The sequence below is a fragment of the Pinus tabuliformis genome, chromosome 6 (genome assembly GCF_031772625.1).
Source record: "Pinus tabuliformis cultivar Carrire ecotype Pingquan chromosome 6, CPIR1, whole genome shotgun sequence".
In the NCBI taxonomy this organism is placed as follows: Eukaryota; Viridiplantae; Streptophyta; class Pinopsida; order Pinales; family Pinaceae; genus Pinus; species Pinus tabuliformis.
The window spans coordinates 1032368292-1032512470 of record NC_142292.1 but is presented as its reverse complement, the minus strand read 5'-3'; the positions used below and the strand labels follow the sequence as shown (position 1 = coordinate 1032512470).

Below are 144179 nucleotides of genomic sequence, written 5' to 3'. Positions count from 1 at the left end.
AAGCATTGTACTAATACAAATTGCCACATGGATCCCAAAGAGTGCTGCAAATCCTGGTCTCAATTCCTTAGCCAAAATGCTGATATGAGTGTACAATGAAGCTCAAGGCTTTCTCAAAAGTCCAACCATGCTAATGACTAAAATATCACAAGATATAGACAAAGCATAACTCATCCTCACCTCTAGGGGTCAATATCACAAGTTTAGGAGTTATTCTAACTAATTCTAAACTGAGAACTAGAAATCAGGCAGTGGAACAACTTGCATCTAGAAACTAGGGAACTGATTCATTCAGTTGCAAACTACCTTTTCATGGATGAATCTACCTCCATAACTGAAAATTTGACATATTTACATCATGATCCATCAATGTACATTAAATTACATCACAAACTTGACATTAAGAAGGTGAAAAAGTCAAATTGGAAAAAGCTGGGTGAAAAACAGAGCAATACTTGGTCAAATTGGCAATTTTTCCTCTATGTGTTGCGCTTTATTCTCTATGCATCGTGCCTGTTTGGACCCACTTTTGGAGGCCTTCCCTGAATCCAAATTTTCTCCAACTATGCTTGTTGGAAAGATATGCCTGTCTACTATCCAACCCAAGTGGAATTATCCAATTTGGCCTCCATTTTCCCCTCCAAAAGTCCATTGTCCCAACACTGCTTCCTGTGTGTCAAAATAGGGGTAGTGAGGTCATTTTTTGAGTGTTTTTGACCTTTTTGAGGGCTCAAAACTTGCCAAAATTTCTTCGCCATAGGTAGGAAGCATAATTTTTCATGCCAAATCCAAAAATTCTGAGTTTTTGTGATTTTGAGGCTCCTAGAAAAAGCGAGCGCCACGTGGCGCAGCGCATAAAGTAGAAATTTTTGTGTTTTAGCCCAAAAATTTCAAAAATGCAAAAAGTGTCCCAAATTTTTTGAAATTTGGGTTGAGTGCTCTCAATCAAGTGCTATGTTGAGCCAAGGAAGCCTCAGCCAAGATATGAAGTTTATCTTGTGCTTTTTGCCTCGATCTCTTCTTCAACTTTGCTTTCAAGCTCTTGATTCTTGCCTTGCACACTTTGTTTCTCACCAAGTAATGATATGCCATGTTCCTCAATATGTTTTTCTCATTGTTGGCCTTCTCCAACAATATCTCTAAGTAGATGTTGTCTCTCTCAAGCCAAGACTCCCAATCAGCATTGATCTCTTGCTCAAGTGAAGTGAGCTCCACCCTCCTCCTTTGGGCAGCTTGGCGATTCTCTCGAATGTTTTGTAACTCCATGATTTCTTGCTGATCTTCAAGATACTTATTTCTCTGTTCTAGGTATTTTATAATCCACTTATCCCTCTTCAAGTTGAGGGACAAGGCCTTGATGTCCGCCTGCTACTCTTGGATGGTTTCTTGATGAGAAGTGGGTGAGTTGTGATGTGTTTTGACTTTTGCCACCAAGGGAAAAGCGAGTTAAGGGATTGTGGAGGGAGAAAACAGTGAAGGATTTAGGGATTGTTAGGGTAGGTTTTAGTTAATGGAGTATGGAATTAGAGAATAGTTTGGGATTTTTTAGTATAGGACTAGGGTTTGGGAATTTGCATGTTGGATTTTGGGAAATGGGAATGGGGATATGGGATTGGGATATGGGATTAGTGAATTTAGGGATATGTAGGTTTAAGGAATAGGGAAATAAAGAAAAATGGAGTGAGGGAGTAGAAAAGTGAGGGAATAACTTGGTAGCCAAATAATTGATACAAATCCTAGCACTGTTTTCTTTGGAGAGAGAGGTAGGGTTTGATTTTCTTAGCTAGCCACCATAAAACAACCACCATCAAACAAGCAAAAAAATTAGATGAAAAGCAGTGATAGAGGCTCAACCTACTTGCAAAAATGATGATCCAATCATATTGTGAAATTTGGAATGAATTGGTGAATATTTTGGGCTTGGTATCTCTATGCTTCATGCCTCAAACCCAACATGTTGTGCCTTCTCTATGCACCGCGCCAGTTGCCCAATGTGTCGTGCCACCACCCAGTGCATAAGCTTTTTGCAGGAGACTTTTGGAGGCCTTCTCTATGTCCAAATTAGGCATGGGATAGCTCGTTGGAAATTTCTTTGAGTCCACTTTCCAACAAAACTAGAATTTTTCAATTTGGAGTTCATTTTCCCTGTCAAAACTCAAATCTCCCAAGACTAGTAAAAATGTGCCAAATGAGGCTGCTTAAAGGCAGAGTGCTGTTGCAGTCAACTTTTGAAGGTCTTCCTCAACTCCAAATGGATCTCATGATAGCTCATTCGAAATATATTTTTCTCTAGTTATCATTTCACTCATCAAGCAAGTCATTTGGCCAACCAAGCTAGGAGAAAAATTTATTTTCCCAAGGTCACTTCAAAGGTGCGTCAATTCTCTCGAGGCAACTGTATTTTTGACATTTCTCTACAACCATGACACCTATGTAAAAAGTGAGGGACATTTTTCTTCCTTGGCCTATTTTGGATAAAAACCTCTCTCAGGTTTCTAAAATTCATCTTTTCCTTCTCAGAAACATCGTTTGAGTAGAACCTACCCCAATGTGTGGAACAGGGGATTTGTTGAAATGAAGCGAAATGAAGAGGTTAAGGGGCTTCTAAATCTTGAAAAAAAATTTGGAAGTAGGGAGGGATGTTAGGAAGCAGAAAAAAGTGTAATTTTATAGATTGGGTGAGGGGAAGAGGTCCAAAAGGGAAAAACATAGGCCTAGCCTAGAAAATTGTCAAGTTGTAGTAAGAAACTAGGGTTTGTGCAAAAATGAGGAATTCGGGGGATCTCAGTGATGGGAAGTGTTTAATAAGGTACATGAAGGATAGGGGAAGGTGTATGAACATCTAGATACAAGTTTTTTAATTATTTTATCATACAAGAGAAATTACCTTCAAAACCCTAGGAGAGGGAAATGAACTTTACCTAGGTGCAACTGAAGCATGAACGAGGTGTAAAATAACCCATTGGAACCTAACACGATGATGAAAACCCTCTGCATGATGGTACACTCAGCTGAATGGTGACATGGACCAACATTTGGACAAATTTGAAAGGAGTAAAAGCAAACCCTATACCGAATACCTAGTGACCAAATTTTACTTGAAGACTCACTGAAATGATAAAATTTGACCTTGACACCTTAAAATCACTTTGTAAGAGCATGTTTGATAACTGGAGAAAGGCTGCAAAGACTAACACTAACATTGGATCTAATGGGGATGGTAGCTCCTTGGAGGTGCCAAGAAAGACAGATCTTTGGGAGAGCAGACTAGTGCCTTATCCATTGGGCAATGGAGTCAAAAAATCAAGCTAAAATACATGACTAATAACTGATGACTTGACGAAAAAAACTGACTCTCACTTAACTAAAAACTGACTCGATACTTAAACACAACCGAAAAACTGGAAATGATGCTCAAAGTAGAGCTTATTCATCAAAACCTACTCTAACAGTTTCATTCATCACCTGATCAAGTGAAATGAAACAACCAATGCAACCAAGTAAGTATTCCAGTTGTTGTTTGAATTCTCCGCAAATGCTTTCTTATGAACAACAAGAGAGAACTACTAAAAGGCAATTCCGATGACAACTTGGAAATAGATCCGTTGAATGATATGGATTCTCTATCCACCTCCAAAAAGACTACATAAGTATCTCGAAATTCATGCAAACTGGGACTTAGCTAATCCAATAGATTACTTCTCTTTTCCTCATACCATGAATGCAAACTTTGTTTTGAGATTTGTGACGAGAATCCTACTAAAAATGACAAAGAAACCAGTTGTCGAATCAAATTTACATCAACAAACATTTGAAGCTCACATGTAGTCAATGGAGAAGGACTTGGACTGTATATATCATCCAACACATCAGCTATTGGATCATGAAAAACTCGAAAAGACTGCTGCAACCCAGTTTCTATTGTTTCTGATGAGATTACATGATTCTCTACAAGCTGCTCATCCTTTACGGAAGATGTACTATGCAAATTTTCCTTCAAAAACTGAAATGATTCAAAACAAAAAGGTACGGAATCATCTTGTATCATTTGATCATATGTGCCAGCTTCCATGTCTTCATCTGTAACTTGACAATCAATGGCATTCAGGGGCTACAAATTTGGATATGAGAAGTCTTGAACAAGGTTTTCATTGCCGTCAAGATGGTCCAAATCAGGACTTCTCGACAGTTGATTTCTGATTGCATGAATGTTGTCTCTGATGAACTCAAAAAAAGCAAAACAAAAATGTAATGATCCTTCACTTACTTCAAAATTTTCTACACTTTCCTCATCACTGTCATAGATGATATGCATCAGCTGATCACTGTATTCAAGCTACTGAAAGTGAACTTCCTCCTCCCACAAACTAGCTACTGATTTGTCTGCAAGATTAGCTTTTGTTTGGAGAACATAATCATCATCATACTGATCAAACTGAGGAAAATCATCAGTATAAAATACACCATCAAGCATACATGTCATATCAACATATCTCTCTTCTCCAAGATGATTAATAAAAGAATCATTATCAGATATATGACAACTGGGATAAGAAACAAAATGTTTTGGATCAACAACTTGTTCTTCTTCAATCAGCGAGCCATGGGCTTGAACACTATACTCATTCCTTGTGGTGATCCTTTGCATCATCTCTTCCACTGCACTTGCCAAAATGTCTAGCTTTACCTCTAGAGATGTCGATTCCTCCAGATCTATGTTTTTCATCTCTTCTTCCTTCAACTTTGTCGTTTGGATCAGCAAATGAGCCTCTACATCTACTGCATTGTTCTGCATCTCTTCAAGTGTTGAAAGATTCCTTTCTCTCAGTTGGAACTCCATTTCCGGATCAAAGGCACCCGGGTAGTGCAAGAGAGCAGATCCAAGAGGAGGTCTTATATTAGCCAGCATCGAATAATAAACTTGGTTAAATCTGGCAGAAAATTGTTGTACTGTCTCCCCTGGTAGTCTTTTCAGCTAGTTATACTCTTCTATAATCAAGAAAGGGTTTTGTCTTACCCACCTGTCAAGGAAAACTTTGACGAATTGCTCGAAATTTGAGATGCTCGCATCAGGCAGGGTTTTGAACCAACTCTTGACTTTGCCTTGCAAAGAAAGAGCAAAAAGCCTTATACTGACATCTTCTTCATCAACTTCAGAAAGTTCAAGAAAAGACTCAAAATTCAATACATGTCTCTCAGCAGTGATATTGTCGCATTCACCATCAAATCATGGTAGATATAGGTCATGATTTTTTAGGGAAAGCATGGGATATAGGAGGTAAAATTAGAGGCTTCTATCGATCTGGAATTTTACAAGGAATAGGGGTATGTAAAAATGCTGCAAAATCAGTCTTGGTCTCTTGAGGTTCATCAGTTTGAAGATGGTCATCACAAGATTTGGAAGAAAGGTCTTGATGAAGCTCAAGGGCATGCAAATCTTTGGTATTTACAATCTTCAAAGGGAAGGAATCAAATGCAGGATGAGGATATCTTCTCAAACATAATATACTTTGCAAAGCCTTCTTGACATTCTCGGGAAAAGAGAAGAAATAATTTATAACAAAGAACAAAATGTATTAGATGAAACTCCAACCTGAATACCTGATCTGTCCATATTGTCCTTTCATGTTTTTGCTGGTCGGGTTCATCCTTCAGTGGAGTCTTTGGATTTGATCTCAAAAATGATTTGGAATTGCCAGGTCAATGATTTCAGCCTTTCCGGTGTCTAATCATTGTCCACCATCAACAATCAGATCTAACTTGATACATGTATTGGGGCAATTTTCAAGTCAGATGTTCAGCTTATAAGACTAGATCGGAGATTGACTGAAGCAGCTTTTATCTACTTATGCACTCGCAAAGCAATATGCAGTTCGAAGGCTTCCTGGCATAACTTCAGGCTCCATCTATAGTTTATAAAGCAAGAACACTAACAAAAAAATAATCTTTTCTTCCCCAGTATGTTCGCCACTATGTTAGTGCCTAGATTTACCTCAGGCTGAAAAGGCAAGATCTAGGGCCAACTTCAAACCATGCTCAGCATGGTAGCTAGCCCTACCAGGTCAGGAGAGGGATCTCTCCGGGTCAATCTCAGCTAATTATGATCGATGAGGGCTTGATATGAATGATAGAAATACTGATTTTAGGCTAGGTATATGTGCAAGAAAATTTGATTGAATAAAATAATGTTTTGTTGGCTCAGATGGAAAGGTAGATTTTGGGCGCTGGGATTGAGGCTCAGTCCTGCAGAGATCTCAATGGGGAAAGGTAGGTAATTGTTTTTGGCACTTAAAATTGAATGAGATGGAAGGAATAGATAGTTGAGGTGTTGAAGAGGGCAAGAGCAACCATGGATCCTCCCCAAATAGAGGAAAACATAAAGAAACTAAAGCAAACTTCAAGTAGAGCACTGCAATTTCAATGGATTCTACTTACACTCTTGTTTGTTTAGTTCAGAAGAAACAAGTTAGAGAATGGCATAGATGACATATAAGAAAATTTACAATTACAAATAAAAGCACTGTACCAAGACAAATTGCCACATGGATCCCAAAGAGTGTTGAAAATCCTGGTCTCAATTCCTTAGCCAAAATGTTGATATGAGTTTACAATGAAGCTCAAGGCTTTCTCAAAAGTCCCACCATGCTAATGATTGAAAGATCACAATATATAGACAAAGCATAACTCATCCTAGCCTCTAGGGGTCGATCTCACAATTTTAGGAGCTGTTCCAACTAATTCTAAACTGAGAACTAGAAATCAGGCAGTGGAATAGCTTACATCTAGAAACTAGGGAACTGATTCATTTGGTTGCAAACTACCTTTTCATGGATGAATCTACCTCCATAAGTGAAAATTTGACATATTTACACCATGATCCATCAATTTACATTAAATTACATCACAAACTTGACATTAAGAAGGTGAAAAAGCCAAACTGGCAAAAGTTGGGTGAAAAACAGAGCAATACTTGGTCAAACTGGTAATTTTTCCTCTATGCGCCGCGCTTGATTCTCTATGTGTCATGCCTGTTTAGACCAACTTTTGGAGGCCTTCCCAATGTCCAAATTTTCTGTAGGTGTGCTTTTTGGAAAGGTATTCCTGTCTACTTTCTAAATCAAGTGGAATTTTTCAATTTTTCCTCCATTTTCCCCTCCAAAAGTCCATTCTCCCAACACTGCTTCATGTGTCTCAAAATAGGGGCAGTGAGGTCATTTTTTGAGAGTTTTTGACCTTTTTTAGGGCTCAAAACTTGCCCAAATTTCTTGGCCATAGGTAGGCAAGCATAATTTTTCATGCCAAATCTAAAAATGATGATTTTTTGTGATTTAGAGGCTCCTAGAAAAAGCGAGCGCCACGTGGCGCGACGCATAAAGCAGAAACTTCTGTGTTTTAGCCCAAAAATTTCAAAAATGCAAAAAGTGTCCCAAATTTTTTTAAATTTGGGTTGAGTTTTCTACATCAAGTGCTGTGTTGGGACAAAGAATCCTCAGCCAAGATCTGAAGTTTATCTTGCGCTTTTTTCCTCCTTGATCTCTTCTTCAACTTTGCTTCAAGCTCCTGATTTTTGCCTTGAACACTTTGTTTCTCGCCAAGTAATGATATGCCATGTTCCTGAATATGTTTTTCTCATTGTTGGCCTTCTCCAAAGATCTCTCTAAGTGGATGTTGGCTCTCTCAAGCCAAGACTCCTAGTTTGCATTGATCTCTTGTTCAAGTGAAGTGAGCTCCACCCTTCTCCTTTGGGCAGCTTGGCGATTCTCCCGAATGTTTTGTAACTCCATGATTTCTTGCTAATCTTCAAGCTGCTTATTTCTCTGCTCCAGGTATTTTATAATCCACTTAGCCCTCTCCAAGTTGAGGGACAAGGCCTTGATGTCCGCCTGCTGCTCGTGGATGGTTTCTTGATGAGAAGTAGCTGAGCTGTGATGTGTTTTGACTTTTTCCACCAAGGGAAAAGTGAGGTAAGGGATTGTGGAGGGAGAAAACAATGAAGGATTTAGGGATTGTTGGGGTAGGGTTTAGTTAAGGGAAGAGGGAATTAGAGAATAGTTTGGGATTTTTTAGTAGAGGACTAGGGTTTGGGAATTTTCATGTGGGATTTTGGGAAATGGGAATGGGGATATGGGATTGGGATATGGGATTAGTGAATTTAGGGATATGTAGGTTTAAGGAATAGGGAAATGAGGAAAAATGGAGTGAGGGAATAACCTGGCAGCCAAATAATTGATACAAACCCTAGCACTATTTTCTTTAGAGAGAGAGGTAGGGTTTGATTTTCTTAGCCAACCACCATAAGACAACCACCATCAAACAAGCATAAAAATTGGATGAAAAGCAATGATAGAGGCTCAACCTACTTGAAAAAATAATGATGCAAGAATATTGGGAAATTGGGAATGAATTGGTGAAGATTTTGGGCTTGGCATCTCTATGCCTTGTGCCTCAAACCCAACATGCCGCGCCTTCACTATGCGTCGCGCTAGTGTAAATTTGCACTGGAAATTGCAGCCCAATGCGCCACACCACCACCCAGTGCGTAGTGATTTTTTCATGAGACTTTTGGAGGCCTTCTCGATATCCAAATTGGGTGCAAGATACCTCATTGGAAATTTCTTTGAGTGTACTTTCCAACCCAACCAGAATTTTTCAATTTGGAGTTCATTTTCCCTATCAAAAATCAAATCTCCCAAGAATGGTCAAAATGTTCCAAATGAGGCTTCCTAAAGGTAGAGTGTTGCTGCAGTCAACCTTTGAAGGTATTTTTCAACTCCAAATTGAGCTCATGATAGCTCATTGGAAATATATTTGTGTCTCGTTATCATTTGACTCATCAAACAAGTCATTTGGCCAACCAAGCTAGGAGAAAACTTGATTTTCCCAAGGTCACTTCAGAGGTGCATCAATTCTCTTGAGGAAACTGTATTTTTGAAATTTCTCTAAAACCATGACACCTATGTAAAAATTGAAGGATGGTTTTCTTCCTTGGCCTATTTTGGACAAAAACCTCTCTCAGTTTTCTAAAATTCATCTTTTCTTTCTCAGAAACATCGTTTGAGTATAACCTACCTCAATGTGTGGAACAGGGGACTTGTTGAAATGAAGCGAAATGAAGGGGATAAGGGGCTTCTAAAATCTCGAGAAAATTTTTGGAAGTATGGAGGGATGTTAGGAAGTAGATAAAAGTGGAATTTTAGAGATTGGGTGAGGGGAAGAGGTCCAAAAGGGAAAAATATAGGCCTAGCCTAGAAGATTGTTAAGTTGTAGCAAGAAACTAGGGTTTGTGCAAAAATGAGGAATTCGGGGGATTTCAGTGATGGGAAGTGTTTAATAAGGTACATTAAGGATAGGAGAAGGTGTATGAACATACAGATACAAGTTTTGCTAAATATTTGATCATCCAAGAGAAATTACCTTCAAAACCATAGGAGAGGGAAATGAGCTTTACCTAGGCGCAACTGAAGCATGAACAAGGTGTAAAATAACCCATTGGAACCTAACATGCTGATGAAAACACTCTGAATGATGGTACACTCAGCTGAATGGTGACATGGAACAAAATTTGGAGAACTTTGAAAGGAGTAAAAGAAAACCCTAGACCTAATACCTAGTGACCAAATTTTACTTGAAGACTCACTGAAATGATAAAATTTGACCTTGACACCTTAAAATCACTTTGTAAGAGCATGTTTGATCACTGGAGGAAGGCTGCAAAGACTAACACTAACAAGATGAACCAAAAGGAGTATGAAAACCCAGAAGATTTAGTGGAGAGATCTACTTAGAATGTCAAGATATCTAAATTGCATAATTTAGGATCAAACACATTAAAAACTCTTCCACTAAATGCTATAAAGGATGAATGGGTTGATCTTCTTAACCTGGTGGGAAACAGAGATGTCTCTTAATTTTCATTTCAAGATATTTGTGAACAGTGCAAGAACATATCAAGAGGAAAAGAAAAGTATATAAGCTCCTCTCAAGATCCATTTATGGCAATAGTAGGTAAATCAACATCCAGATTGGTAAGTCAAATTGAAGTTAAAAATTTTCTAGACATTCTTGGTAATTTTAATGAACAAATTGATATGCTAAGAATGCAAAAAAATCTAAAAGTTAAGAACATTTCTTCATTTATATTTTTCCTTAAACGTAGAAAGAAGCATACTTTGCTTTATTTTCCACTTGATAACATTATTATTTTTGAAATATGTGGAGGATTGCATACTACTAAAGATTGTCCTTCATTACCAGGGTTAAAGGCAATTTTCCAAGGAGAATATCATATGGGTTTTTCTATCATCTTGTTACAAACATGGTTCCATTGGAAGAATTCGTATACTTGTATGAGATTTCTTTTTCAAGTAGAGTAGGACATATAAAAAATAAAAAAATAAATTAAAGACAAAAATAAGTCCTATTGTGAAAACTATCTTTATTACGCAATTGGACATGAGCTTTGGTTGAAAACCAAGGAACTAGCGAGTAAAGTTTACAATAAGTTATGCAATTTTATAAGGTTTTCAACCTTTTGTTATGGTCCTTCAAATAGTTTTTGGTTCTATGTTGGAGTTGGCTGATGTGGGATTTCTTAAGGCCACCTTCCAATAGATCTTGTCCCATTGACCTCAACACCTTATCTGAAATCAAGATCAAAGATTATTTAGAGTGACTTGGAACTTTCATACATCAATGGAAAGCCTTCTCGTTGACAAAAATGGGAATACAACAATGTCTCTTGATTGTCAGATCTTGTGGGTGACTCAACCTCAACACATTCATTTGTCCCTGTTAAGATGCATTCAGGTACCTTGACACTCATTTACATTATCGGTGAGTTGCCTCACATTGGTTAATGATTTTCATTGTTGATTGGTAATCCAATGATTTCTTTCCATGCTCAGATTCAACACATTCATTCGCATGGCAAGAATTGTATCATGCATTTTGGTTTTGATGAAGACTATATGGTTTTATGGAATCAAAAACAACTTGTAGCAGTATATTTTATTAGTTTCTATTAGCAACATGTTTATCTTGTTTTCATTCAACAACAACATGATGGCACTACTACAACGTTTTTTTTATTCATTTCATTTTCAAGCAAAACAATAAAATTGGGTCTATTTCATTCAATATGCATTATATTTCATGGTTTCTAATTCAAAATGTTGTACACAATCCAAATCAGCGGTTCAAACTTGGAAAAAACAACTTTCTACAAAAATTGACATTTTTTGCAATAGCTTCGAAAAGTTGTAGTTTCTGCAGCTAATGTTGTAACAACTTATTTTTGCTATAGCAGCTTGTTCTAGAGGCAATTTTGGCACAAATATTCCAAGAGATTTGAGTAAAAATAAAAAATTCGAAGCTTCTCGATTTTCTCCGAATATGGTAAATTGAGTATGATGCAAGAAAAATTAAAAAACAATTCAATTTTCCAGGACTTTCAGTGGGTTTTTAAGGCAAATTTTTAATTTTTATCACTGTGCACAAATTAGGACTGAATTTGGTATTTTTTCAAAACAACTTCTTTTCATCATCAAAAGTGGATTCTAAAGGCATGTAGCCGTAAAACAAGTAAAAATACATTATTTACCATTTGAAACACTCAATTTGGCCTTATAATGAGTTCATGGCATATGTTTTTGTTACAAGATTGGGGAATGTGAAGGGTGAAATAGGGCAGAAATTCATTTGACTATACCTTGCAAATTGTGCATTCGTTGGTCCTGACATTTTTATGGTAAAACCATTAAGGTAGGCTAAATCAATACACAAAGTTCAAGAAATTCTAGAGTGTATTTTTCAAGAAATTGGATGCTTTCACCTACAAAAATTTCTCCTTTTTATCGAGATCCATGCACCCATTGGCCAAGATATTTTGTGGAAAGATGAATAACATAGTGACAACATCATAAAATTTCAGGTGAATCGGATTTACCATTTTAGAGAAATTGGAAAAACATGTCAACTACATGAAAAATATACATTTTGTGGAGCAAGGTCAAAGTAGTGGTCAACGCATCATGGAGAAAAATACTTGATCCAAGTCAACACCAAATCAGCCTACAAATCGTGTTATATTCTCAAATTCCAAAAGGTAAAGTTGAGGTAAAACTAGCTTTAAACTTTTGAATTTGTTAAAAATTCTAGAAATTTTGATGAAAATCTATTGTAAATGTGTAGTTGCAATTTATCTCCCATTATGTTTTGTTATACCCTTTAATAAACAATCCCACAAGCTCTGATTGATTCTTTAAAAACAAAGTCTTGCCACCTATGAAATCATCTGATTGTTTTCAATGGTAAGAATTATGTTCTTATATGCTTTCACCACTCTCTTGTTTAAACTTTTTCTTGTTAATCCATGCTTTCCTTAATGGTCCATCAACATGATGTTCTTGAGAAAAATAATTATTTTACAAATAGAAAAACCTTGACTTCATAGTACATGCTTGTAGCACATGATCAAAAGGTACATGGAGCACTTAAATTATGTGTCAAATTGTTCATCTTCATATTTTTAATGGAAGCCACGAAATGATGAGTACAAAGCCACAATAAGAAGAAGGTTGCAACAAGGTTTTGTTCATGCACTCTTGAAATCACTTGGAAGCATATTTTAGGATTTGATAAGTTGTATAACCCTCACCAAAAACACTTATTTTGTGTTATGTGCAACTCATCTTGTCAAAGCTTCTCATTGAGAAGTCTTCTTCATTCATTGTTTTGTGAGCCCTTGAAAAAACTATTTGATAATATTGTTGAAATAAGATTGGTTGTTATACATGGATGATAAGAAGACAATCATTATGGGTTGCAGTCTATGATCATTTCCAACCATATTAATGGGATGAACCTCACAAGGATGGAAAGCACATTCTATAGATGGAGTAAAAATCTTGATGCGTTCTTCACAATATGGAATTATACTGAGTAATGAACAAATTGTGCATAATTAAGTTGTGACAAGAACCTCATAAATAGTTTCCTACTTATTGAAAGAGCTATATTTGAAAAAGAAAACATGATTTTGCAAAGGCTTTGACAACAATGAAAAGTTAATTGGATGTGCTACTTTTTGGGCACCCTTTCCCTTCACAGAAGTTGTATATGATAATGTGAAAGGGGCTAATAAGTAATGCAAGGATGTTTGTTTTATTAGAGAAGAACAAATCAACTGGCATCACTTCTACATTTATAGCATCCATGATCAACCGAGGATGTGAAAAACTTAAAGTTGTTTGACTTTCAAAGGTGGATGGGTAACTCCTCTTTCTTACTCTAATGACACAACAAGCAAGTGTATATACATTTTTTAATGCTACCATATTATTAATCTTGAAAAGTAGAGAGAGAAAAGTGCATCTTATTGAGATAGAGGGCCAATATTTCTCTCTTGGAGCTTTGGTCAAGGATTTAGTTGAAATGACATAATAAAGGAACACACGGAACCAATTAGATTATGAAACTTTGCAATTATTTATTTGCATGAGGACATGCAAAACATCTGGTGTGGGGGAATGTTGGGCCTCTGTTGGGATGGGGTCCCATGGGTCAGTTTTGGGGTTAAAATCCCAAGTTTTGTTGTAAATTTTGATGAAAAGATGTACAGTCTCCACAAATTATGGATGTAGAGTGCGTAAGTAGCTAGGAGTCAAAATTTGTTTTTACCCTCATTTATGTAAATTTGAGTCAGTTTTGAGATCCACCCATGGTCCACAGACCATGGGATTGTATGTAAAAGTCTATAAATAAGTGTGTATTAGATATCTATGTAGAGGTCTATGGATATGAATGGATGGAGTCTTAGAGAGATAGCACAGAAAAGTAAGTGTTATAGGGGGAAAAAGGCTTTGCAGCTAAGTGCATAGAGCCCTGGAGTAGTGTCTGTAGATGAGTGCGAGGACCCTTGCACCTGAGTGCACAGGGAAGTTTTGAGTTTGTAACCTGATACTGAAGATCAATAAAGAAGACTGTTGAAGAAATTCATGTGTTTTATCTGTTTACCTCTATTGTTTATGTTTGCGATAAATGTTGTGATGAAATAATGTATTTGTGAAATAATGATGCATTGATGTGCAAATCTACGAGATAAGTCTTATTAACTGAACGCAATACATATTAAGTATTTACATGAAGATCATAGTACCTTTTGTTACATTTATCAAACACTTAACTAGTTTTGAGTAGATTCTGATCTAAGGATAATTTATGGTGTGTGTAAGTAAGTAATTCATTTGTTTAGGGTCCGCACAAGATGATCGTCCACCTTCTCAGAGGTCTATTGGTCGTCCGAAGGGAGTTATATTACGAAGGGAGTTATATTACCAAGTCCTAAGGTCTTATAGATCTATGTAGAGGCAGATCTAGGGCATAAAAAGACATCACACTAATCTCTCGATGCGGAAACTTGGTTCCAACATCCCCCCATACTGCTTCGGGTTAGAATTCAGTCCGCCCTACGCAGGTTGATGCTGAAAGGGACAACGATGTAAGGTTTTGTTTGGCACAACTAACTTTGAACCTTGGTCAGGACTCACTAAGCCAACAAATGGTTCTATTTCTGGGACCAATATCTGCATAAAGAGATGTGTGACGTCACATAACTGGAATCCAACCAATAAGGAAATTGAGAAGTGGTTGGATAGGAAGATCCATGAATTTGTGGCGCAAGAGAACATAAATCTGCACCTATCAGAAGAATAGTGGTTGGACATATATTTGTACACAGAAATACATAAAATTTTCTTTTGCACCTTCTCGTTTGAACTTTACGAGTGGATAGCTAAGTTGGCGGACAACCAAGGAATGTGGAGGCTAGATGACGCAATAGTGTGGACTCTAGAGCTAGTGCGTAGGTTGGAAGCTTCTGAAGATAAGATTGTGCACAATGTTGATCATTGGCTTGATCAGGTTATAGGAGGGTTTGTTATAGAACTAGTGGTTGATACCTCAATCAGCTATAACGAAGCAGAGCGATGCTTCTTCAAAGGACCGCGAGGTAAGTACCTAAGAACTTTGAATACCTAGATTAAGATGTTGTTGTGTGAAAAATGGGTTATTTCATTGCCTTGATGTCTAGAGCTACACGAAGTGGGAAACTCTTCAAAGATCAAGGGAAGAAAGGTCTTGAATATAGCCCATTGATTGGACCTCCTTTGAGTGGCGATAAGGGAATGGTACAGGCCTCACCATGGAGTGTGGTCCAGCTGATAAGACAAGGTTTTTTTTGATACATCATCCATCCACTCCACCTCCACCTTCACCTCAAAAACATACACCTTCGCCCACATCACCACCACCACCTCCATTGTTCAATATGTTGAACTCAGTAAAGATGCCAATTTTTGTTTGTTGCGAATGTTCTATGGACCACACAGTAGACCACTGATGATATCATAAAGAAGTCATTGTTGGTTAGATCTCTACAGGATCACACATTGAAATCGTACATCAAGTACTGATAATCCTTTGGCATTTTTAGTAGACACTAAGACCGCTTTGAACAAAGAATTCAGTAAGATTAAGTCTAACTCAGAATCAGTAGTTGGATTCAAGGAAATCATGACGAGGGATAGTGAAACACCCTGGGAGTTAAATCAAAGATTGAAGTGTGTGATCTGTGAAGCTAATATGCAGCTCATAGATAGTTAGCACCGCGAGTGTTTTATTGCCTCACTCCTACCCCACTTGAGGATTGCTTTATCACTGAAAATGATAGGGACTCATGTGGAAGCCCTAGAAATCCTGATGAGATTGCATGAAATGCCTATTCAAGACACATCTTTGGGAGTTCAACAAATTCACTTGCAGTTGCAAGATCTCTGCCTAGAATTGCAAAGCTTGAAGAAAGAAAAGGAGGCTAGGCTGGAGGCACACGAGGAAGTTTGGTGCCTCAATTGTAAGATCCAGGGGCATATGATAAAGATCACTGCCCTATCTTCGTGAATTATATCATAGGGTGGGGGCCAATGCCCCTAAGGTAGGAAGCTCCAGGAGGACAAAGTACAAGGCCCATGCTATGGTGTGATATTTGTCAAGTGGCTGGAAAATATGTAACAAATAATTGTCATTTGTTGCAAAAGTTCATTCAAACACCATAAAAATTGTTCTATGATTTTTTCAAATTGGCGGGCCAGAATGAGCACCGTTGTCGTAGCTACGAGTTGATGATGGAGAGAACACCCATGTATCAAATGCAAGATGAAACTCGACCTCCAGATCAGGGCACTGGGGTAGCACGCGAATGATATCAAGGGCGCGGATGAGGTCGAGGAGGGGGAGGACCTAGTAGAGGTCGTGGTCATGTTATTTGCTATAATTGTGGGACACTAGGGCACTACGCATGGGAGTGTCAGAATCAGACATGCCCATCATTTCAATACTATACTCAATTTGACCACACTATAAAAGAATTCCCTATGCTGATAGCTAAGATGCGGGACAAGAAGGCTCAACCACAACATCCTATGCAAAACTTACAAATGATGAGAGTTGAGCCTCACGAGCAAGACTTGAACATAAATATGGTGCTGAGAAGAGGAGTAACGACTGGGGATGATAAGGGAAAACAACCTGAATAAGATGGATGGGTCGACTGGGCCCCATAAAAGGAAATGGTTTTTGATCTAGAGCACAAAAAGGAAACATTTTTGGAGGCCAAGAAAAGCTTCGCTGAGGCATCTATGTGAGGAAGTCAAAATAAAGTTCCAAAGACTAGCGCACCTACAGAGGTTGATTTGTCTATACTTACCATCTTCCTAAAGACTTGCATGAAACTTCTACATGGTACAAAGGTCGTGAAAGGCTTACAGGAATCGATAAACAAGTGTGTTGGTAACACCGCGTAGTCAGAAATATTAGAAAACATAAGGCAAGAATAGGGTGCAAGATGAGGCTCACTGTGCAGATATGAGACTATGAGATGGACCAGGTTATGTTGGACCTAGGGTCTGATGCGGATTTTTTGCCTAAATAGAGTAAGGATGGCGAACCAACAGAAGATTATCCCTATGGGACAACTACATGGGGTCACCTTAGATATCGAAGGTGAAAGTGCGTTAGATGATTTTGAAGTAATAAAGATCATCGATGATAGTAATCCATATCTTGTGCTTCTTAGAATTGATTGGGCCATTGATATGAATGGACTCATCAACTGGAAGAACCATACAATGTCGTTTGATAGAAAACCACTCCGCATTGTAGTGCCATTGGACCCTACAAAAGGGTCACGCTATACTGAACTGGTGTGTGACTATGAAGAAAGTGATGATGACATGGAACAAATTTACAAAATAACAGTGTGAGACCAAGACTGGATTAATCCAACAGCTGATGGACTGATTGCATGGGACCACGAAAGCTTTTGTACCTCGGATTTAGATAAAGAGTTGGAGCACTGGCAGAATAGGTTGCATGAAGTATCCACATTGCGCTACAATATGATGACTAAATCATTGCATTGTGTGTCATCGTTACCCTATTATGATGGTTTAATTGATGTAGATAAATTTTTGGATGGCTTTGAAAGAGAATCCCGTAAGGATCATCACTTCCAAGCATTGGATTTGGCTCTATGCATTATTCTTGCATGGTGGTGGGGTACGCACAAGGACAAATTTGATGATGATATGATTACATGAGAATGATGAGGTTATGATTTGGTCATCCTAAAGTTTGATGAACTAAGAAATATGATGAGAGAAATGATCTAGGTGATCATTTGGAAAAATGGACTAAAGTATACGGAACAGAGCCATAGCTAGACTGGGTGCACTTATTCTGTTATACTTTGGATATAATCCCTATGAATTGGTACCTGGAAATAGAGCTCCACCATGGCATTGTAGAGTCGGATATATTAAGGGAGGGTTTCTTAATGACCTTCAGTTTTGAAGATGGGTTTGAAATCATTGATGAAGCTCTGCAAGAGGTTAAGGCGGATATCTTCAGAATTCCATGGGATCCTTTGGAGTTGGTTCAACTAGATTGGAGCACCCAGCTACACCATGCATTGGAATTCTATAGTGTGACTGCTGAGAGGGTTGATGAATATACAATAAATATTAATATCCTAGAGGCAGAAGACCACCGCAAGGTTGAAGGTCCACAAATAGAAAATCCAGACATCACTATGCCATTGAAAACCAAGCAAGTGAACATTGGTACTGAAGCAGAGCAAAAAATTTTGAAGATCGAAGATTACTAGGATGATTCCATAGTGGATAGAGTTGTTGAGTTACTCCATCAGTACTAAGATATTTTTCTTACAAAATTTTCAAACCCAAAAGGCATTATAGGCAACCTGGGGTGATGAAAATTACTTTGAAGCTAGATGTGAAGCCTATCAAGCAGAGACTGTATCACCTTAATCCAAAATACAAGTAAAATGTTTGTTTATAGTTGGATAAGATGCTAGATGTAGGAATCATCGAACCAGTTGAAGAGTCTAATTGGGTAAGGCCAATGGTGGTTTAGGAAAAGAAATAGAAGGGAGAAATAAGGATTTGCATAGACCTAAGAAATCTTAATGATGTCTGCGTCCATGATCCTTTTCTGACACAATTTATAGATGAAGTGTTGGACAATGTTGGAGGGAAGGAAGCCTCCTCTCTCACTGATGGATTCTCTGGGTACCATCATATTAATATCATGGCATAAGATAGGAGAGAAACAACCTTTACGACAGAATGGGGCTGTTTGCAGTATACGGTGATGCCATTTGGAGTCAAGAATGCACCAACGATATTCTCTTGTGTAGTCATCACAACATTCACAAAATTTATTCACAAGTTCTTGGAGGTGTATTTTGATGGCTAGACAATGTTTAGGTCAGTAAAGCCGCATGTAGCTAATCTGCGCCTAATTTTGGATACATGTCAAAGATACCAGATCGCATTGAACATGAAGAAGTTTTTTTTCTATGTCATTTTCAAAATTTTATTGGGCCATGTGGTATGCAAGAAAGGGTTGATGGTGAATCCTACCAAGATCATGGTGATAGTAAATTTGGAGGCCCCGAGGAGCGTCAAACAGTTGTGCGCAACGCTGGGACATACTGGATATTATCGGAACTTCATCAAGGCTTATGATGAGATTATTGTGCCTATGGATAATTTATTGAAGAAGGACGTTACATTCTTTTGGGATGAAGAATGTCAGCATAGTCTGCATGTATTAAAAGAAAAGATGGTCACTTCTTCGATCTTGGTCTTCCCCTATTGGAAGAAGGAATTCCATGTGCACGTTGATGCCTTGTGTATTGCATTGGGAGAAGTGCTGACACAAGCTAGTGAAGTTGAGATTGATCAACCTATAGCCTTCGTAAGGAGGAAATTATCAAAGGCTGAGAATAATTACTCAACAACGGACTGGAAAGGATTGGCTATGGTGTATGTGCTTCAAAAGTTCAAGCACAATCTATTGGGTGGACATTTCAAGATGTACACAGACCATTATACCTTGAAGTACCTAGTCAATAAGCCTATGTTTGGGTGAAAGATATTAAAATGGTTGTTACAATTTCAAAAGTATGACTTTGAAGTAATTGTGAAGCCAGGGAAGATGAATGCAAGACCTGACCATTTGTTGCGAATTGAAATAGGGGAGGAACCTACTAATTTAAAGGAATAGTTTCTCGACATGCATCTCTTCACAGTGTGCATAGTAGATAATCATTTTGCAGATATTATTCACTTTTTGACTACTAGAGCAGCTCTAGAGGGATATACTAGTCAGAAAAAAAGGAACTAGTGATGTGCATGGCTGATTTTTCAGTGATTTCCAAACATTTGTATAATATGTGTGATGATGAGATATTGCAAAGGTATGTACCTAAGTTTGAACAAAGTAGCATTCTATCTCAAGCTCATGGTGGGGCTACAGGAGGAAATTATGTAGGAAAGGAAACAACGCATAAGATCTTGTGCACAGGGTTAAGGTGGCATAAGTTGCATAAGGATACCAAAGCGTATTGTAGAGCATGTGATGCATGTCAGACAACGGGCAAGACATCACGAAGGGATGAGTTTCCCCTAAATCCTCATGTATCATTGCAGTCATTTTAAAAATTGGAAATTAACTTTGTGGGGCCAATCCAACCTCTAGAAAAGAAGATAGGTGCACACTATATCATCACCACGATGGAGTATCTGACCAGATGAGTAGAGGCATAGCATGTGAAGGATTGTACAGGAGCCACAATAGCTAAATTCTTATTTGACTACAATTGAACTAGGTTTGGCTTCCCAAAAGTGTTGATGAGTGATCGGGGCATGCACTTCCTCAATGAAATGATCAGCATGCTGACTGAAGAATTTCAGGTTTGTCATCAAAAAAGAACATCATATCATCCTCAAGCTAATGGAATAGTTGAGGCCTTTAACAAGATCCTGGAAAACGGGCCGACAAATATTTGCAATGCATGGTGAGATGACTGGGATGTGCATGTACCTTTAATGTTATGGGCGTACAGGACTACTTGCAAGAAGCGAATAGGTAAGACACCTTTTTGACAGGTCTATGGCGTAGAAGTTGTGATCCTATGGAATATATCGTGCCTAGTATACACATAGCAGCTTTCATAGGGATGGCAGATCATAGAGCCTTCGAAGAATGGCTCACGTAGCTAATGGAACTTGAGGAAGACATGTTCTTAGCTAGATTCCATCAGTAAGTACAGAAGGAACGTCAAAAGGCTTGGTACGATTGGCACATCAAGCTATGCGCATTCAAGGTAAATGATTTGGTCTTATTATATGATAGTAAGTTCGCTAAGTTTCCAGGAAAGTTTCAGATGCACTGGCTCTGACCATATGTCATCAAAGAGATCACAGATGGGGGTGCGGTTCAGCTTGCAAAGCTGAACGGAGAACCCTTTCCGGGAAGGGTGAATGGAAGCCAATTGAAGCCATATACAGGAGATCAGGTTCAATGAGTATATGATGGCAGGATAGTGTTAGTGCTCTAGGTAGCTACAAGGAAGTGTGGGACTATAAAATACACTGCCTAGTTTGAGGAATTACGTGGGAGGGGGGTTGTGCAAAAAAGGGTGACATCACAGTATCAGAAGGTGCACAAAGGGAATTGCATTATGGAAAGAGATATCGTGCAACACAGCTAGAAAGTGATTGTTAGAGTCATTGTTCATGATTTTACAGCCAGGAGATGGTTAAAAGGAGTGGGAGGCCCGCATTTAAGTCCAAAATATTCAAATATTTGTTGCCAAAACAACATTAATGGATGATTTTTTGGGAGAATAGTCAGATTTGAATTCAAAATTCCCTATAAATTACATGTGTTAGTCCAACAGAGAACACTTTGCACCCTTAGAGTTTCTGAGTTGTGTTGTCTATCGCTTGTGAATCGCGCATTCTTCGAGGATTTGGTCACAATCCCCGCAATCGATAATTTATCATAGTTAACACAGAAATTCATCTGTGATACCATGTTAGGACTAGGTCCAGAAGAGACTACAAGAACTAGAGGAACTGTCACCTCTAAAGGGGTTGTTCCAAATGTGTTTTGGCTCTTGTGCCTCTGGTGCTGAGGTCACCTAGGCCGAATCCTACACCTATGCGAGAAACCCAAAAGACGAAGAAAGGCAAGAAGAAGAGGTTGGTGCCCGTAAGTGAGTCGCCAAGGAAACATACTACCTCTTAGATGCAGAATAAGGACAAGCAACCCGAGAAGGTGGCGGATTTGGAAGCCGAATTGGCCACTGAGGATATAGATGTTGAGGGGCTGGAGCCCCTCACCAAGTTTCCTAAGTATATCCCTCTGTGAAAAGGGAAGGTGAAGGTCCCCAAAGACCGAGACTTGGATAAGATCCTTATTCATATGCCCCTATTACCGGAGCAGGTAACTTTTGAAGGTTTGCACCTTGTGCAAGTTTGCCTGTTAAAAATGGAGGATTGGGACCTGGATGACCATGAGTAGTTCCCTCACCTCGCGATAGACAATTACATGAGGTGAGTGTACTACCTCTTGTCAAGTGTCATTGAGTTGGAAATGATTGAATGTATTCCTAGAGTGGAGAACTCTAGATTGGTGAACCTATTATGGGTGCCCCACTATCACTGCACTAATATTAAAACCACCTATGTGTGGCAGTTACTTACACTTGTGCACGATGGGTGCTTATGGATTGGTGTGCCTATTCCCATCATAGGCATTCTCATCCACAAGATCACACACCTGCCACATGAGGGTTTGAATCTGGCCAAAGAGTTTGGCAGAAAGGAAGGAGAAAGATACTTGGTGGAGAAGATGAAAAATAAGTTTGCACTTGTCAAGAAGTCACACGACTATTCCATCACATCCATCAACTATCCCACACTGAAGATTTCAACCCAAATACTAGTTGGAAAGGTTATGAGGAAGTGTTGGGCAGACGAGGTCCCTACGCATGTGATATCATTACATGCACAATGTCCAGAGGGCGTGCAGTTTAACTGGTCACGATATTTATTTAGTGAATTCCTTGCGAATTGTTGTGAGGTCTAGCATGACAGCAAGCCCTTCCACTACACATGGTTACTACACTCCATCGTGTTGGTCACCTGGGAGATGCTAGAGGACAGTTAGTTTCCTCCATTGAAGGAAGGATTGTCGGAGGCTGCATAGTTCGCTCCATCTGGGCCACGAAGGACCCACACAGGTCAAAGAAACAAATATTTTCTGTGTGTTGATTGAAGAAAGCTTTCACATGGCCATCAACCAATGTCAAAGGTTGTCCCCAACCTTGTATGAGCAATTGTCCATGTATGATGCATTTAAGGTAGCTTTCCATTGCATGTACATTCAGGCGCAGAAGAACCTGCAATAGATGCACACCCCATTAGACTTGGATGTAGGTACCTGCAAAGGCGCAGGGAGTTCAGCTGAGAAGAAATAGAAGGATGAAGCAAAACAAGTGGTGCAAACATTGGCCGCACAGTGAAAGAAGGAAGCCCATGATAAGGCTCGCATGGAAAAGGAGCGTGATGTAAAGAAGCAGGTAGAGCAAGAACAACATGACTCTGAGTGCAACGGAAAATATCTATCACCCGAAATTGAGTAGGAGGAGAAATCTGCACAGGGTGGAGGTAGAGGTGAGGGGCATAACACCCCATTCCGGCTAAGGAATCGCAGAGAGCAGTAGCAAGAGGGTTCCCACAAAAAGGAGAAATTGGCTAAAATGCAGGTGGATCCCATCACCCTAACAGAGGGTGATCTCGATGAGATCGGTGAAAAAGTGTAGGATTCTACATCTGAATTATTGCAACATTTCGAGCAACAGTACATGCAGTTGCTAAAAAATGTCTAGAAGGATATGCACAAACTGTAGATCCAAAATAGCAGGATACAAGTGGGCGCAGGTCAAGCAAGCACCACACATACGAGCCTGGCACCAGGGACAAGTCAGGCCACATAACTGGTAAGGGCAGTGGACCTTAGAACAATTTCTTTACCAGAGGGGTCCCTGAGCACAGAATTGGTAGATGACAAGATCATCATAAGTAACCTTAAGAACATCAACCTAAATATTGCAGCACTCCCCATATAATTTCTTCATGCGCCGCAGACAGGATTGGCAGTGGAATTGAGAGCCTGGGAACAACACACTCTTAGTTTAATCAGTGAATACCAGGTGAAAAATGATAAAATGTTCATTGCAAATACCCAAGCCCTGAAAGAAAGAGATACTATCTAGGCATAGAGCTCCAATCTGGTGATCTCAATTGTAGAGGCATGTAAAATAGTGCCGGAGTTTCACATACCCGATGACACACAACCAGAGGCCATGATCCAAAAAATACCTATAGGCATCCACAAGGTAAAGGCTAAAGTTGCAAGAGTTCAATTTGAACTCAACATGAAGATCACAGAGCTGCAGCTCAAAGCACAGCCTTCGACTCTGCCTGAGGTCAAGGAACAATGTTGAGCCATTATCACAAAAGGAATGACCATGTTGGATGCTGCAGTCGCTGACTGCTCGGCCATATTCGAGTAGGAAATGGAATTGATCATGACTCTGCAGGAGGAACCAAATCTGCAGATGCTCAATACAAAAGTTTACGAGCTCCAATGATAGTATGATGAGGTCAGGGTGACGGTGTGCACAATTCCTTCAGCACAGTGCCTAACCAAATTGCAGGAGGGGTAACAACTCTGTGCGCAGATTGAAGCAACTCAAAGGAAGGAGGTCGTGCTAAAGGTAAGGTTAGTACCTTTGTTAGATGAGGCTTACCAGGTTACCACCAACATTCAGGAGAAGTTGACAGCCTTGTAGAGGACTCAGCAAATGATGAAGTTGGCCATGGAAGGACCAGCTATAGAGAATCTCGTCAAGAAAGTCAAGCAATCAGCTAGACAGAGTGCTATCGACATCACAGTTGTGGAAGTAGAGTTGGGGAATCTTCACAGCACAATCACTGTGCTAGCCAAGTGACTCGAGGGCGGGTCACAAACGTTATGTTGAGGGCCTGTTGGAATGGGGTCCCCTGCATCAATTTTCAGGTTAAAAACCCAAGTTTTGTTGTAAATTTTGATGAGAAGATGTAAAGTCTCGACAAATTGTGGATGCAGAGTGCATAGGTAGCTAGGAGTCAAAAAGGGTTTTTACCCTCGTTTATGTAAAGTTGAATTAGTTTTGAGATCCACCCATAGTCTGTGGACCTTGGGATTGTATGTAAATGGCTATAAATAGTTGTTTCTTCGAGATCTATGTAAAGTTCTATGGGTATGAATGGATGGAGCCTTAGAGAGAGCATAGAAAAGTAAATATTAGAGGGGAAAAAAGGCTCTGCAGCTGAGTGCATAAAGGCCTATAGTATTGTACACAACTGAGTGTGCGGATCACTATAGTTGAGTGCGTAGGGAATTTTTGAGTTTGTAACCTGATACTGAAGATCAATAAAAAGACTATTAAATAAATTCGTGTTTTATCTGTTTACCTCTATTGTTTATGTTTGTGATATATTTTGTGATGATATAATGTCTTTATGAAATAATGATTCATTGATGCATGAATCTATGGGATAAGTGTTATTAAATGAATGCAATACATATTAATTATTTACATGAAGATCATAATACCTTCTATTATGTTTATCAAGCACTTAAGTAGATCTGAGTAGATTCTAATCTAAGGATAATTTATGGTGTGCAAAAGTAAGTAATGCATCTGTTCAGGGTCCACAAAAGCCTATCGTTTACCTTCGCAAAGGTCTAGGGGCCGTCCGGAGGGAGTTATAATACCAAGCCCTAAGGGCTTATAGATATGTGCGGAGGTAGATCTAGGGCATAAAAAGATATCACTAATCTCTGGATATGGAAACTTGGTTCCAACATCTCCCCATACTAGTTCGGATGAGACTTCAGTCCATGCTACGCGAGTTGATGCCAAAAGGGCCAAGGGTGTAGGTTTTTGTTTGGCACAACTAACTTTGAACCTAGTTTAGGACCCATTAAGCCAACAACCTCCAACTTGTCATGATTTTGTTGATGAAACCATCAATTTTTGCATCATTCCGTTCAGCCATTCTCATCATTTTAAACAACATTTATCATAAATGCACCAAATTCCTACATACATGTTTACATGGTTTATTATTATTATTTCCATTATTTTCAATGAATTAGGAATAATTTTGCACGGTTTTACTAATGACAGTTTAGCAAGTTCAAGTTGCTACAATTTTATCAAATTTTTGTAGCTATCTTCATGGTTGAGGTATTAACACCACTCTAGAAGAAAATTTGACACTTGGACTTGGTTTCTAGAAGCTCCAATATGGATTTTTATTGGTTAAATTCCACCCAGCTTGCACATGTGGATCTCTAGCATCAAATCAAGGGAAACACATAACAATTTTGACCAATCAACTTCAAACGCATTTTCTGACCAAATGAATGTAAATTTCAGAAAAACAAAGCATGAGTTTTGTTTAGCATGGGCCCAATTAGGTTTTCATTGAGTAGTTTTCTCATATTCGTTACCATTTGAGAGAGTTTTGAAGTTATTTGGAGCCTTATTTTGTAGATTACATGGACATATGGTTTTTCAAATTTTCATTTAATCCATAGTCAAAAAAAAGGATTGAACGAGTTGTTCTTCAACAAATTCATGGCATAGAGATAATTTTGATGAAATATGGGCTGATCTATGTTCCAAAATACATGAAAATTTATTTTATTTGATCTCATGACAAAAACTCCTGCAAGAAAATTATGAGTTTGATAATTTTCTCAAAATTCTATAAATTGCAGTCTCTATAATTAGATATGTCAAGGATGATCAGAGATGTCAAGGATGACCTTAATTTGTAATTGTTGTTGCTTATTGAAGGAGAGGAATTCTATTTTGTTTTCATTGAATGTAATTTATTTAATATGGTGCAACTCTAAATGAAATTGGTAATTTAAATATCTTCTTTTGATCTGAGTTTTCAACATCGCATAGTCCTCAGGAGGCCTCCCTAGACATCTGTGAGAATAGCATAAATGCTTTTCATTTCTTTCATATTCTCATGAATGGTTTGTTTTACATAGATTAATTGTTTATGGTTATCATAGATTAAAATCTCATGCTTTCTATAGATTAAATGTTTATGCTTTCTTATATTAAAATGTTCATGATTCCATAAATTAAAGTTTGTATGTTTTAAAAAAAAATCTGCATCCTTTCATATTGTAAAATCTCATGTTTTCTTATATCAATAATATTTGTGTTTTCTTTCCTAGTTTAACATTAATTTCCTTTCCAAAATCATAGTACTTTCATTATTTATATTAAAGAATATAATTTCCTTTTTAAGTTTCCAATTCATTTCAATTATGCATAAATATTGAAAGCTAATCTCCTAGCACATATGGTGTAGTGTACTTCGCAAGCTCACGTAACCATATTGACAAATAAATGCAAGTAACTTAATTGTCAATTAAATTACCCAAGATTTTCATGCCGTTGGTGGGGAAGTATACATAGGTGTTAGCTTTCAATTGCATCTCATTCTTAGTTGCATCCATTTAGTTGCATAATACTAATCTCATTTTAGTACATCCTAGAGGTGGATTCATTTAAGAAAAACAAAACTCAATCACCTACCACCCCCACTGTATCACACGGTGTAGTAAGAGCCACACATCCACATCATGAATTATTATTTTTGTAGGTAGAAGAAGAGGTTACAAAAGAGGTTGAATAAATTGATGGAGATGATGCCAATGAGGAAGATCCTTTTGGATTTTCCATTTAAGAAACTAATGTCAATGTGTTGGAAATAATACTGAGAGGGGGGGGTGAATCAGTATTATCAATTCAATTATTTTCATTTTCACACCCAGATCATATACGCTACTTCAGTTAGAGAAAATTGCGTATATACGCAACTAAAAATATGGAAACAAGTGTATACCATGCAGACTTATAATTTAATTTATCTTATAGATCTTGATCATTAATATGTGTGTCAGAATCAAATAAACAGTAACCAGAAACAGTGAAACAAAACAGAAGAAAATCACACACAAGAACACAAGATATAAGGTGGAAACCTAATGTGGGTGAAAACCACCTACTGCAATTCATCTCTATCTTCTTTTAATTAGAAACTTCTTTTTACAATGTTTCTATATTGGTGCAATCCTTTACTAGTACACATGATGCTACCTGCAGAGAGCTACAACCCTCTCTCGTTCTCCAGCTTCTCCTGGAAGGGAGCTACAACCCCCTTCGCTCTTGTACTAGCTGGGATACTAGTATGCAGGCTACTACCTGCAGAAGACTACAACCTTCTCTTTGCTTCCAGGGACCACGTTTCATAAATTTTCAAACTGGATCCATGAACATCAATCAATCATCAAGAATTTTTGCATCAAACAATCTCTTTTTCACCAATTAACAATGAATCAAATAGACACTTCTCTGACTGTTGTACCCAGAACATAGTAACAGTAACCACATACCAAATTCTGAACCCAGAACACTGCAGCAATAATCAGAAGCAGCTAGAACACAATTCAAGAGACGTACGCTACTTCAATAACCAGAAACCTGCGTTCATACGCTTCTGTGTTTGGACGAACCTGCGTATACATTTTTTTTACTTACAGAACCAACGTGTATATGCGCCTTAGCTTCACTGAACCTACATACATATCTATAAAGGATAATTCACTCTTTCAAATATTCAGACATTGGTTAACCTAGATTACCAGATTTATAGATCAGGCATGCACCACATATAACGGATCAAAATCATACAAAGATACTATTATTCAAGCCTTAAGATTATGACCCATCAATAGAACTTATCCTTCTCCTTGTGCTCAGGTTCCTCCTTCATTCAGATCCAGATCTGCACCATAACCCAATCACTAGAACTCCAGATCTAGCACTCTATCAGATATTCAATAATTCAGATCATCCTTTGCCAAATGATCTCCTTCCTCTTTTATAGTCTTAGGCCTTTCACAATACCATGGTCCAAAACCATAACAAATCAATACCATGGACCCAATACTTGGGATCAACACTTCTGACGAGATACCATGGCCCAAAACCATAGGTTCAAATACCAAGGACTAAATACCACGGACCAAGAATAAGTTCTCCCACATGTACGCGCTTTTCCTTGCATGAAAGTGCGTGTATACGTATACGCGACTTTTGAATGAATAATTTGTGTGTATACGCATATTCGTCACAGTGGACCTGCGTATATATATTTTTCCTTCATTCTGAGAGCTTGTACTAAGATCTGTTACCAGAGTGAGTTGCCATCAAGGACAACACCTGTGCCACACCTAAGCCATGGCGCCAAACCTGTGTCATAATGCCGACAATATCCCCCTTTGGACTTGATGGCAACCCCGAGATCCTCAAAGTCACTCTCAAACTTTGTCATCAAGGGAAAAGGGTTATGCTCCCCCTGAGTGCATGCTGAAATCTCTGTTCTGCTGTGCTGACCATGCTCCCCCTGACTGTAGGCAAGATCTGCAAAAATATGTTCTTCAAGATGAACCATGACTCATACATCATAAATGACCTTCCTATCATGAAAAAGACTCTATACATACATCCATCACCCAACCAAGTGGGGATACATCAGAAATTTTCATATGACAACCAAGATCATTACATCAATCATCCCAGGCATAGTGGGGAAACCAAAATAGGTCATTACATGACCTTGATAATAATAGAAGATATACATGACATAGAGACGAAATATCTAGAGCAAGACTATGCAAGACACTAGTAACTAATATCAGCAGCATTTGTCAATCACTATTCAGATCAGCAACCATGATCTCCTTCTGTTCTCCCTCTACATTTATTCCACCTGAAATCAGCAACAGTTGTGTACATGAACCAAAAGATTCTAACATAATTCCAACAATGCATTATTATAAATCTATCTGCTCCCCCCTAAACCTGTGCCAAATGGTCTCTGCCAGACCCATTTCAGACTGTCTTCAACCAGATTCGTACCCTACTGATTTCATTCAAACCACCATATACGCCTCTGCATAAACTGGCATATGTACGCGGATCCTCCTCAGGAAACTCGCGTACACCCACTTTTCTCTGAGACAGAAAAGTTTCAACAGCAAGATGATGCATCAACTACTCCTAGCTTCTGTCTGAGGTATTCAAAAGTTTCCCTGGGCAGTGGTTTGGTGAGAATATCAGCAAATTGTTCCTTAGAGGGAACATACTCCAATTTGACCTTTTGTTCCAACACTTGTTCCTGGAGAAAATGATACTTGATTGGTATGTGCTTAGTCTTTGAATGCATGACAGGATTCTTTGAGATATTGATAGCACTTGTATTATCACAAAAGATGGAGATAGGTGGAGTACAAGTGATTTGAAAATCGTGCAAAGTTTGCATCATCCAAAGGAGTTGTGTGCAGCAAGATGCAGCAGCCACATATTCTGCTTCAACTATAGATAAAGCAATCGAACTTTGTTTCTTGCTAAACCAAGATACTAATCTAGAACCCATAAAGAATGCTCCACCACTAGTGCTTTTTCTGTCATCCACGCTTCCAGCCCAATCTGCATCTGTATAAGCATGCAGTGTGAGATCTGTATCTCTAGGATACCATAAGCCATAGCTTTGAGTTCCTTGAAGATACTTGAAAAATCTCTTTACTACCTAAATGAGTTTCCTTTGGATTTGCCTGAAATCTTCCAACCATTCCCACTGCATGTATGATGTCTGGTCGGGTACCTGTTAAATAGAGCAGACTTCCAATCATGGATCTATAAGTTGGTTGATGCACTGCTACTGATTCATCGTTTGCACTGAGGCTGCATCCTGTAACCATAGGGGTACATACTGGTTTCGAATCTTCCATTACATACTTCTTCATGATCTACTTGAGGTACTTGGTTTGAGATACAAATATACCGCCTTCTTTTTGTTGGTTTTGTAAACCAAGAAAATATGTCAGTTCTCCAAGCAAGGGCATTTCAAATTCTTTCTGCATCACCAAGGCAAATTTTTGACTCATAGCTTCTTCATTGCTGCCAAAGATGATATCATCAACATACACAACAAGTATTAGCAATTTGTCATTTTAAATTTTTATATAAAGATTGCTATCTGTTGATCCTTTTGAGAAGCCTTGTTGATGAAGATATTTGTCCAGACGATAATACCAAGCCCTTGGAGCTTGTTTAAGACCATAGAGAGCCTTCTTAATTCTGCATACAAGTTTTGGATCATTGCCAAGGACGAATCCATCTGGTTTTTCAATGTACAGTTCTTCTTCTAAGTCTCCATTCAGAAAGGTAGATTTCACGTCCATTTGAAATACTTTGAATTTTTGAAAACTAGAGAAAGCAAGGAACATTTTGATGGCCTCAAGTCTAGCAACAGGAGCAAAAGTTTCTTCAAAGTCTATTCCTTCTTGTTGAGCATACCCTTTACAAACAAGTTTGGCCTTATTTCTAATAACTTCCCCATTTTCATTCAACTTTTTTTTGAATATCCATTTTGTCCCTATGACATTCTTATCTTTTGGTCTAGGAACCAACTCTCAAGTGTTGTTCTCTTCAATCTGCTCAAGTTCTTCATCAATTTCCTTGACCCAGCATTCATCTTTGCATGCTTCTCTTACATTTTGAGGTTCAGTGGAGGAGAGTAATGCCAAATAGCTTGAAGCTTTTGCAATTGTTCTTCTTGTTTGTATACCTGCCTCTTTTTGCCCCAAAATTTGTGATTCTGGATGATTCTTCTGAACCTACCTGGATGGAGTCTTTTCTTCTATCCTTATCTGTTCTTCTGTTGCCTCATGGGTTTCTTCTTTGTCCTGAATCTGATTTGATGATGATGGATAGTCCTCATCATCTTCAAAATATTCAGATCTTACCTGCCTAGGAGTGTTTTCTTCTTCATCAACCACTACATCAATACTTTCAACATTTTTTCCAAGCCTTTTATTGTAACACTTGTAGGTTTTGCTGTGGGGAGAGTAACCAAGGAGAATGACTTCATCTGCTCTAGGTTCAAAATTTCCAAGATTGTCATCAGTATTTTTGATATAGCATTTGCTTCCAAAAATTTTGAAATATTTTACTGAAGGAGTCTTACCATACCAAAGCTCATGAGGAGTTTGAGTGCTGTTCACCCAGACATTTGTCTTGTTGAGAATAACAACTACAACAAATGCAGCTTCACCCCAGAAAGTTGTGGGAGTTTCAGACTCATCCATCATAGCACGAGCCATTTCTTGAACTGTTCTCTTCATCCTTTCCACCATTTTGCTGAGGAGTCCTTGCAGTAGAGAATTCCCTTCTTATTCCATGTTCTTCACAAAAATCGAAAAATTCATTTGAGGTAAACTCCCCACCTCTATCAAACCTGAGGCATTTGATTTTGTGATCTGATTTGTTTTCAACCAAGGCTTTGAAAGATTTGAATTTTTCGAAGGCTTCGTCTTTGTGCTTCATAAGTCCTATCCAACACATCCTGGAGAAGTCGTCAATGAATAATATAAAGTATTCTTCTCGTCGGGGTGACCTTTTCCTAGACATAACACATACATCAGTATGGACAAGTTCAAGTGGCCTGCTAGCTGATCCTTCCTTCTCAGGAAAGTTAGTTCTGGATTGCTTACCAAACTGACATGATTTTCATATTGTATTGTCTGGAATTCTGATGTCTGGAAGACCACGAACTGCCTGGTATTTGCATGCTTTCCTTATCTGTGAGAAGCTTAGATGTCCCAATGTCTGGTGCCATAGCCAGTGTTCATCATTCTTGCTCAGATAGCATTGTTGTTGTCCTCCCTTGAGAATGTATAGATTATTTAGAGTCCTTATGCCTTTGATCACTGTTTCTCCTGTATCAAGCTCACGAACAATACATCCATTTGATCAAAATATCACCTCATTTCCTTGGTCACACATTTGAATGACACTCAATAGATTATGTTTTAAGCCATCAACATACATAACATTTCCTGCTTTGACCCTTTCCTTTAAAAGAAAAGAACCTTTACCTTTTATGAGTGTAGGGGTGTCATTTCCAAATGAGACCTTCTTCTCCTTCTCTAAGGCACTATATGACTAAATTTTTTCTTTATCACCCGCCATATGTTTCAAACATCCACTGTCGACGTACCAATGATTTTCCTGCCCTTCTGCATATAAGGCTATACCACATCTTTCTGGTTGTGGTTCTTTCATTCTCCATGTTTTAACACTTGAGGCTTTTTCCTTCTGAGTTGTCTGCCGAAACCTGCTCTTGCATTCAGAATCTTCATGACTGAAATTGTTACAAATAGAACATTCTATTTCATTTTCAAGAGCAGAAAAGTTATTGTAGGTCCCTTTCGTGATCCCAGTCATACTTCTTTGTTTCTGAGCTTCTCTAGTCATGATTGTCTTATAGGAAACACATTGATTTTCTTTGTGACCAAAGTTATGACAAGAGAAACATTGGCCATTGAAGAAACTCCTTTGATTATCAAATCTACCAGCCAAATGATTGTAGTTTCTATTGACATCCATTCTTGAGGAAAATTGAGAAGGTTTTACCTGTGGCTGGTTGTAGCTTCTGTTCATCCTTAAAGTAGATTGCCCCCGATTTACCTGGTAGTCTTTGTTCATTCTTGAGGTAAATTGTCCCTGATTTACCTCGTGAGCAGCATTGTGCCTTTGCTATTGATTGTCAACCTTTTCACTTCTCCTTGCTACATCAAGATAACTTTTGGAAGTGGATGGCTTCTGTGCTAGAGATGATTCTTCATTATATCGTATTGATTAGTGGAGAACGCTACACTTTGATAATCCCATCTAAAGTTTCAGGTCCTTTAGTAAATCTAAGATTAAGGGCTTTTGTTTTCTCAATCTCTTTTCTGAGTCCCACAATTTCACATTCTAACTTTTCATGATGTTTTTCCTTTTCATCAGGTTGAAATTGCAAAGTATCTATGATCATATTCTTTTCTTCTAAGCAAATTTTGAGTTTATAAATGTCTTCATAAAGACCTTCTTCATCTATATCATCTAAGAAATCATCATCTTCAAAAGCCATTAAAAGTCTATAATTGTTACTTTGTTCATCTTCATCACTATTTGAAATTCCATCACTGTCTTCATGAGTGTAATAGCTTTTCATATTTGCATTTTGTTTCTTGTTCCATCTAATAGGTTCCTTACCCTTTTCAAGCTTATCTTTATGAGGACACTTGGCAGCATAGTGACCGACTCTTCCACAAGAAAAGCATTTGAAAGGTAACTTACCTCTGAATCTTCCAACACCCCGTTGAAGGTTCTTGACAAAATTTGATTCTTCCTCTTCTTCTGACATATGTCCTGACTCATAGTAATCTCCTTTGCCTGAAGCCTTGAATGCAGCTTCTCTTCTTTCTGATGGTCCTCCTTTCCTGATTTCGTAAGTAGTTAGAATTTCACGCAACTGCAACATGGTAAGTTTCTATAGATTCTATTTTTCTTCTATTGCAAAAACTTTTGATTCAAACTTAGAGGACAAAGATCTTAGAACCTTTTCAACCACAACAACCTCTTTTATTTCTTCACCCAAGTTTTTCATACAATTAACAATCTCATCTATACGTAGGAAATAGTTAGCCACACTTTCATCATTGTGCATTTTGAGATTTTCATACTGAATTCTGAGGGTTTGAAGTTTTGTTCGTTTTACCTGTTCATCTCCTTCATAGCTCAGAACGATCTTGTCCCATATTTCTTTTGCATTTTTATACTGCACAACCTTGACAAATTCTGTTTGAGATAGACTCCCTAATATAGTATTGATAGCTTTTGCATTTGTTTCATACTGCTTCTTCTCAGCTGGATCTGTAGGAGTAGCTAAAGGAAATGTGTACCCTGTATCTATGATATCCCAGACTTCTGTACCAAGAGATTGAAGATAGGCTCTGATTCTTACCTTCCAATAGACGAAGTTGGTCCCATAAAAAATTGGTGGCATGATTGATGCTTCTCTCTCTTAGTTGCTCATGATGATAGATCTTCCTTCAAGCGATAAAGCTTCTTTTGAAGGACCCGCTCTGATACCAATTGTTGGAAATAATACTGAGAGGGGGGGGATGAATCAATATTATGAATTTGATTATTTTCTTTTTCACACCCAAATCATATACGCTACTTCAGTTAGAGAAAACTGTGTATATACGCAACTACAGATAAGGAAACAAGCGTATACCATGCAGACTTATAATTTAGTTTATCTTACAGATGTTGATCATTAATCTATGTGTTAGAATCAAATAAACAATAACCAAAAATAGTGAAACAGAGAAGAATACAATCACACACAAGAACACAAGATATAAGGTGGAAACCCAATGTGGGTGAAAACCACCTGCTACAATTTGTCTCTATCTTCTTTTAATTAGAAACTTCCTTTTACAATGTTTCTGTACTGGTGCAGTCCTTTACCAGTACACAGGCTGCTACCTGTAGAGAGATACAACCCTCTCTCGTTCTCCAACTTCTCCTGGAAGGGAGCTACAACCCCCTTAGCTCTTATACTAGCTGGGATACTAGTACACAAGCTACTACCTGCAGAGGCTACAACCTTCTCTTTTCTTCCAGGGACCACGTTTCATAAATTTTCAGACTGGATCCATGAACATCAATCAATCATCAATAATTTTTGCATCAAACAATATTTTTTTCACCAATTAACACTGAATCAAATAGACACTTCTCTGACTGCTATACCCAGAAGATAGTAACAGTAACCACATACCAAATTCTGAACCCAGAACCCTGTAGCAATAAACAGAAGCAGCTAGAACACAATTCAAGGGACGTACACTACTTCAATAACCAGAAACCTGCGTGCGTACACTTTTGTGTTTGGACCGACCTGCGTATATGCTGTTTTTACTTACAGAACCAGCGTGCATACACACCTTCGCTTCACTGAACCTGCGTACAGATCTATAAGGATAATTCACTCTTTCAAATATTTAGACATTAGTTAACCCAGATTACCAGATTTATAGATCAAGCATGTGCCACATATAATGGATCAAAATCATACAAAGATACTATTATTCAAGCCTTAAGATTATGACCCATCAATAGAACTTATCCTTCTCCTTGCACTCAAGTTCCTCCTTCATTCAGATCCAGATCTACACCATAACCCAATCACCAGAATTCCAGATCTAGCACTCTATCAGATATTCAATAATTCAGATCATCCTTTGCCAAATGATCTCCTTCCTCTTTTATAGTCTTAGGCCTTTCACAATACCATGGTCCAAAACCATAACAAATCAATACCATGGACCCAATACTTGGGATCAACACTTCTGATGAGATACCATGGCCCAAACCATAGGTTCAAATACCAAGGACTAAAGACCATAGACCAAAAATAAGTTCTCCCACATGTACGTGCTTTTCCTTGCATGAAAGTGCGTCTATACGTATACGCGACTTTTGAACGACTAATCTGCATGTATACGCGTCTTTGTCACGGTGGACTTGCATATATATATTTTTCCTTCATTCTGAGAGCCTGTACTGAGATCTGTTACCAGAGTGAGTTGCCATCAAGGACAACACCTGTGCCACACCTGAGCCATAGTGCCAAACCTATGTCATAATGCCAACACAATGCTCATACGAAGATCATCCCTCCATAAGTACTTCCTATCTTCAAAGGTATAAGATCAAAAGAACCAAAAACCTTTCTTTTTGAATTTGAAATCATTTTTAGATGTTCTAGCTACTCATTACACATTTGAAAAATGAATTTATTTCTGGCAACATTGAAGGATAGAGCTCTTAATTGATTCAGAACTTTGGGAACAAATTATATAAGGACATGGGCTGATATGAAAAGAGTATTTTTGGAAAAAGATAAAGGTTATAGCATACACCATGACCATATAAATCAAGTATTTAATATGAACCAAAAAGCGGATGAAAATCTAGAAGATTTAGTGGAGAGATATTCTTATAATGTCAAAATATCTAAATTTCATAATTTAGGATCAGACACATTAAAAATTCTCCTACTAAATGTTATAAAGGATGAATGCATTGATCTTCTTAACTTGGTGGGAAAATAAGATGTCTCTCAATTATCATTTCAAGAGATTTGTTGACTGTGAAAGAACATATTAAGAGGATAAGCAAAGTATGTAAGATCCCCTCTAGATCCATTTATGGAAAAATTAAGTAAATCAACATCAAGATTGGTAAGTCAAACTGAAGTTAACAATTTTCTAGACATTCTTGGTAATTTAAATGAACAAACTGATATGTTGAGAATGCAAAACAAGAAAAAAGTTGAGAATGTCGCTTCATTTATATTTTTCCCTAAATGTAGAAAGAAACATGCTTTGCATGAATGTCCACTTGATAAAATTAAAATTTGTGAAACATGTGCAGGATCACATACTACTAAATATTGTCCATCATTACCAGGGTTAAAGGTAGTTTACCAAGAAGAAAATCAAACACTTGAAAAATTCTATTACGTAGCTTCAAGAAGACCATGGCAAACTCATCAACCCTATATGATGCAAGATATTAATTTGTGTTATGCACGCAAATCACAAAGTAGTTGGAAAACAACCTTACCTTCACAACCATGGCCATCTCAATCCCAATCTCAAAACCAATTTTGGCACAAGGTTAACAAGGGCCTTATAGAGGAAATCCACCATATCCTCAATCTTTCCCTCACTATCCTCAATGCCAATATCAATGTGATCCATACAATTCACCTCTACCATAGCACCAGTTTCACCATCAGTTGACCTCAATCCAACCTCTCTCATTACCAACCACAAAACAACCCAAAGATCCATTCCCACTCCATTACCTGCACAACCATTTTAAATCCCCAAAAATAAAACACCTCAATTAACTTACAATTTTGAGGTATTGAAAAAAGATTCTTTAGTTGCCATTGGAGAAAAAAAACCAGAAGAATATTCACAGAAGGTCCAATAATCATGGATGCCTACCGATAAAGAGTAGTTGTTGGAACCTGAGATTGAAAAGTTTCATGCATGCCTATCACCATATTCTATGAATGGAGATCACATCTCTGAAGACTTGCATTGTATGATAGAAGGAAACCAAGGAAGACATGATTACATTGAATCTTGGTTCAAGATAGTCATTGGATCCCAGTACTCCATTCTTCAGTATCTTCTAACATCATCTCAATCAAGGCAGTTTGTCTCTCATATACTGGTACATATCAAAGAGTATATTTCAAACCTGCATATGAGTTTACCTATCATCTTGTTGCACACATGGTTCCATTGGAAGTATTCATATACATGAATAATATTTATTTTTCAAGTAGAGTAGGACTTATAATAGATAAAAAATAAAAAAATAGAGAGAAAAATAAGTCTTATTGTGAAAACAAGCTTGCTGGCATAATTGGACATGAGATTTGCCTGAAAACCAGGCAACTAGCAAGCAAAGTTCACAATAAATTCTGCAAATTTATGATGGTTTCAGTCTTCCATTATGGTTCTTCAAATCATTTTTGGTTCTATGATTAAGTTGGATGATATGTGATTCCTTAATACCTACCTTCCAATAGATCTTGTCCCATCGACCTCAACACCTTATCTGCTATCAAGATCATAGATTATTTGGAGTGCCTTGGAACTTGCATACATCAATGGAAAGCCTTCTTATTGACAACAATGGAGTTACAATAATGTTTATTGATTGTCAGATCTTGCAGGTGACTCAACTTCAACACATTCATTCGTCCCTGTCAAGATGCACTCAGGTACCTTGACACTCATTTACATTATCGGTGAGTTGTCTCGCATCGATTAACTATTTTCGTCATTAATTGGTAATCCAATAATTTGTTTCCATGCTCGACCTTGGCACACTCATTTACATGGTAAGAATTATACCATGAATTTTGGTTTTGATGAATAATATATGGTTTTATGGAATCAACAACAACTTGGAGCAGTAAGCAGTATATTTTAGTGATTTCTTGTAGTATCATTTTCATCTTGTTTTCATTCAACAACAGCATGGTGGCACCACTACAACGCTATTTCATTCATCTCATTTTCAAGCAAAATAGTAAAATTGGGTCTATTTCAGTCAATATGAGTTATGTTTCATGGTTACTACTTCAGCATCCAGTAGACAGTCCAAATAAGTAGTTCAAACTTGGAGAAAACTACTTTCTAGAAAAAAATGACATTTTTTACAACAATTACGGAAAGTTGTAGTTTCTACAGCTATTCTTGTAACAATTTTTTTTTGTTGTTGTAGCAACTTGTTCTAGAGGTAGGTTTGGCACAAATATTGGAAGATATTGGAGCAAAAATAAAAAAATTTAAGCTTCTCAGTTTCCTCAGAATATCGTAAATTGAGTATGACGTGGACAAAATTAAAAAAAAAGTGCAATTTTCCAGGACTTTTCAATAGGATTTTAAGGAGGATTTTCAATTTCTATCACTGTGCAAAAATTATGACAAAATTTGGTATTTGGCACAAAAACTCATTTTCGTCATCAAAAGTGGATTTTGAAGGCATGTAGTGGTAAAAATGGTAAAAATACATTGTTTCACTTTTGATACACTCAATGGCCTTAAAATGAGTTCGTGGCATATATTTTATTGAAACATTGGGCAATGTGAACGGTGAAATAGGGAAAAATTGATTTGACTATATCTTGCAAACCGTGTATCTGTTGGTCCTGAAATTTTTATGGGAAATGCATTGAGGTAGGGTTAATGAATACACAAAATTTCAAGAAATTTCAGTATGTATTGTTCAAGAAATTGGATGCTTTCACCTACAAAAATTTCTCATTTTTCTCAAGATCCATGCACCCATTGGCTGATATCATTTATGAGCACATGCATAATATTAATAGGAACAACCTCAAAAAATTTCAGGATAATCTGATTTAACATTAGAGAAAATTTTGAAAAACAAGTCTGCTACATGAAAAAGATATATTTTGTGGAGCAAGGTCAAAGTGGTGGTCAACGCATCATGGAGAAGAGTACCTAAGCCAAGTCAACGATAAATCACCCATCATATTGTGTTTTATTCTCCAATTAAAAAATTTGAAGTTGAGGTAAAAATAGCCTTAAACTTTTTAATTTGTTAAAAATTCTAGAAATTTTAATGAAAAGCTATTGTAAACATGTAGTTCCAATTTATCTCCCATTATGTTTTCGCATAACATCTAACAAACAATCCCACAAGCTATGATTGATTCTTTTCAACAAAGCCTTTCCACCTATGCAATAATCTTATTGTTTTCCATGGTCATAATGATGTTCTTCTATTCTTTTACAACTCTCTTGTTTAAACTTTCTCTTCTTGTTTATCCATGCTTTCCTTAATGGCCCATCAGCATGATGTTCTTGAGAAACATAATTATTTTACAAATAGAAAAACTTGACTTCATCGTACATACCTATAGCACATGATCAAAAGTTACATGGAGCACTTAAATTTCGTGTCATATTGTTCATCTTCATATTTTTAATGGAAGAAAAGAAATGATGAGTACAAATCTAGAAGAAGAAAAAGGTTACAACAAGGCTTTGTTCACACACTCGTGAAATAATTTGGAAGCATATTGTAGGCTTTGATAAGTTGTATAAACCTCACCAATGACTCTCATTTTGTGTTATGTGCAACTCATCTTGTGAAAGCTTCACATTGGGAAGTCTCCTTCATTCATTGGTTTGTGAGTTCTTGAAGAAACTATTTGATTAGTAACCATGAAAAAGGAGAGTGAAAAGTGCATATTATTGCGATAGAGGGTCAATATTTCTCTTTTGGAGCTTTGGTCAAGGATTTAGTTGAAATGACATAATAAATGAACACAAGGAACTAGTTGGACTATGAAACTTTTCAATGCTTTGTTGGCATGAGAACATGCAAAATCTCCAATGTGGGGGAATGTTGGGCCTCTAACTTGTCATGATTTTGTTGATGAAACCATCCATTTTCGCATCATTTCATTCACGGGTTGTCATCATTTTTAACCAAATTTCTTCATAAACACAATTCCAGCATACATATTTATATGGTTTATCATTATTATTATTACTTCCATTAATTTTAATGAATTAAGAAGAATTTTGCATGATTTTACTAATGACAGTATAACAAGTTCAATTTGTTGTCATTTTGTGAAGTTTCCATAGTTGTCACCATGGTTAGGGTAGTAGCACCACTCTAGAAGGAAATATGACATTTGGTCTTGGTTTCTAGAAGCTCCAATATGGATTTCTATTGGTAAAATTCCACCCATCTCGCATGTGTGGACCTCTAGTATCAAATCAAGGGAAAATCACAACAGTTTTGACCAGTTAACTTCAAACATTTTTTTTGAGCAAATGAAAGCGAATTTCAGAAAACAAAATTGTGGGTGTTGTTCAACACGGACCTAATTAGGTGTTCGTTGAGCAATTTTCTCACATTCATTACCATTTGAGATATTTTTGAAGTTATTTGGATCCTTATTTTGTAGATTACATGGATATATAGTTTTTCAATTTTTCATTTAATGCACAGCAAACAAAAAGGCCTAAATGGGTTTTTCTTTAGAAAATTCATGGCATAGAGATAAGTTTGATCAAATCTTGGTCGATTTTTTATCCAAAAATCCATGAATTTTTTTTTTTCTGATTTGATCTCATGATCAAAACTCAAGAAAGAAAATTCTGAGTTTGTTAATTGTCTTAAAATGTTATAAATTGCAGTCTTCATGATCAAAGATGTCAAGGATGATAAGAAATTTGAAGGATGATCTTAATTTTCAATTGTTGCTGCTTATTGAAGGAGAAGAAATCGTTGATTTATCTAAGATGTTTTGGGGTTTAACAATGGTTGTTATTTCCTCAACTTCTCGCTTGAAAACTGGAGTTTTAGCATGCAAGGGAGAAGTCGGAGGTGAGGTGGAGGGAGATTTACTCTCAAAATGGATTATAGATTTGGGTTTGCTCACCATTCACAGTTCAGCCCTCCTTCTAGTGCCAAAAATGTTGATGCCTTGAAAATCGCTGCATCAACATCGAAGAAAAGCACCCGGTCTGGACCTTAAAAGCAACGCCTTTTCCGTTTGGTTTAGTGGCTCCGACTGGATATAATGGGACCAGTTTCCCAATGATTTATAAATGGGATGGATAAGTGATCTATTTTCTAATATCTAATGGGAAGAATGGATGATTTATTCTAAAATGAAACAATATAAATAACTAATCTATCTCGGGAAGTCCTTCTCTTAGTGCAATTTTTTATGATTCTTATTGACAAGTAGGCATGTACATGACTCTACTTATAAACAAAAATATTTATTCATATGATAATTACTTTGTTCAAGTATTTGAACAAAGTAACAATTAAAAAGTTATCACACTAATATTTATATATTATTGACATACATATGAAAAATGATAACTCTTAAACATTAAATAGTGATAAGTGAAAGAATTGTTGTAAGAGCATATATATATATCAATAATAGCAAAATTAAATAAATGTTGATTCACACAAAAGCATGAAACAAAAACATAGATAGTAGTACCATATGTATTTGACTCTCCTCCAATATGAATTGCCTTAAGATCCCACCTTTCAACTTGGAAATACTTTTACAAGAAGCAATAGTGCATATCACATAAAATTATTCTTTGCTAAAACTCAGAATTCAGGTCTAGTTTTATAAAAATAAATATATCGAAAGCACAGTAGTGCAACTTCTGATCCAAGTCTTAATACAAAAATTTGAGGACCCTTTCTAAAAACATGAAAGGTTCTATAAATACTATCTAAACTAACAAACTATGAAATAAAAATTCTATGTGCTGGTATAACCAAATCACAAAACAAAATGTGAAGATCTTCTCGAAATAAGCATACTAGAGTTGGTCAGAATGGTTCACTGTATTGGCTAAGCATCGTGTGACTTGAGCTAACAAATGGTGAGCATCGGTTGAAGTTCTGGTGGATGACTCATGCGTGAGCGTAACTGAGCAGTGTATGTGGTATCACTAAGTTCGGGAATCATATGGCCGATTGCATCAGTGAGGCATTTCATCGTTGTTTACTGACTATATGGTTTAACAAGGAAAATCCAAAAGGTTTCCCATGTTAAAGTTTGAATACCTGCAATCAATCTTTCCCTCTGCTCCAGCTCCTCTTTCCATGTTTGTTCTAATGCTTTTATTGATGGGAGTTTCTCTGGAGAACACTTTGTAATTAAATTTGATAAATAAAGAGTATCATTAATCAATTCAATCAGATTGTTTGTTATCGATCTGCATCTTCATGTCACTCTTTCTACCTTCATTAGTTGAGATTTCCATTCAGCGAATAGGATTTCTTTATGAGATTCCAAAATTTGTGGTAGATTAGCAGCTTTTCCTTCTTTGGTTTCTTACCAAGAAAGAAAATCTATTAATCTTTAATCTACTTGCTCCAAGTTTAGTCTTGTACCAATTGATTTATCAACCATGGATGATGAAATTTCACACAAAGGAAGAGCGAGTGAGATATTATGACATAATAGGCTCAACTGACTAGACAATGCCTTGGTAATTTGTAGAGCCTCCAATTTGAATTCTTGCACTTGGGGATATTCTTTGAATATTTCTATCTAGAGTGATAGTTGAGCAATCTGTTCTTCCTTTGATTTACTCAACTATTCATTTAATGATTGCAACTTGCTCAATGCTTGGGATAATTCTTGTTGCTTATGAATTACATGTTGATCAATCCTTTGTTTTTCTTTGAGCAATTTCTCGTTCAATTGGTCATTTAACTGCCTCTAGACTGTTAACTATTGTTCCAACTACTCTATATTTTTTTTGTTTCACTTGTGCTTGTGTTTCCAGCAAAATGATTGCTTGGTCTTTTTCATTGAACAAGTTACTGACCTCCGATGCTTTGTCCATTGTGGCTGTTGTGTATGCTCCAGGATACTGAGAAAGTTTAGCGAGATCTTCAGAAGGATTAAATTCTTCTCTCCATACCACATTTGTTATCTCCATTTGTGAAGTCAAAAGACGAGATTGATCAACTTTCATATTTTTCCTTTGTTTGTTGATTACAGCCCTATGCTTAGGGCTGTAGAAGACATTTATTGGTGGTATTTCTTCTACATGCAAAACAATTTCATCAGAGGGATTTTCGGGGATTATTTCTACATCCTTATGAGTTATTGGTGGGCCGCTAGTTCCTTCAGTCAGAACTATATTGATTACTGATTTCTGACCAGTTTTCACCTCAAGTGTGTTGAATCCTTGAATGCTCTTAGTATTAATAATGATGGAATCAGATTGCTGCCATTCCTTGATTAGTGTAGGATCAACATAAATGTTTGAATCAATGAGTTCACTACTTTTTCCTTGTCCCTGTTCCTGCTCTGGAAATTTTTATTTTTCGGTAATCTTCTCCACTACAGGAGTCTTATTGGCAGCTTTCTGTTCACTTTGATTATGTGGCTAAACTATCGAGGCTGTAGCTAATAGGTCCAAAGGCAGAGTTTGCAACCTTTGGGCTCTGAGCCTATTGAATGTTTCTAACCCCTCTTCTCCATACCTAATCCTAGCCAATCCTTTAACCAGAAAAAATATTTCGGCTGAAGCAAATAAATCATCAAATTCATCTGCTTCATGATCGAATTTGACAAGTTTTGCTTGAGCAGTAACGTTATAGGCAACCTTCCTTGGGTCATATTACCTATTTGCCATGGTGGCAAGATTTAACATCTGAATCTTCTCTACCTCTTTCTCTGCATGCTTGTAATCATGTAAGGTAAAAATGCCACATCGTAGGGGGAATATAGGCCACATATGTTTCTTGGAATCCTTAAGGTTTCTTGATGTTCCTTCAACTGTTATCTGATATGCCAATTCTCGGGCTAACAATTTATCAGGAGCATATAGAGGAAGAACATGGGGTTTAATGAGACTGCCAAAACGCCTCACATAGGTAAATTTCTCCTCTTCGACCAGCTACCTATTGTTGTCAAGTCAATTGCTACTTCCTGAGGTATCCTTGGGCAGGCTTATTGAAAATAGAATAATATACAGGTAAAACAAAACCATTGCAAATTCTATACAGGTGATTTTTATAGTGTGCCTTCCACAACTGTTTGTGATAGATATGAATAAGGTTAGGATCTTGGGAAGTCCACTTCAATCTGAGTATCGGGTATTCAGAATTGAAACAAATAATATCCAGAATATATGCATTGTAGTAGAAAAGAGGAATGATCCGGGAAGTTGTATATTCTTTCCTTTTGTATTCTAATATCTCAGTGGCTAGTCTATCAAATAAAATATTGGCCCAACCCATAACATAACCATTAATTGCAGCTTCCATTAACGGGGCCATATCTATAGAAAATTTTACAGAATCATGTTGTCCCCATAGTCTACACATCATAGCTCCAACATAGCAATAAGGATAATATAATGAGTTGACAGAATACTTACCCGATGACTCGTGCTTATTTTATTCTGGGAAATGCCTCCATTGTCTGATCAAGTCCGACTCCAAGTCATTTTCCTTTGCAAATGCTTCCAGGAATCCCTTGTTATAGCGCTTCACGGGCAGAGGTAGATGGTACATTTGTCTGAGATCTTTAGGTTTGAATGACCCGAATATCCTTCCATCAGCCATGGAAAATGTTCTATCTGAAGTTGGGATCTTCTTGACAACCCATCTAACCACATCAGTGTATGGAAAAATTTTGGCCCACGCTTCTATCCAGTGAAGGTATGAACATGCAAATTCTTTAAGAGTTCCTTTTGATTTACTGGTGGAATCGGTTGTGGCTTCCTCTTCTAATTCTCCGGGTTCCTCTGCTTCTATCAAATTATAAGTGCTTTCCCAACTAGCATTTCCCAGACCGAGACATGTTGTATTTGAGATTAATCCTTTCTTGCTCGGTCCTGGTTCTTTAGCTATAGGAGTTGTCTTAGCCTTCTTAGATTTCTTCCCCATCTTCTCTGTGTTCATGGGTTCGAAGAAACTCTACATAGAAAATTACAAACTATAACACAGAGATATTGCCGCTGAAATTCAGTATGAAAATGAACAGAATTAGGGTGATTGTCATATGATAAATCAGATGCAGACAAGAATTACCACGAATAAAATCTTTTGATGTACTTAATCATAACTGTAAAATTTAATAGCCATTCGAGTCACCAATCGTGATGAATAAATATCATAAATACCCATCTCATCAATCATGTATGAATGATTATCTCAATCATGTCTTCGTATTTCCCTGATCGACGATCGGAGATAAATCACAAATTGCAATCGGGAGTTTCAAAGGGAGAGGCTTCATTACTTGCAATGAATATCTCCGATTACCGATAAAGTGATATTATAGCAAAGCGGAGTATGATGCATGCAAACCGTTTAGTGTATGCTTTTCTCTTGAGATGTGTGCCCTTTTAATTGATTGTAATTGAGGGTTTGGTTTGCGCTTTTATCCCTTTGTCATATGATATCTTCGATTGCCTATTGCTATTACCTTTATCATATCGGAGGATTTTTTGAGGCCCTGTTTGTGTGTGTCCCTTTGTCATTTGATATCTTTGATTGCTGATTGTGATTACCTTTATCGGATCGGAGGATTTGTTGAGGCCCTGTTTGTGTGTGTCCCTTTGTCATTGTGATATGTGATCTCTGATCGCTTTATCGCAATGTAGAGCTATTTATAATGTTTTTTAAAGGAAAAATTTTTATTTTTCAAAAGGCTTTACAAAATGAATCATTTACATCGGGCCTTTTGATAAATGTTTTTTCTTATAATGAGGTCAATACCAGTTTTATTTATCAACTTACAAATTTCACTAAGTTTATTTAAAAGGGACCCATTTCTTATTAAAACTTTTTGTGTAAAAGTTTTTTAGAAATGGGGGGTTGTTGTACAACACAACACTACCTTAAATAATATCTCTATCTTTAATATTTCCGCTTGACCGCTATAAGAAGGGATAGCGTTGCTAGCCCAAGGGGCAGATTATTACTATTGTTTTATGAAATTCACTTTTTTAACTTAAACTTTGATCATCGACTCTCTTTGAAGAGTGATTACTGTAACTCTGTGTTGATGATTAATATATAAACTTTGTTGTTGTTCCATCTTTGATTCTGGAGTAATTACAACAGTGTGTCCCTGGAGGCTAAGGGCCCGACCCTGGTGGATCACTTGCTTCCTGTACATTATTTTCCAATTCCAAGTCGTCTGCGATTTGACTTTTTTTATTTGCTTTGTTCAGTAATTTGTTGTTCCTTATTATTTCATGTATTGGCTCTATTATATTTGAATAGTAAGGTTATCCTCTGCAACTGGGATGTTATTCTGTTCATTCTAAATTTATATTGCATTGTCGTTCCTTTACAGATTGATATTATTGTATAACATTGTTGTTCCTTACAAATTACCATCACTGTTCGTTGGTAGAGTAACAGTGCTCTGTATTTATAGATCAGTACTATTGCCTATTTATCTATGGTTTACCTCTAAGAGTAATTGTTGTTCATTGGGATTGTTGTTCCATGGTAAACTTAATTGTTGTTTCTTCATAACCGTAATCAATAATTGTTATGCTAAAACTCAAATTACTGCTTCCCTCAGTATAGATGTGCTATGTGTAACATTCGATTTTGTTTGTTGTGCGTTTACGTTTGATTCAGGTTGTTGTTCAATATTTCATAACTCACTTTAGTTTGCTGTTCCATTTCCAGTTTGTTATTCAAATAATTTCTGAGGTAAAGATTGTTGCTTAATTCCTGTAGATTACGACTACTACTTCATTCATTCCTATAGGTTAAAGCTTTGTTGTTCAATCTTTTTAAATAGATTAGTTGTTGTTCCCTTTCCTATCATTTGAAGTATCGTTTCAAGTAATTGTTTTGGTGTGAACAGAATGATCTAAAACTGTAGTGAACATTGACTATTGTTGTCCAGTTTCCAGATTGATGATCTTTTATTTGATTGTTTTTCAATTACATCAGTTTACAAAGGGAAGAGTTATCATTACTGCACCCTTCACTGATGAAGTGTTGTAGTTTCTGAAATGAATGATTTAGTTACAATCATTTCAAGTTCTTGCCATTACATTTAGAGGTTGTTTCTAGCATTTATTTACTTTTGCAAAAGCACTATACTACTAGCATTACTCTTGAGAATTGACCACCTCAAAATGAGTACACTCTCTGAGATAACAAATCTTGCCTGGATTGATAATTAATGTAGGGTATATAGAGGTGAAAAAGACCCTGTTTACTGACCAATAGGCACCATTGCTTTACCCTTTCGCGGAGGAACATACACAACCAACCTAGTCAGAGGGTCCATACCCTGGGTCTCTTTCTCCATTTCTTCATCCTCCTCCTCCACCACTAGGATTTTCTCAAGTTCTTCCTCCTCCTTGTCGGCTTCCAAATTGACTTCCTTCCCCTTTTCTTCCATGGTAAGTTTAGTTCTCAGCAGGTTTCTAGGGGACACGTGCACTGGTACCATAGGCTACTTACCTTTCTTGGGTCTTGGCGTGCGCAATGATTTAGGGATTTCTGCAACTATCCCAGCACTTTCTGGGGTGTCTCCTATCATCATGGCCTATGTGGCCTCTTTAGCGGTCATCTCTCTGATATCCATGGCTTCTTCTGGCATGGTCATACTACTGTTCCACAAATCTCTCAATGGTTCAGGTAGGTGCTCAAATAATTCCTTAGAATTCAAAAGATCGAACAAATTGAGGTTCATGAATCTCTGGGCATGCAATAGCTCAATGCTCAAATGGAAAAGTGTTGTTTGTTAGGCAGCCCTTTGCAATTTATAGTGCCTTTTGAATTTGAATTCGAACGTTCCCCCCAAATCTAGTTCATTTATGCTCCCTTGGCAGCAGATTTTCCCAAATCTAGCCCATAAAGGTTTCCTTAAATTCCTGCTGCCCGCTCCATTTGGTCTCAAACCAAGCATCACATTGTGAATAGTGACTATAACGGTCACTTTCCAACCAACCCACGTGGCAGCGCAGCTACCCTTTCGTTGTCGTCGACCCTATGACACCTCACTACTGCGCACAATCCTGACATCACACATGTCTCTAGCAGAGTAGTTTATAGTCCCATGCCTCCTTTCAACTACCTGGAGCACTAGGACTATGATTCTTGCTACTAGTCAGCTGGCCAGGCCACCTATGTATAGCTTCAAACGATTGTCATTTACTTTCCCTCGGAAGAATTCACTATTCAACTTCTCCAATTATACCACATCGCCCTGTGTGATTTCCTTAATAACATAGGGTCCCATCCCATGCAGCAAACTGAGAAACTCTCGGAACTTGTCCCCAAGTCTGTCAATGTAATTGAGCTCCTCCTGCTTTATCACTACGATCTTTCTACCAAGAAAGTCCTTCTTTATTCCTTCCTCAAGCTTCTTTACTTCCACTTCCTCCACGACACTTTTCTCCCTCAACCAAAATCTTTCATTCATGAGTTAGGAGCCAAAGGTCACCCTTTTGGATCTCCTCATCGAGTCCCGACCATTCGTCTTCGAGCTCTTCCAATGCTGCAAGCCTTTCTTCTAGGGCTCCATGGTTTGTTACACCTGCGATCGCCACTATGCTTCGACTAGACATGATAGACTCCATAGGTATTATGCCTTCTAATCTATCAACCAATCGAAAATGTGTCTGTCCAAGTATGCACAGGTCCGAGCCACTTTGTTGTGCATTGCATACATTGTTCAATGCATTGCACACCTTATCAAATGCTTTCGTATGGATAACCTTCTGCGTGACTGTTATTCCCACATACTGTTTGTTCAACCTTAAGAGCAAACTTCACATATGTCTCCCCAACACAAGCTTATTGGCCATACCTCTCAGCATGGAGTTCATGCACATCTGCGTAGGTTGTTTTCCATATTTTGGCATCCACCTCACTAGATGTGCGCGTGGATTATCCTACCCATTGCATTTATCTATCAATCGCACTCTACGCTTCCCAAACCATGTGCGTATGATTCTCCTACACTCGCGCCAGTCGTCAAAGCTCCCTTTGTGGGTACCCCACCACCTCGTGAGCATAGCGTGTAGTACCTAATTCAAGGCTTGGAAGTGTTGCCTTTCCATCACCTCCCTTTCAAATTTGTCCGAGAAGGTATCTACCACACTTAATCCATCATAAGTAGGCAGATCCCTCACTTCCAGTGATACACAATGCAGCGATCTTGTCATCATATTATAGTTCAGTATGGTTACCTCGTGTAACTAGTTCTGCCATCACTCTATCTCCTCATCAGAATCTGACATACAGGAGCTTTCACACTCCCATGAGATCCCTCCTTCCGTGGTGGGATTTACCCAATCTTGCTCTCGCAAGGTTATTTTGTAGATGCAGTCCAAATCATCATCACTTTCATAGTCACACACCGGCTTTGTATAGCGTGATCCTTCAACAGGGTCCAAGGGTAGTTACTACTTTTTGAAAATCATCTTGTACTTCTTCATATTAATCACCCCGTTCATGTCAGTGGCCCAATCAATTCCTAACAGTGCGAGTAAGGATTGTTGTTATCAACAATCTCTATTAATTCAAAGTCTTCTAGCATGCTCACTTTCTCAATATCCATAGTGATTCCCTGCAATTTCCCCATGGGTATTCATTTTTGTTGGTTTAACATTCACAGCTGAATAGGAGACCACTACAGTGTAGGCCTCCCCATGTTCTCCATGTGTACCTTGGTAGAACATTCACGTCTAATCCTAAATCCAGAATTACTTGGTCCATCTCATATTCTCCAATTTGTGTGGTTAACCTCATTTCTCTTCCCATCCTCGTCTTATGCTTTCCAATCTTCTGGACTACGCATGGTTCTCTTGGCGTAGTCCCAATGCATTTGTTATTCAGTTCCTGCAATCCTTTTACAACCTTACTGTCACATAGTAACTTCATGCATGTTTCCAGGAATGTCATAAGCATAGATGGGTCCATTTCTGGGTCCGGTCTATCTTTGCTTCTTGAAGTGGAGTCATCAGTGAAGCTTTTCTTAGCTTCAATTAAGGTTTCCTTAGAGTACTCCAAATCAAACTCCGCTTCTTTTGTCAAATATTTGTGAACCCAAGTACTATCTTTGGGTTGTTCGCCTTTATCATCTCCCATCACGATTCCATTTTGGAGCACAATGTTCACATTCGAAGCACAATTGAGGGGGTAGACCTCATCATTTGTAGGTTCTGAATCGAGGAAGGCGATAGTGCTCCCTTATCTCATATCCTAGATATCACCGTAGGAAAATTTTTCCATCTCATGATCAAACAAGGTACAATTTAGACATGATGGACACGTTGGGTTCATACAATCACGAGAATAATGTTCTAGCCCTCTGCAATTGTAGCATATCGGCTGTCCGCGGCATCTTCCATGTCCTCCTCCACCTCAGCCTTGTCTGTGCCCTTGAAATCTTATTTGTGCCACTCCTACATTCTGGTCTAGGGGTCGCATTTTGGCCTGAACTCTATAGGTGGGAGTTCTATCCATCATTAACTCATAGCTTCTACACGTGCACTCATTGTGTCCCACTGATATACAAAAGTAACAGAACATTGCTACGAATTTTGTGTACACTTCTGTAACAAATTGTAGTTGTCTGTTGCATTTTTCCCTCCTATTTGACAAATCATGCACCACAGAGTAGGCACCATGCTAGGTCTTGCTTCTGCTTCTAGCCTTAATGGCATCGGTCCTCCTCCTGCAAGGTAATTTGCAAACATCGGGCAATGGTCCTTATTATCACCTTCACCCTTGCATTTTACGCACCACACCTATTCGTGCACTTCTAGTCAGCCTATCCTATCCCGTTTCAAACTATGCATCTCAAAGGCATAAGTTTTTCAACTGCGCATGGATTTGCTGAACTCCCAAGATAGGATCCTTCATCGGGGTCTCATGCAACCTCATAATGATCTCTAGGGCCTCTACCTGAGTCGTTAACCTCTGTTGTGATAGTGCGCTCCTCAGATGTGGCGTTAGCAATGCTACAAACCATTCGTGATATTGTCCATCCGTTCGATTCATATTAGCTTCACGAATCATACACTTCAACCTCTGATCCAACTCCCAAGGAGTTTTTCCTTGTAGCATCGTGATTTCTTTGAACCCAATGATCGACTGTGCTTTAGACTTTGGCCTACTAAATTCTCTGTTTAGCACTACTTGGATATCCATGATCCCTACATTTGGATTATCATTCGAGTGCTTAATATACCAGGTTAGCACACGGTCCTCCAGGGCACTAGCCAATGTCACTTTCTTTATATTCTCATTTGTAACTCCATGCGCTTCCCATACGATTCTTATCATGAACCAAAATTGGTCTAGATCCTCATTTCCCACTTCCTTGAAGACAAGAAACTTTATCGTGCTTTCCTTATGTGTCGCGGTGGTGGCGAAGGTGGTACAGGTGAATATGGAGGTGAAGGAAGTGAAGTTGGTGGTGTTATGGGTGGGGGTGGTATGTGCGGAATCCTCTACCTTATCTAATGGATCACAGTTCATGGTGAGACCTTCGCAAGTTCTTCCTCGTCCCCTCACGGAGGTGAAATCAAAGGGCTATTCTCTGGTCCCTTAATTCATTCATTTTTGTAGGATTTTCAGCTTCACGTAGCTCTGAACATCAAGGTAATTGCGTAACCCTCTTTTCACACAATAGCATTTAATCCGAGTATTTAGAGACTTTATGTACTTACCTCGCGGTCCTTTGAGAAAGCGTTGCTCTACCTCACTATAGCTAATTGAAGTGTCTACCGCGAACTCAGTAATGAATCCTCCTATAATCCGATCAAACCAGTGATCAACAGCATGTGCGATCTGATCCTCCAATGCTTCCAATCTGTTCACCAACTCTGGGGTCCATACAATAGGACTGTTGAGCTTCCACCTTCCTTGGCTATCTGCTAGCTTCATGATCCATTCATATAGCTTAGTAGGGAAAGATGTAAAAAATATCTCATGGATTTCTGTGTGCAGGTAACCACTCTTCTCTTTTCAGTCGCAAATTCTTGTTCTCTTGTGCCACTAACTCGCGAATCCTCCTGTCCAACCAACCTTCAATTTCCTTCTTAGTTGGATTCCAATGATACACCATCGGACATCTCTATACAGATTCCTGTCCTGACAATGGAACCATTTGTTGGCTTGATGGGGCCTGACCCAGGTTCAAAGTTAATTAGCCAAATAAATCCCTACATTATTGGACCTTTTGACATCAGCCTGTAGTACGCAGACTAAAGTCTCACCCGAAGTAGTATGGGGGGATTCTGGAACCAAGTTTTCACACCCTAGAGATGTCTGAGGGGTCGATTTAGTCCAATTGTGAATACCTTTGCGCATGTCACTTTACGCACTATCCTGATTTGAGAGACCTTCGTGACTGTTATAATAGCCTTCACATAGCCCTCACCAAGGGGTGAGGTGCTTTTGCGCTACTATGGTAGCAATCTGCATTATTTCCCCAAACTACATTGCATATCTTACTTATCTTCTTACAGATGTTAGTTAACTTCATCTAAATAGATACTTTATCTCACATTTACTTACTCAATGCAATCATATATGTTCATGCATCATATAAACAACAGAAATGTAATTTATACCCAATACATTCAATATAGAAAACAGTAAATGAATACATAGGAATGGTATAAAACTTCTCTTTATTAATGCTTCAACAGTTACAGACTTAACCTGCCCTACGCACTCTACTGCAGAGGTCCGCACACTTAGCTATAGAATGCTAGGCCTATGCACACTCAGCTACAAATCCTACTCTCCGATCCAAAGACTCGACTCTACACTTAAATCTTCTGCTACCCTTCTATTCCATCATTAGATCCTATTGAATGATTTACAACTTAGAGCCTCGCTCTATTTATAAAATCCCATGGTTCACAAACCATATGTAGATCTCTAAACCTGAAAATAAACTACAAAACTAAGGGCGGACAAACCTATGACTCATTTACAACTTCACGCTTTGCGCCCACAAAATGTGGAGTCTTTACATCGGGTTTACACTTTTTAGCCAAATCTGGGCTTTTAGCCCCAAAACTTCCCTTGGGGGATCCCGTGCCCAACAATTAGAAACACAGGACTTTACTCGATCCAAGGGTGGCACTTCCAAGGAAGGTCAAGGTTGTGCTCTCTGAATCATTCCAAGATTTATGTTGCCAAGCTCTACTTGTTCTGAATCGGGGAGACTAGATGTAGAAAGAGGAATAACCCTAGGATTATCAATAGGTAGATCCATGAATTCCAGGCTGACTAGCTGGGGGGGTTTGTCATCGAGGGATTCATGTGCAACAGGTCAAGTGGCAAACCATGTGGGCAAAGGAAACTAATCATATTCCATATTGTGATGGAGTTTCTGATCAACATCATGAGGTACTAATGGCACTACTAGAGGGGAAATCATTTCCATAATAGGTGGCAAAGGATTCTCACTAACTCGATCAAATTCCATAATATCAGGAGACTCCACCCAAGGATTAGGAGGTATATGGATTCCATAGGTGTCGGAAGAGATCATATGCATAGGAGCTTTAGAAGAGGATGAAGGAATGTTCGGTGGTGGTAATTGAGGAAACACGCTAATAAGAGATGAGATTTTAAACAAACCCACACCTATACTTTGATATGAACCAATGTTATCTCCCATAAGTGAGATTGAGTTCCCTATAGCAGAAATTTGGGCCAATGGCATGCAATAATCAAGTTGATCGATAGTAACAATCTTGCCTTCATGAGGAAATCAAAGTACATAGAATACAGATGAGATAAAAGTGGTGATCACATAGAACCAACTATGACAAAGGAGTAAGTTATAATCCAAAGGAGAATCGATGACTTCAACATCGACGTAGATAGCTTTTACCCCTAACTCAATGGAAAGATTGGCAAGAACTCCCTCTGGAACAAAGTTATGTCTATACAATTCCTGTTGAGTGGTATTTGACTTAGTGAGCACCAGAGAGCTGAGAGTCTTCCAACATCATCCTGACATGACACAAGTGGAAGAGCCTTCATCCACCAAACTATGATGAATATTCTTATGGAGAATACACACAGTAATCTAAAATGTTATCTAGTGAGAAAGTCAGAACACAACCTTGTCAACATTGAACATAATCATGTTCAAATTATACGAGTGATTGCAAATAACAAGGCCTTTCTCTACTGAGGACAACTTTGAAAAACCTCAAGGGAAGACATGGCGTAAGGAACCTAGGAGATATATTCAACAATACTATAGTGTTGAGCAACCTGACAAAAGGGATTGTGTCTTGTCTTATGAATGAAACCCTTTGGGGGGCGATAAACAAGTTCCACATGCTTATCTTATGTGAAAGGTCCATTGCAGGTAGGTGGAGAAGGTGAGCCTTTAAGAGAAAAAATCGACTCAGGAAGATCATATGATTTGGCTTAGTTGGTCACATTCATGTCTTCTGTTAGTGTCTACGAGTCACCAGTGATCAAATGTACTCTTCCCATGTGTTTGATAGGGTCATTAGGTCAAAATTTTATACTTTAAAATAAAAATCTCAAATAAAATTTGATATCTCCTAGTTTTCAAATGATCATTGATTATTTTCTAGGTCAGTGCTACTCCGTCCACTTTCTCATGGTCATCATCACTCATTATGGTCATGTAATCATTTAAGTTTCATAGGTCATCAGAAGAGTTGATGTATCATCATATAGGTTATGGTCTAGGATTTCACTTGACTTGTCATCATAATGTCAATCATAGAAAGAAGAAAGAGAGTCATGTCCATCATTTGGGTAACCATCATGGGAGTTAGCAAATTAGGGACAAAAAGGGTATCAAAGGTACATTCAACCCACATGGAGATGTAACCTTTATAAACAAAGTAATAAATATGCTATACACTACCTCATCAAATCACTTCTCAAAGTACATGATGAGGTCACACCATTACCAAAGCAAGAATTGACTTTCAAGCTATAAGAAGACAATCCAAGCATTTAAAAAACCTCATTCATCTCACAAGAAGCTCTTCTCCACCATTGTGCCTCGTCTCAGACATTAGACCATTGATTTTCCTTAGAAAACATATTGCACACTAACACGTTGCGCATTTGTTATGTTTCTGGACATCACTGCATTTTTGGGCTTTAAATGCCAATGCAAGAAAATTTAGGATTTTTCTTATCTAAAATAGGTTTTAGCATTCTCTAACAGGTAAGTGAAGTGTTCCATAGCCCACTCATGAAGCATTTCTTCTTCAAATGATCAAAATCCTCTCCTAGGATTTCCACACTGCCCTCTTGCTATGCTTTTGAAAATTCATGGCCTTTTCTTGTATTTAAGAGAAATTTCCTATGTTTTCTACCTAAACACCCTAGAATACACCTAAAATACTCTCCCCAACCATTTCTCTTTCAAAATCTTTCCATTTTCCCACTTTTCCCAAGAAATCAAGCTTATGTTGTGCTTTTCCTGCATTTTTGGCTTTTTCTTGTCTTTTCCACTTTCTACCACCTTTCCATCACCCATCCTAACAAATTTCACTAGCCCATCACTCCTAACACCCATCCCTACCCCCTAAAATTTTCGTACAATTTTCCCTAATCCCCTGCCCCCCCTCCTTTCTATCAAACTACGGTTTTCTAAGCGAGTAAAACCACTATCATGGCGAGTGAAAAGAAGAAGTACAACAAGGGAGGAAAGGTCTCAAGATATGAGCCAACTCATATGCAGGATATCAATGCCTCAAATTTCATCAAAATCTATTTTGAAATAGGGGGTTTCCTAGGGTTTTGTGATAAAATCGAACAAGTGGGTTACGATTGTGAGCTCAGCAGTATTTTCTCTACCATTTTCAAGAAAAACGTGACTACAGTAGTAGGGGTGGACTTCTTGGTCTCAGCTGAAGTCATAGTAGCAGCCATAGGGATCCCTAATCAAGGAGAAATATGGTTTAAGGGCATGGATTTGGACATATAAAAGTACAAAGTCTTCCTCAAACCACACTACAAGGAGGCTCCCACTCATATCTTTCCTTTTAGGTAATTGTTATATAGATATGCTCCTTTGATGAAGATGATTATGAAATATTTCACTTGTGAATGGAGGTTCAACAGGTTGTATCAGTATCATATCAGGCTATTGATGCATTTCACATCCATCAAACAACTAGACCTACCCATTTACTTGTTCATAAGCTTGGTTAGGCTGACTAAGAAAGTGAAATGAAAAGGGAGAGACCATCAGGTAAGTTTATTTCATCATGGTTTGATCAAAATTATAGTTCTTCATCAACTTTCATAGATTAACATGTCGTGGGAGACATTTATGGAGACAACATATCTTATGTCTTCCACTAGTCAACCTAACAGTCAAAGCACTCCATTAGCACCATCTAGGCCACAAGAGGTTGGCTCATCAAGTAAGCCATCAATGATAAAGACACCTAGGGCAGAAATTACAAAGAGTTATAGTAGAGGTAAAATATTTGTTTTTCCCCCTAAGATCACTAAAGATATGCCTACACCTAAACCTTTGACTAGGTCACACGCTAGAAGATTGCCGAAGGAAGCTACAATTGTACAAGTTCAAGGAGAAACTATGGAGCAGTCACCTAGGCATGAAAATGAGTCACCCTTGTAGCAAAATGAGGAAGAGATGCCTCATGAAGAAGAAATGTTGGCCCAGGGAGAGAACTCAAATGCATACATTATTAAGGAGTAGCAAGCACAAATCCAAGGACGACAAGATGATCTATCAAAGGAAAACTTCATGGTGGCCTTCTTGAAACAAGAGAATATATACTTAAAGGCGAGTTTGATGTAGCACAATACCTCACAAGAGCCTCCATCATCCAACAAAGAATTTGAAGAGAAGGGTAAGGAAGTGATAGATATAGAGAAGGTTGAAGACAAAGATATTCAAAGGCAACCAAGGAGACCTACCACAAGATCATTGGCAAGGAAGAAAGAGCAAGACAAGAAGCCATTCCCTTCACAAACACCCAAGGACTCTACTAACCCTATAGCTACAAGTATTCATGAGAAAAGAGAATATTTGCTTGAGAAGGTAAATCAACACTTGATCCAAATTTAGAGAGGCACATGACAAATTACAGATATAACCATAAATATAGAGATGCAGTAGAAATAATACTTCATTTCATTAATGTGAAATACTCAAATATGGTTACAAACAGAAATGGAAATAAACTAGCTAGGATGATGGTAGCTTATCTATGAGAAGAGATGTTGTGGCTACATGCCTCTGAATTGTCTTATAATGAGGTTCAAAGGCCTATTTATTGTTGAGAAACCATGGAAAACCCTAAACATCCAAAGGCCTAACACTAGGAGATGGAGTGCCAAACTATGGGCCCCGTTTTGGGTAAATTGGTACATCAACTTCCTGGTGTCGTAACTTTGGCATACGATCTCCGTTTGACATGCAAAATACCCTTTTAGAAATACCTATCCAGGGACTACAACTTTGGGATTAGCAACATCAACCCATGGACCCATGTTTCTCCCAGGTTTCCCAAAAATGTTGTTTAGGGCCTCAAAATAGCTCTGGAAGTTCACGACCTAAAAAACTACCAAAAATACTAAATTGTGCTACAAATAAGGAAACTAAAAAAATGAAAGAAACAATGGTGGGGCTCCAAGTGGAATTGGCAGGTAGCCACCAATATCCACCTGGATCATTCCTCTCCCCTTAGGAAAAAATGGTCCCCATTGCATTCAGTTCCTCCATGAGATGAGGGAACTTCTGCAGAACTTGGTCCCTGATGAGCCATTTGCCCTGGTGAAGGAGTTGGCCTTATTTGACAACTTGATACAGTTGGATCTTCTATTGGTGAGTGTGTTTGATCTGTGTGTCCATGATCTGATCAGTTGCAACTTCTTCCATGCAATCTGGATTTAACTTTATTGGTGTGAGTTGTTCTACAATGTCGGATGTGTTTAGTAATGGTGGAAAGTATGGCCGAAGGCGATCCACATTGAACATTGGGTGCAGACCAAGGAATGGGGGAATTCTAAGCTCAAGTCCATTGTCTCCCATAGCCTTAGTAATGGTGTAAGGACCATATCGGAGTGGTCTAAGTTTTTGATAGGCTCCAATAAGGTGTTCCTTTTGCAAATGCAACCAGACTTTGTCACCCACCTAAAACTTGTGTGGCACCTGATGTTGATCATGTTGCTGCTTGCACTTGGCATTTGATTTCTTGAGAATGTCGTGGACCTACTAGAGGATATGTTGGATGTGCTCAATGAAGTTGTTTTTTTAACTCTTTCAGACTAGACATGAGCCAAATTTGCCTGAGTAGCTGCAAATGGCATGGCCACATCAATGGGACATAGTGGCTGGAATCCCAAGCCCACCTTAAAATGGTTGTGGCTAGTCAAGCTGTGGAGAGCCTGATTATAGCTGTGTTGAACATAGGGGAGGATCTCATCCCATGTGCATGGATGCTTTGAGTTGTACATGTGTAGAATGTGTACAATCATCCTTTTTTCAACCTCTGTCTGACCATCAGTTTGGGGATGGAAGGTTGTGGACTTAGTGAGTTTGGTGTCCAGCATTGACCAAAGACTGGACCAAAATGTAATGAGGAACCTGTTGTTGTAATCTGAGATGATAGACTGTGGAATCCCAAGGTGTACCCACATTCATTCAAAGAAGGGTTTAGAAGTGGCTTCTGTTGTGATATTCTTCTTGTAGGCTACCATAATGGCCATCTTTGAGAACCTGTCGATGACCGCAAAAACACAGTCGTTTCCATGCTTAGTAGAAGGGAGACCTGACATGTAATCCATGGAGATGGATTCCAAAGGTTGACTAGGGGTAGGAAGTGGAGTATAGAGGCCTTGCTTCTTGATGGTCGGTTTGGAAATGGAGCAGGCAGTGCAGGATCTGATGTACTTCCTCACATCCTGTCGAAGATTTGGCCAATAGAAATACTTCTGCAGTACTGCCACCATTTTCTTGACCCTGAAATGCCCCATAGCTCGACTGTAGTGTGCTTCCCAAATCATCTTTGCATGCTCACTTGAAGGAACACAAAGGTGACCTAGGTGGCATAACAAGGCATCCTGGAGGTGAAAATCTAGAACATGCCGACCCTCCAAGAGTGTCTGGTATGTGTGGCTGAATTTTGGGTCTCTTTTGTAGAGAAGGGGCCAATCAGAAGTCTCATGCCCACAAGAGTTGAGCATAGTGGTTAACGCCATGATCGGAGGTCAACTGAGGCAATATGCAACATTATTGGCGTTACCCTTCTTATACTTGATATTCAAATGGAACTATTGTAGGCATGTGGACCACTTCTGATGGCAATCATTCTGTAACTTCCCTTTCATCTATATGAAATGCAAGGGCTAGTGGTCTATGTGGATGACCGTTTCCTTCCCCAAAATGTAATGCTTCCATTGTTGGCAATCCTGCACAATGGAATACATCTCTTTATCATAAGTGAGATACTTCTGGACTGTGTCCGAAAGTGTCTCACTATGATATGCCACTAGATGACCGTGTTGAGTAAGGACTGCCACAATAGCATAGTCAGAGGCATATGTCTTGACCTCAAATTGTTGTTTCAAGTCTGGTAATGCGAGCACTGGTGCTGAGTAGAGGTAATGTTTCAACTCTATGAATTCCTTCTGTTGAGATTCAGACCAAAATAATTTTTATTTCTCTCCTCCCTTGGTGACTTCACTCAAGGGCCAAGTGATATGAGAGAATCCCAACATAGAGTTGCATTAGAAATTGGCAAGAACCAGAAAGCTGCGTGATGAGCCCCCAAATTGGGTAACCTATTGGGCTCATTTTGCCTAATTGTCCTTGTTCAATCCTCCATTTTTCATAGATTATGCATGTTCTTCTAGTATGTTTATGTTATTTGGACGAATAAGGGTGGTCACTCTACCTATGAGACTAATACGTGGTTATTTCAGGATTTTTTGACAAATTTTGGAGCAAAACCAAGCAATCATGGGTCAGATGATAGCCAAGCTTGAGGTGAGGATTCGTAGGGAGGTTGTCTCTTGCATTAAATGGCCTTCCTCGAAATCTCCACCCTCAACACCGACCTCCACAGGCCACCAAAACGAGTTTTAAAGGCAGCCAAGAAATTTTTGGAGGAGTGATTGTTCACTAGCAGTTGGGACAACCGAGTCCCTTGAATCTAGGAGGGCTGCTAGCCCCATCGTATTGTACAAATAGGAAGGCCTCAGCCTTCATAGTTTACTTTTGGAACTATTGTTATTTTTGCACTATAGTGCTGTCATTTTGCTCAACCTGTTTTATTGTAGCTACTGCTGTACAACTTTCTTATGATGCCTATTTTTGAATAATGATAAGCAGCTCTATTTGGTATCAGATCTGAGTTCTTTATAGGAGCCTACAGCTCTTGGGGTTGGGCCCAACCCAAGTGCTAAGGCCCCCTCTATGTATTGTTAGTTGGTCTTTATGCATTTGCAAAAACATTTATGTTAAGTAGGTTAAAGTTTGCTGATTAACTAGGTCACTGTTAATGGTTAGGAAGACTTTTTGAATGCTCAGATTTAGTTGATAGGTTGTTTATAGAAAAAGCTTCAAGAAAAGGGCCATCAAACATCTCTGGTTTCACCTATCCTTCAGTAGGATCTGGAGCTGGGATCAGGATAACTTTTCTGCCCACAAAAACACTGATTTTGCTTTGCCATGCAATCACTAGTGTTTGATTTTCATGTGTAGAAGTTGGTTACAAGTTCAGACTTTCGTTTGCTTAGTTGCATGAGTTAAAATACATGGTTTCATTGCAGGTCACACTTCTGATTCACTCTCTTTATTGGAAGCTAGCAGATTAGGTCATTGTAATTAGGTTTTTGAAATTCCAATTCTTCGTTGGATCGGTTGGAAGAAAGTCCTTGTAGAGAACCTATACCACTCCTTCATCTGTTCATTCTCCATCAGAACCATCCACTCCACCCTCTGCTTAGAATCCTTGCCTCCTGTTCGCCATTTTCTCCCATAACCCTAGTTTTGTGTGTAACATTGCTTTAGTCTTCTTTGAACCAAATACAACCATCCACACCTGTCCACAACTCCATCCACCGAGTTCTAGACCATCTCCAACCCTCACCCTACCTCCACACTCACTCCTTCACCTTTCCCTCTCCATTTATCCACCAAAAGCCTCATTTCTGAACATCCTGGAGAAAGTTACAGACATCCTGTAGAAAATCGCAAACATCCTGTAGAACCCCTGCAGACTTCCTGTAGAGGCTCATGAATGAGGTTTCTTGATAGGCAAACTCGGTGAAACTCTATGGAAGGGTGTTAGGGACCCCTTATGCCCTCTCTGAACCTTCTTGACCTTTCCCAAGCATTTCCTCTCGCCTATCCAACTCTGTACAATGAAAAACAGTCGAATCATATGCAAAATAACTCTGGCAACACATTCAAAAATACAAAAAGATGTTTCTTTCAGATGTTATTGTAGAAGTAGCTTAGATACATGTATTTACCTTCCTAGGAGTCAATGGAATTTCCTTCAGTAGCTTGCATCCTCTTCCTTGCATCAGTAAGGTTAGCTGGTAGAATTAGAGTTTGCTAGCGTTTACGTTTTCTTTTAGCTTTTCACTATCTTTCTGCAAGTAGATCAACCTTCTTTAAAATAGCTTTCGTCCATCGGTTAAAAAGCTTCTTCTCAGAGCCCATAAAAGTTGGCTTGAGCCCCTAGCGGACTTGTGCCAGCTGACCAAGTGACAGTTGCAGTAAGAGCTAGTACTTGTGCATACAACACCATCGCTTCCAAGTTTGTTACGAACTATCGGGTTGATAAAAGTAAAGAAGGGAGTCCCAGGAGTTGTAGCATTATTGCTGTAATACTCGAGCTCACCACTGCGGAGCTCCATCATAGTGGTTGGAGCTGGCCAATCCCGAATGACTTGAATCTTGGTGGGATCTACATGCACCCCCTGCACGTCAATAATGTATCCCAGATACTAAACTTGGGTCATGCCAAAAGTTAATTTCTTCAAATTGGCACATATCTTTTTTTTCTGCAGTGTTTGGAGAACCTGTCGGATGTGCTAGAGGTGCACTTCCCAACTCTGGCTAAAGATCAGGATGTCATCCAAGTATACCACTACAAATGAGTTGGTGAATGGCCTCATGAAGGTTGCAGGAGCATTCCTCAACTCGAAAGTCATAACAAACCATTCGAAAAGTCCCCCCTTGGATTTGAAGGTAGTCTTCCACACATCGGAGGGTTCAATCGATACTTGGTGATATCCTAACTTCAAGTCGATCTTGTTGAAATATTTTCCCCCCTTCAGCTGGGCCAGAAGGTCATCAATTCGTGGGATCGGGTACCTATTCCAGAAAGTGAACTTGTTCAGAGCCTGACAATCAATACAAAGTCTCCAAGTCCCATCCTTCTTCTGTACCAACACTATCGGGCTCCCATAAGGCGATGAATTCAGTTGGATGTGACCTTTCTGCATCAGTTCCTAAATCTACCTCAATTTCATCATTCTCTGAAATGGAGCACCGATATATTGGCCGATTGGGCAGTGGTGCACCTGGGTCAGATCAATGGAGTGCTTCACCTATCAGTGTAGAGGGACCCCTATGGGGGAGGTGAATATGTCCTTGTACTCCTCCATGACCTTTTTCATCTGTTGTTCTCATGCATAGGGGCCTTGTCTAGAGGCTGTGGCCACCATCTTCTTCTTTCCTTGAGGGCGTATCATTAGGAAAAAAAAATTCCCGGTTTTGGAAATGAGCTTACTACATTGTTTTGCAGTAACCAAAGAGATGGCAATAGGTTGTGCTACCTTTGGTATCCTATACAAGTTATTTCCCAAATTAACAATAACAACACGAGGTCTTGACTCATACACAGGATGTTGCTTCCACAAGTATGGTTGGTCTAATAATACATCACAAACATCAAAGGGAGCAACGTTACATAATGCCTCATCCATGAAGGGATGGATGTTGTATGGAAGGTGACACTGCTGGCTCACGCAAAGATCTCGTCCTTGGTGAAGCCACCCGATGGTGTACAGTTGTGGGTGGGCTATGGTTGGTAAGCCTAACCAATTCACGACCTTTACCAAAATAAGGATCTTTTGGATCTCATTATCAACAATGAATTATAGTGAGGAACCCTTTACCCACATCTGGGAGTGGAAGAGGCGCTCCTCCTCCTCTGGATCTTCAGGATCCTCCTTCTGGATCTTCGTGGTGGAAACAGTGGTTTTGGGCTCCACATCAATAATCTGATTCCCTTTGTCATTCCCCTTGTTAGGTTCTAACTCAGAGTCAGAACATGCATATGACTTCAAAGCCTTTAGCTTGGTCACTAGTGACTGCTTGGCCCGACACTCACTTGTGTTGTGAGTGGAGTTCTTATGGAACTCACACCACTTTCCTGTGTCCTTCTCTGGCTTTGTAGCACTGTTGTTTGCTTGTAGCTTTGGCGAGTTGTCCTGGGTCACCCCACCTTGGCTTTGTCCTTTGTTCTACAGTTTGGGGGAACCTTTCCCCTGCTTTGGATTCACAGATCCAAAGTCTCAATTCTCCTATTTAAACTTTTGCTCGATCTTGATGCCATATTGGTATGTTGTGCCGAGCGAGGAGATGTTTAGGAATTCTATTTCATCCTGGATGTACCTATGCAAGCAGCCATGGTACTTAAGAACCAAATGATTCTCAGAATCCTTGATACCCAACTTCATGTGAAGGGTATGAAAAAATTGGTAAACTCCGGCACGTCTTGGTCCCTTCCTGTTGCAGCATTGTCCACTTTATGTATTGATCCTGGTAGCTCCCGACATGGTAGTACTACTCCTTCATGGCATCTCGGAATGAGTTCCAAGTGGGTGTGGCTAAAAACAGTGAGTTCATACTTTCATCCATCTACTCATAGTAGGTTTCCCACTAGTCCTTGACGTGGGGGGCTGCTTTGAGAAGTGCAAAAGTGATCTTTTCCCAGCTGGAAAAATCATGAATGGAAAAATATCATTCTAGAAAATTTAACAATTTATCTGTAGCGTTTGCATCTATCTGGCCCTCAGATATGGGAATGTCAAAGTTAACTTGTATGTTAAATGGTGTGGTGATTCTAGAGTAGCTATGGGAAGTAGATGTGTCGCCTCGTGGTAGTCGTTGAAGTATCTGGGAAAAGTTGTCCATCATCATGTTCCTTTGTTGCTCGAGGGCTTCTTCGAGAAAGATTTTGATAGGATCTCCTGCCCCCTCATCTTTCCTTTCATCTGCCATGGGAGGCTATCAAGATTTGCGAGGCTAGTCTTGTAAAGGTTTGACCATTTCAAGCCCTAACTCCTTATATCCCGACCTTGTTGGGGACATGCAAAGAAAAACAGAGAAAGAGGACACCCCTCTAATACCACTAATCCGGATTTAGATAGGAATGCCACAAATTACATATATAACAATAAATACAAAAATACAACAAAAATAATACTTCACTTCATTAATGTGAAATACTAAAATATGCTTACAAACAAAAATGGAAATAAACTAGGTAGGGTGATGGTAGCTTATCTCTCAGAAGAGATGTGGCGGTTACATGCCTCTGAATTGTCTTACAATGAGGCTCAAAGGCCTATTTATTGTTGAGAAACCATGGAAAACCCTAAACATCCAAAACCCTAACCCTACGAGATGAAGCGCCAAACTATGGGCCCCGTTTTGGATAAATTCGCACATCAACTTCCCGGGTTCGTAACTTTGGCATATGACCTCCGTTTGACATGCACAATACCTTGTTAGAAAGATCTATTTGAGGAATATGACTTTGGGATGAGCAACATTGGTCCATGTTTTCCCAAAAAACGTCGTTTAGGGCCTCAAAACGACTCGAGAAGTTTATGACCCAAAAAACTGCCAAAAATAGTAAATTGTGCTACAAATAAGGAAACTGAAAAACTGAAAGAAACAATGGTGGGGGTCCAAGTGGAATTGGCGGGTGGCCATCAATATCGACCTGGATCAGCAATTGGAGAATTTGTTGAAGAAGGACTATGCAAAGGAACATGGCCAGGCATTACTATACAAGAAAACTAATTTGTAGGGTTAAGGCGAAGACTATGAACAAAAGGCCCAAGAAGAGAGACAACCTAGATTTGTTAGCTGATGCATCTCTAGTTGTTTGAGCCTTGACATAAAAATGAATAAGTAGAAAATTTTGAGAAGTTTTGGTCATTTTTGAGTTTTTCTGGCAATTTAGGCAATTTTGATGTACAGAAGCACAATGTGGCCACACTATGCTTCTTGTCAGAGAATCCAAATGAGAAATGGTACACATTTTCAAGTGTTTTTTGAACTCTAAATCTTATAAATATACTTGGTCTCTTATGTCAGCTCACCAAGTTGAAGAAAAAGGAAAAAATTTACCAATTCTTCATAGTTCTACCACTATTTTTGATCCCACGGTCCGCTTCTAGTGTAGTCTTATGGATTGAATTTTTAGGTGCCTTGGAGGTGGATTTGTGAAGGCTTGAAGCTCCAGAGGCCTTCTATACATCATCATCTATATTCACCAACCATCACTTCAACTCAAAGATGCACTAAATTCATAAAACAAACTCTTCAAAGACACGCTATGCTTCTATTGTGCCACACTCCACTTTTCTGGGAAAGCCAATATTATAGTTTTTCTTTGTGAAAGTCAAATTTTGTCAATGTGTTTTTTTCTTTACATGATGTAATTAAGTTTCATAGTGAAGGTAACACTCATTTCATGTCAAATCGATTATAATTAATGCTTTGAAAGTCAATTAAGTCAGTTAAGTCTAAATAGGGAGTTGGTTTCTAACCTCCCTAGTTTTAGGTATGGTTAGATATTTTGATGTTAATAGTTCCTATGATGATGGATTGGACCCCTGAGATGGGGAATGTAGTTTTTCATCTATATGTAGCCTTATCTAATTCAAATCAAGGGTTGGATTCCTGAATCTCATCTCTTGGACTAGTGTACTAGACATTTTTGGAGAAATATATGCAGTTGCAACTATTTTCTTGGGATTCTTGCGATGTGATTTGTGGCACTGTGTTTCTTAAATTTTCTTTATGCATTTGACAATTAATTATTTCTAGCATCCATCTATATTCTTTTGGTGATTATATCTTATGTTGTAAAGTAGATTTCATGATCAATATGCTTTGTTTTGTTTGAGGTTTTCACATAAGTGTTTTGTCTTCTAAGCAAATGAATTCATACTTATATTATTATTTTTCTTATTATTTTTCCGTAACCATACTATAATGAAATATTTACTTTGTGTCATTGATTTTATCTACCTTTCCCCATCTTATCTCTGCATCTGATAATTTGAGATACTTGACCTAGTTCTCAGACCTATTGTTTATGTCCAACAAACCCTAAATCAAACCCTAATGTGCTAAATACCTAGTCTAAGATTTATATATTCTCCATTCACCTCCATTGACTGTGAGATTGTTTTTGAGATATCCCCCTTTGATTTTGTAGGGCTAGCTACCAAGTCCAAAGTTGGTTTGAGGTTACCTCCTTGGCTTACTTTCTTAGCCTTGGGACACTGAGGAGTGCTAACATCTCCTTTGGACATAAAAATGGATGAAATATTAGTGGGGTTTTAAAATTGCCCTTCATTTCCCCCTTGCGAAGGTGGAGGGGGTTTTGCAACCATTTTTTGTTGAGGTTGTGGAAGAAATGTATGAGTTAAAATAATGGGTTATTAGGTAAATTGTAGTGGTGCAACGATCCTATGAACTTCATCCAGTCGAGGGCAATCCTGAGTAAAATGTTCACCTTGACAAATTTTACAAGGGAATTTAATCTTCCGATGATGCTGATTGTTGACCCATCCCTGATTCTAAGGATTCAGTTGATATTCCTAAGTAAATTGATTTTTATGTTTTTTCTTCTTATTATTCTTTTTACTATCATATTTTTTGTTGTTCTTAGGTGCTATGGAATTCACCATAATAACTTCGGTGGACTGATTAGAAGAAGGTTCTTTAAAATATCCAAACACACTTGTTGGGGTTTGGGATGTAAAAATAAATTTCCCAAGTTGATAAACAAGTTAGGTCATGGAATCAGAAATAGGGCTAATCACACCATCAACATGTGGGTTGGGAGAAGGTTTTGGTTAGTAAATGGAAGGCATAGGAGGAATATGAAGAACTTCATATAGTGTGCCCGATTTCAAATAAATCAGATGGATTTTTTGGGAAACTAGAATATATTTTTCTTAGTAACAACTTAGAACATAGACACATCCTTGGAAATATAAGGTCTTAGAGATTGAATGAACCATTTTTGTAGAATCTCATCAAGAAGCTTGGTTCTAGCCTACCTCTTCCGATAATGCCACTTGTGAATATGGTCAGAGATCAGGGTGGCATTGCCTTCTTTAAAGTTTGAGAAGAGGAAAGAATCGATATCATACTTTGTGGGTATCTAGAAGTGTGTCAAGAATGGCTGAGCTAGAGATACAAAATCACTATAGGATGCGATATCCAATTCAATGTACCATTTTGCAACATCCCTAATTAATGTATGTTGGAACACGTGCTACTTAATAGAATCATCCATGATAGAGTTGGATGAACACTACAGGTGATACGTGTTAATATGAGTGGATGGGTTTTCTCCAAGATTTCCTTAAAATTTGGGTAGGTTGAAAGGAAATTTTACAAGAATAGGTGGCTACTAAGGGTCATGGTGAATGGGTTCATTGGTCAACTAAGAAAAATCTCGTAAATCAAGAGAAGATAAAAGTGGATTATGAGTTTGACTAAATAGATCATAGGCAGGAGAAGCGCCTAACCAACCTTACAGTCCCCTCACATAAGCATTATCATGTATAGTTTATTAGTTAAGGTACCGTTTCTCCCCCAGCATATTACTGTTGTTGGCCAGAATGAGTGGTAAAAGGATTCTCCCCCCAAGGGAATGTGCCCCCAAAGAGAAATGGACCCCCAAGAGCATGGCTACTCATAAGGTTGTACCCAGGAGGATAAGACAGATTAGCCTATGTATTAGCACCAACATAAGGAGAATATATTGTAGTATCAATGACACTAGCAACAAGGTTTCCCATAGGTAAAATAGCCCCTCCAAGAAAATTACTGGTAGGTGGCATCCCTCTAAATAGAGAACTATGCCAGGCTTGTGACATGTTATAAGCAACACTGCCCCTAGGATAACTAATAACAACTCATGACCCCCCCCCCCCCCCCCCCCCCCCCACACACATTTCCATAAATAACCACACCTAAGTGACGAAATACTCCTAACCCTACCAAATAACTAGGATTAATAACCATGGTCGGCATAGATAACAGAGTAGGAATGGAAACAAATAGTGTATATGCTAGATCTAACCCCCTTTCCTCTTGGTGAGATTATATAGGCTCATTCCTTCCTTCAGGATAATGTATCTAGACACCTAGGGGCTTGAGAAGTTAGGATACTTCTACAATAATGGACCCCTAGCCAACTCATACACAAGTTGGTCACATTGATCCCCTTTCACCTTTTCTTTTACTTATGTGAGATTTATCCCATGTTAAAAGGGTGAAATTACATAATTGAGAAATTTCTCATAATAATTTTTCCAAAATATTATTATTATGTGATAATTATTATTTCATAATTAAGATAATTGAGAAAAATATCATAATTGTGAAAAAGCATTGTAGAGTTTTTCATTCCCAAGGAGATAAACTTGACCCACTTCAATATGAGTTGGCTGGGGTTCCAGTATTGTAGAAGTTTCCTAACTTCTCAATCTTGTAGGTGTCTATATACATTCTCCCAAAGGATAGAATGAGCTTATATAATATCTCCAAGAGGAAAGGGGGTTAGATCTGTTAATCACACTATAGTGTGAGAGATCTGTTGTATTGGGAGAGGACGCAATGCTGCAAGGTTGAGGAGAGGATCACCTTTGCTAGAAGGTATACATTTTTTACTTTCATTCCAAATTAATAGATACATGTGTCTTTTCCATATCCATGTTTTGAATATGTTTTATGCTTGTGTATGTTGGTTTTAAGCTAACAGACCCTCTCTGAAAAGGTAATTATTTACTTATTTGGTGGTGTTTTATGTAGGGTCTTATTTTATTGTAGGTGGAAAAATATCTTAGAGTGTAAATGTGCTTCCTCTACATTAGACTCAAGAGAGGTCTCAACTTTTGATCTTCGTAGTATCATGTGCAAATGTTGAATGTATTTGTTTGTATAGTAAACGATTCATGTTTGAATCTTTGATAGTTTTCATGATCACACACAAATCTTGGTATATCATTCTCTGATCTACTAGGTTAAAAGTAATAAAATCACTCTGGTAAAATTTTCCTGTAAATGAAATGGTGCTTTCAATGAGATCTTTTCTCTTTTCTTGACTTTCACGTAATAGAATTGGTGTTTTCAATGACAAATTTTCTTTTTTTCCCTCTTTATTTTTAGATATCCTCTTCTTTTTTTATGTTTTTTGGTTTTCTCTTGTTCACATTGAGTTCTTTGTGGTTTTTTTATTTCATTTTTATCTCTATTATTTTTACTTGCGTAAGAGATGAGTTGATCTTAGATCTAGAGTTTTTTTTTTTAATGAGAGAATAATATATCATGAATTTTAAATCCAATTCTAGATTCCTCTCGAAATTCTAAACAAAAACAAGTAAAAAAAACCACCGAAAATGGACTTCACATGAATATTTTATGGCTCATCAAAGTTAGCTCATCGATTTTTTTTCCTCTAGTCGATGGCTTAGAGTTGCACTTTTCGGGTTGCTACCCTAATATCACAAGCCAATGACGAATTGTTATATGCATGGGTTATCCATGCATCTGGCTTTCTAGCCTTGAAAATTCAAATTTCCTCTCTGAAAATTCAAATTTTCTCTCTGAAAATTCATTTTTCCTCTCTGAAAATTAAAATTTTCTCTTTGAAAATATGTCTCTACTTTGGATATATGTTTCCTTTTTGTCTACTAATTCGTTATGGTCCATATTTTTGTTCTGGTGTCTGATTTCCTCGTATTGGATTGGTTTTATTGGGAGAGGTTTTTGACTTGTTTTGGGAATTCATCCTATTTTTTCATTCTAATCTATTGGAGAACTTTTGGATCTATGATTTTTGTTGTTGTTAGTTGTTGATATCTATTTGATATGAATCCATTTCTGATTACTTTATTTGCGGTCTTCCATAGCTTTTGTCTTTCAAATTTTCTTTGAGGATCTTTTGGTGCTTTGGTTGAGGCTTGTGTTCTTGTCCCTAGATCTTATTTTCATATCTACTTAGTTGCTTTCAACAATTGTTTAGATCTGTTTTGTAGCCCACTTTAGGTTCCTTTTGTCCCTCTGAAAGTCGGAGAACAGTGTGCTACTACAATCACAGCGGGACTGGATGAAATTGGTAGTGCAGTGAGAGACCACACCAGCATGTTGGAAGAATCATTTAAGGTCCTCACAAATATGCAGGAGCACCCCAACATCCAGTGCTTAGAGATAGAGGCGCGAGAACTCCAACAATAGTATGACAGTGTTAAAGGAACTATGTAGACGGTGGCCCTCACTTAAAGGCTCGTGCAAATGTAATAGGCTAAAACATTGAAAGAGCAGGTGCACACGACACGACACAAGGAAGCAGTCTTGAAGGTGCGCGTTCAGATTTGGATCGACGAGGCCTTCACCATCACAGTAGAAATTGAAGGCAAGCTCACACACATGCAGGGGATGCATGCACTAATGCAGAGAAGCACTTCCGACACAGAGGTCTCAGAACAATGTATGCAGAAGATCCACCAAGTAGCTACTCAGTGCGCTGCTGACCTTACCACAGTTTGAGAATAGTTGGAGGGACTCCGAGCAAAATATCTCCATGCAAATAGAGTGACTCGAGGGCGAGTCATGATGTTTGTGTTGGGGGCCCGTTGGGCATGGAATCTCCCCAAGGCATGTTTTGGGGCTTAAAGCTGAAGTTTTGACAGAATCATTTTGTAAAAGCTCCATGAATTGTGGGCTCAAGGCGCGAAAGTATAATAGAGTCATAGGGTTGTCCACCCTAGTTTTTGTAATGTAATGTCGGCTAGATAGACCTACCCATGGTTCGCGGACCATGGGATTGTATAAATAGAGCAAGGCTCTGAGTGTAAAAAATAACTATTAGAAGGGAATCATGAGAGGTCTAAGTGATTGAGTCGAAGTGTAAAGTGTGTCTGTGGGTCGTAGAGTAGGAGAAGGCTCTATAGCTGAGTGCACAGAGGCCTAGTAGTCCACAGTTGAGTGCACAGGATAGGTTGAGTCTATAACCATTGGGAGAACCAATAAAGATAAGTTTTTTTATAATTCTATGTATATTTTCCTTGTTTAATGCATGATTGTATATAATTTGCAAGTATACTGTTTATTTACTGCGCGATCAATGTTTTATATTACTACTTATAACTTAACACATTCAAGTAGGCAAAGGTAATTAATTAACATTGGAAGATAAGTAAGATTTCTGGTAATAGCGTAGAGTGCGGCATAGCCCCTGGTTAGGGCTGCGTGAAGGCCGTGTATCATGCCGCGAGGAACGGGAAGTGCGCGAAGCGACCTGCGCACTGGAACAAACCAAGGACCAGTCGTACCTCTTAGACATCTCAAGGGTGTGGAAACCTAGTTCTAGCACCCTCCCTTACTACTTCGTGTGAGATGTCAATCCGCGCTCCGCAGACTGTTACCGAAAGGGCCATTAGTACAAGGATTTGTTTGGCTAATCAGCTCCAAATTTGGGTTAGGCCCCAACAAAACAAAAACTAAATTAGACTATAAATATTTTGTACAACATATACCTCAACATCAGTAATTTCAAATCCATTTTCCCCATACAAGCAAGAAACTCGAACAAGTTTTCTTTGGTTTGGCGATAGTGGCCACTATAATGTGGCCAGATGACGTGTATAAACAATGAAAATAAAATGTCACCATATAAAATAACACCTTAGTATCTTAGTATTCAACCTTCAGGGAAATCTTAGGCATAATCATGCCAACTAATTTACGTGCTAAAAAGTTAAAACTATAGGTAACTTGTGAAAACAAATAATATAATATGTGATGTTTAATCCTTTTCATTTTATTCGCAACAACATTTCATTTTCTAATGCATGAACTTGGTAAGTATATAAACAACATGTGCTCAAATAACAACATGAAAGTAAACTTTTCTCATAGTCATGGAAATCTCTTAACACAAAATAGTTATAAGGATTCCAATCAATATTGTGTAATACTAATTTCATCTTCAAGCTTTGGTTGTTGTTTAAATTGACATGATACCAAGTATTTTCAATTTCATAGTTAAAAGACAAAACAAAATCATAAGAAACATTCAAAATACAATCAAACAATAAAGAGAGGATATCATGGAATGAACATTGCAATTACAAAAAATTTGTTTACTAGCCCATCGATGTCTTGTCTGGCATTCTTAAAACATTTTCTTTCCCCAAATAACCATGAGGTGAAAGAATCACAAGATTAAAAACCACAGGAATCCCTACTAGAAACATTTCCAAAGTCAATGGCTCAGGTGCTTGGAGGACCTCTAAAAAGAAATGAATCATATCCAATATATGATCTGCATTGTCTCCCCATCATTTTTCCAATCACATTTCCTATAACATGCCCACAACAGAGTCAAGTAACAATCAAGCAAAGACATTGACATTTGTTTTTATCTTTTCTATCTATAAAATTTGAATCTTATTTATTTCGAGAACATATTAATTCATATTTAAAGTCTTCCTGTCTTATGAGAAGATACCAATCAAGCATGACATCAGAAAAATTGACCTCGATGAGGTCCTCAAACAATTTATACAAAATATTTTTCATGCTATGATATCTTGGATATAAAAAAGAACATATCTGCAAAAGAAAAATCCATATATTACTTATGTTCAACCTCTTTATATGGTGTATTCTTAGGAAACTTTTTAAGATGTTCCTCCGCCTTACCAACATGAACTGTAGCTTGGTTAAACTCGGTATCCTTTCATTCAACATCAATTTATGCAAGATAAATGTCACACATTATTCTTTCCCATTTCTCAACATGCTACATTTGATAAAGTAAAAGTCACATAAAACCAAGAGCAAACCCTTTTCTAACCAAAACAAACAAACAGATAAAAAACACCTCTAATAAAACTTCATTCTAATATTAGCAGATGAAAAGAGAGTGGACCATTTTTGCCGCTTGACTTTGCTTATTTTTGTTATGAAAGTGCTTGAGCTTCAGGAACCAACAAATGTGGGGGAAGTTGTAAATTTGAAAAAAAATATGTTGACCTTTACAGAATTCTTCAAAATGATGTGAATGATGCCATTTTCGGATGTGGTAAATATCATAATAAGAAATGGCCACATTGGATGCAGATATTAAATATAAAAACTTGTGTACATGGCATGTATTCTAATAAATTTCATTGTAATGACTACCATTGTCCTGCACGGGTTACGACACCTCAGTATGTTAGTCTTGATGATGAAAGAGAGGTGGCAACAATAAATATGGGTGGTCCTAGTTTGTATGGTGGATATCTCAAAACCAAGGTCTTCATCTTAATGAACCTAGGTTATGACATGGTAAACCTGGATCTGGTGGTCACCTGGTTCTCACTCGGGACCTGTCAAGGATATTTTCACAAGAGTCTCACAATTTATCTAGTAAATAAACAGTTAAATTGTATGTTAAATAAAATCGAAGCGAACTGCTCAAAATCCTCTTAGGTGGGTTTTCGTCAAGTGGTTAAATCAACGCACTTTCAATGCACAAAACTAGGTTCAAATCCACCTAAAGACATGTTACTGAATTAATATGGCCAACGAAGTTATCTACCTCATCCAAAAGTGTGTGGAAGTCTTAACAACCTTGATAGCCCATGGTTGTGGTATGTCTCAACAAGCTAGGAAATATGCAAGTATTGGATGAATTTAATGTGGCCAACAGATTTATCTACCCCATCCAAAAGTGGGTGGAAGTCTTAGCAAACTTGATGGCCCATGGTTATGGCATATCTCAACAGACGAGGAAAAACACAATCTTGGATGACTTGAATGGAAGAGATACCCTTGGCCATGGCCTCTAAGAAAAGGTAGAGCCCAATTCATTAACAAATTTCCATTTTCCAACTGCAGAAAAGAATATCACAACATCTTGAACTAGATGGAAAAATACCTTTGCTATTGTAGCTGTCAAGTCATGCATGGAATGTGTGGCCTCGTATGATAAAAATATATATCCTTCTTCAGAATTTTCTATGGTACTTGAATACACCTATGCAAAAGTACATTAAATCAACTTTAAACATCATATGGAAATAAAGCAGAATTATCAACTATGGTGTTAATATTAGTCCCAACAAAAAATTATTATTGGCTAAAAATGAATATGTTACACACACAATAGTGTCGGCTCCTTTTCTTGCAGAAAAAAGACAACCAATTGGATTAGTTGAAGGTCGAGCACTAATGTCCACAACAAATTTGGGCAAGCTAACACAGCCTCAAATTATTAATTCAATCAAAATGGTAAGGTCTAAGCCCTCATATAAATGTTGAAACAATATGAAATGAAGGGTTTGAACAAAACCCCACCCATATCAAATACTAAAGAGCTCAGTTAATAATCTTACCATTCCCTAAAACCATAAATGTTTCACAACTTTTCAACCAAATTGAAGCTTTGGCCAGCCATGTTTGGCAACACCCATTTTCAAGAGCATATACTTTATAAAATTTACAACATCTAACTTCACAAAACTACATTGCCAATTAAGTCAAGGTGTTGAGCTGCTTTGTGCCTCAAAAGAAAACACATGAACTGAAATAATTATTCTGAAAGGAAAAACTCAAAAATTCCAATCAAAATTTGGCACAGACCTTCGCTTAAATCTATACCAAATAGTGCATATCCATGACATATCCTTCAAGTCTACAAAACCAGAGATAACACCACCTTTGCATGGTTGTGAAAGGATTTGGTGTCCACCTCACTAGAAAGAGTAACAAAACTTGTAGGCCTCTACTCATGCTGAAGTAGTGTAGTTGTCGTTCCATAATTATTGAGGTACCCCTTAATTGTTGTTGGTGGGTCCAAAGCATGTTGAGTGCCTAAGGTGAAAATTTTCTTGTTCCTTGAAAAGATATGTGATATCTCTTATCCAACAACAGTCTTTTTTAGATGACTAACAATGTGCAAGTAACATGCCTTCAAGGTATTACCCTTACTAGCTCTACAAAGCATGAGTCACTTTCAGTATGACACCAAAAAAATTTCTTTGCAATGCTTCATAAATAAGTTTGCAATTTCCTGTAAATTTTACCAAAAAACCCACTAAAATTCACTATTTTTGTTTACAACAATGGCAAGGACCAAATCTTACAAGGTCAAAGAAGAAACAAAATCAAGCTTTGAAATACCCAAGCCTTCATCATATTTCAAGAAGTTTCCTGATGCAATGTAGAAAGCAACTTCACCCCCTATAGAAAGGTTCTTGTTTCATATTACTCCTGAGAAATGTGTTATTGGAGATGGTGTCAATACAATGCTTGTACTAACCCCTACATAATCATGCATATATTGAAGCTCAACCTATCAAATTTACAATATATAATGTAAGCAAAGTTAAAGTGTAATCTATTTCACAAAAAAAATTACAAAAGTATTTTTATCACTACAAAACATGAAGAATGTTGTTAAGCATTGTGTTTATCACAACATACCAGCATGAAATTATACCATGTAGATAACCTTGTGACTATTGATGATCAAAATTAGGGGGCATGCTAAAGCCTGAGTAATACAAATGTCTACAATATTACAAAGAAAAGGCTCCAGATAGAAACAAGAAGAAGATGTTTCGTTTCAATGGTTCTCACATATAAAACCAGTTATTTTTTTTCATATCCCTCCAAATGGCTTATTTCAAACTGCAGAACTCATAATTTGATCCCTTCTCAGCTGAGACATAGTGGAATAGCACACTACAGATGAAAAATACAACATATTGGAAATATATGAATTCATGAAAATGGCACAATTGACACAAATCTCTAATCACCTTAATTGTCATGTCTTTCTAAATGGCAAAAATGAATGCCACAATAATTGAAATAATGCTTTAACTTATAGAATGTAGCAATGTCCCAATTAATATAAAGTATTGTAGGTTGTTACTTTACAAAAAAAACACCTACATTAAGCATGCAAATTGTTCAAAGCTAAATATGATGTCAAAGATAGATTTGATTGTTCAAATACTACAGATAGGTTTTCACTCTCATGTTCTTTATTCTTAGAGGTAGCCATGACTTCGCTAAGGAGGTGTGGCTCCCTTTCCTCCTATGATCTAGCCTTTGAGGTAGCCACAAAAGCTTTCAAATATCTTGTGGCGGCTTCTTTCTCAAAAGCAAAAGAACCATATCATTAGCCAAATGATGGTTTGTTAAGAAATGGAATAATTTATTAAACTCATTCCATCAATCCAAGCGAAAAGTACTTCATTGCTACCTCTAAAATATATCCTTCAAAATATAGATTCAATTATCAATTATAAACCCCAATGTTACTTTACAACATCACCCATTGTCACCTTTTTTATCATCCTTCTTACGTGAGGCTAGCTCTCCTCCAACATAAGGGAGGAATCCATGATAAGCCTACAAACTTGTCCTTCAAATGCTAAGAAAACATATTTTCAAAATGATATTTTTTTTGTCTTTTAAGATTTGAAATGGAAAGCTAGGCAAGACATAGTGCTTGGTCCCTTGGCTATAGACTCTAAGCAACAAAAAAAACTTTAAAATTGATGAATAAGATGTGAGTCATGACAAAACAACCAAACAACAAGTGTTATCAGTTAAGAATAAATACAATAAATATGTAACATGTTATCTCGTACTAGATGGAACATTTGAAGACAATGTGCTCCCCCAACTTGATCTCTTGTAAGTAACATAGCTGAAAATTCCCTTTGAGGTGTGTAATGCCATGATCTATCTCAAACCAAAGCTAGTGGGAAACCACTCTGAATGAACCAAGTGGAATCCTAAGGTTGTGCATCCAATCTCTATTAGTATAGATAGGCCTAACAATAAGAGTCACTTAGCAACATAAAGAACTCAAAATAATAAAATGACATATTCAAGCCAATGCCCTCACACCTAGTTAAGTTTCCTATCACTTTTTGGATGGATACCAAAATGGAAAATTTGTACCTGCATATGAGTCAGGTCCAGTGTCTCTGGTCCTATCATAGTTACCAAGGAGCTTTCCTCTTAGTTAATAAAAAATAATGTTTCTTCCTTTCTCACCAATGTCAATGTCGAGGAGAAGTATCTATCAGGTGAGGATATCTTGAAATTGGTGGAAGAAACTCTTTTGGAGAAATTTCCATCAAGTAAAGGTAAAAATCCATCAAAAAATGCAATAGATGATTTGAAGTCCAAGTACACAAATTTCATGTCAGGAAGGTTTCTTGACTTGCTAGAGGAAATTTCATTCTAATAATGTGATGGAATATTGCTCTTAAATATTATTGTTTCCATTCATTTGTTTTTATATCATCTATGAACTTTGCAAGGCTAGAAAAATTTAGGATGTAAACAACCAATTGAAATAAATTTTGAATAGAGGTTTGCTTTTGAGCTGTAGTACTTATGGGGCATTCACAGGAAATATGGAGGAAGGTGAAAGGTTGGTCGCTAAGGGAATGATAGTTAGCAATTATTGTCAAAAATGATTTCTACTATGTATCATACACCATCACTACTACGAGTAATGCATACTTGATGCTTGATTTAGTTCAAAGTACAAAATTATGGAAAATACTTTCCTCCAGACCTAGCACAATTAGTTTGGTGTTCTACGGATCATACGAAAAATTGTTGCAAAGTTTCAAGTTTTTAATAATGTTACCAAAATAGAGGGTATGAAAAATGATCACAAAATATGATTTCATATAAGCTTTGTAGTTTCTTATGTTATAGATCCTACCATCTTATGCTCTTATTGTGAATTACATATTGCCACTGGCATTGCATTCTGCAAAAAATTCAATGAAAACTATGCTACTGCTACCATTAAAAAATTCTTTTTGAGAAAATTCTTCTTGGAATCAATCCATTCACTAAGAGACAACAATAGAGTTTGTTGATAAAGTGTTTGGCGTAAAGAAATATAAGCACAAACTGTTTTATGATTATTTCGGCACATTACTTTCCCAACAGAGATAAAAACAAACAAAAATAAAAGTACAATTGTGCTTAGGATCACACACACAATCATTTACAAAAAAATTATATCTCTAGGTTAAAAATCAATTTGGCACTCACCGTTACAAATGAATAAAATAGAGTAACAATGAAAAAATAAAGGTTTTATCTTGATGCATTCATAGAATATCCAATTCTTGAATATGAAGTAATATGATGTAAACATGTTTACTTGATTGGAATCATTTTTGCAATTGTTTCTAGGTAGTAAGTATAGAAATTGATACATTACATTACTTCAGGATTCCTTTGAAGTATATATTCACCTTTACTTGAAGTTGTCATTGTTGGAAACACATGGTTAACCAAGAAAACTTGTAGTCCATATAATGGGTTGGGCGTAGTTTGTATTAGTTAGGGGCACTATCCAAAACCCTAAACCTAAACCGTACCCCCCCCAACATAAACAAAAAACACTATCCCTATTCATTGTTAAGGGATATTGTAAATTTCAAGTTTTGCTAGGTTAGTTATATTTTTATGTTTTTTGTTCAAGGTGAGAGGTGTGGGGCTTAGTAGAGCTTATATTGAAAAGGTTGTGGCCATATGATACAACTTAAGTTTACTAAAAATATATAGTCCTCGACAATCATAACCTAGAATCCCTAGTTTAGGATGAACCAGTCAAAATACTATGGAGGCCTACCTATATCTTCTTCGTAGAATTCCATAGGTATATTGCTTAACATACTGGGATAATAAAAATAGAACTCAGCAAAACTTACTAGGTTACTAAAAAAAGGTAAAAATGTAATGTCCGTTTTGGGCTTTAGATACTTGGTCCACATGACATGCTAGGGCTTCATATTTCACAATTGTGGAACCATTATCAATGTAGATAGCCACATGATTGTATTTAGTGGGGATTTCCAGTAGCTTCGAGATATGACCACTTAGGTTGTATCCATAGAATGAAGTGGGCCAGAGGAGGTAGAGTCTACTAAGGTGTTGCTTAAGTTGAGAATGGGAGATTGCTTAAACTCTAGGTGGAGGTTGAAGTGAACCAATGTGCACCCAGCCATCATTTATAGAGACTCCATAATTGAAGCCATTTTCAACTGGTTCCCTCTAAAATGGTCATGGAGGCCCAAGGTTCAGCCTCCCATTTCCTCAAATTAAAAATATGATTCGATGTTTTTGGCATGCATTATATAATTGGTCTTGGTGTATATGGATGTGGATGGAAATTTGGGGCAAGCATTATTGTTGAAATAGGTCGTATAAGTCAATTTTTTATGCCACCATTGTCAATAATGCACCATCCCAAGAGAATTTTAATTTGATGGTTGTCACTAAATAATGCCTCACTATTTATGCACGAGTAATCATTGATCAAGTTTAGAATGAGAATTATTAACCAATTATCTGGTTTTGATTCATCTCTTCCTTCATTGTCACAATGATTTCAACCTTTCACACCTTCTAGATTTAGACATTCTCCACTTGAATGCAAGAATTAAGAAAATGTTACATTTCAACAGAAAGTAAAGGTGGGCACCAAAAAATTTGTTCCCAACATGTTATTGCCACGGGTGTTGATTCTAATTTTCTAATATATTACCAACAGTAAGTGAATTGTTTACTGCGTGGAGAAATAAATAGAACGGAAAAGAAGTAAAAGAGTTCCTCTTTATGTGAATAAAAAATGCAAACAGGATGCACAAGGAAGCATGTATGCAACTACAAGAGAACATACAACCATCTCTGAGGCATTGGAAATATCGATATATCTGCATTACTCTCGATAATTTAATGTGTGAAGCTTAAGGGTTTTGAGGTCTTTACATCAGTTATTTTTCCATCCTTGCAAAGGATGTCCCATTTGCTGGCCTTCATGGTATAATAAGCACTAGAATATCGAAGTCAGTGCACCAGTGCAACTGTCTATACATATTTGCATCACTTATATGACCCTCTTCTCAGCATTCCATCCAAAACTTTCCATAGTTCATTTTAGGCCCAACTATTCTATGATTGGGTGTGCAAGTGGCCGTGACTACCACTCAAGGAAGTTTTGTTTTACCTTACTCCAAAAAGCTTGACTAAGGAACATCACTGGCTAAGTGGGGGGATAATTTGTAGAATGATTGTTGAATTGAAATAATGTCCAAGATTTGTTTCTGAGCTGGCCTTATTGTTGTAGCTTTTATAATGATGTGCAATTTGTCCACATGGATACACTTTGCTGGAAATTGTTCACTTTGTACCTTCTTCTACCATCTCTTTCACATCAGCAAGAGAAGATACAAAAGTGGATCTTGTGGACCTTTACGCATGGTACAAATTTCTAGTTTATGCCATTACTCCTATTTTATCATCTAGCATATGGAAAATGAATTCTATAAGATATTAACCAAACCAACATATAGTGATAGGGAAAAACCCTTCTTTAGAAGGCTTGTAACTTGTGACCCCTGTTACGTCTATAATCATGATTTAGGGGTGTCTACAACCTACAAAAATGACTTACAAAATTAAAGTAGTTACCTTCTTTTGATATAGGTGACAATATGCAGAGGTGTTAAGCAAACCTTATCATTGCCTCGATATGATGATATTGCAAAGATATTGTTTTCAACCAACACTTATATCAGAACATTGGTTCAGATCTGATTTCTATACCCCTCTTTGAAAAGAACATTTTCATCAGGTCGCAAAGGCATAACTCATTTTTGAAAATTTCTTATTTTTTAAGGTTGGTTGGGTAAAATGCCTGAAGGACCACATTAGAGGAGCACTCCACCCTGTGCACATGGATCACTACTTTAATGCACCTCTTTTGGAGCCTGGAGGTGGCCACATTTTGAGGTAGTTGTAGCTTGCACTTGAGATCATTTTTATGAGGAGTTGGTTAACATGAAGAAGAATACCCAAGCTTTAAGGGATATAAGGCCGTTGTCATATTCTCCAAGGTCAAAGAGTCAATAAGAGGTAAAGTACTCCATCCCTGAGGGATACAAGGGTAATTTAATATTAATATATGATTTGAGTTTTTTAAGGAATTCCCTAGATATAAGTATGACTATAACCTTTTTTAGTTGTTAGCACAAATCTCAAGAAGTTATGCCTTTGGAATGCCATAAAAAAATTCAAATAATGTTTCACAATTCTGCAATGCCATCTAAAATGGCAAGTGACATTTCAAGGCAAAATGGGCATGTCTTAATCTGGTTTAACTATGTTTTGACGAGGAAATTGACCATAGGAACTAGCCCAAGTGCTTTAAATTGGAATCGACATAAATTTTGACACTAATTTCACATTGAATAAACTTCTAAAAAACCCTTACACCTTGTCTTTATTGTAAATAAAATTTACCACTTATTATTTCCTCACACTTTCTTCAAGACTATTTGATCAAAGATATCTCCTACACACACAAGAAGCACTTCTTTTGTGTGTGAAGCATTGTGATTTTGTTTTTTAGTCACAACTAGAAGATAACTGTGAGAAACAACATTGTTCCACACTTCATTTCTTCACATTTTCTTCAACAACTTTTAGGCAAAAGTGTTTTCTATAGCAATAACAAGAATGCTATGGCCATTTTGGTAGCATGGATATTATTGGAGGCTACATTTAAATTTTCTTACTCAATTATCCTTTCTTCTTGTGATATTTTATATTTATAGATAAACAGACATATATTGTTTCCCTATTTCATTTTTTTTTCTTTTTACTTTTTTGATGGGGGATGAGGTAGGGATCATGTTTCCAGTAGGTACCCCTCTCCCAATACCATGCAAATTCGCTTCCAAGGATTTTTGATATGGAGACTCAAAGGCTTTCTAAGAGAGCCCTCAATCAATCTCCAAGGCATTTGTCATACTTCAGAAAATAATTCCAACTCAGAGCAACTTTTTAAATTAAAATTGAGGCCCTTCAGGATTGACTAGAAATGTGTTTCTAAGAGGTTTATTTAAGGATTTCACAACTAGTGATATTTATTATAAAATATTAATATAACAATAATTATCAAATGTTGATGCATCACTTGGATAACATGATTAACACATCCAAAGCGCTTCCACAATTTATATTGAACCGAAGCTCAATCAATAAAGTATCCAACAAAAACAAGAAATAAAAAGGCAACATATAATAAATAATGTAGACAACTGACTGGAAAATTACTAATAATAATTGTGACCCAATTCCTGAGGCTTCTTAATGCTATTTACAAAGGTATGTTCTAAGAGAACTAAATTTGTCACCACTACAACTCGTACCACCAGGTAACCACTATATCCTGTCTGCCAGATATATGCAAAACAATATAATATTACCTGCAATTCCCTTCCATAACTTTTGTCGTGTTGTCATCATATGTAGGAATAAACACATCGTAGGCCAAAGACACCATGTAATCCAGTGCAGCCATTTCAGGAGAATGATTTTGGAATGGCTTTAAATCCATAGGACTAATAAGAGCCTCCTTCCTCACCTGCGGATTTTTTTTGATCAGCATGAATGCATGACATAAGAAAATCCAACTTCAAAGGAAAATGAGTTGAAGTGAGTGAATTTGTCAACTTACAATATTTGGATAAGTTGAATAGAGAGCATGCATCTTCTTTCTCCCCCATAGATTTCTTCAGCAACAATATATATATATATATATATATATATATATATATATATATATATATATATATATATATATATCTGAATATTTCTATCAAAACCAAAAGCTTTCAATACTAATGGAGTCTCCTCTGGTGTTACAGGACACAGTCCGTCCTTCCTCTTCATTTAAGAAATTATGACCTCCTTCCACCAAGGGTAGGCATTCTTGTGAAAGAAATACAACAAGATAATAGGATCAACATTGTTAACAATAAATATTTTGACTTGACCAAGAAAATATTATGATTTCCAAACATGTAATATACCTCAGTTTGGTGAGTTCCTCAACTTATTCATCGGTACAACGAAGAGTGCAACTAGAAAAAACCAATATATCCATTTCATAACAAAGATGAAGAGCCACAAAAGGACCATGTTGTTGCAATATTTAAAAAAAAATGACCCAATTCATCAATTTTTGAAGTGAAAAGCATAGTGTTGTAATTCACATGACAACATATCTTTTAAACCTCAAGTGGAAGGCTATCATAACTTTTAAACCTCAAGAGGTAGGCTATTATTTTCCAGATGTTCATATACCTTATTCAAATCCAAAACTTTGTGCTTTCTTATAAGGGGAAGGATTTGTATCATGGTAGGAAAATTTGTTAGTATCCTTCTGTGCAAAGCCCAAAGTATTAAATGAGAGTCTTTGATACTAAAGCTGATGTAGGTAATAGGACATGTTTGGCCAGCTCATAGGAGGCATGGTGAAGATTGCCCCATCTTATGCCTTTGCCTTCAACTTTGAAGGAAGCTTCTTTACTATCTGAAACTTGCCTATGAGAGATGTGATAAAGTGATCCACATCAAAAATGTCTTCAAATTCACTATTCACATAGAATTAAAGATTAATTTTTGCAAAGGGAAATATGAAGGGTAAACTGCCCCCACAAGTAATTAATGCCATGCAATACCCAATACTGAAATGAACCAATAGAACATACTGAAGATCTATTAACAGATAGGAAGAATATTGAAGTTAAACACTTGGGATCTGCCCAAAGTGAAGCCTTGTCCAGCTTCGGGACAACCACATTCACATTGAGATAATTGTAACCATGTCACATATCTAACATGAGAAAAATATTGACCAAAATGAAGCCTTGTTCAAATTTGAGACAACCATAGTCACATTGAGATAATTGTAAGCATGTCACATATCTAACATGAGAAAAATATTGACCTTGATCAAATGATAATATATCACAAAACTGTCACAAAAGAAAATTTAGCAAACACGGTGACAACATGAAGTAAATAATTACAGAGTTTGGAGAACCATAATCAAGGCCCTAGCTAAAGGAAAATTGTGCATAATTATAAAATGTGGAGATAAACCAGCTTACATATTGCAGCTCACATCTCCCATTTTGCGCTCTAAATTTCGATAAAATTTGCTCCAAGAAGACATTGATAGCCTTTCTTCTAGGTCTGGTGGTTTCCCTATTGATAACATCCATTGGATTCTCCTCAAGTTAGCTTACCCACAGAGGATTTGTTGTACCAACCTCATATTCCTTGAGTTATCTTCTTCTGTTAATTATGTTTGAAAGTCAATTAATATATCACAGTAGATGGCTTCGGGCTTGCTGGTACTACTATGTTTTATTGGCTTCCATTAATGTTGAAGATAACTATGTTGTGGTGAGGGAATATGAATATACATCAACAAAAAGTGTCATGTTGCTGGACTAATGGACAATTCCTTGTGTCATGTTCCTTACATGTATATTCTTGAAGACAAGATACAAAATCAGATAGTTTATTGGTGTAGGACTATGTGTTTCTAGGTTTGTTCTCATTGTATTTTCAGATGTGCATGTCTCTGATAGACAAAAGGGGATCAAACCTATTCTGATTTAGGCCTCCATTGCAAGAGACCATTAGGTATCCATTACTTTTATATTGTCCTACCAGCAATTTACATACTCAATCATTCAGTATAATATTCAATATTTTCTCAAATAGATACCAAAAGAAGGGCTATGACAGTGCCAAGGCTAGCATTTGGTCTTGCGGGGTCATACTATTCATTCTCCTGTTAGGTTTTTTTCCATTCCATGATGCAAATTTGATGGCCTTGTATAAGAAGATCCATAAGGGGGACTTCAAATTCTTACCCTGGTTTTCCTCCTACATCCGACAACTCATTCTCTAGTTCCTGGATCCCAACCCTGAGATGAGGATAACCCTCACCAAGCTAATGGAGGTCCCCTGGTTTTGGTAAGGCTTTGAACCCTTGCAGCTCAACTTCGATGTCCATATCAGCCTCCTTAATGATGTCAATTTGGCATTATTTATTCTGAAGCTGACATGCTTCAACGCGTTCGACATTATCGCTTTGTCCCCTGCATTTGACCTCTCAGGGTTATTCAAGGAAAAAACCCTAAAGCAGGAATTATGGCTCACATCAATTGAACCATCCTAGAGAATAATATCAACGCTTTGAGGAGATTGCCAAAATACTGAGATTCAGAGTCAAGAAATCTAAGGATTGCAAGATGGAGTTACAGAGACCTGAGCAGGGGCTGAAGGGGAATTTGTTGATCGATGGCAAGATTTTCGATGTAACACCCTCGTTCTTTGTGGTGGAGCTTCGCAAGATCAATATCAGGGGAGATACGAAATTAGGCGCTGAACAAATCGATGTTTTGTGGGGCGAGCTATTGAAGAGATCCTCCTCCATCCACTGTATCGAAATTGAACCCTCAAACCCTACCTGTGCACGAATAACCATTGAATTTTCTATGAAAACGTAGAACACATCTATGTGAAAAGGAACAAATCTACAACTAAGGGATCAGAGTTCAATCGATTTGAAGAACAGAAATCGATCTAGATATCCTAAGATTGATTCAGTGTGACCTCCTGTTTCTATATATTCCAGGGAAGATCGGAGATCGATATTGCAGTGAAAAATTATTGTTCTGGCCTTTTTTTTTGGTGGGAATTAGATCATGGTAAAATATGTTTAACAACACGCCCAATTTTGAGAAAAATGTGTTAAATTATGGGATGGATAGATATATATTTAGGCGCTCAATTTTGAGCAATCTGTTTTAAATTTATTTTAAGATTTTTGACATTTCTTTTCATTTAGACATTTCTTTTTTTTTTAAATGGTGTGTAAAATAATAACTTTCATTCATTGTGAATTGTCACAAAAGTATGCATGTTGATCATTTTTAAGGTCGAAATCTTCTTAGAGATTAAATATTTTGGGTGTAAGAGTGAGATACTTACACAATGAGTTTTCACATCTTGGATAAGATCTTTGTTTCATTTTATATAATAGAATTTTATGATGGGCACACTATGGTGTTAGTAGTGTTTGGTAGCTTACAACAACATATTTTTCATTTCTTTTCATAGCATAGTTTTTTTCATCTACACATTGAGTAAGGTTTGATTTATATGCTCGTGCACATCATTGTAACCTTGCTCATCATATCATTTCTAGTAGTGCTCACAAGTTTAGTGATAAACTGTCTAATAGCAATTTCACATACATAGCTCCATCACTAAATTGAGAAGAAAGTGGGGAAAATATCCATCTAAGATGGGAGGATCTAAGGTGACACATTAGGCCATGATTGCCAAGGAGCATCATCACTAGTAGTTCACCTCCCATGAAGGATCCCTTTCTAGATCTTAAATTCTAGTTTGTTAGTTAGTTGCATATTTTTTTGTTTCTTCTAGCCTTTAATTTGTATGCACGCCAAATTTAAGGACTGACTCTTCAATTGATGATCTCTTTGTAAAACTATAAAAAATGCACTGTGAGATGAATAAGAACCAAAATTTTTTCTTTGGATTCATTTATGATTTACTTTCTCTATTATTTGGGTATTTTTTTGCATTTCTTTGTGGATGTTTGAGATAAATGTGATTAAACCTCATCACACTTATTCTTCTACTTGAAAATTTTCTAGGTTTTGACAACATACCAATAAAATGATGAGTGACATACCTAGACCCTTAGTCTAAGGCATGTTACCATAAATCCAACTCTAATACCATTTTAAAAGAAATTAATGTATGTTGTTTGACATATAGGCTCATGTGACTGTCCATGATTTTAAAATTAAACAATATAGATGAATTAATCATGCACAACAACATTTAAACATACATAACATAAATTTAACATAACATTCAAGCATAACATTTACATATTAAATAATAAAGTGATTGAAATATTTATCCTTATAAATGTTTTACACAACGAGCTACAAATGTCAAATATTCCATCCAACCATAGTTATTTTTGGACTAATTCTCTCTACAATAGGCAACCCCTAATCTAGGGCTATTATTCCACAAAGGTGAGCATGCTCCTATGGATGTCTATAGTCAACACTAAGATACCAATACCTAGTAAATTAACAGTGATGCGATCCCTACAATAATTCCTACTGGCCAACTCTCTTTCCCATCATTTTTCACAATTTAAGGATGATATTTATTTCTATGTATCATAGTCCCTTAGAAAATATCCATCCCCTCTAGGGCTCTAACATAGAATGGTAAGGAATCTATTAGTCATCGGGTTTAGGAAATCTAGCTACTAGTGGAGCACTTACAACGTCAACCTTTACACAAGAACTTGAGTGATTTCTAAATGAGAACCCCTCACAAACATTCAAAGCTAGTTCTTATCATAAATATCAACACTAGAGATTAATTTTCAACACAAATTGTATTTTCTCCTCTTATAGCACCAAAACTCTATTTTTTTTTTGTCCTCTTTCTTTTCGAAAGTTAGCTATCTCCTCTACTCAAATTCCTTTTCTTATGCATGTTCTGACTTGGACGATTCAAAAGATAATTTTACTCATCACATGTTCTCACATCTATGTGAGATGACTCTCTCACCCACCTTTTACATGCATTTAATAAAACCACTCCCCTCATGAGTGTAGTTAGCCCATGCTTCAATAACTAATTGATATGACTCTTCTACCAACCTCAAAAATGCATTCAATGACTGCTTTTAATAAGTCAAAAGGGGATTATATGGTAATGACATTTAATTTATGCTAATAACATGGGATTTTAGGCATGTGCAATTTACTCTTGGACCCATTTTTATCCCCCTCCTTTATGGAATGATAGGTCCTCCATGAATATGTTCTTGTCCATTTTATAACCAGTGATGTATTTTATATTATTATTTTCAATATAAAAGTTTACATGTAATTTTTTGTTTGATATTGTGTCCATGACTTTTGGGACTAGCATGTAATATAAGAAACCATAACCTAGGGAATCTAAGCCATCAAAATCACTTGATGATCACACTAGGCCTAGACCACACCAACACTTAACATGTAGCGATATTTTACTACATCTTAGCACTCTATAATTTTACAATTTAGTAGCTCCTATAGAAATTCCAAATTCCCAACTCTCACTCCCCTCAACCTACATAATCCAAGGAAGAGTACTCCCTTCTCTCCATCACAATCCTTTAGGCTTTCCCACTTTCCTTTGTGGTCTCAACCACTAGTTGAATATTAAAATATCAAAGCTATGAAATTTAGTAATCCTAGCTATAAAAAATGGAGTCTTTAGTCATTTATGCACAAATGCACGTTCATATTTCCTCAAAATATGCAAAATCTATGGGTAGTCCTCCAACATAGCCTCTTCATTCTCCCATGTGGTATCTTCAGGATTGCAGTAGGTCCATTGTACCTTTACCAAGATAGGATTTGTACAGGATCACTTCAAATTTTGAGTCAAAGATGCATATTGGCTCCACCCAAAAGTCTTGTTTGTCCTCCACCTAGACCATAGTCTAATCAATCACAAGGTTAGGATTAGGCACATACTTTTTCAATACAGATACATGAAACACTTTTATCAATATTCATGGATGCAAGTAATGCAAGAATGTATATAACCAACATTACCTTATCTAGGATTTCAAATGGCCCACAATATTGTGCTACCGATTCTGGGTAGCTTCCCAATTTTAGTGAGCTCTTTTAAGCATTCACTTTGAAAAACACAAGCCCAACTAGTATAAATTATCTATGCATTTTTCCTTTGTTTGCGCAACTTTCTACCTATCTTATATTGTATCCTTTATATTTTTACATATCTTTAACATATGTTCTTACATCTCTTTTATAATATATATCCCAACAATCACTTTGTTTTCTAGGTTATCCCAACTCAAAATATAACTTCACAATTTATTTTTTATATAAATTTCCACAATATTGGATTCTTTATCAATCAACTTAATTTAAATAATATGTGTTTGTTTCGTAAGCTTTTCCATCAATACCATGATGGAATCATCTCACCTTGTTATCCTTGGTAGCTTGGTGATGAAATTTATGGTAACAATTTCTCATTTGCATTTAGGAATGGACAAGGGATATATAAATCATGTTGGATGCCTATGTTTAGCCTTTACCTTCTAACATTACATGCATTTGGCTATGTAATCAACCACTTCTTTTTTCATATTAAGTAAAAAATATTGGATTCCTATGGCTACAATAGTTTTCTGGTACCCTAGTGTCCAACATATGGTGCATCACATAGTTCTCTTATCACTAAATTTCTCAATTGTTGAGAATTAGGATCATAAAATTGTGTTCCTTTGCAAGAGGTTTCGATCCTCTTCTAGCATGTAGTCTTTATATTTTTGGTGTGAATTACCTTGTTGTAAGCCTTCTTTAATTTATAAATAGTGTTAGTTTGATCATAATCTTCCAAAATTATTCTTTTTAAGTCTATGTTGTATATGATAATAGCTATAGCATCATGCATTACACGCACCCTCTTAATGTTGAGTGTGTTAGCCTCTTTATTCACGTTTCCCTTAATGTTGTTGATGTCAAAGTCAAATTCACTAGGGAATTACAACCATCTAATTTGTCTATGTGAGTATTTCAAACCGCTATGGTCTATTTTAAACTCAAAATTTCATCCCATAAGATAATGTCTTCACATTGTCAATGCATGGATAATAGTTGTAAGCTCCAAGTCATGGGTAGCATAATTTCCTTCATGTACTTTGATTTTATTCAATTAATATGACATGCCTATATTGCATAAATGGTCCACCAATTCATTCTTTACATGCATTTATGCACACTAAAAATATCCTCATTTGGATATGAATTCTTTAGAAAAGGTGCATCGGTTAATAAATATTTCAAATATTGAAAATTATTTTCACAATTTGTAGTCCATTTAGTTGTTACTCATTTATGTTGCAATGAAATAATTGAATGCACAATCTTATAGAAACCTTGAATACATATCATGTGGTAATTAGGTAAACCCATAAAGAGTATCACCTTTGAAATATTATTTGATGATGGCCAACCTTTGATGGATTAATTCATCTTCCCTACGTCCATTGTTATGCCCTCCTCTAAGACATTTTGAACTAAATCATGGATTTTCCTTCGATAGAAAGTGCACTTGATCAACTTGGCATACAATTATTTCTCTTGCAACACGTATAGCACCATCCTCAAATGTAACGCATGCTCCTCTTTGTCTTAGAGTGTATAATAATATCACACAAGAAGGCAATAACAAATTAGTCTATATAAACGTTAAACACTCTACTCATCAAACATATAAAACCAGAAACTGCACAACATGTTTTAAAGTAAATGTTGTAAGGAGGTAGCATAGGAAATAATAGCATAGAAGAAAGAAAAAAAAATGTAATTTTGTTTCTTTACTAGCATTTATTTTCTATCAAATGTTATGTTTCAGGGAGATTTCAACTAGGACAATATTCTAGAATATGTTCAAAATGAAGGTAATGTGAAACATCTTAACTCTAAAGGATTTATGAAAATGCTCTTCATTAAAATTCATGAAATATTACAAGTAAATGATTTAAATCAAACATTTCATAGAAAAAGTAATCACATATCACCTTTTATTCAAAATGCAATGGGTAAAAGCTTTCGTTAGAAGGGATTCAAGATAATGTATGTGCATTTTGAGTAATTTTTATGTTAGATGTAATGAATAGAACATTTTAGTCATTTTGAGTCATTTTTATGTACTTAATATTGCAGATGGATTTAGAGACCCTCTTAAATGGGTCTCTAAATTTTAACAGTGGAGATGGACACAAAGACACCTTTGTCTCTAAATTTAACACTGCAGATGGATTCAAAAAAGGGGATATCTGAATCCATTCATAGCGCTAAAATTTAGAGACAAAATCGTATTCATAATTTTAACATTGTAGATGGATTCAGAGAACCCTTTGTCTCTAAATTTTAACAATGTATATGAATTCAAAGACCCATGTAGTGAAATGTAACACTTAAATATCAATTGCAATTTTCCATTTTCAAAGTGACATAATTAAGAATTACTAACATAAATGAGTAATTAATATACTTGTTGTACTTGTTATTTGGTCATATTTTTATTCTTGGACTATAGTAATAATTTAAGCTAATCATTATTAGTTTTATCACTTATTATCTAGTCATATATTTTAGTCTTGGACTAAATTACTCATTTAAGTTAGTCACTTTTAGTTTGGTCACTTATTATTTATTCATATATTTTATCCCTACACTAAATTAGTCATTTAAGTTAGTCATTTTTAGTTCAGTCACTTAAATTGCTCAACTTTAGTAGCAATTCACTTGAAACAATCATGGTGACTAATGTTTTTAGTCACCTAGTCACTAATTTCATCATTTTCCACTCGTGATCATTCATGATGAGTGTGTGCAAGAATCAAAAGAAAAACCGATGGTGAAGGATGACTCCCTTAAATCCACGCCTCACTTACTCTGTCCTAACACCCCTTGTGATTCCGCCACTGTTGATGTCTCTTGTGAAAACTTATTTCTGGATGTTTCTAGTCCGATCATTCACAGGACACATCCAATGTCATTCTGTCATTACATTTCGGGGAGGACACATCTTCTTCTGAAAATCTGTCCAATCTATCATCTATCACTTCTAAAAACACAAAGAGTGAACATCCTTGCTTCTCATCTACCCCTCCACACAATTCATCAAATCATGAGGATGCCAATGAACATCTTGGATTTTCTAATCTTGGTTGTCGTGATCTCTCTACTTCTTCATCTGATCACGATGTTGATTCAATCGTTATGAATCCATCTAAGCCACTGGTCTACGACGATTTATCTGTCAACAAAGTTGAAACCCTATAGACTTTCGAGGCACTTCAGGCTGAGTTGATGGTTATGTCAAGCCCTCACTATCTTGAGGTTGGTTTCATTTATGATCAAGAAATCGTTGAAACATACAAGGTTCATTGTCACTCACTGCTTTGCATTCAAGATTAATCCAACACTCAGATTTCACTTCCTCCACTTGAACTACATGATCCCATCACTCATGCATTGGAGGAATCTTACATGGAAAGCACACTTGCACAATGTAAGTGGTTTACATTTCTCACGTTTGCTTGCATGTCACAGTAAAGAGAATGCATACACTCAACATCAGCATCCAATGTAGCACAACACCATGGCAAGTCCACAGAGTGCATGTCATGCACTTTCACTCATTTTTATTCTGTGGATGCTTGTAAGCTCGGAGTGCGTACATCTTCATTGTTATTTCTTTCATAATTGCTGATTTGCACAATTGCAATGTTTGTAAATCATGCCTTCACCTGCATGGGTCAACCAATGCACCGATGGCTACATTGGAAATATCACTTCACGTGAGATGACCCATGCACTGCTAGCTTAGGAGTAGGATTAGTGTTTTCTTTTGAGTTGTTTCCTTGCATGCATGTTTTCTTCTCTCTTTGTGTGTTGTTTTCTTTCTTTTTCTGTTTTCTTACTCACTTTTCATACGCATTTGCTTCTGCTTCTTGTTTTTCATTTCATTTTCTTTGCCTTGCTTACTATATTTGTTCTTATTTGGTTTGTTTTGCTTACTATTTTTGTTTCCAAAAATAAGTGTCGTTAACTGCTACGTTCTGGCTTTTGAGTAGAGTATGTGGCTGATATTTGAAGAAACTTATGACACTGCAACACTTGGCCAGTCTTGTGTCTGTCTTCTCTATGCTTGGTTATAAGCTTCGGCCGATGAAGTCTTGAGAGAAAATACGAGTTATCTGCAAGGGAATTTTTTATCCAACCATGAGACTATGTCCACACTGGGAAGCCCCATGCCTGTACTCAGCCTCTTGTTCTGTGTGTTCAAGGTCATCCAAACTAGTAGAAATGGAGAAGGGGAAAACCTAAACGAGCAAACCTATGTCAGAGGTATTACACGATCCTCTAAAGGAACAACCTCTTCTGCTCTCAAGAAGTCGGGATCCCTCTTCCACCCCACAAATAAGTGCCTATGAACAATCCCCTTGAAAAAATACAAAGGCGAAAGAAGAGAAAAGCTTCCTGTGTAGAGAGGTGAAGCATGCAACTCCACTGGGGTACTGACCAGGCTAGTTGGTAGTGGAATAATGCGTGTGTTCCTATGTGACTCTGTCAGGGTATTTTCCAAGCCTGCTGGCAGTGGAGAAACACCAAAGATGAAAACTTATACTCTGAAAATCTTCAACTCGTGAGCTAAACTACCCTTCCCGAATTCAAAACACTGTGACCAAGCTCAACTTTTGATTGTGTTTGACTGAGTTGGTGAAAGGTGAACCATTTATGTCGATAAGCTAAGTGGGGAAGTTGGAGTAACCCAAAAACAATTCAATACTTCCTAAAAGACCAGGGCCATGTGTGTGGAGTACTAAAAAGGTATGTTTTTGATGATCATTTTAGTGGCTTTTCAGTAGAACTTGTAAACCTTTTTGCATCATGAACTTGGAAAACAATAAAGAATTATAACAAAACATGGGAATATTAATATGCAAGACTTAACCGCTAATAATTTTCATTCTCTCATGCAGGGAGGGGTGAAAATGAGGAGTTACTATTCAAAAGAAAACGACAAGGACAAGGTAACGTTGTCCCTTTGACGGGAGACCGAGTGCAAACAAGGCTAAGTAGATCAAAGCAAATTGGCCCTGAAAAGGAGGAGAAGACACCAACTCGGTGGAGGAGAAAAGAGACGATTAAGAATTAATGGTTTAGCGAATCCCTTAGGATCCTTGATCCTGAGGGATCACTGTTTTATCTATCTTGTTACTTAGACATCTCTGTCGTCACCCTTATATAAAGGGACAACACTGTTAGCTTTAGGAGGATTATGTTTTATGCAATTTTTGTTAAGATCAAAATATTGATCATCGAGTCTCGATAAGAACTGGTTCATTGTACTTTTGTTTCATGCATTAATACAAACTTGGTGATTATTTTATCTCTGCGTCTGGATTAACCTAAAGCGGTGTACCCTTGGAGGCTAGGGGCCCGGCCCCGGAGGACACTTGCTTCTGTATTACTACGATTTGATTTCTGCGTGATTTTCTTATCGTCATTATTTGGTAATCTGATATGCCTTATAAGTTTACATCACATGCTCTGTTAAGATTAATTCATTAATATTTTTACAGACAGAACTGTTGTATTGACTTTGCATTATATTACTGTTCCTTTCAGAGTTGATTGAATATTATTAGTCTTGCCTGGATATTGTTACTATTTTGTTACAGAGCTTTTGTGCTATACATTCATGTTACAGAATTCATCTGAAAGTTGTGTTCTTTACGATTGTTGGATTCAGAAGTATTGTTGTTCTATTTTGAAATGCAGTCGTATTCCTTTTAATTAAGATTGATGCTAGATCAGATTAATATTCAAGCGTGTTGTGTGCGTATATTATTTCCAAGCGCTACTCCATAACTTATCAGTAATTAGTGTTGTTCCATTAATGTGTGCTGCTTGATCTGCCTTAAGAGTGAAAGATTGATGTTTGATTACGATGAGTGCATTTGAGTTAGTAGATTAAGTTTGATTACTGCTCGTGAGACTTAGTTGTTTAACTGCTGTTCCATTTCAGAGTTGCTATTCCATTTCAGAATTGCTGTTCCATTCAAGATTTGTTGTTCGATTTCTTATTTGTTGTTCCATTTTTCTATCTGTCATTCCATTTACTCGCATTTGTTGTTTTGGTGTGAGAGACAATCTACGGCTGTAGTGAGCCTCGTCATTTGCTGTCTAGCTCCCAGACCCGTGGCCTGTTCTCTAATTTCTTTTCCATTAGTTTCCAAAGGGATGGGTTATCGCTGGCGAACCCTTGACTGATGAGTTGCCTAGTTTTCTGAGTGTGCGATTTATTCTTTTGAAGTAACTTAGTTATAGACAAGCATCCGTTTACTCTTGTATTTTTAAACGCTGTACTACTAGCATTACTCTGACAAATGATAGCCTCAGACTGAGACACTCTTTGAAATAACAAAACAATCTCGGATTGACATAATAATGTGAGGTAATTAGAGGTGAAAGAGACCCTTTTTATAACTCTACATTTTGGCATCGTTGTTGGGGAAAGAGTGTAGCCATTTGTCTTTTTTTTAGAGTAGTGTATGAACCTGCTAGGGAAGAGTTGGATCTTAAAAACGGAAGGTAAGAATCTGCGTGCGGAGCATGTAAAAGCCCTGCTCCACTGTCCGCTTTCCTAACAGATTTGTTGTTGCTTTGTTTGAATAGAATTTAGTAGTTCATTTGAGTGCATGACTAAGCAGAAAAAAACCAGAAAAAAATATCAAACCTCCACCCAAGCCTGAAAAAGCTAAGGGGTCGGTGACCCTTGGCCGAACGACCTTCATAGACGAAATCTATAAGAAAACAGAATCTCAGCCATCAGTAGGCCCCAGGAAAATCATTTCTAAATAGCCTACTAGTTCCCTTCAGGCCACAGGATCACCATCTGTAGCCTTTGCTGAGGTGCATAGTCAAACTGAAGAGCAGGACTTTCAAGAAATTAAAAATTCTACTCCAGAACTATTGCAGGAAGGGAATTTCAGCAACCTTTGTGAAGGAGAAGGAGAAACAGGGGAAACTGAGGAACCAAGATCTCCTATTGGAACAAATCAGCCATTAAATATCCCAGATAAGGGGAGTGCTGCAAAAATCATCGTTGAAGGAACCCAATCTCCTCAGACATCAGGCATCCTCCTTATCCCAGATAGAGGAAGTGCTATTAAAACTATCCCTGTCAAAACCGTTCCATCTCAACCTAGGAATGCCCTCCTATATATCCCAGAAGGTTACTGGCATATATTCGATCCTATGGCTCAGAATCAGCCAAACACTCAAACCTCTACATTACAATACCCTATAGTGGATTCTGCAGCAAATGCGCCCATGAAAGCAATACCTCTTCAACATATCCCTACATTTCACGGTCTCACATCAGAAGACCCAGATGCATTTTTATTCGAATTTGATGTGTTGTGTAGGGGATATGATTACACCACCGATCCCCAGAAATTGAAATTATTTCCCTCTACATTAAAAGGGGCTGCTTTAAGATGGCTTATAGGATTAGGTGGTGGGGTCATAAACAATTGGGATCAAATGAAAGAATCTTTCTTAAAAAAATATCAGGATTATTGTAGGTCTAGAGAATTAAAGGACGAAATATTCCAAATGACAGCCAAACCGAATGAAACATTAGAGGAGTATGTGGAACGTTTTCAGTACAATCTACAAAGATCTCCTTATGCATCACTACCTTTACTTGATAATGTGTTAAAAACTACATTAATAAGGGGCATGAAGGAACAATGGATTGAAACATTAAACATCATGGGAAAAGGGGATATTTATCAAGAGAATTTTGCTGACATTATTGATTTATGTATCAGGAGTTCGAGAGGCAGCACAAGAGTAAAACCGGCAGAACATGATCGATTTGTAAGAGATAACAAAATATCAACAGAAGGAGTAACACGCGTAGAAATTGGGAATTTATTGGAAAACTTTAAAACTGATATTCTGGGGACACTAACTACACAACTTGATATTATGCAGGCTAAACAAAAGTAGATGGAGGCAGAACAGAATTTGGTGATCTTCTGTCCCAGATGCAGGAAAAAGCATAGTCACAAGGAATGTTCACTGGATACAGTCCAAACATGCGCCATCTGTACAAAATATCACCTTACGGAGAGCTACCCCTCACTTCCTGGATTGAAAGCGGTATATAAGGAAGCGGAAGAAGAACCAGAATCGGTGTACTTGATCAACCAGTGCCGTCAGTGGCAGCCGAGACAATCTGGTATGTTTCCAGACCCAACTTCTTCTTTTCAGCCTCCATAGTATAATGCTCAACAATATAGTATGTGGCAAAGTCAGTCCCAACCCCCATTTTCAAACTCGTCACCACAGTTGTTTCCTTCTTCAAACCCGTGGCTGAATCAGGCAAGCCAATCTGGTTGGATGAATTTCCCTTACACTCCACCATATTGGAAAAATAGCCCATATCCTCCACAATGGACTCCCCCTACTTCACAAAGTTCAGCCTGGCAGAAAAACTGGCAGAGACCGATGCATCAGCCAGTAGGAACTATTCCGCTGCCTCAACCTACACTGCCAGCCTTACAACAAAATCCCCAGTCTAATCTGAGACCGCAACTCCCATCCCAACCCAACCCCAATCCAAATAAAAAACCAGTCCAATCTCTCCAAATCATAGAATCACCAGAAATAGGACCCGACCTGAGGGTGTGTAATGATCTTCAGTTACGATATGGACGTGTTATTGAAACTGAGGGAGATAAAACAGTTCATATTGAAGATCAGTTACCAAGAGAACATTTGTTGCAACAAAAGGATGTGAATAAGCAGCAGACCCATAATCAAGCAACCACATCCTCTCCTCAATTCCCAAAACGATTAGTCATACCTCGACCTTTACAGTCTCCTGACTTCGACATTCTGGGAGAATTACAAAATCTGTACATAAAAATTCCATTCCTCCAAGCCATTCAAGACATTCCTATATACGCAAAAACTATCAAAGAATTGTGCATAAAGAAACCACGGAGGAATATAACAAATAATCCAAGAGTCCAAGTAGTTGGCACTTTATCTGATTTACTATTAGGGAAAGAAACACCCATTAAATATGAAGACCCAGGAAATCCAATTGTAACTGTTCAAATTTATGGTCAGACCCTGTCTAATGCCTTAGTTGATCTAGGAGCTGAAATTAATATTTTAACAACCACTACTTGCCAAAAGCTTGGCATTACATCTGTAGAACCCACCTCTACTTTGTTAGAATTGGCTGACCGATCTGTGGTTAGACCAGAGGGTACTCTACATGATGTCATGGTCTCTGTAGATTCCTGGGAATATCCAACTGATTTCCTGATAATTAATCTGAAAACCCGACTTGATGGACACCCGATAATTCAAGGTAGACCTTGGCTTGCCACTGCCGATGCTTACATTGGCTGTTGGCAAGGAAATATGACCATAACCAAAGGACCAAATATCAAGAATTTAGTCCTATATCCTCTAGTGTATCCAAGTGTCACAATAATTAAAACTAACAAGCACCCTGTATCATACCTTACTGATAACATTAGATCTCCATTAACTATACAAGAGGCACTTAATTTTAAAGACCAAACAGAAGATGATGCAATTAATAAATTCATTAGTCAAGCTGAATCCGGATCATGCACACAGTGTCACATGATAGAAGCAGCATTTGATAATGAATTAGAAGAAGATCCTATGAAAGATACACATGATCAAACAATACCCGTTACTTCTGTTGCAAATAGTAAAATTGTGGAAATTGAACCGGGAAAAACCTTAAATATTAATGCCAACCTCACACCTGAACAAGAAACGAAGCTCATCCATTTGTTAAGAAAATATCAAGAAGAATTCGCATGGGATTACCCTGATATGAAAGGAATTGATCCCCAATTATGTACACACCACATTTACATAGAAAAAGATGCCAGACCTGTTCGTCAACCGCAAAGGAGACTTAATCCTCATCTAAAAGATGTGGTAAAAGCTGAACTTCAAAAACTTTTAGATGTCAATTTTATCTATCCTCTCTCCGATAGTAAATGGGTCTCTCCGCTTGTGGTGGTACCAAAAAAGAATGGGAAATGGAGAATCTGTGTGGATTATAGGGAGCTAAATAAAGCAACACAAAAAGACCACTTTCCTCTCCCATTCATAGACCAAGTATTAGATACTTTAGCAGGAAAGAAATTCTTTTCTTTCCTAGATTGCTTCAGTGGATACAATTAGATTCAGATTGCCCCTGAAGACCAGGACAAAACTACTTTTACTTGTCCTTGGGGAACATTTGCCTATCGAATTCTACCTTTTGGCTTATGTAATGCTCTTGCCACATTCCAAAGGGCTATCCTTAGTATTTTTGCAGATTTAATAAATGATGGACTTGAAGTATATATGGATGACTTTACACCATATGGAGATGATTTTGATCCAGTACTAGACACCCTAGAAAAAGTCCTACAACGCTGCATCTCTACCAGGCTTTGCTTAAGCCACAAAAAATGTTACATGATGATAACTGAAGGACTTATTCTAGGACACTATATTTCAGCAGCCGGCATTCAGGTAGACCCGGCCAAAATCCAAATACTTTTTCTTATTCCCACTCCTACTACTCAAACAGAGGTACACAGCTTTCTTGGATTTTCTGGTTATTATAGACGATTTATAGTACATTATTCGCACATTGCTGCACCTTTATATGCACTAACTGGTAACGTTGATTTTCTTTGGACAGAAAAATGTGAGCGTGCTTTCAAGGATTTAAAGAAGCTCGTATCCACAGCCCCAGTCCTTCGAGGACCAAACTGGGATTTGCCATTCCAGATATCATCTGATGCCTCAGATACAGCCATTGGCGCAGTCCTTGGGCAGGAAGAGGATAAAAAACCATATGCTATCTATTACATCAGCAAAAATTTATCCCCTGCTGAATTAAATTATATTGTTACTGAAAAAGAATTCCTAGCTATAATACATGCTGTCAATAAGTTTAGACATTATATTATAGGATATCCTGTTATCTTGTATACAGATCATTCTACTATAAAATATTTAGCAAATAAGCCTGTCACAAATGCCAGAATAACTAGATGGTTGATTTTATTGCAGGAATTCGATATCACAATCAAGGATCGACCTGGGAAAGAAAACCCTGTAGCCGATTTTCTCTCAAGAATGCCAAAGCCAATCGATGCAACAACAGTTGAAGATCAATTTCCGGACGAACATCTGTTTGCTGTTGCCGTTCAAACACCCTGGTATGCTGATGTTTCCAATTACCTTGCAGTAGGTAAACTACCAAAACACCTAACCCCTAATGAACACAAACAGATTGTTCAGAAGAGTGCTCGATTCTCGTGGATTGGGGGATATTTCTTTCACACAGGGGTAGACATGCATATTAGGAGATGTGTTCGAGAAGATGAAATCTTTGACATACTAAAAGCCTGTCATGATGGACCATGTGGTGGACACTTCGCTGAGCGCAGAACTGGACATAAAGTATTGCAGACAGGATATTATTGGCCCACGATTTTCAGAGATGCAAAGAAATTTGTCCAAGCCTGTGACAGCTGCCAGCGAGCAGGACGTCCTGGTCAATCTGAAGAGATGCCTCTGAAACCACAGCTAGTCATTGAACCATTCGAGCAATGGGCTATTGATTTCGTTGGACCCATCAACCCATCATCAAATCAAAAAACATATATCTTGGTGGCAACAGAATATGTCACCAAATGGGTTGAAGTAGAAGCATTGCCAAGAGCCATAGAGGACTCTGTCATACAGTTCCTGTTCCATCTATTTGTACGTTATGGCCTTCCAAGGGAAATAATTACAGAGGGAAGACCGGAATTTGTTGGGAATAGATTTGCTGCAACACTCAAAAATTATCACGTCCAGCATAAAATCACTACTCCATACCACCGATAGGCGAATGGACAAGTAGAAAGCAACAATAAGGTAATAGAATCAATCCTAACGAAAACCATTGTGTCACATAGGCGTGATTGGGCTGCCAGCCTACCTAAAGAACTCTTGGCCTATAGAACAACATGGAGAAGCACCACTGGTTACTCACCTTATCAATTAGTGTTTGGAAAACAACCCATTTTTCCCATAGAATTCGAAATCCAAACATTACGAACAACACAGGAAGTTGGCTTAGATCTAAGCGAGACACAGATTAATCGACTACAACAGATCAATGAGTTGGATGAAATTAGGCTCTCTGCACTTCAATATACAGCACTAATTCAACAGTAGTGAGCTAAATGGCATGATGCGCTCATTAAAAACAAAGTCTTCCATGAGGGATATTGGGCTCTATTATAAGACTCTAGGTTTCAGGACTTCCCTGGGAAACTCCAGACTCGTTGGTTGGGACCATACGAAATCCAGAAGGTACATGACAATGGAACCCTTACTCTAATCACCATTGACAGTTCTGGATATGCCTTCAAAGTAAATGGCCACCGAGTTCGTCTTTATCGCAAATCACTCACTCGGGAATCCTTCTACCAGCAGCTATGCCGAGACACTGATATGGAGATTTTGGGAGAGGAAGAGAAGTCTTTCTCACCTGTAATTCATTAAGGAATTCACTTCTTTTTATAATTTGTACATAAGTTCTTTTCCTTGAGTCGTTCTTGTACATATGTTTGAACTAATGTTTTCCTGTCATTTTTGTTGTTCCTTTTTTTAAAAAGAACAACATTTTGATTTTTGCCGTTCTTTATTCCAAAAGGATGGAATTTGTGTGTTTTTGCTGTTCCTTTTCTAAAGGAACAAAATTCTTGATTTCCTACTGTTCCTTTCCCAAAGGAACAACATCTTTGATTTCCTACTGTTCCTTTCCCAAAGGAACATCATCTTTGATTTTCTGCTGTTCCTTCTCCAAAAGGAACAACATCTTCGATTTTCTGTTGTTCCTTTTCCAAAGAAACAACATCTTTGATCTTCTGTTGTTCCTTTTTCAAAGGAATAACATCTTTGATTTTGTTCTGTTCCTTTTTCAAAGGAACGGCATTTGCTTGTTCTGCTGTTCCTTTTCTAAAGGAACAACATTTCAATTTTCGTTGTTCCTTTTTCAAAAGGAATGACACTGCTGTGTGTTTGATGTCCCTTTTCCAAAGGAACAACATATTTTTTATTTCTGTTGTTCCTTTTCCGAAGGAACGACATTTTTGTGTCTTTTTCTGTTCCTTTTTCAAAGGAACAACATTTTTGGTGTCTGCTGTTCCTTTTTCAAAAGGAACGGCATTTCGAGTGTTTTGCTGTCCTTTTCCAAGAGAATAGCATTTTTTTAATTTTTGCTGTTCCTTTTTCAAAGGAACAGCATTGGTGTGTTCTGCTATTCTTTTTTCAAAGGAACGGCATTTGCACTTTTGATATCTATGCTCCTTTGTTGTTCCTCTTTCCAAAAGGAACATCACTAGCATACTTTTTCTCTCCTTGTGAAACAGCTTATTCCTTTTGCTGATCTAAATTGAGGATGCTTCTTTCTCCTGTTCTTTCAAGTCTTTAAGATACAGCTATGCACTTATGCAATGAACACAAAATCACAACATACTGAAATCCGCAAATCATAAATCACTATCTTTATAACGCTCTGTATTGGTAAGAGGACAAAAGGAAGAACACACTTATTCATCATCTTTTGCTGTCATTGTCTTACTAATTTTGCTTTGATTGGTTATCTTTATCATGACAATCCATTTAATCCTCTTTGATTATTATTTAGGAATAAGAGCAAAGGGTTTATATCTTCCTATTGAGATGATAAGACTTCTTCCACCATTCCTACTCTTAAGGAGTGTTGAACCACCCTTTGTGTAGAAAGAAGGAAAAGTACTTTATGAAAAAAAAAAGTAAACATAAATTATAAGTTGTCAAATGCAGGATAGGGGGTCTCATCAAGAGCTAGCCTACCATGATCATGAGGATGGAAGTGAAGTGGAATTCCCACTATGGCCACCACACCAGGGATATGGTCCAAAAGGTATATCAGATAAACAAACCTTGGAACAGGAGGTCTCATCACGAGCCGACCTGCCCACTTTTCGCTCCTTCCTCGTGAATGGCATTATGGCTAACTGGTTACCAAGCCAGCATAATGGCCTACACTTTGACATTACACTCCTTAATATACACATAAAGGATCATGGTTCCAGGGGTGAAATAAACAACTCTGCCAAGGTTATGGACACCTGTCGGCAGCAGAGCACTGTTAATGGTATTGAAGTCACATTGGTTACACCAATAGGTAAGATACTAATACTCTTTTGTTTCTTATATCCTAGGAACTAATCATATATCATTTCCCGAATTATATATCGCATGAACATTTATTACCACCAATCATGGCAAAGTAAGTGACAATGACCACTTGAGATTTGGCAAGTACGACAGACGTCCTATCCCCCCAGCCTCGCATCATATCACAGCAACCTCTTACGTAATACGCGATCCAACTTTACGCCTCGCTTTCGATAATTTGTTGTTTTTCTAAACATGTCATATTTTCATACGCTGTTCCTTTATGACTATGTTGCAGATCGGGTGTTGCTCCTTTATTTGACGGCTGGGACAGCCTATCATATTGCGAGGGGGGGGAGGTTAACCTCATTATTCCCTGGATTACGTGTCAGCTTGCTATCCGAGAAAAATTGTGTACTAGGGTATGGAACAGCTTAACGGCATGATATTTCTATTTTTGTTACACAAGTTGCTGTTCATAAGCCATTTCTGTTGCATACTCTGTTTTTTTCAAAATCTTGCGACTATTACCCTCTCTGTGTTTCAAACAGCACAAACAGTTGCTGTTCCATTGAGAATCCACAGTGAAACCATGGGAGGAAGGGCGATTCGAAGGGAACCGCAGGTGTTGACAGTCTCTGCTGCTGCCCGGGAGATCCTAGAAAGAGCAGGGTGGCTAAATTATCTCAACCGCTTGCAGGAGTCTAATGAAACAGTGGCGATTGAATTCTTGCAGAATCTGCAGGAGGATTACTCCATAGTAAGGGGGAGACAGATAGCAGTCACCGATGATATAATTGCAGAAGTCTCAAGACTACCAGCCACCGGACCTGTATGGACGCTAAAAAAGGAAAGACTACAGAATATTATAGAAATCTTCCAGGACGAAGGCCAGAGCTTGACGATTAAAGGGGAGGGAGTTCTGCCAGCAATGTTAGGAGAGCCCTGGACAGAATTAGCAAGAAGCGTGCAAAGCTACATCACCTGTGAGGGTAGAAAAGACGTGGTAAGACCATGACATCATAAAATCTTAGCTGTTTTAAAGCAGAAATGCTCTGTAAATTTGCCTGCACTTTTGAATTCGTTACTTCATGACGTTGCGCGAAGCTTAAAAAAGGCACAGCATGTAGAGTCAGTTGTCAGTCACCATGGGTTAATTCAATTAATTGTTAGTCATAGCCTCACCCAGCAGCAAAGCAGATGGGAAGAGCTAATTGCAATAATTGAGGGAGGGGTGACAGCACCATCCCCAAAACGTAAGCATACTACCAGCACACTAGAACATCCAGAAAAACGTAGAGAATTAGTAAAACAAAAACATGTCACCAGTACATCCGAACGTCCAAAAACATGCCAGGAATCGGCAAAGAGTAAGCATGCCACCGGTACACCCGAACAGCCAGAGAAGCACAGGAAATCGGTCCGGTTAGCTCGGATACAAGGAAGGCTAGAAAAGCTCTAGGAAAGCACCAGCCAGCCAGTAGAAATTGAGGATGAGCAATCCTCACGGCCAGAAGAAGAAGCAGAGCAATCTAAAGGAGGAGAGAAAGAAGAGGTCGAGCAATCTAAAGAGGAGGCCAAGCAATCCGAAGAAGAAAATGAGGAAGAATCTGAGCATTCTGAAACAGAAGCTGAGCATTCTGAGGCAGAAGCTGAACAATCCAAGCAGGAGGAGGAAATGGGACAGCAGGAAGGTATCCCACCACAAGACCTAGTGGGAGAAGATGAATTGGCCGCAGTTTTGGCCAATATGAATGAGTATGGCCAACCTTCCAGTCCATCAGACCTCCATGACAAACCCCAAGAGGAAAATGCATCCGAAAAAACACATGCAAAAGAGGCAGAAGAAGGAAATCTACCTGTTCATGATGAAGAAGAGATAAGAGATACTGAACAGGAACAATCCGTTCCTAAGGCACCGCAAGAAATTCGGGAGGAAGTAGGGGCAAAAAAAGAAGTTGCCCAGGAATTGACAGAACCATTTAAGGTTCCTACCACAGAACATCCGGAGCAGAACAATGAAGAAACACCCCAGCAGGAAGATCCAGGGACTAGTCACGGCCCAGACCGCAGCAGACAACCTACTGTTCCTTCTAATGAAACGTTGGAAATTAAAGAATTGCGAAAGGAACAGCAGAGATTATTGAGCATAATAGCCCAGCTCCACCAGAAAATCAGAATCCTGAAAGCAAGGCAGAGGGTAAGAAAGACTGCAGGGAAGAAAAAGGTGACCACTCCAGTAAAACTCTGCAAGGCAAAAAGGCGGAGGACCAAAATTCGTCCTGCTGTTCAAAACCCTATTGAAAATCTAGCTTCTGTTCCAAATGATGTTGAAGAACAGATTGCTTTCCATTTGAAAAGGAACAACAACAAACTAATATTCATGTTAAAAAGGAAATGGATGACAAGGAAATTCAGACGGAGGCACCACGCTCAGGGGTGATAAGGGTTCTAAACTCAAAGCAACGCAATAAGAAGGTTCAGGTAAAACTCCCGGCCTCCACTACTGCATGGAGAAGAGATCCAAAGACAGTAACCTTGCACGAGGGGTTGAAATAGGCTCAGCAAGAAGCAGAAAAGCTTAGAGAGCAAACGGTCCCTCGCGAGAAGTATGAAGAACTACAACAGCAACTTAGGAACGTCAATCAATCCGAAAGCCAGGCCTTTGAAGGTTGGCGGAAGGAACAAGAGAAAGTTGCAAAGGTAACTCGTAGGCTAGATACTGTTATCAAGCAGATGGATACCTTGTGTTCTTTATACAATGACGTTTTAGCATGTAGGGCCCCTGCCAAAAATTATGCCCTGTTTTTACTGGAATGGTATTTACAATTAAAAATAAAAGTTGTTAAAGCAGGTGCCCCCATACAAATTAACACTAGCAATGACTTTATAGACTTCTGTAAACACTACGGGGTGAAGGTCCAGAGATTGTTGTGCGAATTCTACTTGCATAACCTTGTACTAGATCAGGAGACTGAGCTAAACCCTGGCCCTTTTGTTGGAGACATCCAATTGCAAGCATTCATCTCATTCGGGGTTAATCAGATTAAATGGCTCAAAGCCTATAATACTTTCCAGAGGCAGGAAAATGGCCTAGATTTTTGGGTAAGGGCTGAGCCTAGGAACCCAGTGCAGTTGTGGAAAGCACATAGAAACCTCATGAGGACTCTGGGTGTCATTGAAACATTAGGACCCATGCATGAGGCACTCATTCGACAAGGATTAGAATATTTTCTTTCTATCAAAGACCTTTCCATTGATGCAGCTAAATTTCGGTATCAAATCTCTAATCCGAATATCCAGCTCAGGGAATCGTTTAAGTATGAGAATTTTAAATTAGCTGCCAATCGTTTGCACCTCTATGGTGAAAGAATTTTGAGAGCAGGGCCATCCTGGTTAGGATATAGGTTCTGCAGTCCAATTATTTGGAACCCTGCACCCAGATACCAAGCCCTGTATGAGATGCCTGAGGGTCAAACAGGCCAGTTCTTTGACTACCTAGTTACTCATCAAGGCTGTAGGCCTCCTATGAGATTCCTTCGCCAACCTATTCTCTCACTACCTTGCATGTCAACTACAACGTTTTCATGAGGGCATGAAACAGGGTAAGCAGGGGGGTGTGTGGAGTAATAAAAAGGTATGTTTTTGATGATCATTTCAGTGGCTTTTCAGTAGAACTTGTAAAACTTTTTGCATCATGAACTTGGAAAACAATAAAGAATTATAACAAGACATGTGAAGATTAATATGCAAGACTTAACCGCTAATAATTGTCATTCTCTCGTGTAGGGAGGGGTGAAAACGAGGAGTTTCTATTCAAAAGAAAAAGACAAGGACAAGGTAACTGTTGTCCCTTTGACGGGAGACCGAGTGCAAACAAGGCTAAGCAGATCAAAGCAAATCGGCCTTGAAAAGGAGGAGAAGACACCAGCTCAGCGGAGGAGAAAAGAGACGATTAAGAATTAACGGCTTGGAAAATCCCTCAGGATCCTTGATCCTGAGGGGTCGCTGCTTTATCTATCTTGTTACTTAGACATCTCCATCGTCACCCTTATATAAAGGGACAACACTGTTAGCTTTAGGAGGATTATGTTTTATGCAATTTCTGTTAAGATCAAAAATTTGATCATCGAGTCTCGATAAGAACTGGTTCATTGTACTTTTGTTTCATGCATTAATACAAACTTGGTGATTATTTTATCTCTACGTCTGGATTAACCTAAAGCGGTGTACCCTTGGAGGCTAAGGGCCCAGCCCCAGAGGACACTTGCTTTTGTATTACTACGATTTGATTTCTGTGTGATTTGCTTATCATCGTTATTTGGTAATCTGATATGCTTTATAAGTTTACATCACATGCTATGTTTAGATTAATTCATTAATATTTTTACAGACGGAACTGTTGTATTGACTCTGCATTATATTACTGTTCCTTTCAGAGTTGATTGAATATTATTAGTCTTGCCCGAATATTGTTACTATTTTGTTACAGAGCTTTTGTGTTGTACATTCATGTTACAGAATTCATCTGAAAGTTGTGTTCTTTACGATTGTTGGATTCAGAAGTAATGTTGTTCTATTTTAAAACGCAGTCGTATTCCTTTTAATTAAGATTGATGCTAGATCAGATTAATATTCAAGCGTGTTGTGTGCATATATGATTTCCAAGTGTTGTCCCATAACTTATCAGTAATTAGTGTTGTTCCATTAGTGTGTGATGCTTGGTCTGCCTTAAGAGTGAAATATTGTTGTTTGATTATGATGAGTGCATTTGAGTTAGTAGATTAAGTTTGATTACTACTCGCGAGACTTAGTTGTTTAACTGCTGTTCCATTTCAGAGTTGCTATTCCATTTCAGAATTGTTGTTCCATTCCAGATTTGATGTTCGATTTCTTATTTGTTGTTCCATTTTTCTATCTGTCGTTCCATTTACTCGCATTTGTTGTTTTGGTGTGAGAGACGATCTACGGCTGTAGTGAGCCTCGGCGTTTTCTATCTAGATCCCAGACCCGTGGCCTGTTCTCTAATTTATTTTCCATCATTTTCCAAAGGGATGGGTTATTGTTGCCGAACCCTTAACTGATGAGTTGCCTAGTTTTCTGAGTGTGCGATTTATTCTTTTGAAGTAACTTAGTTATAGACAAGCATCCATTTACTCTTGTATTTTTAAACGTTGTACTACTAGCATTACTCTGAAAAATGATAGCCTCAGACTGAGACACTCTTTGAAATAACAAAATGCTCCCGGATTGACATATTAATGTGAGGTAATTAGAGGTGAAAGAGACCCTTTCTATAGCTCTACAATGTGCTATCAATGAACAAAACAGAGAAGCTAGAGTTCTACCAGTGTGTCGCCTAATTGTTGTAGTGGCTACAAACACCCTCCAAAATTTTGGCCTGAACCCAATTTCGGAGCCTCCCCTGAGAGCTTCGCTTGATGACTACAGACAATCGGGTTCACTTAGTGAGCTCATGTGAGTCTTCACACCCACCTTGCTTGATAATTTAACCTAAGTGTTTGCATGTTGATGTCAAAGTCATGCTTGCAACCATGTTGTAGTTATACTCAAAGTATTCGCTTTGTGTGTACTTGTTGCATTTGCTATGAAAGCATCTGGTGCACTCACACATGGAGTCAAATTCACTATCATGCAAGTGTCGTCATGGTTGACCAATGATCAATCAAAAGTGGTGCGCTTCTCACATACACTGTCGGTCAATCATGTTGAGCATGTGTGTCTGCATGGCTTGAGTTGTCTCGTTGTCAAGTCATGTAAGTGTGTGTTTGCAAGATCACGTATGAATCTTTAGCTCATTCATACACTTAGTCACCTTGTTGAATTTTTGATGACTGGGTTCCCCTCTGACAGCCAGACCATCACCTAGCTATCGACTCGATCGATTGTCACCCAGAATAGTGCATAAGCACCAAGCAATCCATTTCAAGTTGTGATGTCTGCAAGCAAATCAATCAATATTCATGGTGATGAACATGAGGGTTTGACCTGACAGCCAGCCCATGACTAACTACCATCAAAACCTATGAAGAGACTATAGACCTTGCCTGCTACATTGACTGAGAAAATTGCACATTTTTTCTAGCCAACCCTTCTGATGGTCAACTAGTTGCTCACCCAGGAAATAACACAATTTTCATGAGCAAGTACTCTACTGCCCAACAATCCACTCAGCCTAGAAACTGCACATAGGTGACCAACAGGCTAGCCTCCTAGCATCAGTGCAGTTTTTCCCACTAGCAATGCCTAGGAGCCGACTAATAGTTCCATCCAGGAATTGCGCAGTATTTTCCACCAAGATCCAGTAGCTGACTACCAGTTCCCTCCAGGAATTACGTCATTTTTGCTACCGATCTCCTTGTAGCTAACTTCCAATTCCCATTAGGATTTGCACATTTTTTGCTGTGAGTGATGTAGCAACTGACTGCCAGTTCCCCTCAGAAATTGAACAATTTTTTCTACCAAGATCTCGCTGCTCACTCATTTTGGAAATTACGCAGAGTTTTCCTACCTAGCCCTTCCACAACCCGGACCATTCCTCTCAAAATAGTGTAGTTTTTTCCTCTAGCTAAGCCAGACCCCATGGATAGTCAATGTCTATCTGGATTGCCCATCTTCGTCACCCAGTGACTCCTGCATAATTTTCATCACCAGTGACCGGAGGCTCTGTTAGCCTCCTGTTGCAACAGGGTTTCATTTTTCATGATTGACATTTTTACATGCCAAATATGTCATACTTGGCAAGCTGCAGTGTTCCATATTTCCAGAAGATACCATGAGAGTGTGCTAGTCCAAATGCCACTGCTGAGATTCCATTTTGATGAGTTGTCCCAGTTTTGGAGAGTTTTCATTTAAGGGGGGTCCAAACAGTCTAATCTTGGTCTCCCTAGGTTTCAATTTCTTGTTGTAGAATATAGAGAATGCATCTGTCCAAACAGTTTAACCTTGGCAGATTTGTAGATAGGTAGAGAATCGAAGGGACCCAACTGTTTAATCTGGGCCCTGGCAGAAATAAGTGCAGATTTAGATAGGAAACATTCAAAAGAAAAATTGTAATTCTGGGTCTGCAAGTCTAAGTGCACCCTAATCAGAAAAGAAGAAAAAATGTTAGGACAATAGGCTGGGTAGGTAGCTGTTTGGTGGCAGAATGATGGCTGATGATAAATTTTGTGTCTCGCAATGTCTTATCTTTTCAGATCACAGTTATCAGGCAGTTTTATTTCAAAGGAGGTACTCATGCTGGAATTCACTAACCTCCCCTTCTTCTCATTTCCCCCAAGTCACTTACTAACATCCCCCAAGAGGTCAAGATCTGCTTGAGCCTCTCAGTTTCATCATTTCCATGACATTCACCTTGGTGAGGATCTGCTTCACCCAAGGATTGCTCACTCATCTTCTGTGAGCCTTATTTTCCCAACAAAGCCTAAGGTCTCATACCTTAGCGCCCTCTGTTCATCTCCATATTAACTACTAACTTTATTATATAACTCCCTATCAGTTTTTCCCTTCCCCTATTAAAATCATGTATATAAAACTCCCTTATGTAAATACTCCCTCCCGGGCATTATAGCCATAATTCTACTGAGTCCGGGAAATTACAGTCCATCTAGGGCTGTCTTTAGCCCATCCGAGTCATTAAGGAGCTAGTTTGACATCTGGTCAGCTAGTAACCTCTCCCCTAGCCCAAAAACCCCTCAAAACCTTAAAAAACCCATTTTTGCAACTATTTCCTACGTTCTGTACATAAAATATTAACCCCGCTTGTCAAAAATCCCATATTCCACCCTTGTCCCTAAGTCCGAATGTAAATATATTAACCCGCGCCTTTTTAACACATAAAAACCCCATTCCCTAAGTCTAAACCCGCCGCCGCAAATAATTAAAAAGGGAATATTCCTGCGCATATGCCGCCCCTTATCCCTCCATCATATCGCACTCCCCGCCAACCGTTGGATCACCCGCCCCACAGATCAACGGTGGGCGGGCCGTCCCATCCCCGACCTACCTGACGTTTAGCGTCCAGGAGATGGGCGGTATTACCGCCGTACCTCCCGCCACGCGTCAAGCGTTGGGCTGTGGCGGAGCCCTCTCCCCCGAAACCACCTTTTTCCATAAGTGGTGCACCACAAAACTGCTTACCGCCCGTGACGTCACATCCCACGTCACCCCCCTGCCCAGTCACCATGTCGAGTCACCTGCCTGCGTGCCCTCCTACCACGTCACTGCCATGTATCCCTGCCACCGTACCTGCCACGTCACCATCCGTACATGATGACGTCATGCTGACATCATCCCGCCACCTCGTCCTGCTGACGTCACCCGCCGTACAATGTCACATCATGCTGACGTCATAAGCAATTTTTGGGCGCAAAGGCGCGAAAATCGCACTTCGGAGCCCCGGAATCCGATTCTGAGGTAGTTTTTGATGAGCGAGGTAGTTTTTGATAGGCGCAAATCGCTCATCGCATGATTTTTAGGGCCGAAATGGAGAATCTTCAGGGAATCTTCAGGGAATCTTTCGTTACGCAGTCCCCAGGAAGCCCGAAAGGCCCAAAAATGATCTGTTTTCTTCATAGAGCATACCGAAAGGAGCAGAAAACAATTTCAGAGGATACAGAGGCCGAACAACGACCATTAAATGATGATTTAGACCCCCAGCACATCAGAACAACATCGGTTTAGTACCAAAGAGTATCAGAGGAATAAGAAAAGCCAAAGAGTATCAGTCGAAGATTTTTTAGGGGCTCAAAGCACCTGAACATTGATGAGCCCCCCATAAAGTCAAATCAAGAGGCGTAATCCCATCCTTGCCCTCAAATCACAATTAAGGCATTCAAAGCCACAGGACAACAAAGAAGCAGAAACCCATACGCATTTATTTCAGAAGCACCTGCACCAAGCCACCAAGGACTACATAAGTTATTCAGTTTTTGATACGGCCGCCCCCAGCGCAGCCTGAGATATTTTCATGCATTTATTTCAGATAGGAGTAGTTCAATTAGGTCAAGATGTAATAAAGAACTCTGTAGAAATTTTTGCCCTATATATACCACCCTATGTATAGTTTTAAGGGTTGGTCAATTGAGAATTTTCACTAGAGACCCGCACTGTATACCTGACTGTTTCTATAATCAAAGATTGCAGAAAGCTTGGAGAGAAAACAGTTTGTTGTAAATGAATGTTTTGGAGACTGAAGATGGAATTCTTGTGCTGCAGCCTGAAACAATAAGTGCATCTTACCTCTGTTTTATTGTTATCACTATCTAAATGGCAGAAAGAAAGAATAGCTTAGAATTAGTTTAAATACTCTCTATGCTCAATTTCTGTTATTTCTTTATGTTTTCCTCTGAATGAATTGGTTATGAATATGAATTCCTTCTGGCTCATGTTTACCCTGATTCACCTGTGTTTGCCAATTATCTAGGGATTCTTAACTGCCCCTAGGTAGCGCTCTGTTACTTCCCACTGCTAAGTTGACTGAGAGATTCTTAACTACCTCTCATTGCTTAGCATTTATTTCCATCACTTAGACCTGAAGCATTGTTTCCTGCGCAGCTGTCTTGCTCCATTTTCCCTCTGTTGTGACCAAGTGAAAGCACCAACAGTCACACTCCTCGACTCCACGCCCAATGGTTTGAAACTTCCAGACTATGCCTTGCCTCTCTGTCTGAAAACATCAATTTTCCCACCAAAAACAAAACAAAAACCCTCTGAACTCGAGACCTAGCCTAAAATCCTTTTCAACAAAGCTAAATCCTTAAAGAGAGAGCCCTCTCTGATTGCAGGTTGGCTAGAACCTGCAGTCCAAAGTTGGTCTGTGGTTACCTCGGCCGTATCCTTTTCTAGAGCTTAAGGACAACCTGAGTGATAACATAATGGTGACTCCACTGGGGAACTTCCTCAGATAGTTTCACAAAGAAGGTAAGAAAGCTCTACCGAGACCATAAATCAAACTTTCCAACTGTTGTTTATCTCTTAAAACTACAGATGAAGCCTGAATGTCAGCCAGGAAGCCTTTGAGACTGTTTCTTGCTTTGCACTAACAGGAGTAAATAAATGCTACTTTAGTCAATCTTCATGCTAGTTTTAAGTTACAAACAAGCATATTTTAATTAGTCCCTTGTCGATTACAAAAACATTCCTAGGAAAAATACCCAAAAAACAATTCAGAAGCTAGCTCCGAAGAAAAATCCACGATATACAAGGTCAAATCCCGATCCCAACCCTCCAGCTGTTTTTGAAAACCCTAACATAATCCCCAAAATCATTAGGAAGCAAGAAAAACAGGAAAATTTTGCTGATTTGAGCCCTGAAACAACGTACCCTAGCTGTTTTCCGACTCCGGTCAAGGTTTTGTTCCGTTCATCCCCTATTTCCATCAGTTCATCATCTACATCCTGTAGTACTCCTTCCACACCTTCATCCACTGCACATGCTAACACTACTGTTGTTTCCAGTGTTCCAGTTACTCCTGTTATCCCTGTTACTCCAGTTGTTCCACTTATCCCCGTTGTTCCACTTATACCTGCCAATATGGCTAATAGATATGTACCCCTGCAATTACCTGCCAATGTTGGGGCTTTACCTCAAGAGTACCAATCTAAAATCACATATTTTGACAGCACCGGTCCTCTCACAGCCATTCACCATACCAAAAAGATGCAAGATTATTTCGAAAACTACGAAATAGATGATGATAGTGTAAGAATGAGAAATTTTGTTAAGAGTCTGACAGGTGATGTTAGAACTTGGTTCCGATCACTTGCCGCAAATTCGATAACCACCCCAGATGAGCTTTATCAATCCTTTACCAACAGATGGGAGAAAAACAAAGACCCCTTGCACGTACTGGCCGAATACAATACAATCAAAAGAGGCCCTCAAGGGACTGTTTTGGAGTACTGTGCAAGATTCAATAACGTATATAACGCAATACCACAGAACTTAAGACCTCCACCTGACCTTGCTTTGTATAAATTTCCGGATGGTTTTGACCCTGATATGGCATATCAGTTGAAAGAAAGAGCCCCTGCAACTCTTGAAGATGCGCAAAAGGTTGTTGTTACCGTAGAGGCTAACTTAATTGCCAAGAGAAACAGAGCAAGAATGGAAAGAAGAACCACCTTTAAAGAAGAACCCTCAGACTTTGATCAGAAGATTGATGCTATTATCAATGGCCTGCAAAGACTAGGAGAAAGAGTAGAAAATGTTTAGAGAAAAGCATCATGGGAAGGACAGCAGTCCAACACTATAAAAAACCCAAATTTCAGGAAGACACAGAACACAAATGCTGGTAGGCCTAACCAAGACCATGATATAAGACCCCCATTTCAAGACAACTATGTTGAAGGTTCCACTTCAAGTGAACCTACAGATGACTCTCACATGAATTTAATGGATCTAAAGGGTGAGCATCAAACTTTCCTGACACAAGAAGACCAAAACGAACATGACTGTAATCAATTTCAGACTAAATCTGGTGAGTCTTTTGATTTCAAACAGGGTTATGATACTGCTGTGTATGAAGTACACAAACAGTATAAGCTCAGAACTAGGACCATTGACATCTCTGAGCCTAGCAAGACAAAGGAAGGCAAACAACCCAACAAGATTAAAAACAAAGCTGTTGTAACAGAACCAGCTGATATAACTGTCCCAAACCCGCATCAAGTGACTGTAGAAGATATAACAGATACTCAGCCTTCTGTTGAGCAACCTCTGCCACCTCCCTCTTCAAAAGAAAATTCAAACAGCGTCCCAAAAAGCACTCCTGAAAATGTAAAACCGCAAGCAGAAATTTCCCGTAACATTGATAAGCGAGACCAGATTGCCGAGAATGCAAATGAAAAAGAAAAAACTGCCATTATCAACAACAAAAATCCACTAGAAAAGCCCTTTAACTTAGAGGCAGAAATAGGAAAACTCAAGATAGCCATCCCTCTATCTGAACTTTCAAAACACGATGTATATAGGCAACAAATTCAAGGGTCACTTCAAATCCCAGAAAATAAGGATGATATAAATGTTTTAGACGACACCCCAGACCTGCTATTTGGCCCAGAAGTTAATGGAAAATCAACCCATGGACCTATCCCACCCTTTTATGTCAGCTTGCATATACATGATAAAGTTTTACACAATGCTATGTTTGACTCAGGGGTATCACATAATCTTATGCCCAAAGCAGTTATGGAAAAACTGAATCTTGATGTTACAAGACCTTACAAAGATCTGTACTCATTTGACTCAAGTCAAGTGAAATGTTTAGGCCTCATCAAAGACTTGTGTGTCTCCTTAGTCCAATATCCCAACAAGACCATCCTCATGGATGTAGTGGTTGCTGACATTCCATCAAAGTACAGTATGCTCCTGTCAAGATAATGGGGAGGAAAGCTCCAAGGATCCCTTCAATTAGACCTTTCCTACGTTACTATTTCAGTCTTTGGGCAACCAAAGAGACTGTACAGAGAAACGCTCATGAAGTATGTAGTGAGTAGTGAAAGTAAGCCTGAAAATTTTCCCATTTATTCAATCCACTCTGATATGGATTCATTTATTTTGTTTAATGATGATACAAATGTTTCAATTGATAATGAGTCCTTCACTCTAGAGCAACAAGCACACATCAACGAAGAGTCGGTTGCACATACCCACGAAACTGTCACAGCAGCTGATGCAACCAGCCTACCAAAAGAAGTTCCCCAAACAGAAATTTTAAATCTGCCCAATCCTGAAACAGCTCAAACTCTTGATACTGACCATAAACAAGAAATCACATGGTACCTAGAGTTTGATGGCTCTGTCAACAAGTTAGGAGCAGGGGCAGGTGTTTGGATTCACAACACATATAACAACCATGCAGAAGGACATGCCTACAGACTGAACTTCAAATGCACAAATAACATGGCAGAGTATGAGGCTCTGCTTTTAGGCCTTAAACTGCTAAAAACTCTAGGAGCTGTAAAAGTGTCTATCTTAGGTGACTCTGACCTAGTTATACAACAGATGAAAGGTAATTTTGTTACCAATGACAATAGAATGAGAGCCTATAGGACTGCTGCTACTAACATACTCCAGACATTCATTGAATTCAAGCTTGACGAGATTTCCAGAAATCACAACATTCATGCACACAGCCTAGCCACCTTTGCTAGTACATGCAAGCTTCCCTTTGACCCAAACCATCACTTCACAGCTGAAATAAAACATAGGCCCGCAGTCCCAAATAACGTTAAAGACTGGCAAGTATTCGAAAATGATGCCCAGATTAATAATTTCCTCACCCTTGAGCATGAGTTTTCAAGTATTGACATTGACATGGATGCCATGACAGATCCATAACAACAAACAAATGAAAATCAGCAGGCTGTAACAATTGCAACAGCCAAACAGATCTTGAAACCAACTATTTTTGACAATGAAAACATAGAATAACTGAAACAAACACAAGTAGAAGAAATAGACAAAACAGAGGCAGAAATCATTGAGCTAAAAGACAATTTTTTGCCTGCTGGTCTAACCCCGCTAGAAGCCATGTTTGACTCTAATGACGTTCCCAGAAAACCAAAATTGCAGCCCATAAACACTGAGATAGAAGAACACAACATCGGGACACCAGAAAATCCGAAAATGATCAAACTGTCCAAAAATCTACCACCTGATCAAAAACCCAAGTACATTGATTTATTCAAGGAATTCCAAGATGTATTTGCTTGGAGCTATGAGGATCTGAAATCCTATGACACCTCGGTGATCCAGCACACCATTCCTTTAAAACCAAACCAGAAACCCTTCAAGCAGAAACTTAGAAGAATTAACCCCATGCTTCTTCCCCCGATTGAGAAAGAAGTAAAGAGGATGTTTGAAGCAGGCATTATAACACCCATCAGATTCTCCGAATGGGTATCCAATCTTGTCCCTACGAGAAAAAAGACAGGCGAGATTAGACTTTGTGTAGACCTCAGAAACTTAAACCAAGTCTCCTTAAAAGACCACTATCCTTCGCCCAAAATGGACCACATATTGCAGAGGGTAGTGGGATCATCTAGAATCTCTCTACTACATGGTTTTTCAGGTTTCAACCAAATACTTGTTCACCCAGACGACCAAGACAAAATATCTTTTACCACACCCTGGGGAACATTTAAGTATGTAAAGATGCCATTCGGACTTAAAAACGCTGGTGCTACCTTTCAACGAGCAATGGATATTGCTTTCGCCAAAGAAATACATGACTTCCTAGTTGTCTACCTGGATGACTTAACCCCATTTTCCAAATCTGATGAAGAACACCTCAAGCACCTCAGGCAAATTTTCATAACATGCAGGAAATATGGCATTTCCTTGAACCCCAAGAAGTCCTTATTTGGCCTTGAAGAAGGAAAATTACTTGGCCACATTATATCAAAGGATGGGATCAGAATTGATCCTGAGAGAATACAGGCCATCCTCCAAATTCCATACCCCAGAAACATAAAAGAGCTACAAGCATGCCTTGGGAAAATCAACTTTTTGAGAAGATTCATTCCAAATCTAGCTGAATTAATAAGACTATTAAGCAACATGTTAAAGAAGGATGCCAAGGTAAGATGGTCCCTGGAAGCCAAGCAAGCATTTGAGAGTATCAAATCTGCCTTAACCCAAACCCCTGTCCTAACTAGTCCACAATTTGACAAAGATTTTATCATATTTTCGTTTGCATCAGAGCATACAATAGCCGCTGTCCTTTTGCAAAAGGATGAACAGGGAGCTGAAAAACCAATCGCATTTTTCAGCAGAGCTTTAAGAGATGCCCCATTGAAATACCCAATCATGGAAAAACAAGCCTACACACTTGTTAAGGCCATCAAGGATTTCAGAGTGTACATTTTATATTCACATGTGATTACCTATGTCCCACAGGCTGCTGTAAAAGACATATTGACCCAAGACGGACTAGAAGGCAAAAGAGGTAAGTGGATTGCAAACATCCTTGAATATGACATAGAAATAAAACCAACCAAGCTGATAAAGGGAGAAGGTTTAGCCAAACTGATGTCCGAAACAAACTTTCAGGCCTTAGACATAAACCGGCTGGACAGTGAACCGGAGCTGGCGACTCCACAGATCAGTGAAATCTTTTTACAATCCCCGTGGTATGCTGATATATGCTTTGTATTGTCAAACCTGTGTGCTCCCCCAGGATTGTCCAGAACCAAGAAAAGATTTTTGAAAATGAAGGCTTTAAAGTTTTGTGTTATAGATGGTGCTTTATTTTGGAGAAATCATGAAGGTATATTGCTTAATTGTTTAACCATGAATGAAACTAACAATGTCATGAAAGAATTCCATGCAGGTGACTGTGGAGGACATCTCTACTGGAAGTCCACGGCTGACAAAATTCTAAGGGCTGGTTTCTATTGGCCCACTCTTTTCGCAGATGTAAAAAAGTTTTCCATATCATGTCACAAATGCCAAATTTTTGAAGGCAAGAGAAAATTGTTGCCCCTGCCCCTTAAACCAATCTCCACCGAAAAACCTTTTCAACAATGGGGTCTTGACTTCATTGGAGAAATCCATCCCTCTTCCTCAGGCCAGCACAAATGGATCCTAACAGCCACTGACTATTTCACTAAGTGGGTTGAAGCCATTCCCTGTAGACAAGCCAATGACACTATCATTATCCAATTCCTTGAGTGCAATATCCTTTCCAGATTTGGCTGCCCTGAGAAAATCATCACTGACAATGCCGCTGCCTTTAAATCCAAAAAGATGATCAATTTTTGCCACAGATTTCATATTACCTTGGGCCACTCCACACCTTATTACCCTCAAGGTAATGGATTGGCAAAATCTTCAAACAAGAGCCTCATTAACATCATAAAGAAGGTGCTAGAAGAAAACAAGAAGAACTGGCACAAAAAGCTGGTAAATGCCCTATGGGCAGACAGACTTTCAAGCAAAAGATCAATTGGGATGAGCCCTTATGAGCTAGTATATGGCATGGAGGCTAGATTTCCTTCATCCCTAGGCATTCCTACTATCAAGCTGTTACAAGAGACACAGGCTGAACCAAATGACATTCAAAGAAGGATTAATCAAACAATTCACCTTCAGCAAACCAGAGAACAAGTTTATGATAGAGCTCAAATTTTGCAAGAAAAGCTCAAGAAGATGTTTGATAAGAGGGCTAAAGCTGAATATTTCAGTATTTGTGACAAAGTTCTGAAGTGGGACTCAAGAAGAGAAGACAAGGGCAAACATGCCAAGTTTGATTTTCTATGGAAAGGTCCATTTGTAATTTCTGCTGTTCAGGGAAACAACACTTATTTTCTCAGATCTATGGAGGACAACACTGTTGAAGAAGGCCCTATGAATGGCAGGATGTTGAAACATTATCATGATCCTTGTTGTTGAAACAATGCAAATTCTGTAAATATCTTTGTACAATATTATTTGTAAATACCAGCACTCAGTTTTTATTTTGTATAACCGGTCGATTGTTTGAGGAATAACAGTAAATTCGGTGAGGACGCAGCCAATGCAAATTTTCCAGTCTCAAGAGTATCAAAACAAAGCAAAATTTTCAGTTCATATCAGCACCTTGCTCTAAGCAAAAGCAAGGCAAACACAGCAGTTTGATCCGTGTCCCTAAACTGTTTTAAAGGGCATGTCCCAGCAGCATTATACATAAGAGATCAAGCACGCAGAAGAAAGCAGGCGATGCTGTACAATTCACAGTAACTTAGTTGGGGAGGAGGTTGTCTATAGTTCAAAGTTTTACGTTTTTTCAACAGCCAGAACAAAGAATAATTTCCCAGTCCACAGCAACAAACAGAAGATCAAGGCAGTCTGACCTGTTGTTCTTGACTTTTCACAAGGAAAAGCCATCCCCATGTGGAGCCACTGTTAGCCTCCTGTTGCAACAGGGTTTCATTTTTCATGATTGACATTTTTACATGCCAAATATGTCATACTTGGCAAGCTGCAGTGTTCCATATTTCCAGAAGATACCATGAGAGTGTGCTAGTCCAAATGCCACTGCTGAGATTCCATTTTGATGAGTTGTCCCAGTTTTGGAGAGTTTTCATTTAAGGGGGGTCCAAACAGTCTAATCTTGGTCTCCCTAGGTTTCAATTTCCTGTTGTAGAATACAGAGAATGCATCTGTCCAAACAGTTTAACCTTGGCAGATTTGTAGATAGGTAGAGAATCGAAGGGACCCAACTGTTTAATCTGGGCCCTGGCAGAAATAAGTGCAGATTTAGATAGGAAACATTCAAAAGAAAAATTGTAATTCTGGGTCTGCAAGTCTAAGTGCACCCTAATCAGAAAAGAAGAAAAAATGTTAGGACAATAGGCTGGGTAGGTAGCTGTTTGGTGGCAGAATGATGACTGATGATAAATTTTGTGTCTCGCAATGTCTTATCTTTTCAGATCACAGTTATCAGGCAGTTTTATTTCAAAGGAGGTACTCAAGCTGGAATTCACTAACCTCCCCTTCTTCTCATTTCCCCCAAGTCACTTACTAACATCCCCCAAGAGGTCAAGATCTGCTTGAGCCTCTCAGTTTCATCATTTCCATGACATTCGCCTTGGTGAGGATCTGCTTCACCCAAGGATTGCTCACTCATCTTCTGTGAGCCTTCTTTTCCCAACAAAGCCTAAGGTCTCATACCTTAGCGCCCTCTGTTCATCTCCATATTAACTACTAACTTTATTATATAACTCCCTATCAGTTTTTCCCTTCCCCTATTAAAATCATATATATAAAACTCCCTTATGTAAATACTCCCTCCCGGGCATTATAGCCATAATTCTACTGAGTCCGGGAAATTACAGTCCATCTGGGGCTGTCTTTAGCCCATCCGAGTCATTAAGGAGCTAGTTTGACATCTGGTCAGCTAGTAACCTCTCCCCTAGCCCAAAAACCCCTCAAAACCTTAAAAAACCCATTTTTGCACCTGTTTCCTACGTTCTGTACATAAAATATTAACCCCACTTGTCAAAAAACCCATATTCCACCCTTGTCCCTAAGTCCGAATGTAAATATATTAACCCGCGCCTTTTTAACACATAAAAACCCCATTCCCTAAGTCTAAACCTGCCACTGCAAATAATTAAAAAGGGAATATTCCTGCGCATATGCCGCCCCTTATCCCTTCGTCATATCGCACTCCCCACCAACCGTTGGATCACCCGCCCCACAGATCAATGGTGGGCGGGTCATCCCGTCCCCGACCTGCCCGACGTTTAGCATCCGGGAGATGGGCGGTATTACCGTCGTACCTCCTGCCACGCGTCAAGCGTTGGGCTGTGGCGGAGCCCTCTCCCCCGAAACCACCTTTTTCCATAAGCGGTGCACCACAAAACCGCTTACCGCCCGTGACGTCACATCCCACGTCACCCCCCTGCCCAGTCACCATGTCGAGTCGCCTACCTGCGTGGCCTCCTGCCACGTCACTGCCACGTATCCGTGCCACCGTACCTGCCAGGTCACCATCTGTACATGATGACGTCATGCTGATGTCATCCTGCCACCTCGTCCTGCTAATGTCATGCTGACGTCACCCACGGTACAATGTCACATCATGCTGACGTCATCAGCACCTTTTGGGCGCAAAGGCACGAAAATCGCACTTCGGATCCCCGGAATCCGATTCTGAGGCAGTTTTCAAAAATTGCTCATAGTAGGATTTTTAGGGCCGAAATGGAGAATCTTCAGGGGATCTTCAGGGAATATTTCATTACGCAGTCCCCAGGAAGCCTGAAAGGCCCAAAAATGATCCGTTTTGTTCACAGAGCATACCGAAAGGAGCAGAAAAGAATTTCAGAGGATACAGAAGCCAAACAGCGGCCATTAAACAATGATTTAGACCCCCAGCACGTCAGAACAGCATCGGTTTAGTGCCAAAGAGTATCAGAGGAATAAGAAAAGCCAAAGAGTATCAGCCGAAGATTTTTTAGGGGCTCAAAGCACCTGAACATTGATGAGCCCCCCAGAAAGTCAAATCAAGAGGCGTAAGCCCATCCTTGCCCTCAAATCACAATTAAGGCATTCAAAGCCACAGGACAGCAAAGAAGCAGAAACCCATACGCATTTATTTCAGAAGCACCTGCACCAAGCCACCAAGGACTACATAAGTTATTCAGTTTTTGATACGGCCGCCCCCAGCGCAGCCTGAGATATTTTCATGCATTTATTTCAGATAGGAGTAGGTCAATTAGGTCAAGATGTAATAAAGAACTCTGTAGAAAGTTTTTCCCTATATATACCACCCTATGTATAGTTTTAAGGGTTGGTCAATTGAGAATTTTCACTAGAGACCCGCACTGTATACCTGACTGTTTCTATAATCGAAGATTGCAGAAAGCTTGGAGAGAAAACTGTTTGTTGTAAATGAATGTTTTAGAGACTGAAGATAGAATTCTTGTGCTGCAGCCTGAAACAATAAGTGCATCTTACCTCTGTTTTATTGTTTTCACTATCTAAATGGCAGAAAGAAAGAATAGCTTAGAATTAGTTTAAATACTCTCTATGCTCAATTTCTGTTGTTTCTTTATGTTTTCCTCTAAATGAATTGGTTATGAATATGAATTCCTTCTGGCTCATGTTTACCCCGATTCACCTGTGTTTGCCAATTATCTAGGGATTCTTAACTGCCCCTAGGTAGCGCTCTGTTACTTCCCACTGCTAAGTTGACTGAGAGATTCTTAACTGCCTCTCATCGCTTAGCATTTCTTTCCATCACTTAGACCTGAAGCATTGTTTCCTGCGCAGCTGTTTTGCTCCATTTTCCCTCTGTTGTGACCAAGTGAAAGCACCAGCAGTCACACTCCTCGACTCCATGCCCAATGGTTTGAAACTTCCAGACTATGCCTTGCCTCTCTGTCTAAAAACATCAATTTTCCCACCAAAAACAAAACAAAAACCCTCTGAACTTGAGACCTAGCCTAAAATCCTTTTCAACAAAGCTAAATCCTTAAAGAGAGAGCCCTCTCTGATTGCAGGTTGGCTAGAACCTGCAGTCCAAAGTTGGTCTGTGGTTACCTCGGCCGTATCCTTTTCCAGAGCTTAAGGACAACCTGAGTGATAACAGGCTCTATCTCGCCTCGTAACCTTGTCACCTCTCCTGGTTGCCTACATCTGAAATTTTCATGCATCATGGTAGACTAGGAGGTTTATGGATTTGATGTTGTCTCATTATGAGTGACAACAGACATAGGTACACAAACAAACATGGCATGATGATGGATGGGATGAACATAGGGCGCATATTCAGAAGGCCAATTTCACCAAAGGATAACACCAAATCCATAAGCCTCCTAGTCTACCATGATGCGTGAACATTTTGGATGCAGGCAACCAGGAGAGGTGACAAGGTTGAGAGGCGGGATGGAGGCTTCAGGAACTACAGATGAAAACTGCACAGGAGTCACTAGATGATGAAGATGGGAAATCCAGATAGACAATGACTATCCGTGGGGTCTGGCTCAGCTGGAGGACAAAATTGCACAATTTTTGAGAGGAACATTCTAGGTTGCGGTAAGGTTGGGCAAGAAAAATCTACGTAATTTCCAAAACGAACAAGGAGCGATAGATTGGTAGAAAAAATTGCGCAATTCCTGAGGGGAACTAGTAGTTAGCTATTGGGTCACTGGTAGAAAAAAAATGCACAATACTTGAGGGGAATTAGTAGTCAGTTGTGGGGACTTTGGCAACAAAAACTACGCAACTCCTGGAGGGTACTAGCAGTCAATTGCTGGAGCTTAGAAGAAAAAACTACACACTTCCTGGAGGGAACTATTAGTCGGTTGTCGAGTGCTTTTGGGGGAAAAACTACACCGATGCTAGGAGGCTAGCCTGCTAGTCACCTACGTGTAGTTTCTAAGCTAAGTAGACTATTGGGTAGCATAGGACTTGCTCATGAAAACTACGCCATTTCCTAGGTGAGAAGCAGGTTGACTATGGGGAGGGCTGTCTAGAAAAACTGCGTAATTTTTGGAGGGAGACGAGGACAGGCACTAGGTGTCTATCTGGCTAGTCTGCACAAATTTCTCAGTCAGTGGAGTGGGAAGGTTTTCAGCCTCTGTGCAATTTTTTGAGGGGAGTAAGTCCCGGGGTGGTTGCTAGGTCAAACTCTCTGATTGACCAACATGAAGTTTGATTGATTTTCTTGCAGACAACGCGAATTGAAATGGCTTACTTGGTGCTTCTATGCTGTTCTAGGTGACAATCAATCGAGTCAATGGTGGGGTGATGGTCTAGCTATCAAAGGGGAACTCAGTCGTCAGAACTTCAACAAAGTGACTATGTTTTGAATGAGAGAATGATTCATGCGCGATCTTGCAAACACACAGTTACATGACTTGATGACGAGACGACTCAAACCATGCAGACACGCATACTCAAGATGAATCACCATGGACATAAATGGTTAACCCATGCATGCAAATTAGTTTTGCTCAGTCATGGAGGGAACTGGTCAACTTGAAGGCACATGCAATAGCTTGCTTGACTAAGAGAGGGATTTGCACAATTTTTGAGAGGAACTAAGCTGGTTGTCCCAGAGGGATTGCACAATTTTTGGGAGGAGAAAGTGAGCACTACCTAGAATTGTGCAATTTCTAGGAGGAGTAGGTGACTCCTACCCAGACTTGCACAATTTATGGGCTGAGCTGCAGTGCTGGCGAGATTGCGCAATTTTTTGAAGGAAGCCTGTCTGACTTCTCTGTGCAATTTTGGAGCTCTGTAGTCTGCCCAACTGATTTTCACAATTTCTAGGCTAAGATGTAGTGTTGGGCTAGATTGTGCAATTTTCTCAAAGGAAGGTTGTCTGACTACATTGCACAATTTCTGAGCCCAGTAGGCTACCTAGCAGATTTGTGCAATTCTGTAGGGAAGGATGGTTCCCCTCTAGGATTGCAAGATTTTTTGAGGGAGCAACTTAGCCAACAAGTAGCCCAAGTCTAGAGGGGAAACCTGTGAGGGGAGTGAAGAAAAATAACATGCACAGGATGGAAAGATTCTGAAAAAACAATGAAGCCTATGTACTTGATAGTGCAATACATGCTGCGAAGATGGTTGGTAGGGAGGCTCTAAAATGAAGCTAAGGAAAAATTTTGGAGGGTGGTTGTAGCCACTACAGCAGGCCACTAGAATGTGTTCTCTAAGATTGTGTAGCTAGTGGGAGGCTTAGTGGATGGCTATATCAACTTTTCTATATAGATAATACATAACCTCAAAAGAGAATTCTAGGCCATTGTGGTGATTTTTTAGTAGATGACAAATCACCTAGAAAGTGGACTTCAGACACATGTGGTACTTACTATGAAAAGAGAACTATTTAAACACTTGGATCATGGATTTAAATTTCTGAGACTAAGAAATACTCCATCAGAACCTTGGGTGGGTCCCTATGAATGAACTTAGAGGAAATCATGAGCCATCATTTTTCTGAATACTAAGAACATCTGATAAACCACTTTGGTGATTGCTATAAGTACATTTATTAAACCACCTTGGTGCTTGTTGTTAGAGACTAGTTGATAAACCAACTTGACAGTGGGCTCCATCTTCTGAGTGCTTAACCAAGCCTTTGATGTGAATTCCCTCAACAGACATTACTCAAACATTGGATTAATCTCAGGGGTGTTTAGTAGGTCGGAAGTTGTGGTGTAGTTTGCCTATGGTTGGTCAAAAATGGAAGCCCTGCCTTCAATTTCCAACTAGTTTGAGACATATAGATAAGTGAATTACTTATGCATATTCAAATCATGAATTATAATGTTCAATGTTATATTTACAACCGGTATGATTTTTGGTATGTCTATGAACGTTAATGATTTTTGGACTATGTAGTTCAATGTTAGATGTATTATTGTGTTGTAGCGACTACAGCCACCCTCCAAAATTTTGGCCTGCACCCAATTTCATAGCCTCACTTGAGAGTTCCACTTGGTGACTACAGACACTCGGGTTCACTCAATGAGCTCGTGTGAGTCTTCACACCCACCTTGCTTGATCATTTCATCTAATTTTTTGCATCTTGATGTCAAATTCATGCTTGCGACCATGTTCTGGTTATATTCAAAGTGTTCGCTTCATGTGTACTTGTTGTGTTCGCTATGAAAGAATCTATCACACTCACACAAAGAGTCACATTCACTGTCTTGCAAGCATCATCACAGTTAACCAACGATCAATCATAAGTGTCGCACTTGTTGCTTACACCATCGGTCTGTCATGTTAAGCATGTGTGTCTGGATGGTTTGAGTCATCTCGTTGTCAAGTCATGTAAGTATATGTTTGCAAGATCATGTATGAATATTTCACTCGTTCACACACTTAGTCACTTTGTTGAAGTTCTGAAGACCAGGTTCCCCTTTGGCAGTTGGACCATCACCCTGCCATTGACGCGATCGACTGTCACCTAGAATAGTGCATAAGCACCAAACAAGCCATTTCAAGTTGCGTTGTCTGCAAGCAAATCAAACAACCTTCATGCTGGTCAACCAGAGAGATTGACTGGACAGTCACCACGGGACTGACTCCCCTCAAAATTGCACAGAGGACACAAACCTTTCCCACACTGCCAACTAAGAAAATTGCGCAAACAAGCCGGATATACACCAAGTGCCCATCCCTGTCTCCCTTAAAAAATTTCACATTTTTTCCAATCAACCCTCCCTATAGTCAATAGGCTTCTCACCAATAAAATTACGCATGTTTCATGATAAATGCCTCTTCTATACAACAGTCTGCTCAGCTCAGAAACTGCACAGAGGTGACCAACAGGCTATCCACCCAGCATCAACATAGTTGTTCCTGCAAGTATCTCCCTGCAGTCAATAGACAGTTCCCTCTAGGAATTTCTCAGTTCTTTCTTCCAAGCTCCAAAAGCTTATTGCCAGTTCCCTCCAAGAATTGTGCAGATTTTGTTGCCAAGCTCCCGATAATTGACTACGAGTTCCCCTAAGGAAATGCATATTTTTTGCTGCAAGTGGCCAGTTCCTCAAAGAAATTGCACAGTTTTTTCTTCCAAGCTACTGCAGCCCTCGCGTTACGGAAATTGCACAGATTTTTCCTACCCAACGTTTCTACAACCCAGACTGTTCCTCTTAAAAACTACATAGTTTTCTCCTCCATTTGAGCTAGACCCCACGGTGGTCACTGTTGATACGGATTACCCATCTTCATCAGCCAGTGACTCCTGCACAATTTTCATTAGTAATTCCTGTAGCCTCCATCCCACCTTGCAACCTTGTCATGTCTCCCGGTTGCCTTTATCTGAAATGACCATCCATCATGGTAGACTAGGAGGTTTATGGAATTGATGTCATCTCATCATCAGTGACTGTAGACAAAGGTACATAAACAAACATGGTGTGATTATGGATGGGATGAAAAAATGGAGCACATGCGGAAGGACAGGTTCACCAACAGATGAAAAACTGATGCATGAAAAGAGATGTGCTTGTGACCAGATGATCATGCAAAGATGTGTTCACAAATGGACGAACAGTTGAACATGCACCTTTTGCCTATGGATGAACCTGTCAAGCTTACCAACATACAAGAAAGGAGGAATGTGTGAATGAAACATCAAGCGAACCAACGACCATGGAAGACTCCTTGAACTTTTCCATGTGGAGGTGAAGCTATGACACACCATGAGGACATCCATCACCTAGCAGCACTGTAGCTCGACATGCACACTAGCAACAACATGAATGTACCAGCACTGTCATGTCATTATGTCATGAGTTATGTCATCCACATCTCTACTATGATCCATATTGTCAATCAATGTAATGTAACATGGAAGTCCAAGAGACCCACTTGTTGTACAAAGAGTCATGTTAAGTTGAAAATTCATGGAAGTCAAACAGTCATGAGGGTAGTCGAATAGCCACAAGGGTCATTTTCACCCTTGGCTATAAATACCCCCTCATTTGTACATGCAAAGGACTTTTTACCTCAGCTCCTCCCACATGGCCTTGAGAGTCTGTAATATTTTCTTTGAGGAGAGAACAGTGGATCCAACACTCTGCTATCGAGGTTAGTGATGTAATGGTGTACCGATGTGTCTTGGAACGTTCTCTTAATTTAGAAGCTTGTTAACAAGCTAACACATTTTCACACATACATTGTATTCATTTGTAATACTATTCTTTTGAAGCTTGTAATTAATGTTGCTTTAACTTGTATCAATACAGTTGAACTATTTCGGCTGTTTTAGTACATAGTTTGTTGGAAATGTGTTGTATGAGTTGCTAACATTTTCTCAGTCGTATGGACTATCCCACTAGAAACTTGATAGATTCATCCCTGTAAACTTGTTATAAAACTTGTCACACTCGTGTGGAATATTTTCCTGGGTTTTGTACGTGCTATCTATTCACATTGTGTTTGTGACCACTACATCTGTGTGGAATATTGCACCAGAAGCTGCACATGTCATGTTATGTTCCGTGTCTCTAGTAGAGTTGGGACTTTTCCCTTTCAACCTGAGACTCACTTCCACCCTCTCCCTCTGCCATCAAAGAATATTGACACAAGCTGCACCAAGTATTCACTAGGCATGCGAACCTCATTGTTCAAGGACAAAGCAGACCACTCTCCCATGCTGACAAGTAATATTTTAGGCAAATCTTTAAGATAATGGCAACTGGTCCATCATACTGGATCAGACTCCCACACCAAATGGTGTGAGGTCTAGTTGGGACTTCATACTGGGGTGATCACCTGAATGTTGGCAGGTCAAGCACCGTTAACATTTTTGGTGCTAGAAGGAGGTCTACATGACAAGATGAGTCCTCACATTTGTTTTGAACCTCTACATATCTATCACGACTAATTACATAGTTTCTCTTTCGGTGTGTATGTCTTATGGAAACAACTTCATTATCTCGGAAAAGGTCTTGGATAAATTGTCACATAAAACATATGATGGTGGAGGCTATGTAGCCTTGGTTAGGCATGAGGTTAGCATTGTAGGTGCAAAATACATGGAACCTTTGAAGAATACATGACCTACACGTTGTTCATCCACACACTTCGAGGGCACCCAATGCACTGGTGTGCCACGGTGCTTGAAAAATATATTCATTCTCTTTCTCATCTGGTCATAGAGATAGAATGTGCTTTCAATCACTTTCATCATAAATCACTCAAAAAAGAAATTCTAGAATTACAAAAAGTACCCGATGAATCCATTGTACAGTTTCACACACGCTTTTGTAATCTTGCATATCGATTTCCTGAGGATGAAATTGGTAGAGAATTTCTCAACGGAATATTTGAGTATCTTATTCACATATCCAAAAATCCATAATTATTTAAATCACTTGAATACTGCTTAGCACACTTCGGTGATGGAACTTCACAATCACAGGCAAGCACAGTTTCTGTCACAAGTGACTAACCACCTTCACCTGATCTAACAGCTCCACCACCACAAAGTGATGTTGGAGAATGTGCACACACAACTGTTGAACTGTCACATCCTCCCACCCCACCTACTCTTGACATCTATGTAGATTTGGGTTACAAGCCTATTGGTTGTCAGGTGAATTCACTCCCTCAACCTGTTAGTGTTAGTCTCGTTAGTCTGTCACTTAGATCAAATATGATTTTACTATGTTTTTCCAAGCTTTCAAAATCAATTTTTTCTGATACTAGGTTTACACAGCAAATTTGGTCATTGATTGGCCAGTCTAGAGATGAAGTAGTTGTTTGGAAATTCACTCATGCTGGTCGCCTATCACACTTTATGAAGGTATCACAATAAAAATGGGTCAGTCATCATCATCATTCCACTTAGGTCTCAGGTCATCCATTAGGTCACTAGGGTTTCCAAGGTCCATCTTTTTCATGAATAAAACTATTAGTGAGTAAAACATGACAAAGAAAATTTTGGAGAATTGATCTTGATTTTTCACACACTCCTCATTCTCTCATGTTAGCAAAGGTTCTAGAAAAGAAGCTTCAGCATTTAAGAAAGCACAAGACATCATAGGTTTGCAATGGTAAAGGTAAATTCTATTTTCATAAAGTGAAAATCAGTTTCTTAAGGAGGGTGGGTCCCATTTCTTTTGAAAAAGTGAGGAAACTTTCCCTATATAAACTCAAGAGACCCATAACTCCTTCATTCGTATCCTATTCACTCTTTATCATCAAAATCTCTCGCCCAAAAAAGCAAAAAAGTTGTTTTCCTAGGAGAAATTAGAAAAAATTTGCAGGTGCTGCATGTTGAAACATTGCGCTGCACTTAGGAGATAGACGTTGCACGTGGAAGAACTGCGCTGCGCTTTAGCATTGCGCGTAGGAACACTGCACTGTGCGCAGGACAAAGTGCCCCAAAATTCATCAAAACTCTCCCAAACTTCAATTTTTCACTTTAAAGCTTGGTTTTACTGACCTCTAAGCCAAGGAACAAGTAAGTAAACCATCATCCTCCATCTTTTTCTTTCCCAATTTCATCTCATATCAAAGATTCTTCAAGTTAGCGTTTGTGGCAAATTTTGCATGGGAAATGTTAGGGTAAAAATGGCCATCATTATTTTTGATTTCCAAAACATGTAAAATGATATCCTACACCTTCGTACATGTTTAATGAGCAATTTTGACCATTTTACCCACCTCAAAACAATGTTTAAACACTCAAAAAGAAAAACCCTAGCTCATTCTTAGAGGTTTTTGAGAAAGTCTCATCATAAACCCTATTGTTCCCACCTACTAGAAAACCATATTTCCACTATTTCTTTACTAATTTTCATTAGCTTTCAAAGTCATCTCACCTTTCCTAAGACCCCTCCCATCATTTTGTCAAAAATCACCTACATATCACTTCATTTTCGTTCACACCTCACATCTTATTTTCACTTCCTACTGCTAGCGCTTTGTGTCATCATGGAGGCAGAATCTTTGCCAGAAAGAAAGAGACAACATAAAGGAGGAATGATCCTCAGATATGAACCATCAGACTGCAACACAATCAACTCCTATCCTTTCATCAAACAATGCTTTGAGGATGTCCACTGCTTGGAATTTTGCAAAAGGGTGAGCGAGGCAGGATTTCATGAGCAACTAACAGATTGGGTAGCAACATAACTAAAAGGAGAAACTACTGCCATTGTTGGTATTGATTTCAGTTTCTCAGTGGCCTCCATCTCAATAGAAACTGGGTTACTAGACATTGGTGAATATTCGTTCAAAGGAATGAACCTAGATCTTGAAAACTACAAGCCTTTCTTGAAGACGCCATACAAATATACACATACTCACCTCTTTCCTTTCAGATATTTATTGGAGAAATATGCCCCTTTAATGAAAACTGTCATGAGGTTCTTCACTTGTGAAGGTAGATTCTCCAGGTTGTATGCCTATCATATCTGCCTCCTGATGCATTTCACCTCTCAAAAGCCACTCAACATGTGTACTTATCTATTCAGGAGCATTTCCAAAATGTCTAAAAAAATACAATTAAAGGATAAAGAGAACTCCCCAAGTTTGTTCCATCACAGTATCATCAAAACCATTTTCCTTCACCAACTGACAAAGAGAGGTATGGCATGGGAAGCCTTTTTGGAAGCAGCCTTGAAATGGCATGAGGAAAATGCAGCATCTTAGTATCCTAGTGCGCCAAAACAACAAACAAAGGTGGGGTCATTTGGTAAAACAATGGAGAAGACACAACCATCAAAACCTGAGGTGACTAAAGTGTATAAGAAAGGGCAGAGGCTTGTGCTTTCTTGTCACAGAGAGAAAGGGGCCAAGCCTTCTGCATCAACAAAGCAAGAATTGGTAGCAAAAGATAAAGACACAGTTGAGCATGATTTTGAACTAATTGATCCATAGACTGAGGATCAAACCACCAACATGAGACAAACTATCAGGGATAAGGAATACCAAATCAAGGAGCTAGCAATCAATTTGGAAAGGGCGAAGTATGTTATATCATTCCTTGAACAGGAAAACAGTCAACTCAAAGAAAAGGAGTTGATCCTAGAAAAGGAAAAAACCAAGTTAATGCAATAAGTTGGCAAAGGTAAGGATATCATGACATCAAGAAAGCCTGAAGAATCAGAGGTGAGAGGAAAAAGGAAAAGACCAAGAACAAGAGGCCTCAAGAAAACTTTGCAAGAAGAACAAGAACAAATTTTACTGAATGAGGATCTTGACCTAGAAAATAGGATTGCCCTAGAGGTTCATAAAGATAAGGAATATTGCCTTAATAGGGTGAATGAAAACTTGGATAAGCTCCTTGAGAAGGAAAATAGAGACAATCAATTGCTCAGACACATGGCACACCACTACCAAGCTCAAAACATGATCGCCAATGTCAAGGTAAAACAACTTGAAAACAAGCTCAAGGAGGCCAAAAAAGACCAAAAGGATGATGGAAACTTGAAGATGCTTATTGAAGCATCCATGAAGCTATAGAAAACCTATGTTTACACATTCCCTCCAATTTTGAGAAAATTCTGAGCATTTTGAGTCTTTTGAGAAATTTTGGTCTAAGTTCAGAAATTCAGCTGCTCCAGAAGCGCAGCGCCAAGGCGCTGTGCTTTCTCCTCAGGCCTCCATTTAAGGAAAGCTCTACATTTTTGGAAAGGTATTGTCATCCTCTAAAAACCCATTTTCCTAGATTTTATAGAGATGGATTAGTTTTGGAAAAAAATGTAAAAACGTGTCAAAAAGCTAGCAATCTGGACCATTTTTTGACAGACACTGCGCTTCTGGAGTGACATTGGGAGAATGGATTTTTAAAGTCTTCCCATGATCCAAATTCAGAAATTAAAACTATTATGGAAATTAGACTTGAAGGGCTAGTTGAGAGTTCTCTTAGATTTCCATTTTGACCCATGGAAGGCACCTGAAAATTAGCTCAAAGTTGGCATTGCACTTTTGCAATTTTTTGTGTTTCAAATTGTAAAATTCACTGTGTATATTTCTAGTTTCTAGTTTGACTTAGTCAAAGTCAATATTCTCTATGTAATGGAACTAGTTACAAGGATAGGTGATGTAGGCGTGAATAAATGTACATCATAGGTAGTTTTTAATTCTTATTAGGCCTCATAAAAGAAGCAAACTTCTAAACAAACTCTTCATGAAGTGTTTGAGTTTCACCTTCTCACTCTTACTTGTTGGTTGAGAGAATCTTGGAATCAGTTCCTTGACCAAGGAATTTGACTCCTGAAGGTGGGAAAGTGCTCTAGGAGATTCTATATGTATCATTTCACTTCAAGAGAAGAGGGTTGAAGTTTTTGTGAATGAGGCTTGCACGTAATCATCTTTCAGCTAATACAGAGATAGGTTGCAACTATTTTCAAGGAACTCTAGCCCAGTGAGTTCATGGTTACTTCATTATTTTTATTTCCTAATGGTGTAAACATATTTATACACATTATATCTCTTCTTTCTATGAATTCCCTGTGATAAAATATTCAGAATTCTTGTTTTTCAAGCTCTATTATTTGGTTTTCATAGTTATGTGTTTTGTCTTCCTAAGCTAATGAAATCATGTTTATTTATGCTCATTAGTTTCTTCCACAATATATCCTCTATACTACATTGAAAAATACTCAAATTACACCATGTCGTCTGATATCTAGCTCCTTCTTATGTTTCCTCTTGCATTCCCACAACCTACACCTACTTGTGGCTCCAAACCCTAAGTTCAACAAATCCTTAAAAACCAAATTTTCACAAACAAACAAACAAATACTCATATCTAGTCTAAAATCCATTTTCTTTAAAGTCATATCACTAATAAGAGACTTAGAGAGATCCCTCTCATGCTTAGTAGGACTAGCTACTAAGCTGTAGTGGTTTGAGGTTACCCTTCTCGATTTCCTTTTCAGCCTAGGAGATTGTAAGGACTAAAACAACCTACATCCCCATGTTCTATTGATCCTCTGGATTGTACGGTCTTGTGATCTTCTATTCCGAACTCCTCACTTGCTATAAATGAGGATCAAGTTGTCGACGGAGTTGGTACTATGCAGCCAATCTATGCCATCATTCATGATGAGTGTGTGTGTGAATCTAAAGAAGAACCCACAGTGAAGGATGACTCCCTTCCATCTGCGCCTCACTCACTCTGTCTTGACAACCCTTGTGATCTAGCCACTATAGATTTCCCCTGTGAAAACTCATTTGTAGATGTTTCTAATTCCGATCGTTCACAAGAAATGTTGGATGAAAATTTGTCATTACATTTCAGGGATGAAAAATCTTCCTCTGAAAATGCGTCCAATCTTTCATCTATCATTTCTAAAAACAATGAGGGTGAATTCCCTTGCTTCTCATCTACCCCTCTGCATGATTCATCAAATCATGAGGATGCCAACAAACATCGTGGATTTTCTGATATTGGTTGCCGTGATCTCTCTACTTCTTCGTCCAATCACCATGTTTATTCAATTGTTTTTAATCCATCTAAGCCACTGGTCTACGATGATCTATTTATCGACGAAGTTGAAACCTCACAGATTGTTGAGGCACTTTAGCTCGAGCTGATCGTTATGTTAGGCCCTCATTGTCCTGAGGTTGGTTTCACCTGTGATCAGGAAATTGTTGAAACATGCAAGGCTCCTCGTCACTCTCTACTTTGCTGCCAAGATCGATCCAATACTCAGATTTCACTTTATCCACTCAAACCACACGATCCCATCACTCATGCATTGGAGGAATCTTACATGGAAAGCACACTTCCACAACATAAGTGGTTTACCTTTCTCACCTTTGCTTGCATGTCATAGTTAAGAAAATGCATACACTCAACATCAACACGTAGTGTAACACAACTCCATGGAAAGTCCACAGAGTGCATGTCATGCACTTCCACTCATTTTTGTTTTGTGGACGCTTGTAAGCTCGGATTGTGTACATATTCATCATTATATCTTTCATGCTTGTTGGATTGCGCAATTACGATGTTCACAAACCATGCCTTCACCAGCATGGGTTGACCAATGTGCTGATGGCTACATTGGAAGTATCACTTCATGTGAGATGACCCATGCACTGTTAGCTTAGGAGTAGGAGTAGTGTTTGCTTTTGAGTTGTTTTCTTGCATGCATGTTTTCTTCTTTCTTTGTGTGTTTTTTTCTTGCTTGTTTTTTTTCTTACTGTCTTTTCATACGCATTTGCTTATGCTTCTTATTTTGAATTTCATTTTTTTGCCTTGCTTACTATATTTTTTCTTGTTGGTTTGTTTTTCTTACTATTTTTGTTTAAATTTGTTTGTTTTCTTAATACCTTACATTGGAAGTATCACTTCATGTGAGACGACCCATGCACTGTTAGCTTAGGAGTAGGATTAGTGTTTGCTTTTGAGTTGTTTTGTTGCATGCATGTTTTCTTCTTTCTTTGTGTGTTGTTTTCTTGCTTGTTTGTTTTATTACTCGCTTGTCATATACATTTGCTTCTACTTCAGGTTTTGCATTTCATTTTGTTTGCTTTTCTTACTATATTTGCTCTTATTTGGTTTGTTCTGCTTACTATTTTTTTTAAAATTTGTTTGTTTTCTTGATACCTTACTATTTTTGTTTCCAAAAATAAGTTCTGCCAACTACTACGTTCTGTATTTCGAATAGAGCATGTGGCTGAGATTGAAGGAACTTGTGACACTACAACACTTAACCAGTCTTGTGTTCGTCTTCTTTTTTCTTGGTTATAACCTTCGGCTGATGAAGTCTTGATGGAAAATACGAGCCATCTCCAAGGGAATTTTTGGTCCAACCATGAGCCTATCTCCACACTGGGAAGCCCCATGCTTGTACTCAACCTCCTACTCTATGTGTTCAAGCTCATCCAACTAGTAGAAATGGAGAAGGGGAAAATATAAATGAGCAAACCTATGTTAATGGTCTTACATACTCCTCTGAAGGAACAACTTCTTCTTCTCTCAATAATTTGGGATCCCATTTCCACCCCAAAAATAAGTGCCTATGCACAATCTTCTTGAAAAAATATAAAGGCGAAAGAAGAGAAAGGCTTCCTGTGTAGAGAGGTGAAGTATGCAACTCCACCAGGGCACTGACTAGGCTTGCTGGCAGTGGAACAATTTGTGTGTGCCTGCATGACTCCGTGAGGGTACTGTCTAGGCCTGCTAGCAGTGGAGCAACACTAAAGATGAAAACTTATACTTTGAAAATCTTCAACTCACAAGATAAACTACCCTTCTCGAATTCAAAACACTGTGATCAAACTAATATTTTGATTGTGTTTGAATGAGTTGGAAAAATGCGAACCATTTATGTCCACGATGTAAGTGCAGAAGTTGGAGTAACCCACACAGTGATTCAATACTCCCCGAAAGAACAAGGCCCTATGATATCAGTGAACCAAAATAGAGAAGCTAGAGTTCTACAAGTGTGTCACCAAGTGTTGTAGTGGCTACAACCACCCTCCAAAATTTTGGCCTGCACCCAATTTCTGAGCCTCCCTTGAGAGCTTCACTTGATGACTGCACACACTTGGGTTCACTCAGTGAGCTCGTGTGACTCTTCACACCCACCTTGCTTGATCATTTCACCTAAGTTTTTTCACGTTGATGTCGAAGTCATGCTTGCGACCATCTTCCAGTTATACTCAAAGTCTTCACTTCGTGTGTACTTGTTGTGTTTGCTATGAAAGCATTTATCGCACTCACACACAGAGTCACATTCATTGTCGTGTAGGCATTGTCATGGTCGATGAACGATCAATCAAAAGTCTCGCGCTTGTCACTTACACAGTCGGTCAGTCATGTTGAGCATGTGTGTCTGCAAGATTTTAGTTATCTTGTCATCAAGCCATGTAAGTGTGTGTTTGCAAGATCACATATGAAACTTTCACTCGTTCACACACATATCACTTTGTTGAAGTTCTGACGAATGGTTTCCCCTCTGACAGCCAGATAATCACCCCGCCATCGACTTGATTGACTGTAACCCAGAACATCGCAGAGGCACCAAGCAAGCCATTTCAAGTTGTGCTATCTGCAAGAAAATTAATCAAGCTTCATGTTGGTCAACATGAGAGTTTGACCCGGAAGCCTGGGATTGACTCCCCTCAAAAATTTTGTAGAAGCTACATACCTTACCCACTTCATTGACTGCAAAAACTGTGCAGACAAGTCGGATAGACACCCAGTGCCCATCTCCATCTCCCTTCGAAAATTGCACATTTTTTCCAGCCAATGCTCCCGATAGTCGACTAGCTGCTTACTGAGGAAATACCACAGTTTTCATGAGAAAGTCCTCTATTTCCTAGCAGTCCACTCAGCTTAAAAATTGTAGAGAGGTGACCAGTAGGACAGCCTCCCAACACCAGCGTAGTTTTTATCCCCAGTAGTTCTCGGTAGCCGACTAATAGTTCCCTCCAGGAATTACGTAGTTTTTGCGGCCAAGCTCCACCAGCTGACTGCCAGTTCCCTCCAAGAATTGCGTAGTTTTTGCTACCAAGCTCTTGACATCTAACTGCTAGTTCTCCTCAGGAATTATGCATTTTCTACTTCCAGTGACCCAACAGCTGACTTCCAATTCCCCTAAGGAATTGTGCAGTTTTTTCTACCAATCTCCCGTCGCGCGCTCGTTTTAGAAATTGCGTAGCGTTTTCCTACCTAGCCCTTATGCAACCCAGACTATTCCTCTCAAAACTGCACAGTTTTGTTCTCCAGCTGAGCTAGATCTCGCTAATAGTCATTATCTGTCTAGATTGCCCATATTCATCACCTGGTGACTCCTGCATAGTTTTCACCTGCAGTTCCTAGAGCCTCCATCCCTGCTCACAACCTTGTCACCTCTCCCAATCGCCTACATCTGAAATGTTCATGCATCATGGTAGACTAGGAGGTTTATGGATTTGATGTCGTCTCATCATGAATGACTATAGACATAGGTACACAAACAAACATGGTGTAACGACAGATGGGACGAACAAAGGGAGCGCGTGCAGAAGGACATGTTCAACAATGGATGAAAAAATCATGCATGCAAAGAGACGTGCTCGCAAATGGATGATCATGCAAAGATTTTTTCACGAATAGAAAAATGGAAGAACATGCACCTTTCGTGAATGGACAAACCGGTCAAGCTTACCAACATCCAAGCAAGGAGCAATGTGTGAATGCAACATCAAGAGAACCAATGACCATCAAAGACTTTGTGCACTTTTCCATATGGAGGTGAAGTTGTGACACACCATGAGGACATCCTGTAGGTTTTAAAACTGTACAAAAATTACCTGCATATGAATTCTAAAACACAGAAAATAAACAATGCAAGAGCATAACATATAAAACACATATACATAGAGATTTCCCCTGGATCCCAAAACTGAGACTACCAGCTTGATTTTTTATTATATTCCTTTCAATGTTACAATACATATTTATACATGCCAAAGCATCCAATACCATGGACCAAAAACCATCGCGTCCAAAACCATGGACCGAAAACCATCGCATCTAAAACCATGTGCAAAAAATCATGCACAAAACCATAGGTAGGTCTGCCCAACGTAATATAGAGTCCAAAAATAAAATTTTCTGAGGTAGCGGAGTGGGGTTACCTGCACCACTCAAACCCCCTGTGACTCTCCCCAGTACGCAATTGGCACAACGAAGGGGGGGTTCCGCCTCCCTTCTAACCCCTTAGTTAACTACATGGGATAGTCATGGAAAGAATATAACACAACCCAACATTCTCCCACTTGTTGTTTTCTTTCCACGGGGGGACACAAGAGAGCTTAGCCATTTATCTAGCCCTACAACACCCATTGTTTCTTTACACCAAGAGAACTTCTCAGAGCTCACAGATTTTGTGAATACATCTACAGTATTCTTCAAAGTGTCCACCATTACCGGCAACACCTTTTTGTCTTCTATCATATCCCTCATAAAGTGATACTGAGCATCAATGTGCTTTTTCTTTGAATGATATGCAGGGTTCTTTGCCAAGAAAATTGCACTTTCGCTGTCACAGTCTATCCTTATAGCTCCCTGTACTAACCCCATACTTGAACACAATCTCTACAACCAAACTGCTTCCTTGCTTGCATGAGTGGCTACCATGTATTTTGCCTCTGTAGTTGATAGTGCCACTACGGATTGTTTCTTACTCATCCAACTAACTGCACCTCCAAATAGGTTAAACACATACCCACTTGTAGATCTTCTCTGTTCCAGATCTCCAGCCTAGTTTGCATCAACAAAGCCACAAATATCCAACACTCTATCCAATCTTGGTCTTCCTTGGTAGCACAAACCATAATCACTAGTGCCACGCAAATACCTGAAAACCCACTTCATTGTTGTCCAGTGTTCCTTCCTTGGTTTCGACATAAACCTGCTCAATACTCCCATTGCATTTGTAATTTCTGGTCTAGTATAGACCATCACATACATCAGGCTACCGACTGCACTTGCATATGGAACATGGGACATGTCCTCTTCCTCTTCTTGTGTCTTGGGACACTATTCAGCAGATAAATTTACACCTACATGAATAGGAACCTTCACTGGTTTACTATACTGCATATTAAACATCTGCAATATTGTCTCAACATACTTCCTCTGGTTTAACCAGAGCTTCCTCTTTTTCCGATCTCTTTTAATTTCCATGCCCAAAATATAGTTTTCAGCACCAAGATCTTTCATGTCGAATTTAGAGAAAAAATGTGTCTTCAAATCCGAGATAATTTCTTTGTCATTTCCAACCAGCAACATATCATCCACATACAAGACTAGATAAATAACACGATCACCAATTAATTTAAAATGCACACAATGATCTGATTTGCTTCTGGTGAAGCCAAGTCCCCGTATAAATGTATCAAATTTCTGATACCACATCCTTGGTGACTATTTTAACCCATACAAACACTTCTTTAACTTGCATACGAGTTCTTTCTTACCCTTCACCGCAAAGCCTTTAGGTTGCTTCATGTAGATCTCCTCTTCCGGATCCCCGTGAAGAAATGTTGTCTTCACATCCATCTGTTCTACCTCAAAATCAAAAGCAGCAGCAATAGATAAAAGTAATATAATAGAAGTTACCTTCACAACAGGAGAAAAAATATCACCAAAATCAATTTGCGGGACATGGGAATAACCTTTTGCTACCAACCGAGCTTTGTATTTCTCCACCTTTCCTTCTGCATTTGTCTTCTTCTTGAACACCCATTTTTTTCCAATGGGTTCCTTCCAGTCGACAACTCTGTTAGAGTCGGTCTGTTCAGCTGTTCAGCCCTCCGTCAGCGATCAAAATCTCTTTTGTTGCATTTCATTTTTAGGTGTCTCATTCAGTCCAGTCATTTGCATTCCATTAAGATCATTGATTCTCTGACGGAACGGTCTTGTCACTCATCTCCCTCATGTCATGTATCTGCTACTCCGTGTCTATACATCAAAATCAATTTTAAAGTTATTCACTGTCCTAGTTGGTCTCTTGGTCAGCAAAAGGGTCATTTTAGTTATTAGGTCTAGGGTTTCATCTTCAAAAGGTCTAATAATGTCCACAGGCACATGAGGGAGGTTCAAAATCAGTTTTCATTGCAAAATTTCATCGTCCATATGTTTGATCATGATTCTTCTTCAAAACTCTGTTTTGAAGAAGAAATCATCAAATTTATGGTTTGTAATAAATATGTAATTTTTAAAGTTTTTCAGTCATGAGGTGCTTCAGGCGCAGCCCTGGTCATCCTTTGCCGAAATTACATGCCAATCATCCCTGCAAAAATAGACAGAGTTTCATCATTCAACCAAAAAATCAAAGTGGAAGCAAAAACATAGTTATGTGAAAATGCCAAAGTCTGCAACATTACAAAAATGGGTTTTCCAAATGAAGAATCAAAGTCCATGCCATAGGAGATATTCTTGTGCTTCAATAGTTCATTTGCATACGAAGAACAACGAGGATGCAACTCAAAGCAATTTTTGTGAACAAGTGAGAAATTGGGTGAAATTGGAAGAAAATTGGCTGGCGCGGCACACTGGGCAGAAGGTGCGGTGCACTAGTGAGGCACGGCGCAGTGGGCCTCAGAACCCAGTGTAAAATAACACGGGCACGACGAACACAACAAAAGGCCTGAAACTGCTAAGAATTGTCCCAAATTTCCAATAATTCGCACAATTTTGCGAGGTAGAGCCTCCATCTTGATGTTTCATCCAATTTTGTGATAGGCTATGGTGGTTTATGGATGATAATGGTTAAAACAAAAACATCAAACCCTACCTCTTAAATTACCTCAAGGAAACTTGCTATTAGGGTTCAAAATCATTGTTTTGTCACCAAATTCACTCCTCCATCCCATTTCTCCCTTGTTTTCATTATTCCCTAAGTTTCCCTATCCCCCTAAGCTCATTAATTCCTTCTCCCAAATTCCCTTTCCCAAATTCTCAAATCCAAAATGCACCAAACCCTAGTCTCATACTTAAAATTCCCAAACCCTAATGGCTGTCCCAAGAGCTTCATGTCACCATTCGGTGGAGTGTACCATCATTCAAAGGGTTTTCATCATCATGCCAAGTTCCATTGGGTCATTTTATGCCTTGTTCATGCTTCAATTGCTCCTAGGTAAGGTCATTTCCCTCTCTTAGGGTTTTGAAGGCAATTTGTCTTGGATGGTCAAATCATCAAAAAAACTTGTATCCTGATGTTTCTACATCTTTCCCTATCCTTAATGTACCCTTTTAAACACTTCCCATCACTGAGATCCCTCGAATTCCTCATTTTCGCACAAACCTTAGTTTCTTGCTACAACTTGATTATTTCCTAGGTTGGGCCTGTGTTTAGACCTTTTGAACCCCTTCCCCTCACTCAATCTCTCAAATTCCACTTTCTCCTACTTTCTAACATCACTCCCCACCTCAAAAAATTTTCTCAAGAATTTAGAAGCCCCTTATCCCCTTCATTTGGCTTCATTTCGACAAATCCCCTGTTCCACACATCGGGGTAGGTTTTACTCAAATAATTATTATGAGCACGGGAAGATGAATTTGGAAAAAATGATAGAGGTTCATGTAATTGTAAGTTCATTGATGTTTTATGTATGTCATTTCCCTTCTCTTTGCTTCTGAAATTAAACAAATTGAGTGACAAAGGTAGAATTCATTTGGTCTGTTGTGCTCTGCCTTAAATTTTGTTTAGTTGTACATGTTTTCATCTGTCTGGAGAGGATTCTTGCAGCCTCATGCCCTCTTTAGCTCCTCAGCGGTCCTTTCTATCCATTTCATTTAATCTAAAGCATCAAAACTACTACCTACCTTTCCCCAACCGGAACTTTGCAAAAATTTGGCCTCATCCCCGAACCCAAATTCGCCTTTCCCTTTTTCCAACAAAACCTTCAAAAAATCAAATCAAAACCTTGCACTTCATACCTAGCCTAAAATTAGTTTGTATTTTAGTCATATCAAGCCCCATAGATCATCTTTCACTGAGATTGACTTGGAGAGAGCCCTCTCCTGTCCTCGTATGGCTAGCTACGAGGCTGAGCGTGGTTTGATGTGGACCTAGAACCTTGTCTTTTCAGCCTGAGGAAAATCTAGGCTCTAAAAATCTCCACCAGATCCCAAGCCTCATTTTTGTGCAAAGATTAGATTTCATCAACCATGGCCTCTTTCTAGAGTTTTCCGTCCTCTGAATCTACTGCTTCCTTCACAGTTCTAGATCATCATTAGTAACAGATAAAGAAAAATTTGAACAAAAAGTAGATGGACCATACCTCTTTTGGTTTCCTTCTTTCTCATACTGATCTTCTCACACTGAGAGTTTGTGGCTCTTCATCTTCTGATTCCTCCTCTGCTGTAGAGTTTGATTCTTCCTTCTTTAGCTCAAAGTCTATATTCTCAAGTTCCTTTGGTTGGACTTAATGTTTAATAACATCTTTCACCTCTTTGAACACCACATCTCAGATGTACACAACCTTCCTTGTTATTGGGTTCCAAAGCTTATAACCCTTTAAGCCATCCTTATACCCAATAAAGATGCACTTTTCATATTTACTATCAAACTTGGTTCGTTTCTCCTTTGGAACATGTACATATGCATCACATCCAAATACCCTCAGATGTGAAAGAGAGGGTTTCTTACCAGTCCATACCTCTTGTGGAGTCTTATCCTCCAAAGCTGATGAAGGTGATCTGTTGACTACATAACATGTTGTCTCCACTGCCACTGCCCAGAATTCTTGTCCTAACCTGGCACAACTGAGCATGCTTCTTGCCCTTTCCATCAACGTCTTATTCATTCTTTCTGCAACTCCATTTTGTTGAGTTATATATGGAGTATTCTTCTGCCGTTCTATACCACACTTCTTACAAAATTCTTCAAATTCCTTACTGCAAAACTCTCCACCATTATCTGTCCTTAGCACCTTTATCTTCTTCTCTGTCTGGTTTTTCACGAGAGCCTTAAATTCTTTAAACCTATCAAAGACTTTAGATTTCTTCTTAAGGAAATATATCCATGTATTCCTTTAGAAATAATCTATA

The 144179-nt window shown here is 38.5% G+C and overlaps 1 pseudogene; it reads right to left on the bottom strand.

The window, feature by feature from the left end:
- Nucleotides 1–83160: 83160 nt before the first annotated feature.
- LOC149262521 (rhamnogalacturonan I rhamnosyltransferase 1-like) lies at nt 83161–85406 on the bottom strand (annotated as a pseudogene).
- Between the last annotated feature and the right edge of the window lie 58773 nt (nt 85407–144179).